Source organism: Zosterops lateralis (genome assembly GCF_965231275.1).
Source record: "Zosterops lateralis genome assembly, chromosome: Z".
NCBI lineage: Eukaryota > Metazoa > Chordata > Aves > Passeriformes > Zosteropidae > Zosterops > Zosterops lateralis.
Window position 1 is genome coordinate 25,749,823 of NC_139800.1, and position 144,179 is coordinate 25,894,001.

Below are 144,179 nucleotides of genomic sequence, written 5' to 3' on the forward strand. Positions count from 1 at the left end.
TTGAGCTGTGGCTTCTTTAGTCCTGCTCCCTGTCTCTTCTAGCCTTTCCTCCAGAAAATGTAAAAATTACAAAAAAAAAAAAAAAATCCAGGCATTTATGGCTGTGCAGGTATGTGTTTGCATGTATGTGAAAGAGACAGATGGAGAGAGGATTCCTGACCCAGAAGTGTGATTAAATCCACAGCAGGTTGATAAAGGATCTACTGTAGTAGGATGTATTTAAAAAGAGAGTTATTGTATCTTCGGAACTGATCAAGGTGATAAAGCAACTGATCACACAGAAGAACTGCTGGAACTGCACCCAATTCTACTCTATGAGTAAACAGAGTCCCGTGGCTCATTCAAGAGGCTATAAATTTAAGCTTAGTATTTCAGGTCTATATCTAAAGAGTGACAGAACCTCATATCTCCTGATTCATCCAGAAAGAATGCATCATCTTTTTTTACCAATCTAATCAGAAACACTTTTGCCATGTCCATTTTTCTTTTTTAAGTCAAAAAAAGGCACAGAAGAGATTTAGTTTTGGGTTTTCTTTCCCCCCTCCCCTTCCTCCTGGATATGGAAAAAATAAAACCAACCTCAACTTTGCTAAGCCTGTAATACAGATACCCTCACTACACATCTCACAGCAGAGAAACTCATTCCAATCCTGTGCTTTAACTACCATCTAGTGGCTACAAACACACTTGCATTTCTGTTGTTGGAGGGTCTTTAGATTCATATTTCCACATCTTTTAAGAGATTAACTAGCCTTATCATTTTCTGAAATAAAAAAAGAAACACTCTTCTACTTATTCTTTCTTTTTTGAAAGAAAATCTTCATGCCTTTTTACTTACATCATCTCAGTTCCACAGAAATATTTAGCAACTACAGAGAAAAGAGGGCTCAAAAAATAGTAAATGTGTTAGGTTTTTTTCCTTACAGAGAGAAAATAAATGATCCTGCACTACTTTTATTTTTTTTAACGATTTTTCCATTAAGAGTTCAACACACATGTCTCTGAATATGCATTTGAGAATTGGCCTTCGATTTGAACCATTTATTATTTTTGAAAGTACTGCTCCATCTATCTGCCTATCTTATATTAATATCTCTCTTTGCATGTTCTCCTTTCCATATTGCCTACCATCTGTTACATGATCACTGAGAGATAAGCCTGGTTCACTTGTTTGATTAGTTATCTTGCTTTCTATGTCAGTGGACATTGGTTAAACTTATCCATTGTGTTGCTCTCCTGCTACCAGGAAAGTTACACTGTTAACAGGGAGAGGTGAGCTCCTCTTTTCCACCAAATCTATGTGATTCTCTTCCAGCACAAGGCTCCAAATGTCAGTTAAGTAATCCCATTCAGTCCCCATTAAACAATGGTTTGGGAGAAATTAGATTTTGTCTCATTCTAAAATAGACATTTATGACAGATTAAATGAAAATGTTTAAAACACTTGTCTTCTCCCTGATTACAAAGGTTGCTCATCAATACAGGTCAGGTTCCATGCTATCGACCTCCAGTGATGGTCAAGCTCCTCAAAACAGTGCCTTCAGGAGACTGTCCTCTGCCTGACTGGCAGCCCGGGGCAGGAGAGTACCACAGCAGCTCAAAGAGCTTGAAATCAGGAAGGATGAGCAGAGTCCTCGCATGCTTCGGCTCTGCTGATGTGCTGTGAGAACCATCAGTCAGTGCAGCTTGTGGAGCATGGGGATGATGAGTTCCAGGGTCCAGGACTGCTCCAAAAGCTCCCCAGGAGCCACAGGCAGTGCTGTAAGGACAGCCTAAACACCAACCAGGGCATAAACATCTCTAGGCATCTAAATTCAAGTCTTTTATTTACAGACAATATCCCACTCAATGCTTCAGTCAGCTAAAATTTAGCAAGACAAATTTCACCACAGAAGGTTACTAATTTCACCTTGTAAGTCTAACTGGCAAGTGATGTGAGAAAAATAAAGACAATAAAACATTTATCATTCTCACACTGCCTCAGCACGGGTTATTACCCTTTCTGAGTTTGTCCTCACAAACATTCAATTTGGTGTTTGTCACAAGTGATGGAGCAGGATCCCATAAAGAAGGTCCTGCTGCTGATGCAAAAAGGTTTCTCTCTCTGGTTCTGTCTCAGCTGCTTATGCCCTCTCTCCCACAACATAGATTTCCAGCCATATTTGCATACAGCCATAGTCTAACTGGTGCAACCAAGAATATGTGCAAAGGGAGAATTCTTACATGATAGTTTAAAAAGTTTGTTAACTTCTTAACTAAGAAAAGCGCCATTTAACTACTTTCCATTTGACAAAATTTAAAGATTCCCACTTTTCCTGCTAGAATACTGCTCATAATGCTTGCTTGTATTATCATACATCATAAATTGCTGCCTAATGTTGAGCTGTGAATTTTCATCCTAGAAGTTCTGCTGGAGACGTTTTGACACGAGCACAAGATATATTCTTGGGCAGCCAGTAGATCTGACATCTGTGATGACAGATATTCTTTTTCCAAATGAATATAATGACACCAGAAAGAGCAGGATCAAACTTAACGTCCCTGAAGTATTTTTTCTGTGAGTTGCAGATGTACCTGCACGCAGATTTCTGAGGAAGCCCCATCAGAAGCAGGGGCATCACGTAGGGTTATAGGAGCAAGAAGAATGTGCACATTTGTTTCATCAGGCAAATGCATCTTGCCTGCAGGGGTGGGGAGGGCAGGAAGGTGGAATGTGGAGACCTGGACTGCAGCTAATGGAGAGATCCTGCTCTTACAGAAGAAGATAGGGCACATCTGTGGGCTACAGCACATTTCTGTTACATTATCCAGAGCGAATAGTTTATTACGTATCATTACCTCTGAACAACAGATAATCAATTTGGATGTGTCCTTATTTACCTGGACAAACACTGAAAGGCTTTGCAATTTAATGGCCTAACTGTTTGTTAGAACAAATAGACCTATTCAATTCTAAGATCACAGTCAATCTGACGGTTTATAGCTGGTTGGTTTCTGCTTTTGAACTGTGAAACTCTGATTTGTTTTCAAGGTGTAAAATTAGCAGTAACATTTTCACATGCTACCAGAGAAGTCCTTTATTGAAACATATGACTGCAGAGTGAAAATAGCCTTGCTCAAAAACCCACCACAAAGCCTGTGGCCTGCCTGAATTTCACACAAGCCCTGAAGTGATACCAGGTGTGAACCAGCCCAGACACCAGCTGTCTGCTCAAGAGTAAATTTCAACTATTAATTTACAGGTTGGAGCAGAAGGTTTTCCACTCATTATTAAATTATATTATTTGTATACAGCTCTGCAGAGTAGCAATGGAGTGCCTTGAACCAAGCATGGGAATATAAAACAGTTATTCTCTGAAATTATTTGCCTTGGTAAACACCCTGAATTTAACACCCTGAAAAGGGGTGTCAAACCATCTTCTATTGTTTTAGTAATACATTCCACCATGTAATCACACTAGTGTAAATAAGCACAAGGTTAAAAAATTAAGAAATACCCAAACCTAAACGTCTGTCTGGAGATCTTTGAATCCAAAGGAGTGAGAACAGCATAGAAGGAAAGGAAAAGCAGCAAGAGGTGAAAATGCACTTTGCTGTCTAAAAGCATCAGTTATTTTCTTCTATTTAGTTGCATAGGCCAAACCAATTCTCTGAATCATAGTGCCAAGATACATTTTGAAAATATCAAACCAGACTTCAGTGAGAGAGCTGAAGATGGAATAAGGAAAAAAGTCTGGCAAATTAAACATCCTGTAAATCTGGCCATTGTTGAATGACTTGCTGTTTCCAGTACAAACACCATGTTATCCAGCGATATCTCCACATTAATCTACTTGAGAGACCTGCTGGAGTTCAGACTTATAAAAAAGACATTTATGTGAGAATTCCAGGCCCAGAAAATTCTAAAAATCTTGTGCATGTAGGCCCAAATACAAAAAAAAGAATACAGGGTGCAATCTGAGACCTTGGAAAAGGCTTCCAAGGAAGCTGAATTTAGAGACCATAAGTAAAAATGTGACTTTCTAGTTTAGATAGAAACATATTAAACTAAGTAGTGGAAAATTTTAAGGTTTATAAGTGTGGATATAGAAATAGTTACAGAAATAGTAAAAAAGTTTTAAAGTGTAGCATGTAGTTTTTGTGTCACTATATAATTAGAAAAGAAAGCAAGAGGTGTGAGACAGTTCAATTAACCATTGGTGTGAAAACATAAACAAACTTTGTGGTGGTAGTTTATTGGCTAATTAACCTTTAAAAGACCTTGTAACTTGTGATCGTGTGACCACTGACTTCTCAGGTATGGTGAAGATGTTCTCACCCCTCCATGAGACTGCAGCAATAATGTTTTAAAATGTCTTGGTGTGGTCTCATCTCTCTTAAAGGCCTGACAGTACTGAAAAATATGGAGTGCATGTGATAAAGGTGATACTATAAATACACACTGATGTTCAAAGAGGATGCTTCAAAGTGCCAAGTGGATGTTCCCAGCACCCTCTGTCCAGAGGACAGCTGCACCCAGATATGCAACTTATCTGCACCTATCTGCATTTTTCATTGTTTTTCCTTAATTGGAATACCATTTGTTCCCGTGAGTAAAGATAATTATACAGTAATAATATTACTCCCCTGTCTTGTTCCTGCCCCTTTTATTTTAAAGTCCAGTCTCTTTTAAAGTCTCCATGTAAAATAGGTTCTATATTCCCCTGTTAATTTTAATAGTCCTTCTCTGTAGCCACTCCATTTTGGATTTGTCTTTTTGTAGACATTAGTCTCTGTAAGTTTCTGTTAGATTTTTTTTGTACTTGCCTTTCCTGTAGCTGCATCACGGAAATGATTCACAGATATCACACAACTTCTATGAAGCCTAGGTTTTTCTCCTTTCTCAATAATAACTGAATACCTTTCTTTTAAAATCAGAAATGGCTAAGTTACAATTCCTCCTAAGTTCATGGATGACACCAACAGAACTGGTTTAAAAGGAATCTTACCAGCAACCTGAAGGAAAGTCTATATCTGACACAATGTTTTTATTAAGTCCATTTACATTTTGGCTATCTCATCCTTGGCCATGCTGAGATAGATTATTTTTTATTTAATAAATATTTCCTTAAATCCCACTTAAATCATAAAAATTGCATATAACAATTTTCTGAATTGTGTTACTTAATCACCAACCTGCAAAGAGTCTTATTGGATACATCACAAGCACCTCAAGGAGGTGAGGTTTGTGAGAACATAACACACAGAACACAACTGCCCCAGTAGCTCTAACTCTATGTATCCATGGACATAGGGTGCTTCACTGCCCTATTCAATTCCCAGTGATACCCCTAACATCTCTGTTTAAAGACTAGATCACCTAACAGTAAAGCTAACAGAACTGTCACTTAGATTTTCCCATCAAAGAGCTTCTAAATCCTTAAATATTTTTGTTTCCAGCTCTCCATTTAAGTGGTATTTTTCAATATTTTACTGCATTTTCAATTGAAGGTTCTCATAAAATGGAAGGAAAAAAAAAGACATAGTAAATCCTTTCCCTTATTACCATTAACACTAATACTATCATTGTCATTATCTGATACAAAAGTGAGTTCTTTAGCTTTTGACTAAGCCTTTCTGCCTCTCTACATCTGTGGATGACATAGGACAGGCTTTTATTGGAGGTCTTGAGTAAATTTAGAGAAACATCTTTGGACTAGGGTGCTAGGAGCATTTATTCAGTGATTTCTATGGATCCATCTTTAAATTAACCATGTCTTTATGGTACTAAAATTCTGCTTTTTCATTATTGACATAGCTTAATTGCTTCACAATCAGGGGGAAAAATAAAAATAAGAAGAAAGAAAAAAGAAAAGCAGAAAATACCTGTCTGGCTTAACCACATTAAACAGCATGATGCAGAATATGACTTAACAGTCCAGTGAACTGTCAGTGCAGAAGTAATTGGAAATTGGTGGGATAGTTCTGTATGTGATGGGGATAGGAGTTTTTCATGCCTGCTTTTAATGGGCAAATAGCTCTCAGGGCAGCTTCATATTCTGTCATTAATTTGTAAAGATCCTTTATAAAGCCGAAATGTTAAGATAGCAAAAAAAACCCAAAAAATCCAATTACATGTTTAATGACTTGGCATTTGTGGTAATGCTATCTAGCACTAATTCACCTGTTAGAAAACAGTCTATTTTTTAGTCTCTGGGGTTAATAGAGTGCAAAAGCCTATTCTTATCTGAGGGTGGGAGAAAAGTGAGTAATTTTTTCCTACCAATAAGAAAGAAAAGCAATGACAAAATTGATCATGAATTTTCAACTTGCTTTTTTGAGCTTAGCACTTCTATTTATTATTAAACACTTTTAAAAAGAAAATAACAGGTTTTTAATTGCTGGTGTCTGACTGTTCCCCAGGATTTTGCAGAGGCATGTAGGACTTTCTTTCCTTTGTAGCCAACATGAGCACCCACTGGAGTGAGGCTTATACCTATATCATGTCACGGGGCTGCAGAGGTGATGCTGCAGAGCCTGCCCTTGAGATCAAGGCCTGTTTCACTTCCATATATAAATGGAATCTGGTTTGATCACACAATAGATGGATGGAAGGATTTATCCTGGCTTCAGCTGCATCCTCATAACTACACTGAATTCAGCAGCAGATGCTTAAATGGGACTAAGAGCAGATTTTGTTCCACAGCAGCAAAGAAATACAGCTTATGCAAACATACATATTCATTTTCATGTCTCTCTTTATCAGTCACTGCTTTATTTGCATCTCAGCCTGAATAAAAGGTTAGAGAAGGCATTCATAATGAATTCTCATTTTTAAACATTTAAATAGTGTGCAGTATAAATTGCATATTCTAACTGACTGCTCTGGTGTGAATTTCTGAGTCCACTGGAAGGAAGAGACAGCATTTGCTGTGTTTATGCAACAACTTCTTTGCTTAATACCAGATTTGTCTGTGTCACAGCTAAACCAGGATTAGCAGTAGAAATGCTAAATTATGTTAGAATTCACACACTTTGTCTAGCCCATGTAAAACACGGAAATACTGTAACGTTAAACAAACAAACCAACCCACCACAAACAAACAAACAAACCAACCAACAAAAAAAACCCCAATTGTCATCAGTCCAGTTCTAAAACTAGGAGTTTAAGGATAAGTTCTGTCTAATGCTGGAACATGAGCACTGAAATCAAGACTTATGACCCCTGTTCCTAGACCAGCCTGTGGTTCATCTGGCTGGAGCTTCCTAATGATGGCTGAATACTAAGCATCCAGGCTAATGAAGCCCCGTGAATTCTGTAACCTTGGGTTTTCTGAGCAGGGACCCCCACAATTTGTACCTGAACACTTTAGGGTCAGTTACGGTTTTGTCCTTAAATTGGTTGGAGAAGAAAACATTGAGCTTCATATTCCCACTTCCTGAGCACCCTTCCTCTTCGGCACAGAAGATGAAAAATCCAACACATCCTGAAAAATTTTGAAACACACACCTTGAAAATGTTTGGTGCTTCCAGTGCGCCCTTCAGTTAAGTGGAGGTTACAGAGAAAATACATAAATTTCAGCTAAAAGAGGGGATTCACCCCATTTTAATATTAGCTTATAAACACAGGGTTTAATACAAGTAAGTCATCTAGGTTCCCTTGCAAGCTCTCTGAGAAAAACAGGACTGCAAAGGGTGGAACATCCTGACCTCACACAATCACTGAAGGTGAGTGTGACTGTATTGCTCTTGAATATTACTGTCTCCTTCCCTTGACTCTAATCCAAGGGGAGACTAGATCAGACTAGGGAAAGTTATGTATACCAACAAAACAACTTAATTTTAAAGAAAATAATCTTTTGTTTATGGCCTGAATCCTTATTTGGATTTGGATGCTATGAAAATGGGAGTTTTCTGTAACTGGATGGATGGATGGATGGATGGATGGATGGATGGATGGATGGATGGATGAACGGACTTAATTTTTCTTTACTGTATGGGCAAAATCTATGTTTGTGGGTTCTATGATTGTTATTTTTTTTAAATTCTAAAAGAGATGTTCAGCTACTTTGGGGAAGCATGGGGGGCAGAGTCAAACTTGTTTTCCCTAAGTTAGTTGAAAGTGATGTGCCCTCATTCCCATGGCAAAGAACATTTCCTTTAGCAGCTGACAAGTTTTTCAAGGTGTTTCTGTACATCCTGTATGGAAAGCAAATTGTCATCAAAATTGAAAATTCAGAATATGGTGTTTTTTTGTTTTTTTTTTTTTCCCCTGAAGGTCCTTAGGGCTCTTGAAATGCTAAGTAGAAAACTGAGCTCAATGCATATGGAGGAGATTTTCATATTTTAAAAGTCAGACAGAGTGTCAGCTGGCAGACACAGCAACTCCAAGAATCTTCAAAAAGGCAGAAGCAGAAAAGTTTACTGCTTGTTTCGTGGACACATTATTTTAGCCTGTGTTCTGCAGATTGAGAGGCAGATTGCCTAGGGTCAGGGGGTGACCCTGCCCTGCAGCATGAGTATTATTCCTTCTTCTTTTTTTTTTAAGTGAAAATTTACATTTGGCTGCAACCTGCCTCCTTAATGATGGATCAGCCTTTTGTACAGGTATAAGCTCTGATTGATAGGGCACCGGGATAGGAGACGAGAATGGGGAAAACAAGTTTATAAATTTGACATAAGATTTGAATCTCAGCAGGAACTCTGCCAGTCTCCTTAGGCATAAAATTGGACTGGCTGGAGCTATGTACTGCATGTGTGATGTTTCAGCACTTACTGCTTTCATTATATGCTTACTTACTCAGTTAACAGATTACTGAACTTGCAAAATCCAGCAGACTGGTTTTGTTTTGTTGTTTTTTAATTATGATGCAGGCAGGGGAGAAAGAACTGAAAAACCTAAAATTACATAACTACATGGTAGAACTTGATTGGCGGTAATTGAATACAATTTACTTGATTTCACTGAACTTATACCAATTTTCTCTAGGTGATGACCTGACTCAGTATTCTGGTTAGGTTGTAGGGTTTTTTTTTTTTTTTTTTTGTTGTTTTTTTTTTTTTTTGTTGCTGTTGTTGGGTTTTTGTGTGTGTGTGTGTGGGGGGGAATGTTTGTTTTCTTTTGGTTTTGTTTTTGTTTGTTTATTTGTGTTCTGCTTTGGTTTCATTTTTGTTGGGTTTTTTCCTTTCTGAATTAGCCATGTTGACATTTCATGTTTCCTATTATTATTGTTCCTTCCCCTTCTTTGTCTTGGGAATTATATGGCTTATTGACTAGACAGCATTAGAAAACTAAAGTTAATGGGCCAAACTCTTCTCTAGTGCAACTTTTTTGAATTCAAGTTATATAGAGATGAATGAGTTCAGAGACTCCTCCAAAGAGTGTTATTTCAGTGGCTTATTTTATAACAAAAGGGAACGTCAGAGCTTTGTTGTCATTTCAATGGAAATTAAATATTTAAAAAAGTCCAGTGCTCCATATTCAACTGATGTGATGAAACCTGAGGGTACTGGGCACCTTGTTTTAATGGATTAGAACAAATATTTCACCACTATCAAGGATTTATTTAATAATACTCTTGTTCATGTCTATTCTCTGGAGAACTCAAGTTGTAAGCATAACCCAAGTGCTTGTCTTCTCCATCATTTTATCATTTCATCATTTTTGAAGGGATTTTAAAAGACATAGAGATGTGGTACATGGGGACATAGGTTAGGAAAAAGTTTGGCAGTGCTGGGTTAATGGTTGGACTTGATGATCTCAAAGGTCTTTTAAATAGCATTTTTAAATACTATCAATGGCAGCTAAGGCAGGGCTGACTGACTGGTATGACAAATGTCTTAGGAGCAAGATAAGACTATGAAGATCGGGCTCCTGAAATTACCAAAAATGCACTAATCTGGATTGGGCTCAGAGAAAACAGACCCCAACGCCTGTGTCAAAATTAAAACCATTGTTTCTTATCAGGAGTTAGCACACCCATCCCATGGTCTTAGTGGAGCTTGTAAAATGGAACATCCTGAGACAGACTTAACAGCTGGTGCTGGAAACAGCAAAGCATGGTACTGGGTGTGTGAAGAGATAAAGAGATGGTGGCCAGTCCTGGGCTCATTTGAGCCCAAGAAATGATTTTGGACAGAAGGCTGAAGAAACAAGAACTTAGAGAATTTGTTTACTCATAGGGTCACTTATGAGAATAGGCTCAGCATACAGTGCATGGTACTACTCAGCCACAGAAAAAGAGAAAAATATCAAATCAGGTGGAAAGTGAATCTTGTTAGGCAAAATTCCACAAGTCAAAGCAATTGGTGCTCTGAGTCTTCAATTAGAACTTTATGCATTGCTTTGCGCCTTCTGGATCAGGATCCATTGGGTGATCTTTGTGAGAGCCTCAGCTCTCTGCAGGGGTATATGGCTGAACCGGCTGAACACTCTGGTAGACCTTGGACATCTACTCCTCACTCTCTATCATCCCCTGCATCTGCATTTTTCTGAGCACATTACAAGGACAGCTTTGTTCCAAGGCTAGAACTGTGAGAAGAATCAGTTTTTGGACCCAAGTGATAAAATGAGGTTTGATTTTAACTAAAAAATAAGTGTTTCTTATAGACATTTAAAATCATTCAGCATCTACAGTATATAAATCAATGAACTTTTAATGGACTTACAACAAAATGCAAAACATAGGGAAGGAAGGGGGAAGGGTAAAATGGAAGTTCTGGGAAGGGAAGGGAAGTTCTGGGAAGTTCTGGGAAGGGAAGGGAAGTTCTGGGAAGGGAAGTTCTGGGAAGTTCTGGGAAGTTCTGGGAAGTTCTGGGAAGTTCTGGGAAGGGAAGGGAAGGGAAGGGAAGGGAAGGGAAGGGAAGGGAAGGGAAGGGAAGGGAAGGGAAGGGAAGGGAAGGGAAGGGAAGGGAAGGGAAGGGAAGGGAAGGGAAGGGAAGGGAAGGGAAGGGAAGGGAAGGGTTGTTATTTTCTAAACTGCCATTCTTAGCCACTTTCAAAGGAAATACAATAACCATGAGCTAACCACACCTCCACTGTGGTTCTGAAAACCTGACCATCGCTGTGGTATTTGAATAGCAGAAACTCTCTGCTGTACATATAGCATGTAAAGTCTTTCTGAGGATGTTACTAGAGGCAAAAAGGCAGTTGCCAAGCCAGTTTTGTTCCAGTTCATTAGTAAGTGAAAGTCATTATCTTCTGACAGATGCACTAAGGGTTATGTATAGTCCCTAGTTGTCTCAGTCCAGTGTTTAGTGGACAGATGTCCACATTCAGGAAAGATAAAACAAGTCTGACAAGACAGCTACTTTCAACAACTTTGCTGAAAGTCTTTACAAGCAATGTGAGGAACAGCTGATCAGTCCTCTTCCCTATTGTGGTAGTCCCACCAGCAGAAAATAGATGGTGTATGAAGAATCAGTGTTATCCTCTGGAACATGGCATATATTTCTTGGTGGGATTGAGAGGTTACATATTTCTCTGTGGCTATCAGTCGAATGTGAACTGCAAGCTACACTTCTGCTTCAAAACAAGAAAAATAGCTCCATTCCCTCCAAAGAGAATTGTGTCAGCAACAGACCTCTCTATTGCTCCCACTGTTTTCTCAATGCTTCACCTCATCAGACTTCTGGGAGCTGACAAACTATCAGGCTGAAAAACAGAAGAGGGGTAGGGGAGATTCTACTGCATGAGCAGAGCAATGAAAAGTGCAATCTCATGCTTGCTATATTTTTTCCAATGACAAGAATGGCATAATATCAGCAAGTAACTAAATCTAAGTGTAGCTAGCCAGTTACTTATAGTCTTCATGAGAAAAAAAAATTCTCTTGGTATACTTTTTTCCAAAGAAATTTTAAACACTTATAAATGCTAAGTTAAATTGGTGTTTCAAGATCAAATACTCAGGTAAATGTTAGAGCACTACAAGAACATGTTTCTGGGCTGTCCTGGAGCAGAAAGCCAGAGGTTTTCCCACTGCATCCACAAGAAAGAAGGAAAGAGTTGTAGTCCTGTCAGGGCAGGTTTAGACTGGGGCACCAGGCACCTCTGTGGGGATGAGACACTAGTCTTAAAGAGGGAATTGGCTCAGTGGAGTCCATGGCTTGGTCAGGCAGGGCTGTGGTGGAGCAGGAGACTGATTTCTATGACACTGCTTGGACACAGAACTCCTTGAAACAGGGCCATGGGCCATAAGCAGGGACTGGCCACCAGTAAGTCCTAACACTTCCCCATGTCACTGTCAGCTTTACCCCAAGCCTAGAAGGGACAGATCCCCTTCCTTCTGTTGGCACAATGAAAGTCAGAATTTGTTTCATGATGCACTTGGAGCTTCACGAATCTTGACACTCTGGTTTGCTTCCAGAATGTGTTCCTGCTATCAACATATATGCAATTGCATACTAGTTCACTTCTGGGCTCCCTTGTGGCATACATTGATCTCCTCAAGGAAGAAACCTTGGCAGAATTGCCAGGAGAGTTTGCTTAGCAGATCAACAACAGGAGAATAGATATGCCTTGTTTGAAATGCAACACTTGGAATAATCCTGCCCTACTTTAAGAGGCCAAAACTAGAAATATGCAACCACCACAAAGCACTCTCATGACATGCCCTAGGTGTCACATTACAAAAACCCTCCTGCAAGCGGTAAAACAACCTTTACATCATATGATCATAGACACACAGAATGGTTTGGATTGGAAAGGATCTTAAGGATCCTCTAGTTCCAACCTCCTCCTCCTCTGCTATGGGCAGGGACAACTTCGACTAGATCAGGTTGCTTCAAGCTTCATCCAACTTGGCCTTAAATACTCCCAGGGATAGGGCAACCAAAACTTCTCTGGATAACCTGAGCCAGCACAGTGTGCTACTACATCATACACTTTGAGCTGGAAAACACACAAATAAATAATCATATATTTTGGCCACAGGAGTGGTCACTGAAGCTTAGAAGAGAGAAGAGATGGACCAGTTGGGATATGGATGGGCCATATCTTCAGGGGCCATATCAAGAGAGCTGTGAGTCATATGAATGACTTGATATACATGGCAACAGCCCATGGTGGTTGCTTTTATCATTTAGGACAGATACTGCCACAAATGTCAAGTGCCCTGAAAGACACATAGAAGTGGCAGCAGCGATTAAAAGGGGAAAATGTCCTTATCTAGCTCCACATCTACTCTACAGGGAAAGGCCCCATTCGGCTTTACTGGCTGTAGGTGCGCGGCAATACAGACACCCATCACCTCCAGCCAGAACTGCATCAGAGCACAAGCAATGGTCCTGGGTGTTTATCACAGCTTCTTCCAAGTGCTTCAGAACCCTTCAAGCTGAAAAATACCCTTCATCTCTGCCTCTGTGGCAATATCTGAGAACTTAGAAAAGTAAGGTTATTAATATGAGAAAGTGGTATAAAGTGACATTTCTGATCGAAATAGCATCTTTCTTCAACTTTATTGTCAATAATGTCTCTCCTAAACATTTTTCTCTTCTTTTGCCTCATCTAATTTAACTATCTAGTTAGACACATTAGAATCTGAAAAAGTTGGGAGATAAACTACTTCAAAAAGTTTTTTAAATGTCTTTTTCAGAGGCCTTCTGCAATTTTTTTCTCTTTAGCTTTTTTCTTTTTTTTTTTTTTTTTTTTTTTTTTTTTTTTTTTTTTTTTTTTTTAACAAAGCTTCAATAATTACCTACAAATGCCTGCAGTGGTGCAATAGACTGCAAGATTATTAAATGATATCAATAATTTCATTAATTGAGAAAGAATCTAATTTTTCCTGACCAAAAAAATATACCAAAACAGGTACATATGTATGAATGTTCTTATTGTTTGTGCACAGAGACATACCTTGCTTAGCTTTAAAACAGTGAGATTTACTTCTCTTTCATTTTTTGCAGGTTTATGCTTTACTTTTTCTTCATACTCAAGAAGAAAAAAAAAAAGTTTATTCCTGTTACTGAAAGCAGAGATTTTACATTAAAAACCCAGGTATAGAACCAAAGCAACAAATAAAGAGAAGTCATCAAAAATTAGGAGGTGGGCAACGAACAAATGGCAGCTGCCAGGATTGCTGAAACTGTAAATGTGATGAGAAAGTGGAGAATTCAGATAGAAAAGATGGATAAAAGATCATCTTTACTGTGCAGAGAAATTTGTTAATTTAATTATACTTAAGTTATATTTTATGCTCATGATACATGCCAGTGTGGTACTGCTGGAAAGTAAAACCTTTATTTTAGTGATATAGGTTCCAGATTATGGACTTCTCTAATTTCCTGTTTGTTTTGGAGAAAAAGGAAGGAAAGATCTTCTGGTCACAGCATCTGAGGGGGAAAAAATAGTGTTGAGGTGAGAAAGTCCTTTGCCTCTTAAAAGAAGCACTTATTCCCTGCTTTGGCCTCTTCCCTCATAGCTGCTGACTTGCAGGAGAACAGGACTAGCTGAGTGTCCTTCCACATCCACCTGTTAACCCTGTCCTGCTGTGAAAATGGAAGAGAACATGCTGTTTCCAGGTGACAATTTTTATTCTAGTCTGAGCTGTGCTGTGAGGAAGTATCTGTCTGGAGGCTTCCTCGGGAACAACAATGTTCTAGGAACAGTGAGCTAGAGCAAAATAGCATTTTTTATACGTTTCCAATTAAAAAAAAAAAGTTCTGAGAAGTTCAGTGATTGTGTAGGATCACAAAACACAAAATTTGTTTGTCAGTGCTGGCAGCTTTGCTGACATAGAGAGATTAAGTGTAGGATAATAATGACAATATGCATATAGTCCCTGTATTTTTGTCACTTAAAGCTGCTTACAATCTGTATTAATTCCCAAAACACTGCCTTTTTTTTTTTTTTTTTTAATCATACATTAATTTACAATATTTTAGTTGACGGTAGTTTCTGGCTGCCTGTGCCAAATGTAGAATCATTGTGTGAACCCTGCCCTGGTGAAGACCCTTTCCTTAAACTAAGATTATTTAACTTGTATGAAAACTACTTAATTAATCATAATAGAGGGGCTTTGGTGGAAAAGTTATTAACGCTGAATTTCTGTGTATAAATAATGGTGTAATTGGATGGGGCCCTGAGCTCTGGGGGGAGCCCTGGTCTAGAGAAAGGCGTCCCTGCCCATGGCAGGAGGCTGGAAATAAAGGAGAATTAAGTTCCCTTCCAAGCCACCCTGTTCTGTGAGGGTCTAAAGAAGGCCACAGGAATGGTGAAAAATCTGGATGGAGGTGAAGCCTTAAGAGCAGTAGCAGAGGTCACTCGGTTTGTCAGGCCTGGAGGAGGAGACACCCCATTGTGGTTTTCGAGATCCTCATGAGAGGAGGAGGAGGGGCAGGTATCGACCTCTTCACTCTTGCAACCAGGAATAAGATCTGAATGATCACATGAAGCTGAGTCAGGGGAGGTTTAAGTTGGATTTCAGGAAAAGGTTTTTCTCCCAGAGGGTGGCTGGGCACTGGAACAGACTGCCACTGATGTGATCACAGCACCAAGCCTGTCTGTGTTTAAGAAGCCCTTGGGCAATGCTCTCATTCACGTGGTTCCCACCATGTTGTTGGGACATCCTGTGCAGGGCCGGGAGTTGGACTCGATGATCCTTGTGGGTCGCTTCAAACTCAGGATACTCTGCGATTCTGTGAGGCTATTGCCAGGCTCCATCCCTTTCCGTCCTCAGGCGCCACAGAGGCTGTCTCGCTGCTGAGCGCTGCCACCGCCATGTAGCGCCGCGCACCCACGGCGCGGGCCGGCAGAAATGGAAGCGCGGCGCCTGCGCTCCGGCGGCCATTTTGGTCAAGGGCCGGCACCGCTCCTTCCTCCCGTACTCAAGATGGCGGCTGCGGCGCATGCTCGGAGCGCGGCCGGGGAGGTCGGCGCTGCTGGCCGAGAGTGCTGAGGGGGCGGGCGGGGAGCAGCAGCGGCGGCCATGGGCGAGACCGAGAGGCTTTATTATGTGTACAGCTGCGACCTGGACATCAACGTGCAGCTGAAGATGTGAGTGAGCGGTGTCGGGGCTCAGTGGGAAGCGGTCGCTGCCGCCCTGGGGGCGTACCGGGCCGCCCGCCCCTCGGCGGGGTGCGCGGGTGCCCGCAGCCCGGCGGTGCCCCCGGACAGGCGGTGCCCCCGGACAGGCGGTGCCCGCAGCCCGGCGGTGCCCGCAGCCCGGCGGCGCCCCCGGACAGGCGGTGCCCCCGGACAGGCGGTGCCCCCGGACAGGCGGTGCCCCCGGCCAGGCGGTGCCCGCAGCCCGGCGGTGCCCCCGGACAGGCGGTGCGGTGCCCCCGGACAGGCGGTGCGGTGCCCCCGGACAGGCGGTGCGGTGCCCCCGGACAGGCGGTGCTGGCTCAGCCCCGGGTGCTGCGTCCCGGCCCGGGGCTGGCGAGCCGGGACGGCGACGGCTCGGGGCGGGCGAGCGGCCGGGCTGGAGCTGTGCTGCGAAGGCAGAGGTGCCAGGTACCTACCTAGGTACTCCAAGGCAGCGATTGTCAGTGCAGCGATTGTCAGTGCTCCCATAGCCATCACCTGTCATAGAATCACAGATTGGTTTGCGTTACAAGGAACCTTTAAAGCCTATCGTGTTACGCCCCCTGCCATGGGCAGGGTAACCTTCCACTATCCCAGGTTGGTCCCAGCCCCGTCCAGCCTGGCCTTTAACTATCCGAGGGGTGGAGTAGGCACAGTCTCTCTGAGCAACCTGTACCAGTGCATCACTACCCTCACAGTAAACTTTTTTTTTTCTTTAGCTACTCTGCTTGAAGACATGCACACCCCTTCCCCCCTTCCGGCCCTGTCACTACATGCTTTTGAAAATAGTCTTGCCCATTTTTTCCTGTAAGCTCCCTTCAGGAACTGGAGGGCCGCCACTCTGTCACAGCTCACTCCTGAGTGTGAGAGGAAGGAGGTAAACTGATGACACTCTTCCTGCTTGTTTCCATGCTGCTGTGAAAGCACGGTGGGTTGTTTTACTGTAGGGAGATCGAGGTGCTGCAGCATGTAAATATTTTCCTACCTGAGCATGTGGAAGCACTTTCATTGAAGCTGGCATTACCACACAGTGACGTAATTTTGGGTTTGTTTTTTATTTTACTTTTGTTCATCACAGCAGTGAGAATTCTGTGATGGCTGATTCTCAAATGTAGTGTACCCAATGGTGGTATATTAAAGTACGTTTCACTCTTTTGGCAAACTAACTTGGAGAACCTTATTAAGGGTTGTTTAACTTCTGAACAGATGATGGTAGTGGAAGGTGGCCCTGCTTATGAAAAGTGTTGGAAGTTTATGATCTTTAAGGTCCCTGCCAGCCTACACTATTCTGTGCCATCAGGAGTCAGATTCATGTGATGTCTTTGACAGTTCATTCCACCAAACAAAATTAAAATTAGCATTTATTTTTTTTTAGCATACAGAAGTGTATGTCATCCTTAGAATGTGCAGTGCCAGTTCCATGCAAGTAACATCTTTATTTACTCTGAAATGGTATTGTGGAAACAAATAGATTTTTGTTTGGTGGAGGATTGATCTTACATGTTTTCCTATCACTACTTTTTTTTTTTTTTTTTTTTTTTTTTAACTTGTGTGTCCCCAGACAGATATCTAATGTGCATTCTAATCTGCATGACTGTTTTCATTGTGGTATAGCTGAACCCTGAGAAATTCCATCAATTCCTCTTAACAGCAACATTGTGCAGAGTGCTGCAAGGCTTTAACCAAATTTTATTTGAACAGTCTGCTTAAATGAAACTTCCAAAACCAGTCATACATTTCATAGGTCTTAAAAATGAAGTTTTACATACCATGGTTGTTTTGGGTTTTATTTTTCCAAATAGTATTTGGAGCACATGTAATCTGTTTGTTTTGTCTTTTTTAATAATAGCAGCATATATCTTCTCATTAAGACCTCTGCTTAAGGTCTGTCTGAGAATCCATAGGTTGTACTAGAAGAAGTTACCTCCATTTAAGAGACAAACAAGTAATTCTTGCCTTCCCTGCTCTTTCCCCCACCCCCGCCTAAATCAGTACAGCAATACATTCTGTGTTTGCTCAGCATTTCACATCCTGAGTTCCTCCCTGGTGTTTGGGTTTTACTGCAAGTAATGCAAAGTGAGAATAGCCTCAGCACTGGGTAATCTAAATATAAGCTATGGAAATGCAATAGGATTTCTACTACGGATAGAATAAATTCTGGTTTATTTATGTTTTCTCCTTTTCCTCCTCCCCTGTCCCCTCCCCCATAGAGGAAGTCTGGAAGGGAAAAGAGAACAGAAAAGCTACAAAGCGCTCTTAGAAGATCCGATGCTGAAATTCTCAGGACTGTACCAAGAGACTTGCTCTGACTTGTATGTAACTTGTCAGGTGTTTGCAGAAGGGAAGCCTCTTGCTCTTCCAGTTAGAACTTCCTACAAGGCTTTTAGCACTAGATGGAAGTAAGTGGCCTGCCTTTTATTTCATATTCCTCATGGTGGGGCATCAAGTATTTGTTTCTGTCAGAAAGATTTTCTGTTTTCTTCAAAATGGCTTATGTTTCCCTATGTGTGTTTCCCTTTCAAGTGTCCCTATGGTTAATGTTATCCAGCCGGCACAAAACCAACCTTTTTGGTGTAGAGGGGAAGTGGTAAAATTGTTATTTGTGTGCTTGGGCATGTCTCGCTACTTAAGTAACTTCTGGTGCCTGGAGTGATACATTTTCATGCTGTTCTCTGACAGCCTGATCCTTGCTACTCAGTCATCAAGCCCGAATATTTTTTCTTTTGGTCTGTATCCTTTTAGTCATGCTTCAGACAGGTGCTTGAATGATTAAAGCCTACATGAAAATAGTCCATCTCCCAAAATAAAGTTTTATTCTGAGGAGAATATGGGTTGTGTAAACTAATAAAGAGTAACTTGAATTTTGAACCTTTATGACTAATAATGTTTCTCTGCAGCTGGAACGAGTGGCTGAAACTGCCTGTGAAGTATCCAGACTTGCCTCGAAATGCTCAGGTGGCTCTGACCGTCTGGGATGTGTATGGACCTGGTAAAGCTGTTCCTGTGGGAGGAACAACGGTCTCACTCTTCGGAAAATACGGGTATACTGCTTTTTCTTCTCTTTCTCACAGTTTTTTCAGGACATCTGAAGCTCACCTGTGAATAGTAACATAGCATGAGTTATGAGAGATAAGTTTTTAAATATTTTCTTAACTAGGTTAACAGTTCCATGTTTGAAAAATCAGATATGTGGTGATTTGCTCACACTTATTCTTGAGTGTAATTTCACACTTCCTGCACTGTTGTATAAAAGAAGTCTTCTGTATAACACCTTTTTTTTTTTTTTTTAAGATCTACAAGCTTGGATTTTTAGATGGCAAGTGTTGAAATCGCTCACATCTACATCCTTGTAATGCAGGAATGCCAGTACTGATTACTTTAAAAATTTATTTAATTGGCTTGCAGTTAGGCTGTGAATGTACTGTTATTTATAGGGACTAAAATGTCACTCAGTAAAGTAGCACTTTCCAAAGTTGTTATGCTAAGATCTAATAGAGGGTGTGTTCAGTAAATTTGTGGATGGTCCGACTAAGGTTGGAAGGATTACAAGTGTGCTGGAAGGATCTTACCTAAGTGCAGAGGAGACTGAAAAGATAGGTTGTGGTCTAGGGAAGATTATGAGGTACAGGTACTTTTTTGCAATTGATTGTTATCACCTAAAGAGGGGGGAGCAGCTACCCAGGAAAACAGAGGAACAGACTTCTAATTTAGAGTGAATCTTAATTTTTTTTTGGTCTTGCATCGTTTACATGCACATTGTAAAATGTGCAAACAACATTAATTGCATGAACGGTTTACAAGGATGTGCATCAGAGACACTGCTGTACACTTTTTCTTTCCTGTTCTTATCCTTTTCTTTTCGTTCAGCTAGGGTGTGTTCTATTCTTTCCAATCAACTTTAGTCAAATTTCAGTCTATACTGGGAGTCTGTATCATTGAATGTCTAGCAAATGGTGTGATGGAGGAAATGCTATGCCTAGTCAGGCTGAAAAAAAAGGAATGTAAGAACATTTTTCTCATATGTACATACTGCTGGAAAATAGGGAGAAATAACCTGTTTTGTCTTGCCAGTGGATGAGAAGTAATAAGGTTAGACTGAAGTGCAGGAAAAGTTTAGATTATAATTAGGAAAGCTGCTCTAATGATGCTTAAATGCAGGAAGTGACTGTAGAGAGAGATCGTATCTCTCTTATTGAGGATACTGCTTTAACAAAAAAGAATGACATTGCCTTAAGGCAAAAAATTCAACCTGATGAATTGGACTGTGCCCCAAAGACTGCTGGTAGCTGTTAAAACATTAAAGCAGTACCTGGAAAAAAGATAGAAATTGATTTCATTTGTAAGTCTCTTATTTCCAGTTTGTGGAACTTGGAGGAAGTAGATGGAGAGAAACAAAAAAAACCTTTTGAAATCTGTAGTTTTTAAATGAAAAGTAGTATTCCACGAAGTGATGTGTAAATTCAAGGTCAAATGGTCTTTCTAATTGTTATTTCTTATTTTTAATGGTTCACTTTTTAAAATGTTCCTGTCAGTTGTATTTGCCTGAAGTTGTTAGAGTTAAGTGAACAGCTCTTACTGGCAGAAGTAATGCACTTGATTTCTTAGGACATCTTTTATGGGTGGATCATCACAAATATGCAAGGTAAGCAGGGTTTTGCAGAGAAAAGATGTGGTCAGTTACCCTGCAAAGTTCTGTTCACTGCACACTTTCAATTATGAATTCAATTTCAAGCATTGATGGAGAAAATGGTGTGTGGAGAGTTGTAGCATTTTTTGCTTGGCGTGTTTTTGGTTTTTTTATTTGGCAGCTCAGAAGGCTGTTTTATGTCTGTTGACCTTCAAATGCAACTCAGGTAGTTTGTTAGTTGTTTTTTTATACTGGCAGACCTAGGGTTACTGTTATAATTGGCAAGTCAAGAGGAATGCTTTCTACTTCATTACAAATAATAAAACCAGGAAGGTTGAGCTTTCTTCTGAGTTTATGTTTGTACCACCCCATTGACTTTTGGAACTACCCATTTTTCCTTCCATTTGCTGAATAAGTTATCTCTGACTTTATAATTTTCTTCTAAACTCCATGTGCCGGTAAAACAAAGGCTGTAGAGAACATAAAGTGCAAGGCACTTTTGCAGTAGGGTTCAATTATGCAATTCTGTAGTTTTGGCAAAGGAAGCCACTTTATTTTCTTGCAGCTGTTGCTGAACTTTGATTCCTGACAGCTGTATTATTTTGAATTTACTGAAATGATTCTGCATTTTTCCATGCAGTATGTTTCGACAAGGAATGCATGACTTGAAAGTCTGGCCCAATGTAGAAGCTGATGGCTCTGAGCCCACCAAAACTCCTGGGAGAACCAGCAGTACAGTCTCTGAAGATCAAATGAGCCGCTTGGCAAAGGTAATGGAATAGCAAATAACCTTTAAAATGTGTGTGGCAAGCATGCACTTCACTGGAGAGAAATAAAGACAGCTTCCTGTGCTGTTTTCTCATGTGAGAGTTCTCTTCCTTTGGTTATTTAGGTGTTTCACAGGATTTATACAAAGCAGTAAAGCAGATCATAGTTAATTGTTTCTGAAGTGGTTTTTTTTAGAAAACCACCTAATACACATAGCATTCTGTTGAAACAACTTAGGATCTGAATTCTTTGTAAAGAATGAAAACATGAATATGCCTTGAGGATGCTTAAAGCAAAAATTCCAGTCAGGTTTAATAAGACCATCTTTTAACAGTGACTTGTGAGGACAGATTGGCTTCTTTCAGAAGGCATTCATTAGCTTTGAGGCTGTGTGGTGTAGTGTTCAGAAGTGTGTGACATACCTCTACATTAGAAAGAACTTGAGCAGAACTGTAAAAATTAACCCAAGTTTCATTCATTTAAGCTCATGAATATGTATATCAGTATTTTCACCTTCAAGCTTTTGATGGCAGAGTATATTCATGCCATCAAAACTTCTGGAACTGATCAGCTGTTTTACTGGCTGATCTCTGATTATTCAGGAAAGCTTACCCCAAGCTTTCCAAACTGCTCAGTCCACTTACTCAGTGAGCTTTCTTCTTTATCTTGCTCTCCCCGGTTTTATGCAGACCTTTGTGGGACTCTCAATGAAAGATAGAACCATTTTCTCATCTACAGATTTATGACAGTGATAAACCAACTTTCATTTAAGGGTCTAAGTTTTATTAGTGCAGTTTGCATTGAATTTATAACGGAAAGCTCATTAAAGCCAGTGGTGCCCCACGTCTTAATCATAGTAGAAAAAATGCCCTCTGGCCTAAGGAATCTCTGCTGTGAAACACTAAATATCAAGTCTTATTTCCAGTTCTTCACATGGTTAAATGATGGATGCAGTGAGTTTCTGAGAGCGTAGGCCATCCCTCTCATATTAGTTCTGGTACGCAAACATTACCATTCTCTCTCTAGCTCAGCTCTCTCTAGAGTTGTACTTGGTGGCTAATAGAAAGCTAATAGCATCACTGCCCCCATTCTCTTCTGAAAGCTGTTTTGGGAGATGCTAATTTCTGAAAGAGGAGTGTTTTCACTGATATTTTGTTGTGGTCCTTTTTATAAAACCATTTGACCATCAGATGCTAGGGGAATTAGTACGGTTTCTAGGTAGTGTGTCTGTGGGAGCTTTCACTTGCACAGCTGTTTACACAGCAGAGGAGGTTCTTGTGATGTATTGCTCCTAAATAGCCATTGTTCAAACACAATCAGCTTCAGTTTTTCTGTGACTTACTCATCAGTTTCTGAATGCTCTCATGCTGCTCTGTCTGGGGGTATATTTAAATATAGGTAAAACGACTAGGACTTAGGTACATACCTAGCAAGTTTGTGTGGACTTGGTTGTTCTTGTTAGGTTTGTTTGTTTGTTTGTTTTGTTTGTTTGTTTGTTTTCTGTTTATTGGACAGACTTGTTCAATAAACAGAAAAAATAATGTTGTGCTGTTGATTGACAGCTGGCACCAGAGCCCAAACTAGAGTCCTTCAGATAACAGTTAACTTTGGAGAAGACCATGTGAAGGATCTTTTCTCCATCTGAAAGATAACTTTTCTTGACATGCTTCTGAGTTTATGTCTGTATGTGGTTTTTATTGTTACATGGAATTTGTATAAAACCAGTGACTACGTGGTCAAGGAGTTGCATCCTTTTACCTTAAATAATTGATACTGTGGCAAGTCTCCCATTTCATGCCATATGGTTGTGCTCTCACAAAACACATCAATGTTGCTAGTAAAACTGCTGCTAATGAAAAAAAAAAAAAAAAAAACCAACATGGTGTTTTGCATTCTGGAGCCATTGTGAATGTAGATTTTTTGTATACTAAGGAATATTAATGGGAAGAGTGTAGAATATTTTAGCATGATCAAACATGAGTGACATAAGAGGTTTTTCCCATGATTGATGTGTTAATTTATTCAACTTAAAGTACTCTTCTTTTTGATCCATTCATTTCCCTCACACCTTCTGCTGCCTGAACAAGATTAGATAATAATAATGTTGAGATATTGTCTAAAGGGATGCATCTTACTTAGTAGCAGATCATCAGCTTCTTTCCCTAAAGGGGATACATTAGCTTCTCTCTTATTTTAAACTTTAACTATTGATTCAGGGAGCAGTTCTTCACATGTATCTACGTGCTCACAGCTCTTCCAAGTCTTGTATGCAGACCTAATTAATTACTGTATTACAACTTTTTTCCTCTGTTAGGGAGATTTAAAAGTTTAAAATATTAATAATTATCTTCTGAAGCACACAAAATAACTTTTATTTTCTTTATTCTTTAATGCAGTGAACAAGAAAATGAACTAAGAATTTGTGACCAAGTTTTTTTCCCCAATGCTTTGATTAGAAAGACTTTAGCCCAACATACTTGTGCTTGTACTATCAAGACATCCATTTAGTGAGGATTTGAGAGAGAATAATGAAGCATTGCAATTGGTGCAAACTCTTTACTTCTCTATCTTCATAGTTACTTTTATTTTCAGTGTATCTTAGTGTTGAGCTATGGAAGGTCTAGTGGACATTTGACAGACTGTGCAACCTAGACAACCTAATCTCAAGTCTTAAATCATCTGTGTTGTTTTTTTTTTTGTACTAATACCATCTCCAGTTTTGTGTGGAAGCAGCAGGCTGCTGTTGTGTTCTCCTGCATCCAGTACCTTCATTCCTGCTGCCCTAGGTCTCTGTGTGTCCCCTAGCTGGGCAAGAAGTGACAAGTTGGTGTCCCTGTGTGGCCTGTTCAGATGCTCATGGGTGGGCAGGCTGACCACAAAACAAAGTCAATGAAACAATGATCGTAACCTTTCCCCTAATAAGAATAATTTTGAGGGGTCTCTTTGCTAGCCATTTTCTAGACAGATACTAATTTCTTTGAGAGATGAAGGAACTTCATGTCTTCTAGTCCTTCTGCATCTCTCACGTTCTGCAATAATTACTGATTTTTTTTTTTAAGAACACTTATCATTTCTTAGCAGCTAAAAAAGGCATTTTCGTATTTGTGCAGTCTGCTGCTGGATGTTTCATAAACAATTGTGTTAGTGTATCTCAAACTACAAATAATATACTCTCATCTTCCATTATTAATGAGTCCTTTAAACAACTTCCTTGCTATTGCTATAGCAATTTGTAAACATAGGAATAAAACTTGAGCTACTTATCAGATGACTTAGAGAGAGAGCAAACTGTCTATGACTTGCCTTAAGTCTTCAATTGATCCAGTTATAGTCCCAGTCTGGAACCTGTTTAGGTAAGGGTAGCACAAGCAGAATTATTCAGTATAGATAGGTTTTGAAATACTTTTTTTTTTTTGTTTGGCTTGCTGAGTTTCACTGTACGAAAGATAATAATACAAAAAATGGGATGTCTGTATTATGTGACTTTAGTTAAGAAATAGGTTCCTGTTTTTGCCACATTAAAAATGGAAAGGTGATGTGCTTGGATAATTATTGTGCTCTTTGCTGGGATTGGTATTTTAGATAGTAGACTTATTTTTATGGCATGATTTGGCTGTTTACAAGGTGTATATTATGTTACTATGTGTATGCTGTACAAGGTGATTTTCTTTCACTTTCTTTGTTCTTTTCCTCTGATTTCATATTAGTATATTTTTTATAACTTTGGTGTTCTTATTCTTGCTCTGAGCAATTTAAATGTTACCATTGTGTTTTTTTCATGCAGCTCACCAAGTCACATCGGCAAGGTCACATGGTGAAAGTGGATTGGCTGGACAGACTCACCTTTAGAGAAATAGAGATGATCAATGAGGTAAGTCATTGTACATCAGCTTTGGAATTTTGAGGGATTGTATTGTGCTAATATGAACCTTCACTTGTTTAGGAGACTTAACTGCTTGGGGTTTTTTTCTTCAACTGCCAGTGCATATGGTAAAGGAAAAAGTAATTCTTTGGAAGCTTAAAGTTGATTTTACTTTAGCAGTACTGAGAATCACAGAATAGATTGGTTTGGAAGGGACTTTTAAAGGCCATCTAGTCCAACACTTCTGCAATAAGCAGGGATATCTTCAGCTGGATCAGGATGCTCGGTCCAGGCTGACTTTGAATGTTTTTGGGAATGAGGTTTCTACCATCTCTCTGGACAACCTGTGCCAGTGCTTCAATACTTGCACAGTAAAGTCCTCTTTACTCCTTGTCTAAAGTGCCTCTCCAGCTCTCCTGCAGGTCCCCTTTAGGCACTGGAAGGGCCTCTAAAGGCGCTGGAACCTCCTCTTTTCTGGGTTGAACAACCCCAGTTCTCCAGCCTGTCTCCAGAGCAGAGGTACTCCAGCCATTGGGATTTCTTACTGGCTTCCTGGACTCCTTCCATTAGGACCACATCTGTTTCATGTTGAGGTCCCAGAGGTGCGTGCAGCTCTGCAGGTGGGGTCTCACAGTGCAGAGGGGCAGAGGCCCCTCCCTGTGACCTGCTGCCCGCCCTGCTGAGGAGCATCTCAGCACAGAGTTGGCTTTGGGGCAGCCAGTGCACCTCCCAAGTTAGGTCCAGTGTTTCATCCACCACAGTACACAGCTGTCTCAGCTGTTTTCAGCTTCAGGTGAAATTGATTATGGAAGACAGACTTTATGAATAATTTGGAACAGCTTGGAACAAACACTGTTAGGCATGACTAACTTCACTCCAGGATTTAGATTGTGATGGAAAACTTTTTAGACATTTGGCCTGTTCTTGCCTTCAGACCTGTTCAGCTTTATTTTTTTAACTTTGGGTGCTGAGAAAAGACATTTGTAAGTTTTGAACAAATATTTTAAAAAGAGAATAATCTGGTAGTTTAATGCCTAAATGAGATTTTAACCCTCATTGAGCAAAATCAGTAATTTGTTATACTTGTCTTGCACCAAAGAACTCTGTTTTTTCCTGTGCTCTGAGATCTTTGTTATCTTTGAAGGTCAGATTCTTTTTTTTTTTTTTAACTAAAATCTGTGTTTTTACAAGCTTCTATAAATATTTTGATGTTTTTTAGAAATTAGCTTATCATCTTTTTTATACTTTCTTTTCTTTCATTTTTTCCTCTTCACCAACAGTAAAAGTACAATGACATAAAAGTTTCTAGACCTGTGCTTTCAACAGAGAACCACTTTGTTTATGGTGGAATTTCAAGCCATTATGAATGCATTAAATGGACTGAAATTACTCATTGTTACACTTCTTTCTTGTTTCCCATCCATTTTTTAAAGTTCTAAGCACTTTTTCTAGGTAAAGCATTTAAAAAATGCATACATGGGCAAATCTTCCTCTGAGGATGAATAAGCTGCAAATCTAATCTTGTATTCCAAGTTTATTTTGTCTGTTTTATGGTGTTGGTTTAAAAAAATTATTTGTTTTTTTCTGTATCTTCTGTTTTTTTCTTTGCTGTGCATAATTATAGGTAATAATTTAGAAAAAAAAAAGCAAACACTAACTACCCAGAGATCATCTGTTCATTCTGCATTGCATTTTTTTATACCTTCAGCTAGCCCATAGCTGGAAGTTGCTGATGAAAAAAGGTTTAAGTGTGGATGTGTATCATGAAGTGGGAATGTGAGGTAGTAAGGATGTCAGGAAGGAGGTGGTAGGGTCTGAAGTAGTTCTGTGAAATGATTAACTAAATAATTGCTACAAGAGCTGATAACCTAATTAATCAGTTACAGTATAAAGGAAGTAGGGTAATTGCTGTGCTGAGAATGCTGAAGATTGATGCCGTGCAATAAATGATACACATCTGTGCTGGCTCTTTTCTCAGAGGGAAAAACGAAGCTCCAATTTTATGTACCTGATGATTGAATTCCGTTGCGTCAAGTGCGATGATAAAGAATATGGAATAGTTTACTACGAAAAGGTATGTGCCCTGCAGGCTTTATGGTTGTCTTTGAAAAGCAGCATATGCACCTAAAATGAATGGGCTTTTCTGCTGAGATGAAATATTCTGCAGCAGTAGAGCAGCAGACAGCTGTCAGTGGCAACTGTTTATGTACATATAAATCAAATAGTATAGATGCAACAAGATTGCAGATGTCAGTCATTTGTGTAATAGAGTTCAAGATTACAGAATTTAACAAGTGTGAGTGATTAAAAACTTTCTGATTTATAGTTTCTTCAGTCATCCAGCAGTACTTTCCAAGTAGCTGTATGTAAAATTATGACTTGGAGGAAATGTACCTGTATTGAGTGGTAACTTTATATAAGATGAGTTATTAAAACTTTGCAGTGAGCTCTGCTGGTGAACATCTTCTGTAAAATAAATGAATATAGAAGTTTAGTCTTCTGTACTGAAAGTGGTGTGGAGTAATTAAGTAAAATACTTCTGGATTGGAATGTCTTGCATCTCTTCTTGCTGTTTATGAAACACATCTGCAAAGCAATGCCTTCTAAAGTTAAAATTTAATGAGATGAAGGATTAACAGTGATCTTAACAGACATCATGTGGTATTGGAAGGCATTATAACTCTTAAGGTCCTATGTATTGTGGAAAGACCCAGAGAGATTAAAAAAGCAGTGTATCTATAATCTGGTTTCAAATAAAATTGTTTATTAAATTTTTCATAGTGTTTAGATTCATAAGCAGTCAGAAAGTTACTGAATAATGTAGCATTACTGAAAAGAGAAAGAAGGTAGAAGAAGAAACTGGAGTCCTCTTGAGACCAGGGGCACTAACTAAAAATTATTGAATAAGTCAGTGAAAAATACAGTAATAAATAGCAAAAAGCAAGATTAAAAAAAAAAAAAAGAAAAAAAAAAAAAAAAAAAAAAAAAGGAGACAGATCAGAATCTGTTTCTACTACTTGATATATTGCAAGTTAAGACTTGGGATTTATTGGCTTTCAGAAGTGTTTTATGAAGGCACTGGTTGGAGTTTTTTTTGTGCGTTTTGTGATCGAGGACAGTTGATTTGATTTTCTTATTGTGACTTTGTTTTACTTTAGTTTCTTGGTGAATTTTGGTAATATGGGTGAAAGTGTTTTTTAGGCAGCTGTGTCTAGGTTACCTGTTTAGCATTTCTTTTTCGGGACTGTAGTTGACAGTGAGATCTCTCCACACATTTCAAATCTTTTTGCCTTTAGAATAGCTTTTTCATAGTGTTTCTGTACTTATCCTAGAACCAGCAATCGTAGAGGACTGTGCTTTTGCAAAACCCTTTTATATTACAAATCACAATGAAACCTACAATGTGTCAGATTTCCCCATGAACAAAATAAAGTTATTCACTTGTGCGGAAATAAAGGAAATACTCGTATGGAGAGCATAACAGGATATGATCAAAACATTGAAGCTTTTTACTAACAGCTAGCTCTTCACATGAGAACATGCTGTACCTATCACAGGTGCAAATATACGAATGTGGCTTTGTGTCCTCTTGTGTCTTTTATTTTTATAAATGAACATGGCATTCCTAAAAATTACTTTTCTCCTGTACCTCCAGCAACCTGCCATTATAGATGAATTATTCCTGATTTACACACATAGCTTCTTTTTTTTACATCATTGTGGTTTTATAGATGTGCATGACACAAAAGATTCAGACTCTGAGCATACATCTTTCTTCTAACAGATGTTTCTGAAACATATTAAAAGTGCATGGAACAGAATAACTATGAATTGGCTGCTTTTGCGGAAATGAAGTAATTGAATGTGTAATAATACATATTAGAGCTATAACCTACTGCAGTTTGAGGGATTTGTTGTTACAAAGTAGTTTTCCAACAAGTTCTTGACCCTTTTCTGACAGCAGTAGGAAATGGTACATAAATTAGTGCCCATTTTCTCAGTTTTGTCATGCTTCCAATTACAGTCTGCAGTCTATGTATCGGGCATCACCAATCCAGTGCACTGAGCATAATGAAAGACGGTTCTGTTGTCACCTGCCTGTGACCGATAGTCGAAGTGGAGATTACTTGTCACAGTTTTGTTGATATATTTGTTTTCAAGTGTTTAGGAAGAACTAGCCGGTTAAACAGCGACTGATAGGATTTGGGGTTCTTTGACTTGACATTCAATTACAAAGAAGTGAGGTGGCAGTATCTCTTGCCATGTTCTGTGTTAACTTCATTTAAATACAGCATTAAAGACGTGAGGAATAGGGTCTGCTAGTAATGACAGCATCACTTTTGATTCTCCATTTAGGCAGAAATTCTGTGTGACTCACAAGTACAAATAACACTAGCATTTATCACTAATGTGTTTTTGTGCAGGTTTCAAGTGAAACATGTCTTCAAGTAAATGATTGTGCTGCTGCATTCAGCTTATTAAAAAAGATAAATAAGTTTGATTTTTAGAGACCTTTTCATGGACCTAAAGAAAGAAGTAGTGTTGTCTACATCACTGATTGTCTGTCTTTTTTTTTTCTTTTTTTTTTTTTTTCTTTTTTTTTGTGAGGGAGATGTTGGTTCACATTGGTGTTACTTTAAATGGTGTTTTGGTTAAGAATAAGATAAATAAAACCTCCTTATTTATGCTCTGAAAGTGATCTGGGCAAGTACAGAGCAATGTCACTGTTTTGGAAAATTCTGCAGATTTTGTGGACTGTCTTAAATGGACTCTAATATTTGTATAAAGTCACACACACTGATGTTATTGTAGTGAAATATCTGCAGAGCTCTGTAGTACAGCAGTTTAAAGCAAGTTAGTGCAACAACTAATGATGTTGCTTTTGTTTCTGGTGGCAAAATAGCAGATCATCTCAGGTTGTGCCTGTGCTAGGAAGCGTTGCAGCCAAAAGGAGCAGATTCACAGAGGGCTGCTGAAGGCCCAGTGTCTGCATGGTGTTCTTGCAATCTGGTCTGTCTTTCATCACAACCACATGATTGTTGGCAGTTAGAGGATGTCAGGGATTTTGGATATTTCCATGACGTGAACTAAAGCTGTCTACATGGGCTTGATCAGGAAAGACACTTGAAAAGGATTCACTTGGCCAAATTCAAGTACTAATTTAGGCACTGGTTTGATTTACTAAATTTGTATAGTCAGGGTTGTGGTGCTGCACATGTTGCTCTCAAGGTATAATGGAGAATTACAGAATGGTAGTTAAACAGCTGACATCCTTCACAGAACAGCTAATGTCATTGTGCCTACTTGAATATTTCATTAAACAGTCCATTTCAAAGTGTTCACTCCTGACACCATAACTTGTCTCACAAATGCTTGGAAAACTTGATTTCATGGCATTTTCATTTTTGGTTGAGCTTAAGGCTTTATTCTGTCACACAATGAAATATTGGGAATGGTTTTCCTGGTGCTTGAACTGAATAGCTAGAACTCATCAGCTTCACTCTACAGCATGATCTGACTGCATTCAAAGAGTTTAAAATAAACAGTCATTATCATCATTCTTTTGAAATGTTCCGAAGAGAATTGCCAGCAATGAGGATACAAATAATTATTTTAATACTAGTTTTGGGGGAAAAAAAAAAACAAACTCCTTAACTTTCATTTATAAACATTTTGACATGACACACTGGAAGGCTTTTTTTTTTTTTTTTTAATTTTGTAAGTAAGCAAACTTTAGACAACAGGGCTTTTGTTATTCTCATCCCAGTGAGTTTTGAATTTTTAATGTCTGCCACAGACTTCCAATTGGGAGGTAAGTGCTCCACTTTTACCAGTCTGAAGCCTTTTCTTTTCCAGTTAATGTATGTGATTGTTTGGTTTTCTTTCACTGAGGGAAAGATACAGCAATATGTTTTACTACTGCTTATCCCTAGAGAATCCTCATGGAACCTGGGTACTATAAAGAGTTTGAATGCTTGTTAGTAGCAAGCCAGTAGCTTGTTGCTACTGAATTCCCTCCTTTGTCAAGTTTTTCATACAGGGTTTTTGTGTGAAGGTTCTAAACAGTGGAGATTTGTCACTGGGACATTGGAATAGTTTGTTTTATAAAGGCAAAGTCAGATTGCAGCCTTAGAATTGGAAGATAAAGTATTGATAGATAAATCTGTCTGTCATCAGATACGTTTATGACAAGAAAGATTTCTCCCATGTGCAATGGTTTCATTGTTTTTTATATAATTTGATTGTATGAAACTACTGTGACATGATCTGAGCATTCTTCCTGGTGAGATGGCAGAGGCTTAGTGCAGTGTGACTGCTGATCTGTCACTGTGACTCCAGCCTAGTTCAGTCTGCTGTTAGTAATGCAGCATATTTTGTTATTATGGAAATATTTTGATGCTATTATTTCTGTGCTGTGAGGTCAGAGCTAAGTTCATTATTTAGGCAGTATGCTTTTAGAGCAGAGATACTGTAAGCAAAAGTCATCTATGCCTCTTCAATGTTTGCATGCATGCTTTTTAAAAAAGACTAATGAGAAAAGCAACCTGCTTATGTTCTGGGACCGTCACCAGCCACAGGCAGACTGTATGTTTATTTCTCTTAACTAAGAACGATACGTGTGTTCTTACTGCTTTTACTTTGACTTCTGTTAAAATGTTTACTTCAGAAAGGCATAGCACATTAATAAATGCAATTGAAAATGTCTTTCTGAAGAAGCATTTTGATAATAAGCAACATAAGACAGCAACATAAAATTTATGTAGTAGGAAAAAAAGATGTTTCTCCTGGGAGGTTAATGGCAATTTTAACTCACGTATCTTGTTAGTGACAAATGATTCTCCCCCTTGAAACAACTCTCCTTTGAAAGTTACCTCCAAAAAGTATAAAAGTAAAGCTATCCCAAAGGGCATATGTGATTGGAAAAGTAGGAATAAAAAGAGGGTAGGGCAGAAAGAAACCTGAACAAGTTATCTCAAAACTTAGTTACTCGCGGAAATTTTGGTATGTCAAAAATTTTTATTTTGATCTCAAATTTACAGCAAATAATTGCAAACACACTAAATATAAATAAAGCAGAGCATATGTTATCTTGAGCTTCTTTCATTCTGAGTTTGACTGTTTTATTCTGTATGTTAAATGAATGTCCTTTCATAGCTTTTATTAATGTTTAGATACCCTCCAGAGATCATGAAGCACAAAACCACACTACTGTGTGTCTGGAGGACGGAGTTGCTACTTTTGTAATGTTGCGGCAGGCTTTTAATTTTTTTTTCCTGTGTCTGGTTCAAACAGGAATCTTTTAGCTTCTCCCTCCCTTACTTAGGCAGCACACATTAGACTCTAAGCATGTAGAACTTCTGATAGATAGGGTTACATACATCTTGCTGTACTTGTCTGTATTGAACTTTTAGGAGATATTTTCTGCAAAATGGTGGGTTTTTTTCTAGAAAGCTGTTTGGGTTTGGTGAAAATACAGAGTCTGGTTTTGTTTATCTTTATAAGATAAACAAACACATTTTCAGAGGACACGAGACAATAATGGCAAATTTCTCTACTCACCTGTGTCAGCACAGTAGTGAGCTGTAAGGCTGTATCTCCTCTGGTGAACTTGTGTCTGTCTTGCTATATTGTTTGTCATCTGGGAAAATGACAAACAAGAAAAATAATCTGTTTATTATTTTACTTTTTCCCCTTAAAACTGTCAGCAGTTGAATCATTCTTCCACTGGAGTAGAGTTCACAATGCATTAATACAATACATTTTCTCGTTAAAACTTGAGATGTTTAATATGCCTTCAACTTTTTGTCATTCAGGATGGTGATGAGTCATCTCCAATTTTAACAAGTCCTGAAATTGTTAAGATTCCAGATCCCCAGATGTCCATGGTAAGTGTGCTCTATTTAATGCCAACTGTATTACTGTTAGTGTTGAACTTTTCATAAATGTAGATGAAAGCTTGCCATCTTAAACATTTTAAAATTCCAGTGGAAATACATATTTAACGGGTGAGAAATATCATTAGATTTGAATTTCTTTTTTTTTTCCTATTTCTGCTGCTACTGGATTAAAATACAAGGATTGATTTAATGCTTATGTTCACCTCCTCCTTTCCATGCCTAATGTGCTTGCTTTTGAGGTGTAAGAAAGCAGAGAAGGGGGATTGTTGGCAAAAGAGGTCAGAGGGTGGGAAGATAAGAGGGAGCCGAAGAAGAGGAATGTAGAATTTAGAGATTGGTGCAGTAACTCTTGGTCGCTTCCTCTGTTAAAATATTTTCTCCCTACACTCTCTTGTATGTTGTCTTTCATGTAGACAGTGCCTAAGTACAGTTCTAGAAAAGATTTCCATTATTGTGGATGCCAATTCAGTGGGACTGGTATTGGCAGCTTTGGGAACCTTAATGTAAGTGGGCTTGTACTGGCAACACTGTTTGAGCACCATGCAATCTAACACTGCAATAGCAAGTCTGACAATGCTGGAAACTGCCTTGGCTGCTGAAAACTCGTTGGCACTGTGGCTCCTACTGTGGCTGCTACTGTTGCTAACATGGTATTAACAGTGGGACAAGTTTTTGAGATGTTTTTTCTTGCATACAAAGCTTTATGCAGCAAACATCATCCTAAGGAAGTGTTTATGAAATGCCTAGCACGTTTGAGTGCTGTCAATCATGGATGTGTTGACTGAAATGCTTACATTTTGCAGCAATTCGCTGAAAGGCAAGGTAGGGTTTGTTAAGCCATAAACTGAAACAGACCCTCAAAACTCCCAACAACCCTCCACATATTATTAAAGGAGTTTTTTTTGTAAAATAAGCAAACAAAAAAAAGCCAGAGGATGCTGTACTTTCAGATTTGAATTTTCATTGCCATGCATTTTTCAAGAGACTGGTGAGTCTTTGCTGGATTGTTTTGTTTCAATAGTAATTTTCTCTGAAATTTAGTATTTATAAATACTGACTTACCCTCTGCATTTAGGAGAACTTAGTAGAAAGCAAACATCACAAACTTGCTCGAAGTTTAAGAAGTGGACCTTCTGATCATGACCTGAAGCCTAATGCAACTACACGAGACCAGCTTAATGTAAGTCAGTCATATGATGGATGAGTTCAATTTTATTAAGTAGGTTGCTAATAATATATGGTGACAATTTAAGGAAAATACAGTTAATTTCAGTTTATAGAAAATCATGAATGAAATGTTTCAGAGTGCTTAGTTGGAAGGGCCCAACTGAGGAAGGAACACAAGGTGCTTGTTCATTTGTTTAACTGTTTAGGTTAAGAATGTGTGTTTTGTGCATGTGATGTAGGTGTGAATGGTACACTTAAAGTAACTGTGTTTGTCTGCACTGTCAATTCAAGCAAGCATGTAACTGAGGAGCATCACCATGATGCCATAGCTTTGTGTTGTTGGAAAGCTTTTGTTCTCTAGCTATTTCTATGTTGTCAGTGTTGTGCTTTCTCTCAGTATACTTTGTTAACTTGTTGATTATGCCTGTTCACGTTTTTAAACTCACTTTCTGACTGTGTATTGAATAGATCATAGTGAGTTATCCACCAACAAAGCAACTAACGTATGAGGAACAGGATTTGGTGTGGAAATTCCGATATTACCTTACGCATCAGGAGAAGGTAAGTTGAGTTGTTGAATGGTTTGGCCTGGAAGGGACTTTATCATTTATATCAGTAAGCTTTTTCAGATATGTGCTTATGTAAATGTAATCTGAATCTAGTTCTATCTTTGTGTGAGACACTAATTTTTGAAACAATTTCTTTTGGCTAGCTTTTTACCAATGAATTGTCCAATCTCCTATTTAGGCCTTGACAAAGTTCCTGAAGTGTGTCAACTGGGATCTACCACAAGAGGCAAAACAAGCATTGGAGCTGCTAGGCAAATGGAAGCCCATGGATGTGGAAGACTCTCTGGAACTTCTGTCATCCCACTTCACCAACCCAACTGTGCGGCGCTATGCTGTTGCCAGGCTTCAGCAGGCTGATGATGAGGTATTCATTGGTCTGTGGATACATGGAAAAGTCAGCTGATCTCAGGATTTTTACTCTCATTCAGTCCTTGAAATGTTTGCTACTTTTTATGACATTTTAGTGAATATTGGTAAAGGAAAACAAAATATAATTCACTGTGTTGCTATTTATTGTAAGGTTTTTCGGGGGCAGTCTTCACATTATTAAGTGTCACACATTTATAATTGTCTTAGCATGAACAGCCAGTAGTAGCTGGTTTTGTTAAACGAGGTAAAACAGCAGTATGCTCTCACCAAAAACTAGTGTGTTTTGAGTGTTAACTTGCGGAAGTGCTCTGAACTTAAATAGTCAATGGAAGGATTTTCAGCATTGGTGAATTGAAGCAGTATATCATAATTCTCTTTTGCTAAAGAAAATGAGTAGAAGATTATCTGTGGAAATGAGGTCTTTCTAACTGTATGCTGATTAGAATGTGATGAGCTGTGGTTCTGAATAGAGCCCACTTAATAAAATCTAATATGTTAAATATCAGTGATTTATATATTTTATTTTGACAGTTAAAACACAAACCGAAGTTTGAATGTATTACAATAACTCTTGAATCTTTGGCAATCAATAGAATTTAAAATAGGGAGCATAAATATATATTTTTTCAAGCCTGCTTCAATAGCCTAGGTCATACTGCTTTGACATTAGAAATGTACCTTTTGCAAAGTATTGGAAGGTAACTAAACAGAAAAAGTTGAACAGTAATGGTAAGTTGATTTTAAACAGCAAGTGGTTAAAATTCTATTCTTCAATCTAAAACAGATTAGATATGTGTTTTTTCTCTTAGATGTCCATCTACACAAAGAATAATAAAAAAGTCCATAAGAGAAGAGAGAATCTCCATTCTTGATACTATAGTCCAGATTTTATGCTCGAATTTTCAGTTTTCTTCTTGTGAGACATGATTTGAAAGCTTTATTCTAGAAGCAATTAGGGCAGCTTCACTAAAGAGAATTATAAAGTAGAAATTGCACTTGAATATTCACAAAATTAGCACTTACTGCCTTTGAGTAACAAAGAATAGTAGAATCAGTATTCAGTATCTTTTGGGAGTCAAACTGCAATCCAACACCAGTGTTGCTATGGAATATTGCTTGTTTAGGGAAACCTCAGTTTCTGTGGTTCTCAGTTCTGTGTTGTTGGAGGTCACTAAATCCTGACTAAGTTTGTCTGTAAATTAGAATTTCATAAACAGAAGAAGTTCTAGTTTGCTTTGACTGACACCCTTGTTTCACTTGGATTTTATTTTCCTCCATAAGGATTTGCTGATGTACCTGCTACAGTTAGTCCAAGCACTGAAATATGAAAACTTTGATGACATAAAGAATGGCCTGGAGCCTAGCAAGAGGGACAGTCAAGGTTCCATGTCAGAAACTATGACAACATCTGGATCTAATGCTCCAGAAATAGACAGGTAAGAAGCTTACACTTTGAGCAGAAACACAGAAACATGTAAAATTTTAAGCCATCAATTTTCTTTCTCTTTTTAGGAGAGCATTGCATATTCAACATGTTATTTTATAATCTGAACTTTAAAAAAATCCCAAGAATAAAAGCAAACCCAGCAAATCCTGAAAATGATGAAATGTGTTTTCTGATTACACATAGTTTACAGAGCAAACAGTGTTAAAGTTTTGGCCTTTGATCTTACTACACAAAAGGAATAAAACTTCTGTAGAGCAGGAAAAACACTGCCATTGCTTCTTTCTGTATTTGCAAAAGTTAAGATGTCTTCACTGAAGTTATATGAGGTTCCACTTCCCATTTTCATCAGAGAGTGTGGATCTAAAGTCCAATCAATTAGAAGTAGAAAGAAATTTCATCCTTTTTTTGTAAAAGACGGTGCAGGGGGAGACTTGTGGAAGCATACTTCTTATACTTGCAGAAATCCAAAAGAAAGACTGAGGTAGCTAGAAAAATATTAAGCAAAGTGTAAAGGACCTTGGTAACCAAACTCTTCTGTGAAATGTTTGTTACAGATTTTCAGGATTTTCAGTCTTAAGCTTCTAATGACTTGTAACACGAGGGTGTACTTTCTGTGTTACTGTTCTACAGCTTTTCCCTGATCTTTCTGCAAAGCTATAAAAGTGGGTGTGGTGCGTAGGGTGGTGTATTTTGAGGCTGCAATGATACTTAGATTTTAGGAGAGCTACTTAGTTACTTCCTTTCAGGTAAATTTACCATCTGAAAACAGCCTTGTGAATAAGCATTTGTGTACTCTGTTATGTGTAGTTGCATTCCAAAGACTAGTGCTTGCAGGTGTTGTGTATTAGCAGTTTCATCTTAGAACATTTGAGAAAGCTCCTGAAAATGCAGATTTCTTGAATTGCTGTCTATGTCTGCTTATTTTATATGGAAGATGTAATAAAATGCAAAGTTTGTTTAAGTCAATGTCCTTCATAGAGATAAACTCTATAGCTCCCCAGGCACAGATTTTTGCTGTTTTCAGGAACTGCAGCTGTCAAACTTGCTGTTCATGCAGTTTGTTCTGAAACAGAGTTGGGATGCTACCTTCAAAGACACTTCTTTTCCAGTTTTCTGAATTTATTATCCCATGGAAGTGAAATTCATTGTGATTTCCATGTATGCTCCCTGGCTCCTAGGCAAGAACTTTGAATCATGCCAACTATTTGCTTTCCTTTGTGCAGTTCCCAGATTATGAGTCCTATTCCACCTGTTTCCTCTCCACCTCTTACTTCTAAGACAAAAGAGCTTGCAGAAAATGAAAACCTTGATGTAAGTCACACAACTTACTTTGCATTTATTGTACTTTCCCAGTGATGTGGTACTGTTTCTTGCTCTTGTTTGTGAGTATTTGGATCCTTGGGGTGCATCTTACTGAATATTTAAACTGCCCAAAGCATATAAATTTAAAGTAAATGCTAAGAAAACAGCAATAGCTTAACTGAGGTTTTTTTTATACAGTGTCTATTTATGTACATGATCATGGTATCCAAAATTGGGGGACTGGAAATTGAATTCTTCATGAAATTAAAGTACTCTTCTGTAAAGGAGAAGAAAATTATTATGTGATAGGAAAGGCTATCACATCCTAATTAGACACTGACAACCGTATGTGTTCGAGGTGTTCTAAAATAGTTCTAAAATAAGAGGAATAGTTACCCAAATATTTCAGTCTCTGCAAGCTGTTCTTTCTGTAGCCTTATTCTTTGGCACGTCATCCAAGTGAACCTAAGTAAGAGACTGTGTTGATTTACTTCTGCCAAGGACTATATTCAGTTTATGCCAGAAGTAATAGGAATGGGACTGGAGGAGGGGAAAGATAGAAGGTAAAGACATTTTGAAGGAATCTGATTTTAATCTGATATATGGATTAATTGGTCTTTGAACTAAAGATCCTTGTTGCAAATTGTCCTATTTGGGTCTAAATACTGCGTAGAAAATAAGCCTCAAATTGAGCGTATCAGTAAAGATACACAGATTTCTTGCTACCTGGACTATTAAACCTGAAAGCAGCAGCTAAATGCTGTGTAGCCCACACAAATTTGTTTTCTTGAAAAGTAGAACATCTTCCAAGATGTTAGATGCTCTGGATACAAAACAGAGTGGGAAATCTCTTTGGGAGTTGAATGTTATGGCATGTCCAGCAAGATTTAAGTACATAGGAGGAAAGAGTAACATATTATAAATAGAAATTACATTAAAAGTTTCTTTTTGGAGAACATCATGTGCTGTTTATATTTGGTAAATATATTATTCGAGTAGCAGACCTTTTACTTTTAGTGGTGTTGCTGGATTTAAAGGAATATTTAAATTAGTGCGATTTAAATATTAGGTTGAATTGGATTCAGATTGTAGGAAGGAATATATCTCTCACAACTATTGTATTTACTTGGTGTTTTTCCTTAACTTTGCCTCTCAGATGCTTAGATTTCTTTATAACTTTTTTTTTTGTTTTTGATCTTCTTAAATCCCTTCCAGCAAGACCTTTGCACTTTCTTGATATCACGGGCATGCAAAAATTCCACGTTGGCAAACTACTTGTACTGGTATGTTAGAAACTGTTCATTTATGCTATACCAACATGTAATTGAAATCAAAGCTATAATTCCCAGCAGGATGCTTAGCAAAAGATGACCTGTCTTGAGAGCTTCAGAATCTCAATTTTTCTCAGGGTAAAACAGTAGATTTTAAAACAATATGCATTTGGACATAGTAATTTATAAACAGAGGTTTATAAAATGCAGAAATGTGCTTTACTGTTAGACAAAAGAAGGTGATGTCTAGGACATCAGGTACAGTGTCACAAAAAGCAGCCTAACTATGTTAAAAGTTGTCATTCAAGTTATTTATGGCTTGGAGAGGAGATTAAGTTCACTTTTGCTCTGCTTTGTTGTCTGTGTGGTTGTAATTTTTGTGCTTATAATGTTTGACAGTTTAGCTGGAATACTGAAGTTATGCACTTAAATATTAATCAATGGTGTATATTATGAACATTCATAAAGCATTTTTTTGTTGTTGTTGTAACCTAATTTTAGTTTTATTCCATTATGGTTATGAGACAAACAAAATGTCATTGTAGACAGTTCTTGAGGGGGAACTTTAATTGTAAATATTAGCTCATCTATACTGTAGAGAGATAGGATTGCTTAGCTTAGGATCTTGTCTCAGCTCAGTGGCTTAAGAATAAAATTAAATGCCTAAAATAGTAGTCTGCAAGCCTTCTGAACAAGCATTTGCAGGTAGGAATTTTCTCATTTGAAGGAAGCTGATATGAGTAGAGCTATACTGAGATGAGTAGAGCTGTGTGAAAGTGTGTCTCTATGTGTGTATTAATGTACAAATGTCTGCAGATGTACAACACTCACAGCTATTTACTTGTATATACACATGCATTTTAAATGCAAGACCTTAGGTGCCTTTTAAATGGCTAAACCTATGTCGTATGATTCTCATTTGTAACCTTTGTAGCTTCATCAAATAACTAAAAATACTAATGCATATGATCATATTTTAGTGTGCTGAGTATTAACCACAGATAAGTTGTGAATTGGGAACTAAGTGTGATATGTGATGTAAACATAGCAAACTTTTAAAATAAAATTCTTACAAGAAACCTATTAACTATGCTGAGAGATTCCATTTATAGCTTCCTAAAATTTTATTGTGTAATTATTTTTAGAAGGTTGAATTTTAAGGTACTTAACTGAATGACTTATGTGCACATGCAAGCAGTAGTTACTTCTGTTGCAGCAGCCAAAGATAATGGTCGGCTTCATTAAAAATTACTATTAAATGTCAATGATTAAGATAATTGCAGGCTGAATTTGTGTCAGTAGAAACCAAGTGCTTGACCTAATCAAATATTCTTCATTAATATGAGTAGCTTAGCTTATTTCTATCAGGTTGATAGAAACTATTCTCGTACATTTCAGAAACATCTCAGTCACTCCATCTACAGAAAATTCAAATGTCCATAACTCTGTGAAGTTTTTGACTTACGACTTATAAAAAATAAATTCAACAAAACAAATAAGAAAAGTCCACCAAGCCAAAAACCCTAGTCAGTTTATCCTTTGTTTTCTTTCCAGACATCTTAATTTCTCTGTGACAAAATATAAATGTTGCAGCCACTGTTTGAGTTGACATAGCCATAAATCCTCATGGCTGCTGATCAATTGTATGTTTCAACTATCCAGACACAGCATGCAGCTAATATAATCAATGGAAAAAGTACAATAACCCTTGAAAATGAAACCTTCTGCTCAGTTGCTTGTCATTGTAAAGCTATGCTGTCCTTTAGCAGTGGCCTCAGAAGTCAGTGCTACTGCTTTTTCTGCTCCTTTTTGGACAGATGAGACACCTACCCAAGTAAGAAGCATTACTCTTACTCTTTGTTTCAAGATAGCTTTGAGAAACTGTCCAGGGCTTTTTAACAAATGGAAAATAGCATATTTCAATTCATTATTTGCCCTTTGCCTTCAAGTTTAGGTGCACAGACTTTGGACTTTTATACAGACATTCATGAGAGAACAGTGTATAACGCTGCATTAACAAGGCACTAGAAGGAATCTTTAGTTTACATATTTCATTGGGGTTATACATGGAATAAGTTACATATGCCTTATTCTAGTGGATGTAATATATTGTGTATTTATAAATAATACTGCTTAAGTCTGATCAGCTGCAAATGACAGACCTCTAGTCTTGTCTCACAATTACTCTGTCACAAAGAGATTCTGCCCAAGTACATAAAGAAGGTGTAATTCTTGCTGACAGTGTAATATCCAAGAGAATGTCTTGAATGAGTCACTTTTGAATCCAAATCCAGTGTTTGAAAATTTGCTGAGATGCTAATTTCTTCCTTTTTTTAATGTTTATTATATGTTTTTTAATTTCTTGTTTATTGCATGTTTTTGCTGGGTAGTACTAGGAGATACACTGACCAACAGAAAGAAAATATGTACATAGCTTTCAATAAATAGCTACTTTTTGCTTGTCAGTGCTGCAAGTAGAAATTTAGACAAAAGCATTCCAAATGACAGCTTAACATCAGAATAAATTTTCAGTGTAAGTGTTCCAGATTGTATAATTAAGTTTTGTATCTGATTCATAATTTCAGAATTGTATACTCTGGCACGTAGACTCTGCAGAATTGCTTTAGGACCAATACTTTTCCTTCCACCATTTCTAATGGTAAAATAGGGAGCAGAGAGGGTGAGTTTCTGCTTGTATTGTAGGTGCTCTTGAATAGCAAGTTTGCAGCCACTAAATGATGTAGCAGGTGGTATCACAGTGGGAAACATGCTCAGTTGGGCTTCTTGGCCTGAGTATTCATATGATTTGGACTTCAAGTGTCTCCTCTTTGAGTGACGACCTTTCACTGTAAGTGAAAACCCACAGACACTTGGATAGACTCTCCTGATCCAAATGGAATTGGGAACTATGCAATTTTAAGAGTTCAGCCGTTGGTTGAGTTAAAGATCTCAAGGATCATCTTCATTTTTAGTTCCAAGTCTGTAATACAGGGCCTACTGTGTTTCACTCAAATCATGTAGCCCCAAGAGTATGGTATAACTTGGTTGTTTTTATGCTGCAGGTATGTAATAGTGGAGTGTGAAGACCAAGATACTCAGCAGAGGGACCCAAAGACTCATGAAATGTACTTAAACGTGATGAGAAGATTCAGTCAGGCTTTGCTGAAGGTAATGCCTCTGTATGAAGAAGTCCGTAATGGTTTGGGATAATCCTTCCTTAAAAAGAAGTGCAGGTGTCTTAAGAGGATGAGTTGGGTTTTTTGTGTATGTATGTCACGTGCATTAAAATTTTATAAAAGCTTCCACTTCTGATTGAATTTTGAATTTGTAGTAAGCTGAAGAAACTGCCAAAAAGGAGAAGAACATACAGAGAAAATTCTTTCTTCTCTTTTGTTTCTGTTAGTAGCATAAATGATTCTAAAATACTCTGCCTTACACTGGGTCTAAAACCTTCTAAAAGCCTTGAGTAATCAATGTGGTTTATGTACTATTTATTTATTGTAAACTCTTGTCCTTGAAATGCAAGTGGAGAGACTGATCTGGAACTCTGGAACAGCACTTGCTGTTCTGCGTGTCGGCAGCAGAGGGTGCTGGATCAGCGAGGAAAAAATACTTGAAAAGTCGAAAAAACGTCTGTGAATTGGAAGTTTTACTGTATAGCAGATATAAAGTCTTTCCGGATTTTCATGTATCTCACACCTAATATTTTTTCCAATTTTAGTGTGGGGTTACTTGAATCTGACTCCTGTGCCTCATAAGTGTTTCGCAGTTTTCCTTGCTAACTTACTTTGGCTGTGTGAATCGGTTTGTCATGCGTAACTGTTCACCACTGAAATTGTTGAAGCAAATTGAAGTGCACCGTTAGGTCAGATAATTGATTGCCAACTAGAGAGACTGTGATTGTGTTTTACAGAAAATACCTTTTGAATTGATGGGAAATTGATCATTATTCACTTAACCTCTTAAAAGCCCATAGGTCTAAGAACAAAAGAATGATCTCTAGATAAAATAATTAATTGAGGAATTAATTTGTTTCTTTTCATTCTCTTAGGGTGATAAGTCTGTCAGAGTTATGCGCTCACTTTTGGCAGCCCAGCAGACATTTGTAGATCGGTTGGTTCATGTAATGAAGGCAGTGCAGCGTGAAAGTGGGAATCGTAAGAAAAAGGTAACTAAAGAATTGTTAAGCTGTCTGTGGCTTAAATTTGACAATGGGTAGGAATGTTAGCCTTTCATTAAAGACTGTAGCACTAAGATCTATAACAGATCTCCATCCTTCTGTAATAATTTTGATTAACTGTGAACAAACTTTGGAAGGGGTATGATAGTTCAAAGTTCCGAAGTGCGTTCAAAGTTTGTAGCTAGAAAACAGAAGAGGCCCTTGAGAATGCTCATGGGGTGTTTTGGCCAAAGAAAGATGTAAGAATAATTAAACAGTTGATGATATAACTGAACATGTTGTGGGGTATGTCAGAGCGTATCAGGTTATTGTCATGTGAGTGATAAGCCAGGATAGATAGTGAAAATCAGTTAGCAGTGAGGTTTTGTTTGTTCTGAGAGCAACAAAGCTGTTCTTTTATAAAGTATGTGTTTATCAGAACTCTGCTTTCTGTTGGGTCTTGAGGAAATGGCTTTTTAGTGTATGTTTTAAGAAGCTTTGTCCTTCTTAGCTAAAGTATTTTAAGTGTACCTGACAGGTGGGTATGGGAAAGAAAGTGGAAATGGCATAGGGATTTCTGTTTGTGTGTAACCTTTTCCTTTGACACACATCAGTATATTTAAACATCAGTTTTTCAGTGCGATGGTTTCTTTAAATGCATGGGGTATATCTATGCAGAAGAATGAAGCACTTATTAACAAAAAATCAGGCAACTTGCTCTGTATATCAGTAACAAAGACTAAAAGAAGAGGAGAATTTTTCAATTTTTAGGATTCTATTTCCTGCTTGTTCATTGGTAGTGTTCAGCTGTATATTCTTTTAGGAAATTTCTGTAAAACTAAGAAACACAGAGCTTTTACTTTTAGATTGCAATCTAGCCAAGCAGCAATGAACCACTAGAACTGTTTCTAACAGTTGTGGGCCTCCTTGGTGCCCGTGTCTGTTATATTCAGCAAGGGAAAAGGTTAGAGACTTTAATGTCAAATGACCATTACTACATGGTACATCAAGTGTAAAGTACTCAAAAGTAAATGAGTTTTGTGTTTCTGATAACTACAGATGTAGGAATGGTGGGCAAGTCTGGAAGTCAGAACCTTTTGGTTCCTTGGTAGTAGGGAACTCCTTGGCGGAGTTGAGGGATATAAAGTTTCTGAGTTGGATTCAATTTCTGATACATAACTAACATTTAATTTTTGTATGGAAAACAAATCATCCCATGCTTTCTGCAGGCAATTTAGAAATTCAGTTTTTAGGACTATATTATATTTGGAACTTAGAAAATTGCTTGACTATACTAAAACTAGGTGGAATATCTCCTTTGTTATACAAATTACTGCAGATAGAGAGTTTTTATTTTCCTGGATTATATGAGTGAAATTATGATGCTTTGTACGGATAAAGAATTGAATAAATTGAATATTTGTTAGTAATGCATCCTTTGTTTATGGACTACATATGTACCTAGTAGGTGTTTTATGTTTTGTGGGTTTTTTTCTTAAACAAATCTTTGTTCTTTTAGAATGAGAGGCTTCAGGCATTGTTAGCTGATAATGAAAAGATGAATTTAGCGGATATGGAACTAATTCCACTTCCTCTGGAACCTCAGGTGAAAATTAAAGGAATAATCCCTGAAAAAGCCACACTCTTCAAGGTAAATGAAAGCTTCTGAATAGCTGAAATACAAACAAGTCTTGTGAGTCCTAAGCTTAGAAACATCAGTTGAAAGATTTAAAGGGACAGACATAATCAAGACAAAATGCAACTGTAGCATGCTCTTAAAGTGGTTAAACCACTCCTTATTTTCTTTTGTTTTTCAATTTAAATTTTTAAACTTTAAAGCAGCTTTTATAAGAGTGATACAAATTATGAAGTTGAGAATTCCTTACTCAACAGGAGTACCACTTTAAAGTCAAAATCATGCAAATGAATGAAGATGCTCTGTGTCTTGTTTAGATATGTGGTTCTATTACATTCCTTAATAAAGCTTAAGTTCATAGAGAGTGGAAAGCACCGTGTTGGTCCATTTCGTGTGATTGCAGTCAGCTGACAAGTAAATCCTATATCCCTGTGGTTGGTTATTCCTGAAACCAAACTGTAGCAGCTGCTTGTGACCATAAAACAGGTGATGTACTGTTGAAAGGGCTGGGGTTATTTTGATTATTTTACTGTTTGAAATATAAGTTAATGCTTGCAGTGTAAGTTATTACCTGTGCTCAGTGTTGTTGGACCATTTTATAAATTTGCGTTCAATTTCTCTAGGTGACTGCAGTCTAATTTTAGATGACCAAAATTTGCTGTACAAGTTGGAGGCCTTTTATCTACCAATGAAAAAATTCGTGCAGGCTGCTGTGACAGCCAGTGTAAATCTGTCATCTCAAATAGATCCTAGACTTATTATGCATGGTAGTTTCATCAGACTCCTTTTTTACTGTGTTATAATTTGAGTTTACTTAAAATCAGAAGTGAATATCTTTTGCATAGTTTTCTACTAGTTTTAGCTTGCTCCTTTCTATATCAGGTTAGTTCCCTTGAAGCATAGGCTTTGCATACTCCTGCACCTTTGGTTGGAGGAAACATTGAAAAGATTTTGTCAGTAAAGCAAACTTTTGCAAACTCAAATCAACATTTTGTGTAAGTATAATTTAAGAGTTGGGGAAAGAATGTGGAGAAGAAGATTGCTGGAACAGCTACTAAATGTTTCCTATCAATAATAATAGATGGAGTTCTTCTGGACAAACTCAAGGCAGTTTTTACATACTAGTCTTCTGTAGCTATGCAAAAAATGTAGGACCAAAAATGTGAGACGTAACTTGTTTCAAAATCAGAGATTTTTTCCTTCTCCTAATTCTCACAGCCTTAATAGTTCATTCTGTTCTATGAGATAAAAAACGAAATGGACTTTAAAAGGGAAGATTTACTTATTTTTGATGCCCTTGGACATCATTTTAGCTGTTGTAGGACTATGTAAAGAATAATTTTGCCTTTACTTGTGGAACTTAAAAATTTTGCAGTATTAATTTGAAAATGTAATCTAACTGCTCAAGATTATTTTGCTCCATTATTTTTGTTCGGTTTGCCGTGGAGGAAGTGACTTGGTCAGTTGCAATAGATTATACCATTCATGTAGGTAATTGATCCCCTTTGACCCATTTTACATGGAAAAATTGCAAACAATTAAATGAGCTTTCTCAAACAATAACGTAAAAAAGGTGCTTTTGCTTTTGCTAAATAGATCAAGAAAGCAATTAATTGTTTAAGATGACTTGCCCCTAGGAATTGTTTCGTGCTTATCCTATAATTGTGTCACTTTTTGATCTGATCAGTTTAAATTTGTTTTGTTGTGACCTTTTGCATAGTGCTTCCTTGTTTATTGAAATTGCACGCACGCAGAAAAAACCTGAATATTTCTGTCCTTTCCTCTTCTGCTGCTGGGGGGTGCAGGGAGGGAGAATGTATCCTTGATAAAAAAGGAAGGACAGCATTAAGGTATTTTTCTTTTTAAAATACAGTTACACTTTTGGTAATTGGAAGAAGTGCACGCTAAACTATTGAGGCAATGCAGCTATAATGCAAAGACTGTCTTTCTAAGCTCTGTTGTAGCAAGGTGGTAATACAAGTACTGCTGTTAACGAGCTTAGTAGAGTATTTCCTCTTCCAGAGTGCCTTAATGCCTGCTCAGTTATTCTTCAAGACAGAAGATGGAGGCAAATATCCTGTAATTTTTAAGCATGGTGATGATTTACGTCAAGATCAACTTATTCTTCAGATTATTTCACTCATGGATAAGGTGAGAATTACTAATCTACGTCCTTGTCTTTCTGTTTTCTTGATTTTCTTTGTCAAAAGCAAGGCTGTTAAACTCTGTTAATGCAGCTTATATTGCTAATAATCCCAGAGTTTTCAGATCTCTAGGTGGCCTTTTTTCTTTTCCATACAGACGTGCAATTACCCCGTGTAGATTATGAAAAAAAAAAAAAAAAAAAAAAAAGAATTGCTAAACAGGCTTTCACTCATTATCAGTTTCAGTGAAGAACAGTGGAGAACAATGTCCAATACACATCCTTTTAGTAATAGAATCTGCCTTTCTGTTGCATTCATCTTTGCTTTTTTATATTGTTTTTTTCCAGCTGTTAAGGAAAGAGAATCTGGATTTGAAGCTGACACCCTATAAAGTGCTGGCAACTAGTACAAAACATGGTATGAGTACGTTAATTTCCTAAAAACATAGTATGGAGAAGAATCTCCTCCCTGTGTTCTTACCATGTAAGAAAGTCTTGTCAGAGTGTAAGTCATGGAATTAAACAATCTGAGTCACCACAGTGTTCCATAGGTGAATCAGATACCTTCATAAAAGAAGCCTGGACTGGATTTAGGAGTATGTGAAAATCAGCAGTTACCAATCTTTGCTGCTGGCTTGCAGTGTGAACATGAATAAATAACTTAACACTCCTGTTTAGAGATCTTTGCATGAAACAGAAGAGAAAACAAAAAAAGTTTAGATAAATTCTGTATAAATACTTAGTCATCAACATACTTTCTCTCATCTTGAAAACTTGTAAAAACAAACCTTTTGTAGGTTAATTTGGTGTTGATGGCAAGTTGTTTAAAAGTTTTGAAGGTAGGAGATTGGAAAATGGGGCAAAAAAGTGTGAAGCTTTTTCCCTATGAGAAGCAGTTGAATGACTGTGTATTATTTCTAACTGTTTGTAAACATGTGTTACAGAGTAGCTTGAAAGTTCTGTGCATTGGAGATTTTCCCTTTTGGCTGTTTTCTGTCTTAGGCTTCATGCAGTTTATTCCATCAGTACCAGTTGCAGAAGTTCTTGCTACTGAGGAAACTATACAGGTACGTGATGGGGGAGCTGTAAATTGTCTTCTGATCAAACAATGTAAGCTGAAGGCTTAGATCTTGTGGAAAATTCTCTTTGTGTCTCAGCTGATTTTTTGATCTGTTAGAAGACAAATTATGTCTGGAAACATTTGGGTTTATTACAACAGATGTTTAAAAAGGTATTTTATATATATATAAAACACCTTTATGGTATTCTATACCTACATATGTTTATGTACATATATATATATGTGTGTGTAAATAACCACTAGAGTATCTCAGGTTCTAAAACTAACACTATTTAAATAAATTACAGTGAAGTTTAATTATGATATTGAAATCCTGGCTTTGCTGTATTGAATAGAAGACACCTGAAACTTCTTGCTGCATGTTTTGTTTCAGAGTGTTTGTCTTTCATTCATTTAACCTTGTCAATTTTTTTTAATTAGTTCTTTTCTTTGTTCAATGAAACAACAAAATAATTTGTTAATATAATTTCTGAAGCCTGTTTCCCCTAAATAGTGAATGTATAGGTACTGTAACTTGGTTTTGTTAGCATATTGTCTTAATTCTCATGGATTTGAGTGGGGACATACGACTAAATAGTTGCACACAAGACTTGCACTGGTTTCAAGCATAGCACACAAGCTAGGTAGCAGAGCTCACCTGGTTGAGATAAATATAGCTGGATAAAAACATAGCAAATTGCTATATGAAGTGAGTAGCTAATAGGTTTTTTAAATTAAAATAGAGCATATTTATTTGGATTTGATTTGTCATGGTAGCATTTTTCCTTTTTTGTAGATGAAACTGAAGTTTGCAATTTTTGTAGCTCAGTAACTATGAGCAAAAGCAAACTAGCTTTCATCTCCTGTAAACTACATATGTTAAAAATACGAAGATCTAAATTGTTTGTCATTTTTCATTATCATTTACTTAACAAATAAGCTTACCAAATACTTAGCACATATAAAAAATGCTTATCACTAAGCGATGACCAGCATGAAGTTACATAAGTTAGTTTTTTTATGCTTTCGATTCCACAGACATTGTGATAAGGTATATCTGCAGAGTCAATGATTTTACAGATTATAAAGTGCTTTCTTGACAATCCTTTGTAATCTTGGAAGCATACTATTCATAATTTAGTCCATCACATGTTTTATAAAATAATATGTTTCGAAATGCCTGTGAAACTGTTATTTTTTCAATTACTTACAACATCATATTATGACTGGAAATAGGTGCCCTATTGTTTCAATTGCTCTGCATACATAAGGAGCAATTATTCCTGTGAAGTAGTGCACCAAAAGAGTGAAATTTCCTGTGCTAAGACATGATAAAATAGCTGAGCATCGTAAGCCAAGGAAATGAAAAGTTATTGAACACTTTTAGGTGTTGTGGAAGTTTGGTTTACTCTTTTTGGAAATGTTCATTTTGGATTTCACAGCTGTTTTAGTAAAGGTGAGCACTGTGTATAACTACTACATTAACTACTGACAAGATTAAAAGGCAGTAAATTACTACTGCCTGGTGAAACACAGATCTTCAGGAAAGAAACGATGTTTTGGTGTTTCAGTGTTGCTTACCTTCTATCAACAACCTTAAAATTACAATTCATGTTTTAGAAGTTCATTTCATAAGTGTGTTAGTTTTTCATTATGATTTTAGTAACTTGTATGCCATCCAGGGGACTACCACTCTCCTCTTTCAGTGCTTCCTTAGATTGTGCCTACTGGAAGAAACTTTGATTAGGTTTGGATATAACTGAGTTTTCTCTTAGTCAAGAAGGTTAAGAGTTTTCTTCTGGCTGATAGAAGGATTGTTCGGCCCTGTCCACATTTCACAGGAAATTCGAATTTTCCATTTGATGACTTGGGCTTATTTTCTTTTTAAACTCTATAGCAGCAGTTGGTTTTATTGAGGAATAGGGAGACATATAAGGATTATAAACCCTGTAAGAGCATGCCCCCCAAATGTATTTATAAAGCAGGACTGTTAATCGTGTTTTAGTTTTTGTTGGTATGATCCTAACATTTTGCATTGGAAGTATTGTCACTCATAGTTACGGATTAGTAACTTTTAGGGGCATTGTTAATTTTCTGAGACATTTACTAAAGGAAACTGCTTTTCAATTTCTGTGTCTAGTGTAAGAATGTGATGATTGAGACAGAATATAAATAAAGTGATATTAAAATAGATCTTAAGGGTGTTTTGAGGGTGGTTGTTATTTTACCAGATTGTAATAATGGCCATGTGTGGTCTTGATTTAAGTATCTTTTTTTCCTAAAGACTCAGTTTCATATCATGTGGAATAGCTAAATATCTTTATGGCATTCTCTCTAGAACTTCTTCAGAAAACATGCCCCTAGTGAGACTGGCCCTCATGGAATCAGTGCAGAGGTGATGGACACGTATGTTAAGAGCTGTGGTGAGTTACAGTCTAACAGCTGGTAACTTCTTAGGTGAAGTCTGAAGGTGTGGTGGATGACGTACTAAGATATTTCAGTTTGGGTGGCTTCAAACAGGGCACTGTACATGTACTTTGCTGTCAAAAATGTGGTGAAAAGAACAATTTGAAGCCTGGCATGTCACACACAAGTCTGCTCTTGGTGGTTCTTAAATGAGAATGTGAATTAAATACTCTTTCCAGTAATAATCTTATCTCTGTGCTCTCTGTATTGTAAGTTGTGACCTTCATAATGCAGAGACATGTATATATATAATGATAAATGCTCTGTATCAAAATTCTAATTGGTTTTGAAAACATTAGGCATTTTGGGGGCTGTGGTTACATTTGTATGAAAAGAAAAAGTGGTAGTGTAGTTCATTTTCAGTAAACAGATGACCATGTTAAAATACCACATTGGCTGTCCATAAAGTTAAAAAAAATCCCTTCATTCTAGCAAAAGGGAAAAAAAAAGGCATTCAAGTATGACTCCACAGCGTCTTCTCCTTTGCCCTTCTCTTTCTGATGATGCAGTCTTTAGAACTGCGCTGGTTAATGGGTGAAAGTAACAATTAAAATAGTTTGCTCTTTATCACTGCTGATCTTGTGGATGCTGCCGACATGGATATCCAGGCTCATATCAATGCCTAATACTTGTTTACAGTGGCCTTAAAATAGCTTCAGTTCAAAAGATGTACTTTCACTTTGCTCAAAATGCTTCAACTTCTTTTGAAGTATCTGTATCCCAATAATTGAACTGATTTAGTCCTTTAGGGTTAGGCATGTAATTGTATAGTGAGAAATTAAAATCTTGCTAGTACTGAGTAAGTTCCAGAGTTTTAGTGCTTCAAATGTTCTTCATAGTCCTGATAATCTTGATTATTCTTTACCAGCACCTCTCTTGCCTCAAGTCTCTGTGGTATATTTATTGCTAGTGAACTAGAGCTCAGATAATGTACTGTTGTTAATTGTGTGGAACTTGTTGCTCTCCAGGAAAGGTACTCATACTGATGTTTACAATTTACTTGTTACAGCTGGTTATTGTGTGATTACTTACATCCTTGGAGTTGGAGATAGACATCTGGATAATCTGTTGCTAACAAAAACAGGTAATTCTTTTTAGCAGTATAATTTTACAGCAACAGTTGTTTAATTTCTAATGTGTTGCTACTTTTTCATTTCATTTTCCTTGTTAATATAACCCTCTGAGTATTGCAGAGTAGATTATATTTTAAAATGTAAGTTATATTATCTCATTTAAGGTAATATTTACTCCAGTGTATAATAAGAAGATGATTTCTTCACTAGACAAAATGAAGGATTTGAAAACAAAGCTACTTCAACTACTATAACCACCGCTTTGGGATAGAGGGAATTTCAATTTTTTTTCATTTGAAAGTGAGTTCATGTGTAGCTGCATGAGCTTCACAAGGCTTTGACAAATAACATTTCATATAGAGGAATGTTTTACTGAATTTTTGTTTGGCTTATTTTTACTTGCTTGCTTACTTTTGAACTACAGCTTCCCTAGGAGTTCTGGTTGCTTGGATACCTTCATTACATAGTGGTGGAGAATTAAGAATTGTGGTTGTTTATTTTGAAGTGAAACTTTTATTACGTGAGAAAGTTTAGAAAAAAAAAAAATTTGGAAAAAGAGACCCATACATGTGGAAGGCTTGTTAGTTACAGGTAAGGCTGAAGCATATACTGCTTTTAACCATGATAGTCTGTCTGAAAGAACAGAAAATTAACAACTTGCTTTAATTAGGGTAAAAGGTCTTGCTCTAAGCTCATGGGGGAACAACTAAAGCAAGTGTATTTTACCTTATCTGTTTGAAAATATCCAGTCATTTAAAGGTCTGTCTTGAGAGGTCTCTCATTTATCTGTGGGGATGGGTATAAATCTTTCCATAGCAGGCTCTGCTTGCATGCTGAGACTAGTAATAGTTCAGTGTTTTGATTTGGGGTAAAGTGCTTCTTACCTGTCTGTGTTAAGAAATACAGCACAGTGGCTTTACTGGAAGAATTTGGGGAGTACAGCAGAGGGCAGTGCACATCCATCGTACATTTCAAGTTTGAAAACCCATGATCTGCCACAAACTGAGAGCTTTTGTGAGCTATCAAGAGAAATACTTACGTTCCACATGTTCTAAGTGTAAGAAAGACTTGCTACCAAGGCTTGTTTCTTGCTACTGAGAATCACTTAGCCTTAAGTTGAGAAAAGCTAATTTCATTCTTCTCTTGAAGAATGCATGTTCCAAGTACCTCCTTCAAAGTCATATGACTCTAAATGCATCATTTTTTGATAATATTTCTTTAATGAATTGAAGGTTTCCAGTAGGGTAAGAATGCTGGGTACCACTGTGTGTTCACATATTTCTTATATATCATTACTTTTTTTTTTTGGTTCAACCTTTCAGTTTGGTGAATGTAGCCACATCTGTTAGTCTCCTTCCAACAGAATTGGTGCATCATCTTGTAACACATAGACCTCTATGCTTATAGTAGATACAGTATAATTTAAATATTAAGCACTAGATACAGAAGTTCATAAAAACATATTTTTTTCTACACATTAGAAATGTGTTTTTTTGCATGAGATGTCAGTTATCTAATAAAATAATTTCTGTTGTCTTTCATGACTCTTTTTTGCCTTTAGTTCTAGAAATAGACTGCCTTTTTTTTGTAGTAATATTTTTGAACAAGACATCTGGAATTTCAGGTTTTTAAATGGTATATCATTATACTTCAAGGACAGTGGTAGAAGTGTGTTTGGAAGGAGATGTGGGGAACCTTCGGTCAAAACTTCCTTATCTGTCACTAATGTCAAAAATTGCAAAAAGGCTTGCATCAGTTTCATAAATGTGTCTTGCTTGGTAACCCAAAGTTCACATTATATACTCAGTATTGCATGATGGGGATATTTTTATCTGAAAGTTTATCTGAAAACTTTGAACTTTTTACTTCTCATGGAGACAAAAATGCATTTTCAATTGCTCTATGTTTTAACATCTTGTTTCTAAATCTGTAGTAGATATTACTGTGATTTGTAGATAACAAGTCTGTTTTTCAGCTGTATGCCCAGGTTTAGGCAACATCAGTGCCTCCTTTTAGGGTTACAGACTGATTTATATATTGAAACTGGCATCTGTTTTAGCAGCCATGTTTCCTTTGTTGCCTTAAAAGGAAGATTTGGGTGGTTGTGAAGCTGGATTATGATATACAAGGTGTAGCGTGTTCAGTTAACTTCTGTGGAATATGCGTTAGGCTAGTATATTGCAATTATACCATGCCTTCCCCTGAGAACACTTTGTTCTGCAGTTCTTACACTCTCTGATTTTATTGTAGTCAGGATCTAGGTACTAATAAAATATCCAGACATGGATGTCTTCATATATGCAGGGCAGTCAGTACAGGCATAAGGAGAGTTAGAAAGTATTTCAGCTTTCATAGACAAGTGAAATCTCCTGTCCCATTAAAGGTATCTTAGTAATTTCAACTTGCTTTATAGACAGGTAGAGGTTTCACAAATGTCCAGGCTATGTGTAGATATTGTAGGATATCCTAGACATTCAAATGGCTTTCTTGATAGCACTGCTTATGTGTCTGAGCAACTTACTCTCACCCTAGTGATGGCCAGCTTATCTTTCAGTAACCTCTGGTCACATGCATGAAAATGCAAGTTCTCAGTGTGAGTTCCCAAAGTACAGGGGCTTTGACCTGAGCCATACACTTGAAATTGCGCTGCAGCAGGAGGGAAAATTGCTATGTGGATAAAATTAGGTTATTAATATATAAGAGCAGGTCAAAGACTGGGTGCTCAGAACCTGAAAACCACATTTGCTTTTGACATCATGTGTAAATAGATGAAAGAACTGGTCTGTCTTCTCATTTAATGCTTAGAGGTAGAACTGCAGTCACCAACTGACACCACATTTATTTTTCAGTCTTGGTTAGAAAGGGTTGCCAGGGAAAGACAGCCAAGACCTGAACAGATTCATATATGAAATTACTTTCTTTGCTTTTCAGTCAGAAAAATCTATCCCAGAGCAGGTCTGAGATGGTAGAAATGGAAAACCTGAAGGATTCAAGCATTCACTCTATATCAGTACTTACACAAATACCTTGTTAAAAACATTTGTTAATGTTGCAAAATATTATAGTATGTAAATTTTTAAAGATGTTTTTAAATGTTACTGGTCTTGATAGAGGGACATCCTTATTAAGACAAACAAACAAACCAAACCAAAACAAAATCCCAAACTGAACAAACAAGAAAAAAAAAAAAAAAAAAAAAAAAAAAAAAAAAAAAAAAAAAAAAACAAAAAAAACAAAAAAAAAAACAACACCACCAACCAAAAACTAATGTATACTTTTGTGCTTTAGATTTGTCTCTGGAATTCCATTTTCTGTGGTGCTTATTGCAAAAATAACGCAATCTTTTAGCTTTTGATCTGCTAAAACACTTTCTCTTCTAGGTACCTTGAACAGCATTTGTCATCTAGTTATAAATATCAGACCTATTTTTTTTCTTACAATATGCCTGTATGCAATGTATTTTGAAAATGGACAGCTTGGGGGAGGGAGGTGAGTTATAATGCTTAAGACAAGCTGAGCTCTTACCAGTTACATGGGTGACAGTGTTAAACTTTACCTCCATCTGTTGCTGCATCTGACTTCAAAACCTGCATCCTGAATAAGTTCTTAAAAATTCACATTATTTTCATTGTTATGTAGTCCTGGAAAATTTGTAAGATGCTGCTGATGAAAATTACTACAATAAGTTAGGCGTTCCAATTTTTTCATCATGGCAATCGTCTGTTAGCAAAAGAGAAATTTTGACAGTAACATCAGAATTTGCTGGGAAATCCAGAAAAACACCTTATCCATCCAGTCATTTTCATCAGAGGCGTTTTTACCCTATTGCTTCAAATTTAAAATAGGAATTCAGCTAACATAATCACTAAACTGTACATTTTTATATGGGCAAAGTTAAAATAATAGTGATGCTTGAGGGTTACAAAGAAATAATGAATTTTTTGGGTGTTTTGGTTATTTGGTTTTTTTTGTCTTTCCTGAACAATGTGAACAGAATAGTTTGAAGAAATTTGCATTTTTACTGTTAAGAGACAATTGCCATCAAACTTACTTTATTTCAGTAATTGCATCTAATTTGCTCTGTTCTCTGCATTTTGTTTAAGGTTTTCAGAGTTCTGTCTGGTTTTCAGTGTTTTTTCCTAGCAAAATGAAACAATTTCTGTGCTGCTCCATAGGAGCTTTCTCTTGTATTAAAATCTAGGTATTAGCAGTGAAAGTGATGGACAGATCACCATTTCCAGCTGCACTCAGGTGTTACTGGCTATTGCCAGCACCAGGTATCAATTTTTATTCTCTACAGGTCCATGCTTGACTTAATCAAAGATCACTCTCAAGGCTGAAAGGAAGTCAGAAGGACTTGGAAATTCCTGTTGCCCTGATGGGTAGTCAGGGTAACTTCCATGTTTTTTGCCATATCCTTGAAGTGTCTAGTGGCCTGTCCTCTTTATCCCATATGTTAGAATAACAGGTGTTGAGTGGAAAAAGGTAGTAAAACTCATAGAATAAAAGAATTTAAAAAACAAACATACAAACAAACTCAAAAGTACCCAACAGTATCAGCTTTTAGATTTAGATTTTTATATGTGCATGCTGCTTACTCCTGGAAGCTTCTCATCTTTTTCCAGTCAGTAAATGCATTGTGTCTTGCTTTTTCTACAGTAAAAATGGGGAGGGCAGGGTGATTTCTAGCACAATAGTTTTATGGATGAGATCTGTTTCACCTGCTGTCTTAAGTAACTCCTGGTTTTAGTTTAAATCATGAGTGAAACGAACATTAAAAAACCCTCACCTTTATGATTTAGCATTCATTGGGGAACAGCAGTAAACCAAAGTAGAGGTCCAGTTTTGTCTGTAATTTATAGGCATGTCTAAAGATTAGGACCCTTTAAATTAAGACACAATAAATCAGAAGAAGTTGGATCATGGTAAAACATGGTGGTGTAAGAGATAGAAGGGTATGTGTTGTGACAGACACACTGTATATTGAAGGAAAGACATGTAATTGCTTTGTAAAACATGGTAGTTTAAAGCCTTTGGAAAAAGTGGTATTGCATAAAGGTCACATGAAGGCTGGATTACTGGGAGGATAGGTGATTACAGTGTATAAATATCATTATATGAGCTGTATGAACTGTTACGGGGAAATGACTAATACAAGCTGTAGAGAGATCATCCCTGGGCATACTCAGAAACTGTCTGGACATGGCCCTGGCTAAGGCACCTAGTGCTCTCCTCTAGCTCAACCAGGGAGCTGGACCAGATGTCCTCCAGAGGTCCCCTTATTCTTGCAATTTGAGTTATGCTGAGTGAAAATTGTCACATACATTAATATAATGAAAGTGGAATATTCGGTGTAACACCCAGATATAAATGGCACTTGGGGTGATCACTTGAGATAGTTGCAGCCTTTTTATCTAGGTATTAAAAGACTTGAAATCATTGAGTTTATTAACTTGATAAATGTATTATTTATTAACATAAATAAGAATATAAACATCACCTACTTTCAGTATTAAATATACAGTCAATTTAATTTGTCCAAAGCAGGCTTGTTCTTCAGTTATTATTTCCTGAAGGGTAACATGAGTCAGGTTCCACTGTAGAAATCTCTAGATCTTCAGTGCTCCCTTACGCTGCTTCTGGTGTAGCAGTTTTGTGCAGGCACCAGGGAGAGCATTTGGTCCATGTTCTGTAACATGGGGTACTGGTTGAATTGATCTTGCAGGAGCTGAATTAAAATTAGACAAATCTGTGTTTAGTAGACAGGTTTGAAAGGTTGTAAATATATTTATTTAAATGTGAGCTTATACCTACATTTTAATTTAGCCTTAAAATCAGTTGAATTTTGAGGTACAACTAGGAAACCTATAATGTTAATGCAGGATGGCCTCATCTCACTTTCTAGATGTCTATCACTCAATTATTGAAATATTTTTGAATGGTTTAGATTCAAAATAATTTACATCGGTCTTTGTTACCTATGTAAATTATTAATTAAGAATCTTTTATTCCTTCTCTCCAGAGTAAACAGAAAAAAAAAGATTTACTGCTACAAAAGTTACTGTTTTATTCAAAATGTTGTCTCTTTACTCTTCAAGGTGAGAGATTTGAATAAGTGAACAGAAAGCAGGTCCCCAAAACGTTTTAGTTAAACATTTTTTCTAGCTTAATGACTGAAGGGTTCTGTAAGTGGTTGCTTCACAAATCTGGTGTACAAAAATAAGCTCTAAAAGAATCTTCTGTAGCAGCCCAGAAAGAATGTATTGATGGAAGGCTTTTTTTTAATAGCACTATTAGTTGTGCAAAATGTAATGGTTGTGGTATTTATCAGTCAGCAAACACTTCGCTTCTTATTCAGGATACTTGTGATTTCTCTTTGAAATTTCATTGTCATAGAATTTGTTTCTTGGATTGAAGAAGAAATGCTTATGAGAGATCTCAAGAAGCCTTTTCTATTGATACTACATTATTATTCAATGAAACAGTCAAAGATGGGTGATTAACTGAAAAAATATGACTGCTCCATTTTTTTTTCCAAATCTTATGAAATCTTAAAATGAATACAGATGCTGAAGGTTAAAATACCCCATAGCAAAGAGGCCTGTAATGCTGCTCAGTTCTGTAATTCTGAAACAAGACTCTATCTACTGTGCTGTGTTTGTCTAGATAACAATCATGCTAATAATTTTCTACCTTCTTGTTTAAACGATCTTCTATCTTGTATCTGTATGCCTATCTGCAATCTCACCATCTTTTTGTAATGCAGCTGTGGTATGGCTCAAATCATTGCTTAAATTACACATTCCAGATTGAAAATATATTTGCAGAACACATTCAGAGACATTTTTTTGCTTAACATGGACAGTATTTAACTGAGTCAAGATTATTCCTTAAAAATTGGCTACCTAAAATTATGAATTGTTTTACTTTCATTTCTATTAACATATTTTTTTGTGTATTTATAAAATATTTATTCTTCAGTTAATCTAAATATTTTAAGTTTTTTGAAGTTGCTGGTAAACGGAAGGGAAGTTCAGTTGTTCATTTTGCCACCAATAACATCTCATGCACAGTTCAGTAATATTGGAAGGGAGCACTGAATTCTGCCCCCGGTAATGTGTGAGCATTATGGCGAGCATGGCAGGCACCTGATAGGAAGGGCAATTGCCTTGTGCATTTGAAGAGAGAAGGCATATACAAGTTTTTCTTGAGTTAGTGCTGCAAAAGTATTTGAAATGCAGTCAGTTAAACTGAGAAGGGAAAGGTAGTGATCAAGTGATGCAATAAATTTTAGTACTAAAAAAGGGTATGACAAACTTTTTGGTGGATTTGAAATCCAGTTTCAAATTCGAAGTTGTAGTGATGTTTCTTCAGTGTATTTTGAAACCATTGATGATTTTTGACCCTACCTGAGCAACTCAAAAGACTTTTGAAACAGTATTGAACTCTTTTTTGGTGATCAATGGCTTTAAAACGTTGTTTATAGGATTATGAGTCTTACTTTCTCTTTGTTATATTAGCTGTATGTTAAATTTACCATATTTCATGCTAACAACCAAATCAAAACACACGTTGCACATGCTTTTAAATATTAATATTTAAATTTGCTAACAAATTATAAAGAAGGTCCAAAAAAATTAGTAGTATCTATTATGTAAACTCCATTTTATATCTACTGAAGAGTTGCAGTATTGGTTCAGTCTTTATGAATATACTCCACATGTTAAAAAATCAAAAAAGCGGGAAAACTGATCTTGTTTGTAATGTTAATGAATTTGTAATCAGCTTTGCTTCTTTAAAACCATCATTTCCAGTTAACAGCTAAAGATAAAAAATACACTGTTACAAACTTTACAGAAAACTTTCTGGGAACTCCTTACTGTCTTCATGATGATTTATTTTTCTAAGTTTTGTACCAAGAATTTATATTACGTGCAGTGTTTGCCTTTCCTTCTTCTACAGGTAAACTGTTTCACATTGACTTTGGTTATATTTTGGGCCGAGACCCCAAGCCCCTTCCTCCTCCGATGAAGCTGAACAAGGAGATGGTGGAAGGCATGGGAGGCACCCAGAGCGAGCAGTACCAGGAGTTCCGTAAGCAGTGCTACACAGCCTTTCTCCACCTGCGCAGGTAACAGCCCTGGGTTTATGCCAAAACTCATTAGAGCCACCCTAAAGAGTAAATTAATTGCTGACATGTTTCTGTTGAAAATTTAAAGCTTGTTTAAATGTGAACACAAGAATTTGTATGGAACAAAAGAATGAAAACATCACAGTGTTGGTGTAATGTGGAGGGTGAATATAGTTGTTCAAATTAAAGCCCCCAATTTTGCTTGTTTAATAACTTAAATAGCTTCATTTCATAACTCAAGCAGAATATTAAATTATGTTTCTTTTCGGGTGTGTTTTTGTTATTAAGCTTCTTTTCCTCTGGTTACTGATGATCAAGGAACTGTCATTTTAATTTAAGTCATTACTCATTTGCTGCTTTATCCTCCTCCAGTTTAAATTAGTGATGATCAAATTCTTTGGCTTGAAGATGACAGGCACATATGCTTAGTTCAGTTCATCTCCTGTGGGACAAAAATTAGCAACTTGTAGTGACAATCAAGCATGTTAGAAATTTCTTTAAATACCCAGAATTGTGGCAGCTAAAAACTCTTTAGATTCTGATGTGTATGAACCAACAGATCTTTCTTTTGAATTTGCAATCAGCTTCATTCTTTTCCAGTGACTGTATTACGTACCCATCAACTTTCTGAACCAAGTAGCTCATTTTTATTCTGTTTGAACAGAGCACAGGTAAACACCCATGTTCTGTCCAGAGATCTGATTTAGCACATCTTCAATGAAGGGGAAGGATTTTCATTTTAATGTCAACGATTACTTAATGGAAACCTTCAAATATGTGTAAGAAATTGGTAATATGGTAAGCTTATGTGAAAAGTACCTGGAATGTGGAAAGCAGACAGTGATAAGAAATAAAATGCTGCATTGTAGTTTTTCAGTTGATAAAAGGAGGAAGACTTATGAGTTGGTCTAGGAACTGACATTATTAATGGATTAAAAAGCTATTCAACAATTTCAAAAAACAGTGGCATATTACTAGCCAGCAATATTCCTGCTTCAGATAACAATCCAACTTCTAAATTTTGCTTTGCTTAAATAAGTATTTTTTATTTCTCATATACTTGACATATACTTGTTTTTATTGTTTAAATCTAGCTGTTTCAGTGGAAAGGTCTGTTGTGTCAGTGAAAGATTATTCATTGAATTAATTTATGTAATGATTTGCTACAAAGATCATTATTAAATGTGTAGTATAGTGGCAATTTGAGCACACAACTAAACTGTAAATCACTATGGTTTCATTTTTAATTACTGGAAGTAGTTGTAATTATAGTATCGTCCGTATTTGCTCACTTTATTGGAAAATATTTTTAAGTGATTGGGGATAAATATCCTTAAGGCTTTCAACAACAAGACTATATAATAATATTAGAATTATTGTAAATATTACTTTAAGCAGCTAGAACTAAAAATAATTAAGATTACTTGTTAAAAAAGAAGAACTGGATGTGGAACACTTTAGTTCTAACAGTTATGCATATTGACAGAAACCCACTCACAGACACATCTTCCAGCCAAGTAGTTTGAAATCATAACCTCTGACTGCTAAAACAAAATGCAAACTCTGTTATCTCCATCAGATTGTGCTTTATTTTAGTTCTTTATTTCCCTGGGGAATAACCAGTTCTCTACATATTTCAAGTACTGTATCTTGGTGTTTCAGAATTCCTGGTGAAATAGATGTTGTGTAGTGAAAAAATTTAATGATTTTTAAAGTTGCAAGGGAAAGAATAGTTTTGTCCATTGTTTTTTCTGGTTGTAAGCAGTTTGGCATATGATCATTATTTTATGTTCTTTAGTTAGTTTGGGGGATTTTCTTGGGGAGTAGGAATAAGGAGATGCTTTCTACTTTTTTGAGCAACAGTAATCAGTCATGTATGTTTGTCAGCAGTGCTGTAGTGAAGGAGCAGCTGTTGCATTCTGAATGTGTTGCGGGGCAAACTGTGGCTGTCAGCAGGACTTGCATCTTCACTAGACTGTAGCAGTCTTTTATGCTTTCGTTACACGTGTTGAGCCTGTTTAAAGATGTTTAAATCCTGCTACATGTCAGCATTTCCTTTCCACCGAGAATTTCCGGCTTGCACATCTTCAGCAGATTAGATAGTATCACAAAATGGATCATTTGTGCCACGTCCTTACTCAAGGAGGGTCATCCCAGAGCACACGACACATGGTTATGTTCAGAATGTTTTGGAATATCTCTACTGAATGAGACTGCACCCTCACTGGGCAATCTGCGGCAGCAAAGAATCCAGTCAGAGCATTTCAGAATTTTTTTCCAGAGTGGGGCTCTAGATTGTTTGCTCCTTCCAAGTAAGGGTTTCCCCTGCATTAGTCCTGTGAGAAGCTTGCTGTTCAGTTTGAGTTAATGGGCATAGGTAAGGGCAAAGGAGTAGAAGGTAAGTAGGAGTGGGGACAGAAGCTGTAGTTTGGGCTGAGATTTTTCTCTCTGTGTGGGTGGGATTGTCCAGCTGGCCTGTGCAGTTTTTTCCCAGTCTGTTCTCAGTTTAGTCACTGAGGGTGCTGTCCACATCTGAATGTAAACACTGTGTGCAACAAGTGGAAAACTGGGATGGCCTTTGGGAAGTGCTGCTCCTTTGGAAAGGTTGTAGCTTGGCACTGCAGGGTCTGGATAGTGTTCCTAAAGCTTGGATTAGATGGTGAAGAGAGAAGAGAAAAGTGAAGCTGGGTGGGATCAGGTGCATATTCACTGAGTTTGGACTGCAAGAAGATACTTTGGGAAGAATAAATGCTGTAATTTATTACAGCTCACTATGACATTACAATGATTAGGGAGTATTCATGCCCTTGAAGATAATTGAGTTGTGAGGGATCCCATGTTCCACTGAAAGAAAGGTAGTATTATTAAGGCATTTAAAACTTTTTGAGTTGGACCAGTAAGCAGGGCTTTAGTTTGGGACTGCAGATTACTGTATACATTCCTATCCTTGTCTTTATAGTGGATGTTTGTAGCTTCAAATTTGGTAGAGTATTACAAAGTCAACACCTTAAATATTTGATTGGTTTAGGACATCTATATGCAAAGGGTCTGGTAAATATTGAAAAAAATAAATAAAGGAATGCTTAGGATCAAGCAGGTATTTGAGATTAACTACTTGAAAACAAAAGTTGCTGTTCTCAGAAAACAGCAATAAGAATTTGAGCTTTTGTTGGATATTATTTTCTTTTTTGATATATGAGACCTCTTCTATGTAGAAGTGGTGGTTTTTTGTTGAATTTCTTTAACAGTATTTCATGTTCAAACCAGAAGTTAATCAACCTTCAGTGCAGCTGAGTCCTCATTTATTTTGTGAGTTAATTTGTACTGAGTTTGAAGAAGGCAAAGAATGATCTGAGAAGGATTTAGGTTTTAGTTTAGGTACTCCATTAAATCTCCTTAAAACTAGGAAAACATGGCTCAAAATTGGTGCTGGGTGTGGATGGATGTCACCCATTCCAGAGGCCTTTCTAATGTAGATGTCAAAGGTGAGTTATATCCCTTGCTTAACAAAGGTGTTTGATTTTTTACAAGTCAGGCTTCTGACTTGGGTGATTCAGCAAAATCTCTCCTTAGATGAGTTTGGGCTCTCAATTCCTCAGCTGTAAACCTCATGGCATATTTGCCAAAGATCTTACCTGTAAAAAGGATGGCAAAAAACTGATAACTGAGTTACAGAAATGTTGTGGTGAGGGGCAGAGGACAGACCTGCAGACAGTATAGTGAGAAATTCTTCCTTAATTTTTAGGGTTTTTTCTACTCCACACTCCCCCCAAAGTACCTTTTCCTTGATTTTTTTTTTTTTTTTTTTTTTTTTTTTTTTTTTTTTTTTTTTAATTTTTTTTTTCTTTCCCAAATGAGTTTCTTCAGGTAAACCTATTCTTCGAGAATCAGAAGACTTCATTGTATGGAACAGAACCATCTCTTAACTGGCCTTTAACAATGATGCCTAGACCTTTAAAATCTTTTTTCACAAGCCTCCATCACATAAATAGCTCCAATAACCTGTAGTGCTTATAAGTGTTTTATCCTCTGTACAGCTGAAGAGCAAAAGGGACTTCTGAGACTTTGGATTCTGTATCTGTTTGAAGGGAAAACTACTGAAGCTACCAGTAGCCTAGGACGAGACTTGAGAGCATGTACATGTAACATTTAAGCATGTTTAAAAAGAAATTTGCTAGTTTCAGGCAAGTAGAAGAAAAAAATCATTAAAATCTGTGGTGTCTGTTCCTAGCAGCAGAGCAACCTGACTGCCAGATTCCTTAGCCAGATCTAAAACAAAATGGTAGAGTTAACTTTTCTTCTTTTCTTTTATTTGTCATAAAAGTAATTTTCCTCACTTCAGCCCCCTGCCCCTGGGGAAGTGAAGTAAAACTGCTGAAAGAAATAAAGTGTTAAAGATTTCTAGCCAAACAGTTGATTTTAATGCTGTTCTTATAATGTCTTAAAACTTACATTGGAATGTGTTAGTTCCAGGTAATAATAAAGTGTCAAGAGTTTTTGTTGGAATTAAGTTTTTCTAGAGAGATGTATTTTTGAGCAATATTTACTTTGTAAAATGCAGCTATGAAGCAGATCTTTTGTTTAGTTGAAATACTTTGTACTCCTTGCAACTGTCAGCTGATATATTCAACAGCTTCCTAATAAACAAGTTTTACTGCTAAAAAATAATTTTCTATCATCTATGAAGCTCCTGGTTCTCTTAGCAAAGCAGTATTTCAAATGGTGAAGTCAGTAACATATTTTGTGTCTTAAAGGGAACTAGATCTTTCTGCAGTTTCAGTTTCAGTTTGCATTGAACAGCTTGGAAATTATCCTTTGATAAAGAAACTGACGGCTAATTTTCTGCAAGGGTAAAATAGTGTCCTTTAAAAAAAATGTCATGAGTGCTTCCAATGCCATTTTAAAGCTGAAAAGTTTGTCACTTTTAATGGCTTAAAACTTTTATCTCTTTTAATGGTTATAGTTGACATTTGTTCTTCCCAAGCATACTGTGCTACCTCTATTACTGGAGCTTAACTGGGCAACTGAGGACTTGGATCTGGTTACATATTTAATTTATTATATCAAAAGCCCTTGCAGTGGTTGGAAAAGTAATTTTTTGTACTTACGGAGACTTCATCTCTTTGAATATATATCATGCTGCTGTATCATTTCTTAATAAAAAATACCCTTTTAATCAGTATTCTAGCATATGTTTATCTTACCAGAGGTAGAAAAGGGCATTAAAATTAAAAATACATTAAATCATAGTTTATATTTGATGTGTCTCTGAGTAAATGTTCTGACAATTTCAGAAAGTTGTAGCAAAATCAGAGCATTTTATTCAGTTCTGGCAGTTTGACAGGTTTTGAAGGGTAAACTTTGGTAGTTAATGTCAGTATCCTGTGTTCTTTAACACAAATACTTTCAATTAGTATTAAAAATGGATCTCTGAAGCATTAACTGTTCTTTTTAAGAATATGATGATTTCTTAAGTTGTTTATAAAATGTCTTTTGTACTGTTTACAAAGTGTTTTATCTAATTTGCTCTTCTGCTTAGGTATTCCAACTTGATCTTGAATTTATTTTCCCTTATGGTGGATGCCAACATTCCAGATATTGCTCTTGAACCTGACAAGACTGTAAAAAAGGTAATCATGAAGCTTTCATTGTCTTTCAGTAACCCAGGATATTATGAAATTTTCAGTCACTTGTGATGATGACTTAATTTTGTCTCACCTGAAAATACTTGTTCCTGTTTCATAAGCTTTGAGCAGTATCTGGAAACATTGAAGTTAAAGATAGGAGAAATGTACTTGGAGAACACTTTGCTCATGTGCCCAAGAATACAGAATGGCTTTTTATCATCCATACGATGATACATACTCAGCTCTAGCACTCTGTTCCACTGTGTATTTTAGCTAAAAACAGTGTTTCCACATTATCAAACTTAGGAAAAGTGAAGCAGTCAACAATGACTGTGTCATTAAAGTTTATTCTACCTGGTCTAGAAACCTTTAAGTCCTGGATGGTTTTATAAAACTAGTCTTCTTCTAGTTATAAAACCAGACTACTGAAACATTTAAATATTCAGTCTACTGAAGATTTAAAACCAGTAGACTGATATGTCTTCATCCACAAGAAGTTTTTGTTTATTGTGAAGGCAGTCTTGTGTCCCATAATTCTAACTTTGTCCTTTGTACCAGTTTAAGTCATTCTTCTCCATTTGGTGTTTGAGCAATAGTTGACATGAAAAATACTGGATACATCTCTGTCTAGATTTCATTACACTTACATTTTAGAAAAATGTTGGGGTTTTATAACCTGATTTATAGTGAAGGGCTATCTGTTTTAATTACCCAAAAGACTTTGTGGAGCCTATGTATCCAATGGAAATTAGTTTAATGTAATTCTTGTTCAAGTGGTGGATTGTCTCTCAGATAGGCTGTTCTTCTGTGTTTTCAATAAACTATGATAGCAGAGATTCAGAATCTGCAAATAAATATTTCATGTTCTAACACAATTTCCTTTAAGAAAACTGAATTGTGACTTGCATGAATTTTTCCTCTTCTCTTCAAGGATCCAGGCATTTCTATTTAGAGTTTCTTGGTTTCAAATAGATACAGAGTTCTTGCAGCCGTTCAGTTCCATATCCAGGAAGCTAAGCTAGTCACAAATGCTGTGTTTTGTGGTAAAGATGACCATTTTGCCTCCACTCAACTGTTTTTCTGAGAAAATGACAGCAAATTATTTCTTCTTACCAATACTTGAATCTCACCTCTGTCCCTAAATGCCCTACAGATTGAGTAGGTTACTTACATAGAGCATAGGAGATAAAAGCTTAAAGTAGGCAACTGAAATGGTTCAATACCTGCCAAGTTCAGGAAGTAATTACACTTTTGTAGAGACATCTTCTTTTCAAGGAAGAGACCTTCCCAACAGTATGCAAGTCCTATCTTAAGAATTTCTTCTTTATAAGGAAGACACATTTGGCACTGCTTACTCATTGGAAACATGAGTGATACAGTAAGGAGGAGGAAGATCTTTTAGATTGCAAAGTCTACTACTAAATGCACCATAAATCCTAGTAAAATTGGAAGTATGCATCAACAGGAAGAGCAGGGATTAATTTGGGGCAAGTTTGTGCTTAACTGAAACAGTCTTCAGGAGCTCAAAACAGTGGTTTTATTGAACTTCAGAAGTGCTAGTTCTTTAATGTTTGCACCAATAAGTTTGAGACTTACTCTTCTGATACTTACTGCTCATTAACATGGAATATCCTTGTTTCTTATTAGTATCTTGGCAGTGCATTTTATTGTGAAAAATTCTCAAGAAATGCTGTCAAAGGATATATGCTTTCAGTAATTAATGATAATAGGATGTTGGGTTCTGTAAAGTACTTGTAAAGGAGAGTTTTAAAATAGCCATAATTGGGCATTTCAGACACTTCTAATACTCTTTTACTGTATGTAAATTTCCAGTATAATTTTATTGACTTAACAAATCAAGATACGGAATTGAAAGCCAGAAAGTTTTCTACAGCTGAGAAGTATGTTACAGTTCACTTATGTACAATAGTTAAAAATCAAAATTATGTAAAGCATTACAGTATTGCATACACTTGGAGATGATGAAAGGCAGCTAAATCTAAAAGAGAATTCGGAATCACAGAGTATTCTGAGTTGGAAAGGACCCACAAGGATCATCAAGTCCAGTTCTTAAGTAGGTGGTCCATGTGGGATTAAACCCACAACTGTGGTGTTACCAGTGCATGCTCTGACTACCTGAACTCTGAATTAGATCTGTATGGTTACTTCTAAATTCCATTACAAAATAGAAATCGTAGTACTGTCATTGCATGAAAAGAACACAAGCTTAGTTGTTACATGGCTGATTACTATTAGATCAAATGCAGAAATTAGTTATTGGGATCCTGAGCTCTCATAGTGCTGCAGCTTGCTGAACTATAAATTTTATCCTCATGGGAGATTCCAGGCTGTCCATTCACAGAGGCTTTAAAATGTCAAAGCACATAGAACTGAAGCAGTAAGGCAAGTGTTTCTGATAAGGAATGCAAATCACTTTGAGAGGGAAAGATCCTACTTCGGCAGGTTCTTTTCAGTTAGAGTGTGTTTGTTCCTTTAAAAAGCAGAACAAAATCCACACAATAAGGTATTGTCAGGAAGATAGACAAATTGTTCCGCTCTCTCAAGTTTTGTTATCTTATATAAACTTTTTTTTTCACAACAGCTCAGCTGTTTCTGACCCCTGTTGACAGTTTGGTCTTTTTGGTTCAAAGTTATCCTTTAAACATACTCCTTAAATTTGTGCAAAAATAATAAATCATCCTGGGATGACTAAAGAGTGGGTAAGCAGAGGAGCCTTCCATAAAGTAGTTGTTGATATTATGATCTACTGGATGCTTATGACAATGTTCGAAGCTCCTGTGAAAGTAACTGTTTTCTTTAGTTTTCATTTTTTCATTTTACTATCTTACTCCTAAAAGATAAACCAGAAAATAGCTTTAAATGGACTAGGATCAGAATCATCTTAACCTGTTATATAACAGTGAATAGGTCATTGTTGTTTAGGTTTTTTTTAAATAATGTGCTAGAAAACTTGTTTGGGCTATTAAATACCCATTAACCCATCTGAAATCAGTTATAAGCTTTGTTAGAACTAATAAAAAAAGGAGCAAGGTGCCTCTCTTAGGGAGGGTGGCAAGTTGATTCAGTCATTTAACAAGGTAATACTGTGCCTTGTTGTAGAAAAATTGAATAAATGCTTTCAGCATCTCAATTGATTTTTATTTTTTTCCTTACAGCTTTAACAAAAAATCCATATATATTTCAACAGACTCAAATTAGGTAGAGATCCATTTTGGACTGACCTGCAAAATTAAATTACCTTTCATATGTGAGACCAGTCAATAGCTATTTCAACCAGGGTATCACTTTCACAGAAGACAAAGGTGGAGATTTACAAATGTTCCTGTATCTAAGAAGGTGTCCTGGTGAAGAGTAGGGGTGAAGTTCATAGTCAGCATTCTCTTCATTGGTGCTGTAGTGGAAGCACTCATGCTCACTTTTCTGTAGGGCCCTTCTTTTGCATTAGAGGCCTGAAGCCAGTCAGGCTCTGAGCTTACAACGGGCAACAAGACAGGTTACCTTTATCTCAGAGAATGCTAGTTTGATGATTAAACTGCAAGGAGAGAGATTTCCTTTTTTGTAAAATAAAGGAATACTTACTGAAGGAGTATATATATTATATATCTTACATTGCCTATTTAAATATTACACTGCAATTATTTTGTCAAACAATTTGTTTGGCATAAAGATCTTTCATACTGGAACTTTTCAGTAGGTGTAGCTATACTCCTATTATGAAATAGGCATGAATTATTCTAAGAGTTATTACTAAAGAAAGACTTTTCTTTGATGGCCACAATTTGCTTCCTTAAAGTGAAAGCATTGTTAGATGTATGAAAGAATTGTTAGATGGTAGCTGCACTCCTAGTCTAATCTTTGTCTTCACAAAGGGGCATCCTGTGCTACCAGGGAACAGAAGGTGCTTTGCAGGAAGTGTCTGCCTGCTGGTTACAGAAAGGTGTACAAACTACATTCAGAAATAATTTTTGTGTTCCCCTTTTCTAAACTTCCAGCAAATAATCTGCTGTGGTCTTAGAGCCAGAATGAAGGTTTGATTTTAGTAATCGTACACATATTCTAAATAAAAATAAAATTTGCATCTGCCATATGGTATTATACCATGCACTAGAATAAATTAAATTTAAATAAAATAAAGAACACTACTTTGATTTTTCCATGTCTTGATTTGTTGTGTTGTCTCTTATCATTTCCTGTAGTGTATAAGTGTTTGATAATGGGATGCTCACTGGTTAGAGTAGTTAAGAGAAGATGTTGAAAGGACTTTCGTACTTTTAGTCATAGAAGGAAACCAAGTAAGATCATAAGAAAACTTCAGTGAAACATCCTCTTCTGTGAGACCTTGGATGATATGAGTTGTGATTACTCTTTTTTTAAGCATTTCATACTGATATGTTAAATGAAACCTTTTAGAAAAATCTGAGTGCAGAAAATATTCTTTAAGACTATAATTACTAACCTGAGGAACAAAGGCAGACTGTTCTGGGGGTTTTTTTCCGAATTACCCTTTACCATCTTGTAACAGTGGGACATCGCAGGGAGCTTACTGACACAATGCAATTATGTAGTCAAGTTTAAAGTCTAGCAGAAGGCATATTGTCCAAGTGTTGTTTCTGTCCAAAAGTTGTGAAATGTCTTGGGAGAAACAGATCAAGTAAAGGCAAAATTGGAACACTAGCTCATGTCATGTACAACATTCTGTAAAATAAGTATAGATTCCACCTCTTTGAAATGGTTTATTGGCATAAGATGGTCTAAGCACATTGGGTGCTCTATTCCTGTCATCCCTGAAGGAGCTTTCACAATCTTTTTGTTTAAAAGAGAGGAAACTACACAAACTGATTTACTTATCTTAGAGCAAGATGGCAATGGGGATCATACTTTACTGCTAGCATGAAAAGAAACAGAAACTCACTATGGCTTCACCTGAAGATACAGATTTAAAGCACATCGGAATTTGGCAGTACCTTCCTACTTGCTTTGCATAGCATTTGTTTTCAGAAATTAAATCAGTACTGACCTTAACCGTGCCTTCTCACAGCTAAAATTGGACTGAAAATAAACAAGTAAGCATTGACCAAAGCTCTGTTTGAAGTTTCAGAACTATTCTTGAAGAGTATATGGAAAACTGGTTTCTGAACCAGCTGCCTGCTTGCAGTGGGTATATACGGTATCACTCAGTGAGTTTACCCAGTATTTATGGAAAAATAGGCTAGTACTTTCCCAGAAAAACAAGAAGAGCTTGTTGTCCTGGCTCACTTTCCTGACTCCATTTTTGATCACACATTCGTTATATTCCCTATAGGAAAACCCATAAAAGAGGGGATTACCAACTACACAAAATTGTCTCCATTCTCAAACCTGGAGAAACCTTTTTCAGATCTTTGGTGTTTAGTTTTATAGTAAAAAGCTTGTCAGACCAAGAAAAAGTAACTACAAAGCTTAAAATCAGTTATCATTTTGATCCTTTCATGTCCTTTTGTTCTCTCCATACTACTTATAAAGAAAGCTGTCAGTAGAGTGTGCTTCATCACACAGTTCATGACACCATCTCCTAATGCTACTCTGATTTAGGCTTTTCTGAAAACCTGGCTCAAAAAATTTCACAAAATGGAATTAAACTGAAAAGTAGCAGAGGATTCTCCTCAGTGTGTGTTTCCCTTTCTTTGGATTCTGAGATAATTGCCTTTAAGTTTTCAACTCCTCACATGAGCTTTTCCATTTCTCAGATTTCAGGAGAAAGACTAGGCTGAAATAGTTTTATTGACTTGTCAATGCATAACTGATAATACAACAAAGATGATGCTACACTCACTTTTTTTCCTGCCATTGCTTCTTGCTTTTCCATTTCCAGCACAGCTGCAGTGCTAATTGCTAATTGTTGGGCTTTGTAAAATTAGCCAATGCTATAAATTCTAAGTAGTAATGACTAAAATCTGGAGTCAATTATGTAGCCAGTTCTGCGTAAGGAAGAGGTGCACCATCACTCTTGAGATGTAGCTAATGGATTCAGCATTGTCACCTCCCAACAAAAAAAGCTTTTTTTTTTTTTTTTTTTTTTTTTTTTTTTTTTTAAGATGGTTTCTATCTGTCCTTCATAGCAGATTTGACCTTTAAATGAGAAATCATCAGGGACCAGTGATTCATTGGCAGACAAAGGATTCAGTAGGCATTGAAGGACAGCGTCCTAATTGATTGAGTTCTATTTCAGATGTCCATTGATTAAAGAAGGTGCTGCAAAGAAGCTGTGTTACAAGCAAGGTTATTGTGAGCTCAGACAGCACAAATACCTGGCTCCCATAAGCAGGAGCTTAACTGCTATTCATGAAAGTAGTCCCATTCATTTTGGTACCACCTTTGGATAGACACAAAAAAGGATAAAATCATGCTGTCCAGAAGAGAGGAAAGTCATCTGACTGTGGGCTGTAATACTAAGAGCCCTCTCTGTGTTTCCAAGGCTGTGTGAACACTGATGGGGGCTTCACTGATAGGAAAATGATCAGTGTAACTGTTTGGAAACTAGCAAAAAGAGAGCAGATAGGTTTTTTGTTGGGTATTTTTAAACATGAAATATGTCAAAGTAAAATTATCTTTATTCTACAGGTGTACAAACTGAAGCAGAGATGTGACTGGAGGTACAGAAAGATTCTGAGCTACTCTGTTTCTAGACCTGAGCTAATTTTTCCATTTTTTTTTTCATCTGGCTTGTAGTGAAACTCACACTGCTTTCCCACTCCCTTGTGCTCCCCAATCAAGCAAAGGATAATTGAGAGTTCTCAAGTTGGTGAAATGGAAAGGACTTTCTAAGTTGGTACTTGATAGGCCTTTTAAGGCAGTGGATATCTGTCACTTTTCACCTCACCAAAAATAGCAGTATTTGCTAAAAGGTGGTGCTGGGAAATTTTTACATCAGAAGTCAAGTCACTTCTGCTGGATTAGTCTCTGTTCGTTTTAGTAGTTTTTTTTTTGCTGCTCCAGGGAGGTTTATGCTTTCTAAAAGTGTCGCATTCCATGGAGTTTATTTTGCTTTGACTAACGTTCATCTCTCTGTCCATTTGGGTAATGATGCTGCAGCTGCACACCCAGCTTTTTTGTTTCTAGGCTGTTGATTTTTCATGCATATTAATTCATTTCAAAATACTGAAAAAATATGGAAGTTGGAGTAAACACTCCAAAAAACATGAACCAGGTGTGAGAACACTCTTATGCTCCTGTTTTATATCACAGTGTCTAGTTGATTGTAAGTTTTTGGCCAGTGTGTTTTTGGCCATTCTGAGCTGGAACAGTGTCATCTTTGAGTACCATAGTGGCTGATTCTCACCCCAATTCTCACAGTTCAATTTAGAGATGTTCACTAACATCTCTGTTGTCTTCTATTAAAAAAAAAAAATTAGAAAAGTCTACATGGGCTTGTTTAGAAACCACATTATGTTCAAGTTGAGCCCTTGGAAACAAAGACTGTTGTCAGAGTAGTCTCTCAAATTAAGTTGTTCATGCAAATAAAGCATCTGAATAGTTTGTGATATGAGTTGTTTGGACTGCAAGCAACAGGGATAGCGGGAAACTGTTTACTGAAAAAGATGAAATGTGAGAGGGATTAAGCCAAACACTTAATGCCAGTTTCTGCCACATGAATATTGGATGCTAACTACTGTAATAATTACGAGGCAAAACAGTAAAAATAATCATGAAAAAATATTGGATTTCTTTTTTTTTTTGCTTTTAGTTGATCTTTGTCTAGTTGCAGTAGTGCTTACATCCAGTTTATATTGTAACCCTCTGGAAAAAGACATAGAAGTTTCTCTTTAAAGCAGCTGAAGTTTCAATGAGCAATCCCATACTAGTGTGATAAAATTGTGTAAAACGTAAGTAGTGTTGCTTAATGTTGCTGAAAGAATAAATACTAAAGCACCCATCAGTCTTCAGAATGGTCTGACTTGCAATCTGTCTGAAAACTAAACAGGATTAACTCTCATATATATATCTTATATGTCACCTTAAAATTAATTACTACAATCACTAATTCTGAAAAAACAGAGCTACGAGTGTCCATGAAATACGGATTTGGGGGCTGCCCTGAAGATTGTAGGTTTCCACAGAATTTCCAAAGTTTGTCGTAACCTTGAGTGTTAAGTACCTAATCCATTTCAGGTAATGTTTTACAAGTGAAAAGATGCTTGCTAGTGAAAATTCCTAAGTTTAATAGGGTGCTGTGGTCCATGTTGAACAGTAGGTCTGATTTGAGGACAAAAGTCCATACAAATCTGCTCTTTGGTGGAAGGGAGAGGGCAGTCCTGTGCTTCAGGAACAGGAGGCTCAAATGAAAGTCTTGGAACTCTGTGGGGAAGTAGTACTACTTGCAACTGTGTTTTCATATGATTTCTCAATCCTAAACGTATTACACTTCCAAAAATACAAAATGGCCTAAGACAGAAGGTTGAACTTGGAGATGTGCTCAACTGAATGAAGACACTGGTCTACCCATTTTCTCAGATCTTTAATTGGCATTCTTAATAAAATGGTTAGTGTTTTCTTGAATATTTAATCTCTTTTTTTTGTCATCCTTTTTTTTTCTACTTTAAAAAGCTCTGTGGGGCATACTGTTAGTTTTCTGAGTTTTCTGTGAAATCAACTTCATAGGACATCTTTGATGCCTTTTTTCAAAGAATACTCATCTTAGTTCTTCTTGAAGACACTTAAAGGAAAAGAATGGAGTTTGAGCTTACCATCAGTTAATATTTCCTGTCTTCTGGTAAATGTTGTGCTCTTACCCTCTGAGTTAGATTTTTGGGATAATCATAGTGCGAAGTAGTGTTTCTTTCTTTTTGTTCCTATAAAATATTTTTCCCCCTTCTTTGACTTCTTACCTTCCTATGTTCCCATCTTCTGTGTGATTGTGCTGCAAGTGATGGTCACCTTCTTTTTTCATCATCAACAGTTAAGCCACAAATAAATTACACTTAAATGCTTATGTATTTTCTTCTGAATTGTCCTTGATGTTCTTTTATCCTTTTAATTTTTGTCTTTTGAAAAATAGAAGCACTATCAGGATAACTGAGAAAACTCCCTTGCAAAGTGCTTTAAATTTAACTGAAGTATAGCAAACTATCTAGTCAAACAGTTTTATACAATTCTTTAATCCTCTTGTTGTAAACTTTGATACTAAACAATCCTCTGTTCAGGGGGATAGGAAGTGGAAAACTTTAATTTAGTTTCAAGTTGAACGTCAGTATCTTGATAGACTATTCTTATTTATTCAACCTCTTCATCCTTGGAACATTCAAGTTCTGCTGTTGAGATTTAATATTTCAAAAGAGTATTTGTATATTGAATGGGGTTTAATGTTTCCTTTTCTGGAAACAAAGCAAAAGTTCATCCAGATCATCAAGTTTATTTTTTCTCCATTTTACAAATCCTGAACTATAGCAATGCACTTGATTTAAGTATCAAAGCAAGAGCTCTAACTAAGTCTTCCATCTTCCAGTAGGATGCCTTTGATGCCTTCATGGTGATCATCATTCATAAGTTGTTGGTTTATCCCTGAGATAAGTTGAGATAATTGTGTATCTCATCAGGATTTCACCCTGCAAATTCACCTCTATGTTTAACACCATGCAAAAATCTCTTCCTCTTGACTTCATCTGTGAGAAACTATCAGCTTTTAGAACTCATCCCACATTGGAACTCAAGATATTTCAAATAAGAATTACTATTTCTTTCCTACAGGAACTGTAACTTAGTGTGTATTAATCTTGTTGCTGCTGTTGCAGCTCAAGAGGTAATTTGTAATTTTGCCTTTATTTCTTCTCATCTAGGTTTCAGCAATCACTGTTAATGCAGGGCTGAAAACCTTTCATGCAAAGGTCTAATAGTGGGCATAATGTCATCCTTTTGCTAATTGTGAACTGATTGCAAGATCTAACCATGGGTGAATTTCTTTGCACCTGTATCAGTGTGCCTAGTCTGTTTTGTGGGAAGTGGGTTTAATTAGTCGTTAATTCCATAGAATGAAGCTGCATCTTAATATAACAAACTGTGAAAATTCTGAGAAGGTTTTCTATGAAAAAATTAGAAGATTGCTAAAGTGTTTGATTACTAAAGTTGTGTAAAAGAGTGTTAGAGTGATTTTTTTCTTTTTTTTAAAAAAGAAACGAGTTAGTGATTTTGCTGAATTCTCATTAACGTCACCTTTTCTGTGAACACTAAAATAGATCTGAGAGAAATCTCTGCTGTAATTTGGCGATGTATTTAAGCTTTTGCATAATTGCAAAGCATGTGAGTAGTCCATTAATTTCCGTTGGATTCTGCTGGGTGCGTCATTCACTGTCTAAAACTTCTGATGTGGGAGTTAATAAACTTCCTTCTCATCCTGTTTGTTATTAAGATGAAAGTTCTTCATAACAAGAACTTCTTGGAATAATCAGCTGAATCTCTCACTGGTAACATGCTTAGTTGAAAGTTTGAACTTTTTTGGCTTAATCCATTCTTTCGTACTGATCAAACATCTTTTTGAGAGAAAGCTGAGGAAAAACTCACTTTATGCTTCCTTCAAGCATATCAGCAACAGAGTTTTAATGGTTATTTTGAATGAAAAAACTTTATGATTGTAGAACTCTTTTCTAACCTAAAGGATTCTATAATTCTATAATCTTACCATACTGTGCTGGCTAACTTTTATTGCGGTGCTAATAAAGCGCCTAAGGACACAGAAGGGCACTATTTTGGAATATGTTGCCTTTGAAAGGAACACAGAGTTATACTAAACTGAAACCAGTTAACAGTCAACTGAAATCTTGGAGTATTTTTGCTGTCATTAAGAGGGTGGTTGAGTGTGTGACATCCTTGGTGCATAGAAAGCATACAAAATAGGTAGGACATGAAGGTAGGATCATCTCACAAATTCAACTTTATTATGAAAATTTTTGAAATAACTTGGCTCACATTTTTGTCAATGGCTAAAAAATAGCAAATTCATGGAAGATGTTCAGGAAAGATTTGACTGTCTTATAGCCACAAGAAGGTTAAGAAACAAATTGTTTGATATTTGCCTACATGAAAGAGATTTCTGATTGACAACTCTTCAATATAAAAAGTTTTAATGAGCTCAGCTGTTTGAGATGGAAATTGGACAAATTCAGATAGCAAATAAGTCCAGTTGTTAAACAGGACAATTAATCATTGAAACAATTTACCTAGGATGTGAAACATTCTGACTTGGCATAAAGATAGGGTAAAAGAGATCATTTGATACCATTTTACCTAGTTCATTATGGAAGAGGCTGAAATACTTGAACATGACAGTCTCCACAAGAGCTTGAATTGTTCAAGATTTATCTTTATGACATGTGACTTCATGGCAGCAATAAATCTACAACTAATGTGAATTTGCTGCGCAATTTACATACTTGCAAGGTAACTAGTACTTCAAAATGATGGCCATAGTATTGCTTAGACTGCGCTAGGATCTAGGCTCATCAGAAGAGATTTCAAGGGGGAAAAGGCTAAAACCAGTCTCAGTGGAGTTAGGGCTGGGTTCCACTATGTTAGGGAAATTTGCCATCTGGATCAGTTCCGAATGATTTTCTTAGAATTAGTTGGAAGTCACAGAAAGGCATCTACTGCCCCTTCATAAATGGAAATAGGAAAATATAAGTATTGCTATATTCTTAATTATTGTACATTCAGCTTTTAACTTATATACAAGTAGTAAGCAGAATGTGTTATTGGTACAATGTTGCTGTCAAAAGAAAAAAAAATATGTAAGGGGTAGCAGTGTCTCCAAACAAGTGTTCATGGACAGTGGATACAATCAAAGTTAATGAACTTCACACTCACACATACCATAGAAAGATCAGTTTTGACAGAGTTGATTTGCTCACACTTTCCTCCTTTTCTGTATTCTTTACTTAACTGCCTTACAGTTTCTGAAAAACAAATATTACCTGAAAGTAAGATGAAGTCTTACATCCTTTCCAAAATTATTATGATCATCCAGACTCTCCTAAATTTGTACTTAATATGCAAAGTTCTCTGTTTTTTCTCAAGTGACATTTAATTCTGTAGTGAATGGTGAATGTTACCTCTTTTTCTCATAGCATTTCAGTCCTGCCTAAACTTGTATTTTTAAGTGCTTCTTAGTGCTTTCTTAGTGCTTACTTTTTCACCTTGAGCTTTGAAATTACTAGTTTGAATTAGGGGATTGTTTCTAGCTTATTTAAACACTATTTTTTTATTAAAGGATTTGAAATAAGGTGTTTTAAATCACATTGTACATTTCCAACAATCTGTTGAAGCTAAGAAGTAAGAGAGAGACTCTCAACTAAACAGCCAAAATCACTCCGCTTCTGTATACATTGATAGAATAATGCACATTTTTAACCACTGAACTAATTTTAGCCATTTCCACTCCCATTCCAGGTGCAGGACAAGTTTCGTTTGGACCTGTCTGATGAAGAAGCTGTCCATTATATGCAGAGTCTAATTGATGAAAGTGTCCATGCTCTCTTTGCAGCTGTTGTGGAGCAAATACACAAGTTTGCACAGGTGAGGTATTTTCTTCTCAGTTGCTGGAGGCCAGCTGTGATAGTTGAGTAAGGCAAGAGGTTGTGAGTGGTAGGTTTAAGGCATAACTTCACTGTGTGATGTTTTAGTTCATTTTAACTACATGATGAAACCGTAGTTTAGTTGTAGGGACTGGAGAAAAAGCTTGTAGAGGTCCTGTAAAAATTTCTGAAGCACCTTAGCAATCACGCAAGGTCTGGTGTCAGGGACAAGGCAACTTCTGATGCCCATCCAGGCTGGGAAATGAACGGACTGAGATGACAAGGACTTGGGGGTGCTGGTGGGTGAGAGGCTGGACATGCCCTGGCCATGGCACTCACAGCCCAGAGAGCCAAACGTGTCCTGGGCTGCATCCAGAGCCCCGTGGGCAGCAGTAGAGGGAGGGGATTCTGCCCCTCTGCTCTGCCCTGGTGAGACCCGCCTGGAGCTCTGCATCCAGCTCTGGGGTCCCAGCACGGGAAGGACAGGAACCTGTTGGAGAAGGTCCAGAGGGCTCCAGAGGGCTGGAGCACCTCTGCTTGGGGGGCAGGCTGAGAGAGCTGGGATTGTTCAGACTGGAGAAAGCTCCAGGAAGACCTTACAGCAGCCTTCTTGCTGATGATCTGGGTTGGCAACAGATTATTGCCTCTGTTGCTTTTGTCATTACAATATACCCCGTATGAAGAATGAAGTCATCTTACTCTGTGCTGTCTTACTACAATACACGATAAGACAATAAAATACTTGATTCCCATGTTAAATAAAACTGTGTTCACAAAAGCATTTCTACTTCGGATTTCCAATGTTTTCGTTTTTGTTTTTTTTCCTTAAAACTATCTGACATTTGGTTTGTATTTATCAGGGATTTAAGATACTACACTGCCTTAAATATTAGACCATGACAAGAAATGGAATTAAGAGGAAAAATTCAACTGGTCTGAAAAACCAGTCATTATCCTGGTTTTTAACTGATTCTTTCTTCAAAAGGCTAGTCAAATTCTGATATGAACTAAGGAGAACTATTGTTATGGCCATCCATTCCACTATAAAGCAACTGTTTTTAAAACCTAGGTTTTTTTTTAAGAATAGCACTGTGCTGCAGGATGAGAAGACATAATGTCTATCTATATATTTAATAAAGTTGATGTTTTATGACATGTGAAAAAAGGTGATGTAATTATTTGTATTATTGTCATTCGCTATGGATTACTTTAAACTTCAGATGGAGGATGGTAATTTCATGAGACAAAGTGAAAAATGCCTGGCATCTGCCTTAAGGTTCAAATAAAACAAACAAACGAACAAACCCCCAAAAAAACTATTAGAATTTTTCAAGATTGAAGTCTTAAGTTTGTCTAGTATATGTGTAGACCTTTATTTTCATCACATACTGACAGTCACTTTTTTAAAGACATGTCTTTAATTTCATTTGCCTTAGGTGACTGCCACACTCTCCCAGATAACTGTTACTGTGTTTGTGAAAGTGTATTAGTAAGTCAGAGTTTACAAGTTTGATTCAGGTGACCTTTTTTTTTTCCATTTAGGCTTGTTTTTGCTTGATCTTTTTTCAGTTCTTAACCCTGCTTTTAAAATCGCAGGACAGATTTGTTCAAAATATTTAAAAGTATACAAGAATGTTATTCTAGAGGTTTTCTGCGGCTCTGAGCAACCTGGTCTAGTAGAAGGTGTTGCTGCCTATGGCAGAGGGGTAGGGATTAGCTGATCTTTAAGATTCCTTCCAGCCAAACCATTCTGTGATTCTGGCTCCCAGGAATGGTGTTCTAAGCAAAAAGCTGATACACATGCCAGCAGGCACTGAATGCATCTTCCATTCATATTTTTGGGAGTTTATATGCAAGCCCACTGGTGTATTACACTTCGAATAGCGCATAAGCAGATGTGACAGCCACTAATGTAGGCCTGATATAGTTACTTTATTCTGGGATTTTTACCTCTCCAGCTGACCCATACTGAATTTCAGCACAGAGACATTTTCCTGAGGCTCTTGCAATCTTTGTGCACGGCTGTAGAATATGCAACCTGTGTGCTTTTAGCTTTCCTTTCTGCTTTGGCCATCTGGTGCCTAGAATGAAAAGCAAGTGTCTTGATTTGTAAGTGTTCAAGGCATCTCATGACTCCACGTGATGCTAATTTTGGAGTTCCAGTTACTGCCTTTATTCATACTCTAAAAAAATTTAGCCTTGCAGGCTTTCTCCTGCAAAGATACTGGACTGCAAGTGTGACGAGAATGCAAAAAGAATGGACACAGATTAATCAGCAGTTGACAAGTCTTAAGAATCTGTGCTGTATTAATGTATTTCAAAAAACCTCAAAACTTAAAAAAAATTAAACGTAACTGTAATTAATGTCTATTCTCTTTATATTATGGGTGAAATAGGCTGCTTCTTAGCGATATTTATTACTTCATCACTCAAAATCATTATTCTTCCTTTTTGTCTGAGGCAGTCTTAAGAATTTGCTGCTGTAAGTCTTCATGGAGTCTGCAAATCATTAAACAAGCAATTAATGGGTCTTGAATTTGCCATGAAGGGGTCATCTTACTCAATGGCCAATTGAAGATTTCAATTTGTTAATCTATAATCCTGCATTGAACTGTCAGTGGCCTTTTTCTTCATAGTATTATAAGTTATCTGGGAAAAAAACCAACACTACACAGTACAGGGACAAGTTACTCTGCAAACCTGAGATATTCTAGAATATGTGGTTTTATTGCAAGGGTCATGGGTAGAAAGGGCCTTCCATTCAGCCACCAGCCTCGGCTGAAGGGAAGTCCCAAAGAGAGAACAAGAGAGCAAGCTGGCAGGGGTCAGAGTGCAGGGGGAAGAGAGCAGAGGTAAGAGCAGGGGAAATAGCAGGGAAAAGAGTGCAGAGACAGAGAGCAGGCACCAGAGAGAGCGATGTCCTGGTTACAATACATTATATCTCCTTTTGTGATGAATATACTAATTTACAGTGACCAACCAATACAAGACACAAAATCCTATAGAATCTCCATACAGCCTATAAGAACTACTACATTACCATGTGTTATATTTTAAACTCTAAAAACTACTCTTTAGACTCTTCTGTTTTGCTACATTGACCTTTGGATCCCTTAGCCAACAGAAAGGTATTGTTCCATCAAAAGGGATTCTCCTTCAGCTGGCTAGGCTGTTGTCTTTAGGTTATATAGTAACTAAGACTCGGTATCCTACAACTCAAAGTAAGCTTCCATTTCTATTTCAATTCTAGGTTTCATAATTTCAGAATCTTTTGCTAAGCGATCATATTTATAAGGTTTCCCTGATTCATCTTTCCCAACATCACAGGTGTTATGACACAAGTGTAAAAAGTAGATTTGGCCTAATGACACACAATATTTCATTTAAAATGCTGTTCAACACACTTTTGTTTATCAGTAGGTACTTATTCTTTTACTGCCTCCAAAATAGGCCTGGAGGAATCTGTGCAGTCTACTGCAGCACTTAAAACCTTTTTAACAAGGTTGGTTATTATAGTAACCACGGTGCTTCAGTATTCTCTATGTCACTCTGCAGTAAGTAAAGCTCTTGGATAAAGTACTCTGGATTGTTTTGGAATCAGCTCAGTATTGTTCTTTTATAACAATATTCTAAATTGTGCTCAGTTTACAGCTGTGTTATGAAGGCTTTAGTTTCTAATGTGTCTCTAATCTGTTATTTTATCAGATATTTTACAGACCTTTTCATGCACTGCCTGTCTCCTTAATGGTTATCAGAAAAAGTTGTCTCAGAAGTAAATAAATTCAGCATTTAAAATAAGCTAATCGTGTTGTACAATAGTTCTCAAGAGGAGGAAAAGGTACATATTAATTTTAGTTGATACTAATGAAGACTGGATAGCCAAATCTCCCTCTGGATAGTCATTTCTCCCTGGAGAATAATTTTCATTTTAGTAGCATTATTTATTCCCGTAGAGGAAGGAGAAAATCTACAGTTGAAGTGTCTAATTTCATGTTTTATTTCCCTTGTGAATTTACAAATCAAGTCTATTGCATTCAGAGCTGAAATGGTAACCAGTGATTAAAAAAGTGAAAGCTTGTGGGATGCAGCATGTCTCACCTAAAATGTAGCTGTACAGTTTTGGAGGTTTATTAATGCTTGGCTCATATCTGTTTAGGAGCAAACTCAGTTTCAGCTGTAGAAGTTACATGGATTTAGAATATCTCCAGGCTGTAACTCCAGTGCTTCTGCATCACAGAATGCAGACACCTCAGCACAAGGCTTCTGGTTTTTTTCATACTGGATGCCAAAGTAAGATTGGGAATGTCTACCAGCAGGACTGCGTGTATTGGATGAAATAATTTGTCAAGGGGCATACAGTTGGCTTCCATGCTGCCTTTCCCCTTAAAAGGTTGTGAAAATCATCTGCCTGTAGGCATTTCACATTTTTTAAACACAGAGTTCCATTTGTGCATAGCATTTGTTCTTTGAGAGTAAACCAGATTGAGTCATCTCTGTGCTCTTGTGTTTTTTTCTTTTTTTTTTTTAGTATTGGAGAAAATAAGCTTTTTGCCTGCTCATGGTGGAAACAAGCAAATGCTCAAAACAGAGACTTTCTCAAGCCCTTGTGGACTTCACCAAACAGCTTTGGAAGGCAAAAGCTGCAGATTTAATAGTATGAAGAACTGAGAACTCAGAAGGTAGAGAAGCTTTTTGAGTCTCTGCTCATTAAAGGTTTTAAACCAACTATTTTTTAAAGGAAGATGATTGTTTGTACCATCCTTGGGAGCCTCAAAGGTTGAAGTAAGCAACTTCCTCTCAAGCCAAAGATAACTGGAAGAGGTTGGATTTAATGGTGAATTCTTGTACATGTTAATATATTTTCTTATTTAAAATAGAAGTAGATGCAAAGCAGGAAGGGGCTACAGGTTTTCAGTGCAGAAAAAACCCTCACACAACCATGGCAGTCCTCTCTCATCCCTCCCCAACCACTTTGTTCCTTGAGTAAGTTTTAAATATAATTCATATGATCATTTATTTCCGCCTTGGGCAATGTTATTTTTTAGAAAGGACAATCATTTTTTGCCTGCTTACAAAAGTGTTTTTAAGTGCTGATAAGTTACCCCAGCTGTAGGGAGCCAATTAAATGATCACTAACAGGCTCAGCAATGGGAATGCACAGAGAGCAGTTCAGTATTTCACGCTTTAAATGTTTTCTGTACAGTGATTATATATTCTTCACTCTAATAAAAACCTTTGTTGTTGCAGTCTTGAGGTGTTCTGTTTTGTCTTCTTTATCTTACTTGGTGAGACATGGCACACTAGAGGATTGATTATATTTGTAACTACCGTCTTTTTGCAAAGATTTCCACTTCTCAGTTTACTTGATGCTGGAAGAAGGCCACCCATGAAATAACTTCTGTGCCACATGTTGAGTTCATAATGAATCTAGTTTGTATGATCAATAATGTAATTAGCACTTAATAAATTTGTGGCTCTTTTCAAAGGGTGCTCTAATAGGCCTGTATTTTTTAAGTAACATTTTAAGTCAGGAAGAAATCCTTCCCAATTACAAATATAAGAGGAACTGATCTGAATGTGAATCTTACTGGTATTTTTGAGTCAGTTTTGCTTCATGCTTTTCTCCCTTTTTTCCCCTGCATGTGTGACTTAAGAACTGCATTATCCTAGTTGTTTAGTTGTCTGGAGACACACAAATGCCACAGAGGAGGCAAATTTCACCTCTCTTGTCTTTAGCTCCCTCTTCTCTGGAGAAGTAGTAATTATCATTTTCTTGTGTTTTGTTTTTCTGGGGTTTTTTTCTGTCAGACTTATATATTCCTCTACTGCCTCTGTTTTGCATGAACCTGTTCTACATACAGTGCTTTGTGGTATCTTCCAAGTATAATTCTGAGAGCCTGAACTCAAATGTTCAGAGAGAATTCTGCCAAAAAAAAAAAAAAAAAGGTTTTTTTTGTTCTTTTAGTATGTTTCGAATGTGCATCCTACGTGCTCAGGCAACTTTTGATCTTTATGAAGGAGCCACACTTTATCTGACCTGAAGTCTTGTCTCTGACCCCCCAGCCCTTTCAACTGTACATACTGTGGGATTTTTTTAAATCTATTTCTTTTGAAGAAAACTTCCTGTTCCTCCTGCTCAAGTCTAATTATGAAGGATATGGGAATGACCCACTGTGTACCAGTGGACTAGACAGGCCAAGGTTGTCTCCTTACTAAAACGCAAAAGATATCATCAACTCGATCCTGCAACATGTTTCACTTTGCAGAGATGTTTATAAACTGTTAAATATTGACCTTTATAAACACATTACATATTAATGCATGATTGTTCACTATGCCTTGTGTTTTATAATTATCCTGTTCATATGCTGGACTATGCAACAGCCTATTAAAACTGTACTCTTAAGTTACAAATGTTAGCATGTGAACCCAAGTTGAATGTGATTAAGTAGGTAATGCTTACAAAGAGCCAGACTTCACTGTAGTTCACTGTCCACTTTTTAAATGGAGAATATTAGGCACAGAAGCAGAAAAGCTTCCCTGAACCAGTGGAAAATAGTCCAACCAGTGTGTTCATCTGTGTTTCTGCATGTTGAGTGACTCTGCATAAATTTTCAGTCTGTTTGCTAAAGAATTTTGTAAAAGAGTGAGCACTGACAAATAAAGTAACTGAATATAGCTTTCATCCAGCTAGGGGCTTTTTTTAGGCTGATGTGCATATTCTGTTCCTAGCTCTTAGGAAACCTTATAGAATGAATAACAGGACAGCACTGATACTGCTACAACATACTAGATGTAAGTAGATGTATACTTTAAGTATTTTCTTCTAAATACCAAGTATTGTTGAAAATTGAAAAACATCAATAGGTTTATTTTTTTTTAATAGTTTTATAGTCTTATACAAAATTCTGACTTTGTTTTGTAAAATCTCATGGCTCTTAGCACTTAATATGGCATCATTTATTTAAAGTAAAACACATTTGAAAAGAAGAAAAATCAATCAAGCTGGGTTGCTGAAGGGAAATAAGTTACTTTGCTTTAAATGAAAGATTTATTTTTTTTTAATGTTATTGAAATCTTTAACTTACTGGAGTTAATATGTGTAATAGGTTATGTATCATGGCTTGATATCACTGTATTATATGTCTGTTACAACTAATATATTCTGAATCCTTGAATAACTATATAAAATTCTGTCTTCAAGAGTACAATTCTTAAAGGTGAAATCCTTGTGTATTTCACAAAGGTAGAACCCCAGTCAGGTGAAGGCCCCCACAGGAATGTCAGACAGGAGTTTTACCCTGCACTTCTGTTTGTGTGAGTGCATAAGCAGGGGGTAAACACACACACACACTCACAGCGCTGTGTGGAGTGAGGCAGGGAGTTCCATCATGTGTATTGGAGCATGGTGCAATATAAGGTAGGAAAGCAGGTAGTACCAGTTGTGTCACAGAGTAACTTGTCAAAACTCACCCTGTTAAATCTCTCCAGGAAGCATTACAGAGCAAAAGAAATAAAAGTCAGTATTTTTGCCATGGACTTACTTTGACCAGCAGTTGTATTTTATGTAATTAGAGATAAAAAGTACAATAAAACTAACTTGTGGGTGCTTTATTTGCTTTTCAGCATCCATCTTGGTCTCATACTTTTTTCTTATAGAATCTGTAGTGATTCTTTGGGATTGAGGGTGGGAGAAGCAAGTGAAATAATTTCATTTTCCTTCTCTACTGTAGACTGTTATTGGTTGTTTTCAACTGCCAGTGCATCACAAGCATAAAGTGTCACAGTAGGCTATTTTTGAGGGGTAAAGAAGCAATAACTGCCAAAGTAGTATTTTGGGGGAAGGCAGGGTAGGGGAGTGAGAAAGACGTGGAAATGCTCTGTGCTTTTACTACAAAAGGCCTCCATCCTTCTGCCAAGAAACATCCCTGTTCTTATAGACAGTTACCTGGTTTTGTTACTCTTGTGTGCAATGTGTGCAAATAAAAAGTGCTTTTGTGAGGCTTTACAGGAATAATGACTTTGAAAAAGAGAAGAAGGAACAGTGGATGGGAATCTTAACACCCCCTTGCAGAATGAGGATAGCAGAAAGAGAGGTAGTCTAAATGGCCTGCTTCTTGTAGTCAGGAGAGGTTTTACTCACAAGACCTGTATCATTAGCAGATGGTAAAATACTGTGGTTATTATGAAGTATCTGAAGCGCCTACATTGAAGGAGTCTTAAAGGAGTAATTGAAAACGGGTTGCAGGTGGATTGTGTTAAAATAGATTTTTGTAACCTCTTCAGCTGATGTGATGATTCTTTGTAATAGTGAGGCTACTTGAAGTGTGATATTGGTGCCCTTCTGTCCCTCCATCATTTAGACTGGACCCTGCGAGGGGTAAGAAACTTCATTTTGGAGGATAAAAATCCCAGCCCCAGTTGCTTCCTGAGTAGTAGTAGTGAAGTGGTTCACCTGCCTAGGTTCAAACTGGAAAAAGCAAGAACACTGCTTGGGGAAGAATTCATAGCCTGACGCCATGCTGGAGTCTATGGCTAGCTTTCTGCCACCCCAGCAGTGGTACCAGAGGGAGACTACTCCCAAGCAGGCTGTTGGGAGCACTGGCTTAAAACTATTGCTCTACAGCACTGAGACGGTTAATAGACACAGGCCAAAGGCAAGAATGAAGAGGAGGCTCTCCTGTTTGTGTAATCCGAAGGGTTTATTTGGAGAAAAAAAATACTCAAAGGGACAAGGCAGAAAAGAGCCCAGATCTTAGGGTACACTGACTTATAAACAGGGGAGGACCAAGGCATGGAAACTTGAACACAACCAATCAGGGAGAGGAGTGGGAGGATTTCACTATAGAATAATATCATTTAGGAGCCAGTGGGGAGGACAGGGGGAGGAGAAGGGGTCACATGGCCCAATGGGATGTTGTAGTTTAGGGGAATTCCAAGGAGGCGTTTAGGTAGGGGTTGGCCCATGGTGGAGACTGACAGAGAACAGTCTGAAAGAATGGGCAAGGTGAGGACAGATAGACAACTCAAGGAAGGGTACAACATCAAGGATAAACCAACTTCAAAATATGAACAGAGTGGTACAGAAACTAGAACAGAGCAATACAGAACTCGTAAGCATTAATTATTTTAACAACTTAAATGCACTACCACATCAGCTCATTTATAAACATGCATTAATGACTTCAGCTGTGTGTGGGACAGTCCCTTCCAAAGGGAATTAAGCTATACCCCAGGAAGGTACTTAAACTCTAAATAAAATGCCTATGCAATTAGAAGCTGTGCAAAATTTAAAAGAACTGTTCGGAATTCCTTCCTCTGATAGAAGAGTGTCCTGTTCATCAGTAGTGAGGAATCAGAAGGTGGCAGTTTATAATGGTCAATGTTCATAACCTGCAGTGTAGGAAAAGAGATGTGAAGGTCTGACTGAACCAATGTGAGCACTCTGGGTAGCTCTGGAATCCTTTCTTCCATAGTCAGGCAATTCACTTTGGTCCAGCCTGTAGTTCTTAGAGTGACAGTAAGATAATTTCACTTTCCTTGTCTTGCTCTCTGTTTAGATGTTGATTGGATTATGTAACTGGTAAATCATAGAGATAAACATGCCAAAGTGACAAACAAACTGCTTTGTCTCTACCTTATCTATAAAGTGGAAAGATAATTCACTACAGTCCTTTTTTTGGTGTGTCTTCTTTCACTGGGCATCAGAATATAAAGGTAATTGTAACCAAAGGGTTGTCTCTCTCACTTTAATTTAACATCTCTCACTGATTAGAGACTGAAAAACTCACATCACAAAAAAAAAAAAGTTTTTTAAAGGTAATTAATTTTCTTGCACAGACATATATGAACAGTTTTCTAGCTGAGAAGATGGGAAGTAATTAGGTGGAATCTCTGCTTTTAACAAACCATCCACAGACTTCTTCCCTGTGAAGTTCAGGTGAGGTAACCTAAGTTCTGTATTTGGGTGCATGTATAGAGAGATGGCTGTGCATCTTGCCTGATGGCATTTTTTTTCTTTTCCAATAAATACTGGATTGGGGATTTTTCCCCTTACCTGGTGATGTCAGTAGTACTTATTCCGTGCATTCAGTTGTCCTGTCATTTTTCTAATGCTGTATTTTCATTAATTGACATACAAGTGAAAGATTTCTGATGAAAACACAGTGGTCTACTAGCAGTGTCTATTCCCTGAAGTAGTAGGCAGCTTCCATTTCAGCTTAAACTTGGAATTTTTCTCCCTTTGTTTGTCCCTGCTGGGAGCCATTCTTATGTAGATAACTTCCTTGATCCTGCAGTGACAGACTCAGATGCTGAGTTTTCTGACCTCACAGCAGTGAAGGGGAGATCCTGGTGCAGTGATGATTGTCTGAGTCATTCACCGACCTCAGGGATAAGGACATCACTGGCATGGCAGGAAGCTGTTTCTTTAAAGGAATGATTCAGCTAAGGTCTCTGGTGAGGTTCTGCTTTTCCAAGGGAAAGCACAGCCGCAAACCTTGGGACAGTGAATGAGGTTGTCTTAAAAGCAAACTATGTATCAGAGACCTGGCTATGAAGACCTGTTAAGACCTGTACTTCCTGAAATCCTCAATATGGGAAAAATGTAGTTATATAGTTCAGAGGAGTTTTGTGTAGTTAATCCACAAAATTTACTAAAACCTCTAGGTGGTATGTTTTCAAGGATATTGGGCCATATTGCACTTACTTTTACCAAGTTGCAGGGTGCCAGTAACAAGGTGCTGTGTGGCATCTTACTCTGCAAACAAGGAGATGACAGGTCTCAGCTCCTGTTCTGCTTCTAACTTGACAAATCCTGCTTTTGAAACGAGAACTGAGAGGCTCTGTGCTACAATCATGGCATATTGTCCATTGGCCTTGAAGATTTTTTGCTTCTTGAACTTCCATTTCCCTCCCAGCTCTGTAAACTCAGTGGTGCAGAACCCATTTTTAACTTGTCTCATACAAAAAGTACCACAGCTTGAGGCTTTAATTTGAGATGGATCTGGGAAGTGCCATTATATCTTGCCAAATAGCAGTGTGTTTTGATTGCACTTTGTGTTCAGACTTGGTTCATTGGCTTTTGTTAGTTCCATACCTTAGAGCTCAAAGATGCCTGAAGAAATGTATTTGCTGGAACCTCTGTTCCTGTCGAACTGTATTCTGGCAGTTCTTACCACTCATCTCTCTTAGAAAGCTCTAGTAAAAACAGGGAAAGGGAATATGTTTCTGTTCTTTCATTAATAGTTAATTAATCCTACAGTTCTGTAAATGCACAAGTAAAGCTGGACTGAAATACAGCACTTTTTAAACAAGCAATAGCTTAAACAAGCAATAACCACAAGACACATTGTCAGGCCATTTTATCAGTGTCCATGTTTCCTGCATCCATGTCATGCAGCTTAGTGTGTACCTGATCCTGATTTAATATGTTGTAACAGATAAATTATTTCCTTCAGTAAAGAGATACAGCCAGAAGGATAGCTAAAAGCTGTATGATTTTTTTTCTGCTTTATCACCACATGGGATGCAAATGGGGCTGTACAAGAACAACTGAGAATTACGAGTCCCAAAAATTATTTTCTTGTTTACAGTTTCAGGCGTATAAGTGAGCAAGAACTCATTTAAAACTTGGAAATCAGCATAAATCAGAATGCCTACAGCTCAGTCTTACATCTCTATTATATGTGTATACAGAAGGCTTGCTTAGCTTATGCTTTTCCACTATTTCATTATTTGGTTGTCCCTGTTTATATCCCTAGTCATGTACCTACTAATGTTCCTCAACAGTTTTGGTGTTGAGCCTTCTGTTCAGTCATAAAGGTTGTTGGTTTTGTTGCTTATATTGAATTTTGTTGTAGCCAATGCCATTTCAGTTCTGGTGTTGGTACTGGGGCAAAGGCAGGCACAGCTCTGGTGGGCAGGTTACCAGCTGTCCTGAGTTTTGTGACTGCAGTGTCAGTCTTGGATTAGACTCTGAAGATGCAATCACTGGTTAATGTTTGAATTCATTTTGCACAAAATACTCTAATGCTGGAGCATGAAGGAGGAATCTGGGGCCATTGCAGTTGCTGCCTCGTTAGTACAGATTTGGGGCAATTACCCTTATTTTAATTATACTAGATTAAAGCTGCCATCTGTATGTATGTTCTGATCCTGTATGTTTCAGTATCTACAGGATACTGTTCAGTTCTTTGCTACCCTTGGATAGTTGCTCAAGATCTCTTCTTTCCATCTGCCTTGCCAGACAAGCAGGTAAGGATCACCAACCTTAGTTTTTTATTTTGATCACGGATTAGGATTTCTAAAAGAAATTTCTTCAAAGTACATCCTTGATTTAGCCACTATCCCTCCTAGACTTTAAGTATTGCTCTACAGGAGCATGGATTACCCATTATTTTCCATATTGTCTTTGTCACCCTGCCATGGTAGTCTTGGCTACCTCAGGCCATTTCAAATGGCACAGTGTGCTTCATTTTAGCCAAACTGGATCAAGTCCCATGTGCCTGCTTTCGTACGAGCTGATTGAAATTACTAAATTCCACTGACCATGGCTAAATAAATTTCTGTGGACCATGCTGAGAACTTGATGCAGATATTTCTATGAAGCAAAAAATACTCATATGACTGTTTTGATTTCCTGTACTGGCATGTTCCTTCCAAGAACCAGGTAGAGGGTATTCCTAACTGGATGTCCTAGCCATGGGAGGTTTGGACAATTTTAAGAGAGTCAGGTCCTCCTAGTTGTCAGCAGAGAGGTTCAAAGCACTGGGCCATCTCCTGTGGGAGTCGGCCAAGCTGAAGCAACTATAAACCTATGGCTATGGAAACCCCTTTCTAGTTGTGGCGAGTAGTAAAGGTTCATGGGAGTTTGCATGTTAATGAAGTTACTCCAAATAAGGTCATGTTTTTATGATTACTGAGTTATGTTTTACAAATATGGTTATGTTCCCAGCTTGGGTTTCTAATTGGACCCTTACCCTTAGACCTACCCTATATATTGTCACATTTTCCTCAGTTTTGGGTCTTTGAAGGAGCCCTATATGTACAGTGTATTTCTTTGTTTTGCTATTAAAGTCTTTGCTTTTCAGGCTTCCTTCATCGTTCCCACTTCTTATTCATTGACATTAGCGACTCCTGCTAGCAGGAACGTCCTAGCCCATGCCTCCCTGCTGACAAGGATCTATTGCCACTCCCTGCAGCTAGACCTGGGCAGCGACACTCTCCATCTGCAACAGGAGGTCATAGCCATGGGCATGCAGACTCTGAGCAGTGGAATTCACTGTGAGGTTTGGATTAGGTGTGCATCCAGCTCACGTTTCGGCTTTAATTTGTTTGACTCCATAGTCTCACACTTGCTTTCCAAGAGGAGTCATACGTACAGGAATTTTCAGGGAAAGGGTTAATCCTATCACATTTTCATCTAGTTTATTACCTTTGTTTCCATGAGCCCATCTTCACCAGAAATTGAGACCTTCACATACAATAAAGTATAAGGAGTACAAGACCCATCACTGAGCACTGTGATGCTTTTCCTGTACTCAAATGCCCATAGATAGGGCTTGGAGCACACTGGGCTAGTGAAAGATGTCCTTGCCCATGGAAGGAGGTTGAAAAGAGATGGATGGTCTTTAAAGCTCCTTCCCACCCAAACGATTCTGAGATTCTGCGATAGCTATAATGACCAATCTCCCCTCAGAACAATGGGAGACGGTGGTGTCCCAGTAAGACTGCTTTTCTCTAAATTTATTAATGGATGATGTTGCAGCAAAAAGCACCACATTTTCTAGAAATGCTAACTTCTCAGGAGCTGGAGCAGACTCAAGGGTATTTCACACAACTAGGCACATCAACAGAGCTTAAATCACAGAGGAGATAATTACATAGCTCCAGGAAATTACACAGCCCCAAGTAGCTGTTCTCGTATACCCAGCTTGGGCTCTGAATCTTCTCATAGCGTCCAGTTGCCACGATAGCTAGGCTTCAGATGTGCTTTCTCTGATCTCTCTTATTTACCTGCTTTCAGGTGTTTTGTGAAGCTTAAAATAGCAAATGTGTTCAGTTCCTGGTAGTGGAAAGATGCTAGAGGAAGCATAAATTATTAACTTTTCTAAGGCAGAGATTTGCATTAATTATGTGAAATTAAGCATTAATTTCTACTTATAAAGTGCAGTACATACATTGCAGTTTTGAAATGTCTCTTGAGGATTTTATTTGGTATTCCCTTCATATTTTGTTTAATTCTATAAAGTTCAGCATGACTGAGGATGACAAGGAGAATTTTTTTATTAGTATTTATTTGAATAATTGAAGAAATTAGGTTTACTTGAATTTGAAATAATTACAGTGAATTCCTGCTGGCACAAGAAAGGACAGATTTCATCCCAGTGCTCCATGGATACCATGCCAGCTGTTTTCCATTTCACATGTATGAAGAGGTTTGCCAGAATCCTTTAAATCCTATCTGGCATCAGGTATCAGGTATCCAAATGATTCTTATTTCATCTCGTCCATCCGTGTTGTCATCTCTTGATATTTTAAATCTGCAAGCTCTTCTGAGCAAGGATCATATCATTACATATACATAGTGATTGTTACCGAAAGTCTGTAATCAATGAGTGTTCCTATAATACAGGTAGTTATGGAAAAAACTAGCAATCCAAGCCCAAATGACAAGGCATTTCTAAATAACATAAGTAGATCTTGATAGTTAAATTAACTGTAAAATCAGAAGGGACACTGGATAGCTGCCTAAAAGCCTGTGAAGAAAATGTGTACTTGCACATCTTCATTTTGATCATCCTGAAAATACCAGAAAACATAAATTAAGGTTTTGTTTTCCAATTAACAGTGAGAAGAGCTGTCAACTATTGGTTTTAAACCAAACTGAGTAAGTACACAGTAAAATCCTTTTAGCCAGATTTCTACACTTTGCCAAATGACTTCTGGTGGAGAACAAACCAGGTAATATATTCAGAGACCTTAGCATTACACAAGATACAGCTGGAAAGAGACATCCAAAAGTTAAGCCTTAAAAATTATTGTTAAGGGGGCAGTAATGCCTTCCTGTGACTGACTCCACACCATGAAGCCATGTTCTGGGTTGCAAAAACAGTTATCAAAAGTTTATCTGTAAAAAGTGATGGAATGATGGAATAATTTGGGTTTTAATGGACATTTACATAACATCCAGTTCCATACCACCTTCCATGGGCAGGGACACCTTCCACCAGAGCAAATTGCTCAGAGCCCTATCCAACCTGCTTGGGGACACCCCCAGGGGTGGGGCAGCCAGAGCTACTGTGGTTGACCTGTGCCAGGGCCTCACCACTCTCATTGTAAAAAATTTCTTCCTAATATCTAGTCTAAATTTACATTCTTTTAGCTTAAAAGCACTATCCCTTTTCCTCTTGCTAGAGGTCTAATAAAATGTCTGTCCCCATCTTTCTTATAAGCATCCTGTTAGTTTTGAAAGTCTGCTCAGTGGACCATGACCATCACCATAAGGGAAAACTGGTATTACGTAGCTCCAATTGTTAAAATGCTTATTCAGGTAAGAAATATTCTAATACCCAGAATATTTTAAGGAAAAATCTTGTCATGCTCCATAGTCAAAGAGCAGGTGAACATTAGGATTGGTTAGAATTAGAGAATGTACAGAAAACACTCTCATGCTCCTGCGCATGTGCATCCACACACTGAATGCAAGAAAAGCCATGGCTGTCCAATTCCAAAATGGATTGGGCCTAGAGAATAGGAAGATAAGTCAAAACCATAAGCAAGGGAAGAAAATTCCTCCTAACACAGGACCAATAGCTGGACCAAGAAACTTCAGCCTAAGAAGGAGATGAATGAAGAAGGCTGGGAAAGAGTTCTTTAAAATCTGCAATGCCATGTCCAGTTCTGGGCTACCCAGTACAAGAAAGATAAAAATCTTGCTGAGGAAGAGACTTTACTGTGAGGAGAGGCTGAGAGACCTGAGGCTGCTCAGCCTAGAGAAGGGAAGAGAAGGCACAGGGGTATCTTATTACAGGGGTATCTTATCTTATAAACAGACAGTGGGAAGGAAGGGAGGGTCAGACAGTTCCCTGTAGTGCCCAGTGGCATGACAAGAGCTGGGGAGGTGGTCAGTTGGAGGACTGGTTGCCCAGAGGAGTGCTGAAATCTCCATCAGTGGATATGTACAAAACTCAACTGGACATCTGCTCCAAGCAGTCCTGTCTGAGCAAAAGAGTTGGGCCAGGTGGTCTCGAGAAGGTCCTTCCGTCCTAAGCTATCCTGAAAATCCTGAGTGGTAAGAAAAAAAAAGGAGTGAAGAAGAAATTACTGTATTTTTCTTAGTGAACAGATGGTATTGAAAGGAAATGAAGACAAAGGTTGGAAACAAAAGATCTTTTTACACAGTGCATAATTGAACTATGGAGCTCTTTATCATAGTGTTTGTGGATACTAAATAGCAATTAGATAAATGCATGGAAGAAACATTCATCAAGGTCAGTTAAATACAATATTACCCACAATTGAAGGATTTCTGAATCTACAACTCATTGAAAACTGAGAGGATAAACAGGAAAATATTCATATATTCTTACCAACATAGCCTCACTCTTCTTTTAACTTTTGTTACTTGTCACAGTTGAAGGCATGACATGATACAACTGACCTTGCATAGCTGGTCCTATGTTTAAAAGTACAATGCATGTGCATTTTGTAATCCATTTCACTGCACATGCTCTGGGAAAGAAAAAAAGAAAAAAAAAAAAACAAGACAGAATGTTTGTCTTAAAAGACGAAAATATGCCTTAAGAAGAAAAATAAATTATTTGCATAGAGGTCAGGTTTGTTCAACAAGAAAGTTCCATACTCTTCTGCTTTTTATGAGTGCCAAGGCTTTAAAATATATATATATATATATATATATATATATATATATAAAATACAGGAAATTCCATGCTGAAAACTATTCAAACATAAGTGAATATTTAATATGCTTTTCAGAGGTTTGGTCTACTTCTAAAGTATAGAAGTTTAAATAAAATTACTTAAATTACTTAATGTCAAATGAGAATTAGGAAGCGTTTAACTTCTGCAAAACACAAGAGTATATTAGTATGCAGGTGTCCTGAGCAGCTTACCGGCTAGCTTGCTCACTGGTCTGCATACAAGGGGTACAGCCTTGTACCTTTTAGGTTTGGTGGGTCTGAACCTCAAGGAGGAACGTGGCAAACGGTGTGAAAGAAAGGAGGACTCTTCATGTGGGTAGCAACCAGGTTTATTCCACCTGGAGGCCCACCTGAAATGTGAGGTCTGTGCTTCAGGTGTCAAGTTAAGTAGAAGGGGCGTAGACAGGGAAGGGGAGTACCTGGAACCAATCCATGGGGTGGGGGGGGAGGGGCGGGGGGGGGGGGGGGAGGTGACCAGGAACAGGGGACACTTAGACACTTAACCAAACAATAAGAGAAGGAGGGAACCTGAGAACTTGGAACTTGCCAAACCACTGAGCATCTCCACCAGAATTTTCCAGGCTTTTAGGCAGGGTTACAGGGTGATTGACAAGACCCACCACCAGGGAAGAACCACAGAGGGTTTGGGCATGGGGGATATTGGGACAAGCCATTACAAAACAAATATCAGAGGCATACAGATTTTGGGAAACCCAAAATGCACACCGCAACATACTAGGAGATTGAAGATTTTCCTGTTTAAAAAAGCAAATCTTACAGTTTTAAGAAAATCTGAGCATGTGCTGAAGAAATGTTTTATCATAATTAATTTTTAGGCAAAATAGGGAAGAATTTGATTTGCATAAGCCAGAAGACTGTCTATCTCTCTAATGGACTAAAATTGAGAAGATTGAACCCTAGGTGTTATCTTTAGCTTTGATTAATGTCAAATAAATAAGTTAATAAGAAGCTACACCACTGGCTTACAGTGCAGGGAAGAAAAGTCTGGGTAAGAGTTTTCATACTTCCTTTTTGGCTGAAGACCTATGTGCTCAAACAGAAGAATAGGTTGATGTGACAGGATTTTGTGCAAAGATTCTGAACAAGGTTGAAAATGAAGAGAAATTGGACAGTGTGGGGATTAATTGAAGTCTGGACAAGCAAGTTTTCTCTTGAAGATGAGAGCAGCTGAAGCTGCCTTTGAAGTGATGTCAGTGGGACACTGTGATTAAATACATCCTGTTTTTAAAGCATGGCCAGTCTCCATGGAGCAGTGGTTATGAACCAGATCAATTATGCTTCAGTATTTATTAAGGCTGTGTTTTTTACTGCTTTTGCCTTCACTCCAGGTCTTTGAAATGAGATGGCAGAAAAGGAGGAACTCCTTACTTTGTTTGGGTAGGAAGAATCCCATGGAATATCTTACCTCTTTCTTCGTCTAAATTAGTTTAGAATATTCCAGCTTTAGGTTTTGTGGATTTGGTTTTGTTTATTTTCTTTCTTCCCTCCCCCCAACCCCCCTCCTCCCCATATCTGCTCTGGGTGAATACTGACTTCAGTGGCCAGCACCTGAACCTGATATGTGCTGTGTCTTGAAGCTGTTGTGACCTTTATCTGAAGAGCTGAACACAGCTGTAACTGTTCTAAGTCTCTTTGTCTGCAGTTTGATTTCTTTGATAATACTCTTTGATTATGTGTGATGATAATTAAAGAACATTTAAAGCATCGTACACAAAAGAAACATCTAACTGTGCTGGAAGCAGGATAAAAATTGCCTTTATTTAAATGCTGAGATCATAAGGAAAGAAAAAGGAGGAACCTGAGTGCTTAAAACAGCTTTTGAGCAGAATTTGAGTGTCTGTGCTGCTGACTCCACCAAGTCAGATCACTTTGATAAATCTCTCAGTCGCCCTCTTTTACCTTAAAATTTGTGCCTCAGGTTGAGCATGATATTATGCCTGTTTTGCTGGGTTTAAACTCTACCAGCACTTAAATCAGGGCTCTAAGAGGAGGTAAGCTTTCAGTTTGTGGCAGCCCCAGTCTGATGAGTTTGTTCTGAAGAAATAGGAAAAAAAGTGCCCTTCAGGAGAATCAGACATCACGCAGAGTTTCATCAGACATTTTACAACAGTTGTCAGCTACTGATGAAAGTTCTGCAGGAGAGCCAAAGCCTGTGTCCTTCCTGGGCTCTAGGCTGACATAGTTTCCCTGAATACTGCTTCTTTCCATGGGCTGTGATTTCTCTCAGAAATCTCTGTACTGAGAGAAATCAGTACCATACTGATACCACCATACTCCAGGGACTCTGGACCATACTACAGAGCAATGACATGACCAGAACTTTTCTGTGTGGCACAATCCCCCAAGCTGTTGGACTCCTCATTCATTAAAGCTCATAAAAGCATCTAGTTTTGATGACTGATATTAATTACCTCTTGGATATAATCTCTCTTGTCTCCAATTATTTAAATACTCTTCTGAAAAGTCAAGTGAGAAAAAGAGGAAAAAATCCCTCCTGGGAACTGCTTCCATATCCACTATTCTTAACCCATTGACTGTTAATTATTCACTGTGCGTGAGCTCACATTGTACTTTGCAGAAAAGACACCATGAAAGATGTTATAGATAGAGTTTATGAACACAAAGAGCTTTGTAAAACCACTTTTAGTCCATAGCAGTCAAGACAAGCCTATGCTCCAGTAAGTCAATTGCCTCTTAGATGATTTGGACAGACTTTTCTAAAAGTCAGCCCACAGTGACTGTTATTTTTAATCACTTTTCCACAGAGGGGCTCACTATGAAAACAAACCTGGCACTGCTGACGAATAGAACTGAGGATATTGAGGTTTTTCTCTCCCAAAAGAAGTAAAAATACAGATACATATTTTACATGTATATTTTGTTAAGGTCTGTTTTCAGCATAATGTTTTCAACAGGTGGAGCTTTTTGATTAGCTGAAATTAACTATAGTATGTGAAAATAATACCTGCCACAGGAAAAGACCCAGAGTGACACAGCAGGACATGAGAGGCTGCTCTGGAAGAAACAGTTTTCCCCTGAAGGCAGTAGAGCTCATTTTGGGATTCCACTTTTATCATGTGCTGTGGTATCTCAGTATGTAAAAGAAGGCCCCAATCAAAAGGGAATTACTGCCTGCAGATCATGCTGTCTGAGACATGAAAAATGATGTGCTGCTTCCATGGGTAATGATTTACTGCCGCAGCACAGGTCCCTTAGAAAAAGGGCTTCTATAATTTTGTTTCTTCCTAAAGGATGAGGAAAGGACACCTGTGCTTTTCAGATCTTTCTCATAGTGAGTTTCCACAGGAGATTGTCTCTACCAGCAAACACATTTTAGGACAGCCTTTTCTTCCTATTGTCCCATGGCTCATTCTTGCCTCTTGTGTTACACTGCAAGATTGTGAGGGATAAAATCATACGAACTAACATGAAACATAGTGAAAAATACAGGGTTCTCCTGAAGGAAGAAATCAGATGAAAAAAGTTTAACTGGGAGAAGTGATGAATGTAGTTAAAGTACTTCCAGTTCAAAGGAAGATATGCCTTCTTAACACTTAAATGAAGATAAATCAATTTCTGTACACGGCTTAGAGCCCCCAGAAACTGTGATATAAGTGAAAAAAGTTCCCTACATGTTAAGGAATGACTGTACCTGCTGAGCAGTACTATGGAAGGAAACAGAGAGCACACTGCTCTGTCTTTCCTGGCCCCTGGGGAATATCCTATATTTTGGAAAGGCAGCTGAGTTTCTAGAATAAGTCCAGGTCTTTCTCCATGATCCCACTGCCTTTTAAGGGCTTTCTGTGAAGAGCTGTAATGCTTTGGAAAAATTTTGTTATGGGCTGAGGGTGGTTTAGAATTTTGGTGTCCATTCATCTTGTTTCCTAGTCTTTTAACAGTCAAATATTCTAGTAAGATAAATGAATGGCAGAGAAACATTTAATGAAATCGATTAAAAATCTTGGAAACAAAGGGTTTAATAGCCATTTAAAATCATCAAGCTTTTTTATTTGCTTCAGGCCCATCAGCAGAGTTGTTGGAGACTGCTGTGGAGTTTGAATTAGGTGAACTGAAACTGTCTTCCAGGAGACATGCACATGTGAAGGGAAGTAAGCAAAATCAGAATCAGTTACAAAAGGAGAAAAAAGACAGTGTTGGCTTTGCTTCCTTCTAAGCACAGATCAAATCCAAAGGGGCATCTATTGGACACCCAAAATACTGCATGGGAACAGCTGGTTCTTTGAATATTGGAAGTTTTAAGAACAGAGATGACTGGTCTGCTGTAGGGTGCTCACTCAGCTGAATCTTCAAACGGTGACAGTATTTCTTGTTTTAGTTTTGGGGCTTTGTCTCCTAAAGCTAGGAGGATTATAAAAATCTCTGGGATGCTTTCTCTTTTTAAGAGATTCTTAATTCTTGCTCTCATACTGTAGCTGTTTTAATCAGAAAAGAAATTAATACAGTCTCCTTTCTTGATTAAAGATTCTTTTCTGTGAAACATACATCCATAAAATCTCTTTCTGACCTCCCCAGTCCACTAGATACAGTTGAAACCAGCCAGCAGCTTCAGCAGTTATACTGTGAAGAAGGTAAGATGGATGAAAAGTGATAACATAAACCTTCCAGCACTGAAAATGTTCTCCTTAGCTTCGATGTCTGTCAAATAAAATTATGTTAGCTAATTCTCCTCTACCAATTCCCAGAATAAGGGATATTAGGAGCTTGGATTTTATATGAAAAAAAAAAATCTCCGAACCTAACATAGTGTCTTATTGAAAAAGCTGTTTTATCACCTTGGATCCAAGGGCAAAATCATCAGCTTTTTTAGAAAGCATTAGCCTTCCCTTCTCATGACCTCTACTGAACAAACTACTTTTTTAGACACTTTATTGCAACTATTATATTTAAAACAATCCACATTGTCTGTAGTTTCACCTTCTGAGTATGCCCTTCCCACTATCCTTTGGTCTCCCATTGAAGACCATGGGGCAAATTTGGGCAGCACTTTCATGGGTTCAAATGGAAAATATCCATTATAAAGTCTGGATCTTATCCCCCGCAAGATAATCCTTGTCTACATTTTATTGCAAGCAGTTTGAGCAGTCTGAGCCTGATGAAGGTTTCAAAGTCCTACTCTGCAGCCTGAGGAGCTCCTCAGCTTTATAGACAGCTCAAATGGGGCAAAGAGGTGCACTTCGGCTGGGATTACACAAAGTTCAATCAAGGCACAGCAGTTATAACAGCCTTGTGCAGCTCTGTGATTCAGGCTTCAAGCTTTCCAATGAATTACTTTTCTACAGCCTTGATGGTCTGCGATTTCACCTCCCTCCCAGAGAACCCATTTTTCCCACATTTCAACACCTGCAGAGAAGCTTGAGTGGCTGTAGGTAAGACAAGGAGGCAAAAGATAATTCCTCTGGCTAAGGCAGTGATGCAGTTAAGGGCACAGTAATCTTTCTCTCCTAGAAGTGATGGAAAATCTCCACAATGGAGCAGATATTCCCTGAGCTACACAGATGCCACATTAATGCTACACCCATGTGTACAGTGGAAACTAATTGAGGCAATTGAGCAGGATATCGGAGCGTCACAAGAATCGCCAGCCCGGCACGTGGAACCCAGGTAGTCTTCGGGAACAAACTGGATCAGGGACCGAAGGCAAGATGAGGCTTTGACAGGGGAGGCAGCAGGCTTGGGAGGGAGGAAAGACAAAAGAAAAGAATAATTAAATTAAGGATTTTGGTGCAGCAAGGAGTGGGGGTGAAAATGCTGAAAATCAATGCACAGCACATGGCTCAGTCCAGGGCCTTGCGAGCACTCAGTAGGATTTGACAGAAATCCCCTGATGACATATAGGGAGGGCTGTTCCTCACCCAGGCTCCCTGATGCCCCTGCTGCTGCTGATGGTCATGCTTCAGCAAGTGCTCAGCTGCAGCATTTGCTTCCTTCTGTGAGAGCCCAGTGTGCAGTCTGGGAGGGAAGAACAGACTGCAGAGCTCCAGGGATATGTGTGCTCCACAATCCCCATTGCTGAATCACTGAAGTTGGAAAAGACCTCTAAAATCATTGAGTCCAACCACTGACCCAGCACTGAGCTGAGTGAAACCTTGCTTGAGCAGACAGGATAGATTGCCTTTCTGACAGAAGCAAGTGTCTAAAGCACTCATTTTATACGCATTTCGAGGCATTTTAACATTTCCTCCATTTTAGAGGCAAGTCCGAAGGCTGCTCTGAGCTGCTGCTGAGAACAGACCTGTCCTCCATCCAGGAGGATTTGGAGAGCTGGGCACAACAAGGGCAGGGCCCTTCCCACCTCTGATGCCAGCTTAAAATGAGCTACATCCCACCCAAATGTAGTACCTCTGCCTAATCAAATAAGTTTAACCACCCAAAAGCTTTGCTGCATAAGGCTCCTATTGCTGTAGAATGTTGCAAAATCTGCCTGGAGAGTTTGTTTGGTCTGTGGTGTTACCCACTATAATCTTTGAGCTATCTGCAGACTGAGGAAATGCTTTATGCATACTAAGCTGTTTTACTGCTTCTGTTTTCTGATGTAACTTAATAATGATGCGAAAACAATGTCAGTTCTAAGTTTCCCATGGAATTTGGCTTGTTTTGCCACCATCTGTCTGCATTACTGACTTTCAAAACTGTAGGCTGTGAGATAAAGACTGATAGTTTATCAAGCTACCTTTCTAATGTTCAGCTTCTTTCTGGCAGACTGATGAAAATGTCTGTTAAATCCTAGTCTTCTCTTAGAAGCAGAGAGTCAGCTGTAAAGAAATGAAGCTGAGACAGGGAAGGTTTAAATTAGGGATATATTAGGGAAATAGGGTATATTAGGGAAAAATTCTTCTCCAAAAAGGTGGTCAAGGCAGTGGAACAGGCTGCCCTGGGGCAGTGGTAGAATCTCTGTCTTGAGAAATGCTCAAAAAATTGTTTAGATGTCACACCTGGGGAGGTGTTATCATGGTGAACCTGCCTGTGGTGGGTTAATGGTTGGATTTGATGGTCTTAGAGGTTTTTCCAATCTTAATGATTTTCTGTTTCTAAGTAATAATTATTCTGTAATGCCCTAGAAAAAGCTAATGAAGTGGTATAGACCTCAGTGCACTGGGGTTTTTATGGCTCCTTATGTTCTTTAAATGAGAAATTTCAAAACAAAATATACCCAAAAGGCAGAGAGAGGAGGTTTTCAATAAACAGTGGTTTCTTGGGGGGAAAAAAAATGTTCTGCTGAGGATATGTTGGCTCAGTCTTTTTAAATTGGACCTTTTACATGATTTCTGACACCTAAATATCAAGAAATACATTCATCTTCTCATTCATCATAGGCATCTGATGGTGCTGGCTTGATTGCAGACATGTGAAGTGCTCTGGGCTCCACATTTTTAATTTACAGAAGACTCTGTAAAAGTGAGTTTTGTGCTGTTTTATACAGGAGTAGACTTCAGAGGGTAGGATTTCTAGCCTGCCGTCTACTTTGTTGTTTGGGAGGGCACAAAAGTGTTTCCAGTAATAAATTGAGCATTTATCTAATTCGCATTTATCTAATTTTTATAGCATCTTTTCTTGGGTCTTTAGGTGACTCTTCAGATTTCCACATCACCTATATAATTCCTTCTTATCCTCATTTAGATTCTGTGAAGTCAAAATTAGATTAGAGACACTAGTTTTAAAAGACCATTTATGTACATTAACTGAGGGAAATAAAACCCCACTACACAGCACTTGGGCACTGAGCAAGATCCTAACTGCCATGCAATCTCATTGAGCTGAATCTGTCCTAAAATTTGTTCTCCCCAGGCAGAATGGGCACAACAAACCATTTGTCTGAATGGTTCCCCTGGGAGCAGTTATATTCTACATTTTTTTCTGCAGCACACAAAGTTCCCTGCCATCCTTTCAGCCCTGTTGATACAGCTGCTGTTTAAACCAGGTCTGTGAAATTATTTGGGTTAAAACAAACAGCAAAACCTTACTTATTGCATCATTTTTACATTTTTGTCCTGTTCACCATCGCTGTTAGACTCTGTTGTGCTGGTACAGGAGATGGGAGAGGAAGGGGAAGGAAATGGAAGGAGAAGTTTCCTTTAGAGAAGGAAACTGAAGGAGTGTATGTACCTCCATTCTTTTTTGCTATGCTCTTTTCTTTCTTGAAAGGCAAGGGTTTGAGCTGGGCACATCAGTAATAGCCAATTCCCTTTCAAAGGGAAAAGAAGATGGATAGTGAACCCCAAGTTAGGAAGGAAGCACAGGAATGCTGTGTAGTGCATGCATTTTCTTGGCACATATGATAGATTTCTTTTTAATACCCCAGCATTTTGTCATTTGAACTGCTGCCTGCTATTTGTTTTCCTTTAATCTGTGTCATTCCTCTGTGTTTATTATCTTCCTTCCCACTGTCCCTCAAGTTCTGCATTTCTATCCAGCCTCCTACAATATTAGCAAGCCTTTTCATGAAGGGAGGACTGTGTTTGTGGTGAGAGAAAACTTCAATAAATTACCCATGCAATTTGTAACTGTCAGAGAAGAAAATACAAAGTACTTTAAAAAAGAAATAAAACAAATGTTTGCATTTACATTCCATACTGGGAACTTTTATTTCCAACTAAAACTAAGCCCTTTATCTGAACTGTCAATGTTATAGATGGTGCCTTTATATATTTAAAGATTTGCATGGTTTTTATCAAATTGATGCACTTAACTGATTCAACATTCCAGTTTCTTATTTAGCAAGGGGGAAAAGGTAATATTTTAAAAGAATATGAAAAATGGATTGCCTTTATTCAGGTCAATTCATTAATCTGCTTTGTATTAGTTCACTTCAGACACAGCAGCTCTTTTTGGTGTTTATTCAGGATACAATGTCTGAGAAATGCATTCTGGGATTGATCATCCATCTTGGTTTTCAAACTCTGTTTATAAATTGTCACTCCTCCCATGCTCTTTTGTTACTGGAAGCCCACATGTGGTGGTGAATGGCCTGACCAACAGTGAAGATCAATTCAGGAATGACTAGTTGAAGCAAGGAGGTTTGGGTTGGTTTGGTTTAGTTTGATTTGCTTTTTTGGAAGCCGTATGTTGAGTTCAGTATTGTATTTTCAGATCCTGAGATCAGCTTTAACATACTGGCTACTGTGTGTTTTGTGACCATTCTGCACAGATGGTGCAAATCTACCGCGGTTCCCCAAAACTGCAAATTCCTTTCAGCCTAATGCTGTCTGTCAGTCCCCTGTCCCAGTGCTGGGTAAGACCTGCACCTACAGTGTTCAGGCAGCAAGCAAACAAAATCCCAATCCATCACTTTTATAGTATTGGATTTCTTATGGCTGAACTCACTGAATTGATTTACTCAGTGAGCTCAGGAACACCAGGAGTAGTGCAAGTGGGACAGGGTATCTTTCTGTGGCAGTCTCAGTTTAAATTTATTCTGCCATGGAGCAGAACCTTTGAATAACATCAGACTGTTGATACAGCAGGTTTTTACACTTAAAGTGCCCATTTTGGTACGTGGTGTCTGGTGGGTGATAGTTTGTTTAAGAGTCTTAACCAGGGAAATTATATTAAGGAGTATTTGATCCAGTGCATTACAGCATAATAAAATTGGATAGCAGGAAGGTTAGGTCAAATAAATTCAAATGGAAAAGAATTAATTCAGTCAAGGTGTTTAAGCACTTTGTAAGCTTGGCAAAGAAAGTGGTAAATTCATAACGGAGCATTTACACCAAGACTGGATGTCTTACTTAATGATAAGCTATAGTTCAGCCACCAGCAAACTATTTTGCCTGATAGTGGTTCAGTCAGGAAGAAAGAAAAAATAATCCCCTCTGCCACAGTAGGTGAAATCCTATGGCCTGTGTTAAACAGGAGGTCATGCTTGCAGAGGGCTATGATCAATTCTCCTTTGAGATGTATGAATCTCTGCTGGTAGGTATCTTAGATTTCCATTTGCTCTGTGTTTTACTGAATATGTAAAGGAAAGTCCCAGACTTCTGTATGTGAAATTGGTTGCAGCTACATTAATCTCTCAAAAGTTCTCTGGCCTTTGAAAATACACATCTCCATACAAATAGTGACAGACCGCAGTGTTGTCTAGGCATCTCCAGGTTACTGAAGCCCTAGAATTTGTGTAACAGTATTAAAGGTTTAAATACTGTTCTTGAAAATGAAGCGGAGATTGGACACAGGCGCTTTCAAATTTACAGTTTTGTACCCCATCATCCAAATGAGTTTTGGACCCTCAGTATTAGGTAGCCTGGATTCACATCTGACAGAATCCAATGACTGAGCAAATGCAGCAGAGAACCCACAGTAGGTGAGATGTGTCTGAAAGGAGTGAGCATGTACATACATAGAAAGTCCAGCTCTGGGACTAACTGCTTTTTTTTTTTTTCTTTTAATCTCATGAAGTGACAGTTTCTGTTCTCCTACCCGATACTTTGTGTTATGTCACCCAGGAATGGGAGCTCAAACTCCACCTGGCTGGTGGAGTGAGAAGACAAAAGACATGATTCAATATGAATCTAGCAAAAGCTCTTTACTGTGCTTCTAAACATTGTTTATATTTACTTCTTATCTTGGTTTACACATAGTCACACATTATTTGATTGGTAGCTCCACTTTCTCCATGCATTTCTTGATTGGTGGCTCTATCTTGTCCATGACAAGCACACATCTTCTTAATCTAATTGGTCAATGCTGTAGGAATCATTTTATTTGGGTTGACACCCCTATGTCTGTCAGCAACTTTTCTGCTTCTTCTTTCTTCTTGCAGCATAAGCTTTTTTATTCACTAAGATGACCTTGTTCTTTAATTCCATAAGATTAAGCTGGTTCATTCAGTACATGTCCATTTCCCTGTAAATATGATCCTACAGTGGAGTTTATGCAAAATACTAGGCATCATAGGATCACTCAATATCCTGAGTTGTAAGAGACCCACAAGGATCATCAAGTCCAACTCCTTGCCCGGGACAGGGCAGCCCAAGAATTCCACCATGCGCCTGAGCGGATTGACCAAACACTTCTTGAACTGCATCAGGCTTCATGCTGTGACCATTCCCTTGGGGAGCCTGTTCCAGTGCGAGAGGGACCAATCTGATTTTCATTTATGCTTCAGCATATGTTATATTCTTGTAGGGGTTGTACAGGTGCTTGCAGGCCTGTCCCCAGGGAGACTTCTCACGGCAGCCAGTCAGGACAAGGAAAGCCTCCACAATCAGTCTATGAAGATCCCCTCCACTGGCTGGTGGAGCAAAATGCCCAGATGCCTGCCAAAAAAGCCCGCGAAGTCGGGCTGTGGGAGGAGCCTTAGCATATAAAAGCAGATAACAGCGACACAAAGGGGTCATTTTCTTTAGCTACCTTGGGGGGATTGGGAGTTGAGCACTAGGGTCTGGTCCATTCAGCCCTTCTTTGCACCTGCCCCCCCCCCCCCCCCGCCCCCCCCCCCCCCATTCTTTTCTTCCCTACGGTCCTGCTTCCCTGTTTCATCATTCCTGCAAACCATCTTATCATCTCGACAAACCACTCCGCTGAGCCCCCAACGGAGTGGGAGCCACTGCAGCCAGCCGGCCTTGCCGTGTGTCCCAGGCACAGCTGGCCCCGCCGTGCGTCCCGGGCACTCTGTCCTGGCCGTGTGACCCAGGCACCGCTGCCACCGCCAGCCGCCTGCACCCGCTCCGCGACCGCCGCCGTAGCACCAGCCCATGATGATCAGCCTGTGGCCGCCGCCTGTAATTCGGTCGTGCCCACAGCCGCAGCGCCCTGACCCTGGGAACCTGCAGCTGCTCCAGGACTGCGCTCGTGGCCACGGAAGCCTGTTCCCCTCCAACAGAAGGAGCGTGCAGCCTGCTGCTTTTTGGAAATCACGCCCAGCCCGCCAGGGGAGCTAAGCATAGGCACTGCGGTTCGCAGCACACGGGTGTTCTGCCCGCTAAACTGATCAAGTACGTTTTGCTGATATCCAGCCTAAACGTCCCCTGACATAGCTCCAGACTATTCTCTGGGGTCCTGTCACTGTCACCAAAGAGCAGAGATCAGTGCTTGTCCCTTCTCTTCCCTTCATGAGGACATTGTAACTGCAGTGAGATCTTTCCTCTGTGCCCCCAGCTGAACAGACCCAGTATCCTCAGCCGGTCGTTACATGGCTTCCCCTCCAGACCTTTCATCACCCTAATTAACTCAATAATACATATCAACTTAGCATTCCAGTTAACAGGTTTATACCCCCAAGATTCAAACTTTATTCATTTATAACAACTCCTCCCTCTAGTTCTTTGACTGGGCTTTAGCCCGTATCAAACTTCTTTATTTAAATGGAAATCTCATTGGTTTGGTAAAATTTTCTTAACTTCTGGTATTTTTTCATACATCTTTTTTGGAGGTTCCTGACTTTTGTTCCATTTCATTTTCTTTTATTATCATAATCTTTTCCAAGTTCTCACTGCTTAACCTTTCAAAAGAAGTCTGGACAACATTAGTAATAATTTGGATAAAACCAAGGTATAAAGCAAGGAAGAAAAATGCTACTCATCAGTGCCTGTCCCCCTATAAGTAATACCTTCTTCCACCTCTGAAGTGGAAGATAGTCCTCTGATAGTCCTCTGAAGGACTATCCCACCAATTAGTTCTTAATAATGGTGTCTTAATTAATTACTATTAGTTCTCAATAATTGTTGCACAGGCACATGCACTAGCTTCCCAATTCTGGTAGTGACATTTTTGATAATCTCCCCACGATCATCAGTTTTAATACAACATTTTGACAAGCTAAATTTCCTGCAGACCCCTCCTTCTTCTGCTATTAAGTAGTCCAAAGCTAACCTGTTCTGATAGATTGCAGTCCTCATTTGATGGTTTTGAGCTGAGAGCAGATCTAGGACTAAAGCTGTTTCATTGATTATTACTTCTAATAATGCCTGTAGCGTTATTGCATTGAAATCTGTTTTTATAGTTGTTAAGTTTTCATGAGTTATTATCTCCCTCATGGCACCCAATGAAGCCATGCAGAGCTTAGAAACTGTGGGGTGCAGTTGCACGGTCACAGCCGTGGCGGCCATTGAAAGTGCTTGTTACCTTTAAACTAAGCTTGTCCTGCCCCTTTAAACCTCTTTTGCTGTCTTTTTATCTCCCGGTAGAGATAAAAGGGAATCTTGGACAGGTTTGCCCAGAGTCTGTGAGACACATCAGGACTGTAGGAATTTTGTCTTGTGATGCATATTTGGGTCTGGGAATGGTTCTTTCCTCTATATGTTTGCTAGATTGTTGACATGGCTGCAGCTTGTCAGAGAGCCCTTTGTGCTAGCCCAGGCTACCTCACAAGCCATGTCAAGATAGGGACTGCTGCCAAGCCCCCTCTGAGGTTTGGGAAGTAGGGCAGAGCAGGAAGGCTGTGACTGCTCTTTACCTAGGGGTGACCAGATGATGGTGTGTCTAGGAGCAGCTGTGAGGAAGGAAGGAGGGACTCTTGTATGCCTCAGCCAAAAATAGGTTTATTCCGGGATAGGAAAGCAAGAGACAACAGTTGTCGATGGGGAACACTAGGTTTTAACTGAGGGATGGGGAAGGGCCTTACAGAGCAGTTTACAGAATAGGGGAACTCAACAAAAACCACACCACCACAGTCAAGTGGATGCTCTGGCTCTTAGTTGACAAGTTGAAACAGCACAACCCCTCAGAGGCTTCACACCCATGCCACATATTGACAGAAGTCCTTGACCATATTGAACATTCAGAGCACTTGAGTTTGTGTACCTGTTGACTCCAGAGGCAAAGCAAACAAAAATAGGCCTTATGAAATCTAGTATTTTGCAGAAGCAGCACAATTCTTGCATTCTTTCATATTGCAAATGGCTGGAGCCAGATTCCTCATTTTTAAATCATTTGAAGAAGGTACTCACAGGTGTTTAAAATAACCCAATGAGGGCAGTATTGATGACACCTCAATAATTCTCTAAATAAACAGAAACTTTTAGTGCTTTATTGAGTGGGTTCTTCTGTGTTAGAGAAAGACTGTTACCCCAAAGCTCCACTTACCTATGCCTAAATATTCAATTCTGGTGGGTTCCTAAAGGAGATTGTGTTACATGCTAGACCAGAGAGTGGTAATTAAGAACTGCAGCCAAGTGTTAATCGCATTGGGAATTGAGGAGGGACTATTAAAATCAAACAACAAGAGCAGTATTTTTAGAATTTAAGCCACCATTATTGTCTGTTAGATTTCTCCCAGGGAAATCTACCAAGAAACTAGCAGAGCCATATGGGAGGATGTTTGCTTTCTTTACCTGTTGGGCCAACACTCTTGGTATAACCCCAGTAGGGCCTTCCTAGAAGGAAAACAGCTTTTTTAAGTTCAGCAGAAGCCAAAGACTAGTAATTCAATCTGCTATCAAGCCCATAATTTGATTTCATTATATATTGTATTCATGTAGCAATTTGATCATTCTGAGTCTAGTGATTTACTGGTTTAATTTTATTTGTGACCCAAATTTGACCATTACATTGTTCAGTCTTTACTTTTCTCAGTACAAATGTAGTATATTAGCTCTCTAGTAGGTGCTCTTATGTGAACTGAGACCAGTGGCTCCAGGACCGACCGTGTGGCACCGCGGTAGGGCTTGGTGAGATCATGGCAGGTACTGGCACACCAGCTCCTGGCACTAGCATATCCTCTAAAACCTGCCAAAGGCGGTCATTGCGTGCCTGTTTTATCCGCCAGCTTCCCCTGCAGGTCCATAATACAGACCCCCAGTGTCTGCACCAGCGCCCTCAGGGACTTGATTACCACTGTCTCCTGGCAACACCAGGTAGCCCTCTCTTGTACAGCAGCAGATAGAGCAGCACCCAACACCACACAAATTGAAGGTTTCTCTGTCCCTGGCTTGGATTTGGCTTTTGTCCACTGTTGGGAAAGATGGGACAGGAAAAGCTTAAAAATATGATTGCCTGGCAAGAGATACTGAAAATATAAAACCTGTGAGTGAAATGGAAATGAAAGCTAGCTTTGAGATGTAGGCAAGGCAGACAGGAAGACAGTGATTAACTGGGAGATGGGTTAAGTGATAACGAACAATGGGACACCAAGGGGACCCAAGAGTGTAGCCCGACCAAGGTATCCAGGTGTGGTGGTTTCACATTTGCTGAATTTTATTTACCATCTGGGGGATAGGATTTTGGGAGAAAAAGGCAAAACAGGCTCAACTTAAAAGTAAACAGATGGTTTATTAACACACAGTAAAGAAAAGGAAGAAAAAAAAATTTGAAACCTTCGAAACCCTTCTCCTCCCCCTACAATGTTCACTTTACTACAAACAACATAGAGACAAAACCTGTGACATTCAGTCAGTTTCACCATTTAAATACATAGTCTTTAATAAATTCTTCAGGAGAGGAGTCTCTTGTTTACCATGGAATTCTCCCACTGACAGCCTAGAAGAGTTCCGTTGTGGGTCGGAGCTCTCACAGAAACAGCCACTCGGGGAAAACCTGCTCCCATGTGGTCTCCTTGCATTAGCAGTTGCCCAAGCTGCTTATGGGTCGTGGAACTCAGGCATGTGGGGTGTCACCTTTTAAAGATGAGCAACTTCAAAGCAGAGGATTTTGCATCTCAAGGAACAGAGATGTCTTCTCACTTTTTTCACTGGTCCAGGAGCTTCTTATCTCTTTCTGTCTGGTCAGGCATCTCATGGTACTATACAGTCCATCACAAACACCTTTGCTCAAAAATCCACATATCATCTCCCCAAATGCATATTTTCCCATGATTTAAGGACAATCTGCCAGTAGAGTTCATTTCCATAGCTCAAACAAGAAAGTCCAGCCAGCAGGCAACTCTTTCATCCTTCCTCTAATGAATCCTTTTCTCACTCTCTCCATCTTACTGTTATGCTGGGTCTTCTCTACTCTCAATCACTTTGTTCTCACTCTGGGAAGAGCCAGTGCTTTGGAAGTCATTTCCTGGCAGGAAAGAGTTAAAACTTGCCCAGGCCTGCGGAGGTCACGTGATTTCTGCTGGGTGGCAGCCAGGCTTTTCAAAAGCCCTGGGAATGGGGAGGGAAAAAAAAATCAGATTTTGGAGCAACCCGACTGATGAAAGTCTTTTTGCCCCCACCCCTTGGTCTCCTTCAGGGCGGGCCCAGCTCGGAGCGGCCACGGGCTGCGGGCTGCCCTGCCCCTGCTGGGGGAAAGGGCTCAGGCCCACGGGCAGGCCTCAGGCCAGCTTCCCCCCCATAGGGGGAGCGGCAGGGTGTTTCCAGCTGCTAAAAAACTCAATTCGGGGATCCGGGCCGGGCTGGGGCACATCATCCCCTCCCCTGGGCCAGGAGTCACCGGGTCAGGCGGCCTCCCGGACAGGCCGGGCCACCCCGGCCCCTTCCAAGGAGAGAGCCCAGTCTGCCTGGCCTCCAGTGAGGGCAGAAGGAAGAGCGAGCGAGCCCAGCCTTCCTTCTAACTTTTAAGGCTATGTGTTTTCCAGAGGTGTATCCCTGCGTGCAATTGGCTATTTTGGTTGTCAGTTCAAGGAAATCACCAATTGCACCCCACCATCTGTGCTAAACCAACACATTACTGTGATAAATTTGGTGTAAAAATTCATGTATAAAATAATAATCCAATGTATAATAAGAATGATGTTAATAAAATGTAAAGTCTAGTAGGTAGCAATCTGCATCCCCAGCCTGCACAGCTTCAGTTGCGAAACAGGACAAGGACCATCAGACTGAAAAAAGACGCTAGCCAGCCCCGATAAGAATCGCACCCTTTCCAATGCAAGGAGAATTCCTTCTTGACGACAATGCAGATTTCATCAACGCCCTGGCACGATGTGCACACTGAAATCAACATAAGACTGACCTGTGTAATTGACATAAGAAAAGAACCTTCCTGGAATGGATCAACGGGACTTGACAAGATCCGGGAAGGCCATTGAAAAGAAATTTGGACTATTTGGCCCACCCTGGACACCTGGACTGCCTCAGGGCAGAAAAATCCTATAAAACGGTGGACTGAGGACCGTTCGGTGTGGATTTGGGCGTCCTGTACCCTGGCATGCAGACCCCTATCCACCCGGCATGGCGCTGCTAATTTCCTATTTTGTGGTTTTCTCTTTTTGTTGATGATCGATATCGTGTTATTAATAAATTGTTTCTTTATTAATCCAATATTTGCCATTGCATTTATAACATTCCTCTAGCTCAATCTCTCGTGTTTCCTAGATCCAGCCTGTTAATGTTCCATGTGATGAGAGAGAAGCTGCCGTCGTTTTCCTTTTGCCGTGAGTCTGCACCAGCATTACTTGTAGTTGCATCTGCAGTGCGGTCAGTGCAGCTGGCAGTGTCCATGCAGGCCGGGCCCACCCTGTCCACGCTGCCACCAATTCAAATGCCACCTTCCACTGTGGGGAACTGCGAGGAGTTCTTTTGAAGATAGATGGTCAGGCATAGCAATGGGGAACAAAGATGCACAGATCTTGCTTGTCCCAAAGATCATTTGTTATAACAAACCAAACCCTTTTATGTTATAAACTTAACTCAAACAAGCGCGCATTGGCCACCTGCCACTGCAGTGTCACTGTTCATGTGTCCCTTTACCCAGTCCACCCTCCCATCATGTGATGTCCACGCTCCTCCCCAAGCAATCGCTGCCTCATGCAAGAAGCATGCACATGCTGGCCGTACAACCCCATCTCTGGTTACAGGACCTGGTTTGTACCTCCCTGGTAGCTGAACCTTTCCCAGAGTGGTTTCTGTAGAGCTAAAGTAAACAGGATTTCTTGTCTCCCATAGTCAGGAATGAAATTAAATTGAACAAGGCCAGCATTGTACTGAGAACTGTTTATTGGTAACAAAAAAAAAAAAAAAAAAAAAAAAAAAAAAAAAAAAAAATTACCTTGCTAAAGAGGACTAGAAAAGAAATGGGAGAGAGAGAGAGGAGACAGAGGGGAAAAAGAGGCCATTACCACCAGAGGTCAAGGAGTGCTCTCGATGTCTGCAAGGTGGGGGCTGTGCATGCTGCCTGCCTGTGGATGGCTCCTGTGGTAACAGGTGACTGGATGTGAGGTGAGGGGATGCTCTGACAGGAGGTCCAGAAGCCTGGACAGGGTTGTTATGAGCATCACAGTAGTAGGCTGGCTCAGAGGCAGGCAGGAGAGGACACAGGTGACTCAGATGGGAGCACAGAGCCAAAGCAGGCAGGGCATTGGTCAGGGACACAGGGAGGCAAGACATAGGTGAGGGCGAGCAAGAGCCAGTGAAGGCAAGAGAGCCAAAAGGTAGGCTGGGGCCAGGGCAAAAACATAAGACTCCAAAGGCCCCAGAATTTGTGATGCTGTTACTTTTTATGCTCCTGCTCCTCCCAAAGTCTGCCTGCTGACAGGAGACCACTGGCCCAGTCCAGTGTTCTGCTGCAGTCCATTGATGGAGACGTTTTGCTGTCTGATTGCTGAGTGTTTCTGGAAGGTTCAGTGTCTTTGGCATTCCCCTTCTGACTGCCTGTCCCGTGTGAGACATGAACCGGTTGCTAGGCAAAAATCTCCCCAGAGACGAGGCTTTCTTCCATCATCTCCTAGCTGCCTCTTGGACATGGCACATATGCAACCCCTCCTCCACAGGCCTCTGACAACCAAGGTTGAGACAAATCAAAAGTAAATTGGCTCCTCACATCATTATTTTAAATAAATCCATTAGAAGTATACAGAATTGTTTTATTCTGTCTGTCAGCAATGTGGGTCATGTGCTCTGAAGAGACAATTACTCTCAAATGAGAAATTTGCAAGCAGTAAGTTATTGCACTGAAAAGTAAGACCAAGGTCTTTTCACCTTATTATGTAAGACACTATAAAATCTTCAGTTTCTTGCCTAGGGAGAATTTCCAGAGCAGAGATGAAAAGATGGATGAAATTAATAGAAATGCTGAAGTTTGGAGTTTTCTTTTTCTTCTTCCCTTTCCTGCTAAGATAACACTGAAGTGAACACAGTTCCACTGAGGGCCCATCTGGTGGCACTGTTTGCTGAAGTCTTTATTTCACAGACTGAAGGACAAATCCTACAGGGAGAAAAAGAGAAGGAAAAGGACAAATCTTGCTAGTGGAGCTTTACATGTTGCAGTGGTCAAGTGACATGGTAAACCTTACTTTATGTGCCTGTACCATCATGTTCTTTTCAGTCCTATTCCCAGGATTTCTGCACAGAGAGTATGGATCTTTTTATTTCTCCCTTTTTTTATTTTTTTTTTTTCAGTTACAGCAAATACCAGAGAATAGAAAAATTACCTATTTTTAAATAAATGCCCAAGTGTGTGGAAATCTACAGATATAGGTGTATGTATTGCATACTCTTTTTTTTTCCTATCAGAAATATGGTAACACTGAGCCAGTTAAACTTACTAACATTCCTTAATAGGAACTCAGAAATTTGAAATGCAGATGTGCTGAACACATACCTTGAAATCTCTTGTTTATTAGTTCCTATTTTATACCTTAAAAAGTGTTCAGTATACTCCTACTTGGAACTGCTTGTGAAGACACTTCCGCTTTTTCACACTTTATGCGATAATTAGGAGTTAATATACCGCTTTTTCTTGGAGGGAATACAGGCCTTTAAAGTCACTAATATTACTGAAATTTAGTGGCATCACTTGAGATAGCTGGTGGAGAGATTCAGGTGCCTAAACATGCAGGACCTTTTGATGCCATGGGGCATCCAAGACATTCCTGCAGAAAACATACAGGAAATCTGGGGCATGCAAAGTACCTCTGGAAGGCCTAGGGACACCAAGTGGGAAACCACCTGGGATTATCTCTGAGTGTTACAAGACATTTGTAAAGTCAGGATGCCTCAGCCTTCAAGGGAAAGGATTCAAAGACTGTTCAGATCTGTGTGGCACTGGGCTAGGAGCTCCTTTCAGCTTCCCCTCCTGGGTGTATACTCCTGTCTGTTTGTTTTGTGCTGCCTTTGGCATTCTTAGGCCCCCATGTCTCAGGGGAGGAAAGAGCGGTAGGAGCTTTCTGCTGTTTTATTTAATAAAATTGTTGCAGCCAGAGGCAGCACAAGGGAGGGTGGAAGCTCATGGCTATGAGGAAGGGACAAGAGAGAATGATGGACACCTCCACTTCTGGCAGCAGAAGCACATTATGGCATTTTTGTCCATTTGAATCAGCCTTTTTTTTTTTTTTTTTTTTTTTTTTTTTTTTTTTTTTTTTTTTCCCCAGAGGGCTTTGGTGCTCTCTTCAGCAGGCCAACAGGCTCTTTCCAGGCCCCAAAACAGCATCTCTCCCCCAGATATGTTGTGGGAGGATATTTGTCATCTTCCTCATCATGCCTTATACCCCCTGTGGATCTGCTTGCCAAACTTTGTGGTGCTGGATGAGTCACGTGGATTATGAAGATGGGGTTCAGCTGCTTTTATGTGAAAAGTATCCCACAACTAAAATTGCAATTAGGGACATTTCTGAAAGTATCAGCAAACTTTGGGCACCCAGTTCCAGATGTGTAGAGGTGGTGTCAGTGTCTCTCTGCCTCAGCCAGCCCTGGCACCTCAACAGTAAAGGGCACGGGCTCGGTAGCAGGACAAACCTCACCCATCCCTTGGGTTCTCGTTTGCCCGAAGGAGTTAAGCAACAACAGCAGGAAAGAAAGAGGGACTCTGCTCAGGGTTTACCCACTGGCTTTATTCCTCCCCCAGTGGGGATAACCTCAGTTCAGGGTATCTGCCGTGGCAGACACCCCTCAGCAGAAGTGGCTCCTTAGCAGAAGCAGCGGGAAAAGCAGGAAACCCCCAAAAGTAACATCTTTTACTGGGGAGAGGAACTCAGGGATGGGTTTAACTGAGCACAAATCAGGGATCATGTGGGTATGGCTCTGCAGGTAAATGACACATATTATAACAAATCAATAACTCGGGTGGGGAGCCAGCCGAAGTCTTGTCCAATCACTCAGGGCCTCACTGGAACTTTCCAGACTTTTGGGAGAGAGCCCAAAGTGACAGACAAGACCCAGGGGCTGGATAACTTATGATTGGCACATAACTGGGCTTGGGGTAAAACCAAGAAGGGTTGAATATGGGTGATATGGGGCAAACCATTACAACTTACAAAAAAACAGTATAAAACAAGGAGCAAATACATACATAAAACTGATAAAATGAAAAACACACCACTACATAGATGAACACTATGAAAGTCTTGTAGTCCCATTCAGAAAGAGATGTGATAGCTCAGTCTGTCCTACCCCTCTTACTTCCATATTCTCCCCCTGAAATACTTCCAGTTAAGTAGGGGTAGATGTCATTTCTGGTCGCTGTGAAAGTTTGACTGACCTTAGGACCCCCTTCCTAATCAAGCCATTAGCTTTCAAAGATGAAGCAGAGAAGAGCACAATGTACTAGCAATAAAAATAATTAGGGTTGGAAACGAGTCTTTGTTGCTGTCTGGGAATTTGCAGAGGAAACCTGAGTTTTGACATACACTGTTATTGTCATGCTGCATTGATATTCAGACTGATGGTTGCTCAATGAATCTCACTCCTTCCAGTATCATGTGAGACAAATTTGCACAAGATGAGAATATTTACGTGTTTAAAATGCAGACTTCCAACCTGATACTATAAGAAAGGAAGTTTGTAATTGAAAATTAATTCATACTGGAAAGTGTAGTCAATAGACAATTACTGAGATACAGCTTGTGTTTATTGCTTGAAGAATTTTACACAAGATTTATAACAACTAAAACCAATTACATATACGTGTAAAGAACAGTCTAAAAAGATGGAACTTAATTAATGTAGAAGCCTTCAAACATTCTTTATCTCCTGCAAATAATCACCAACCAAACAATAATTAAAAAAAAAAGATACGAAAGTCAGCATGTTATTTGTGTCAAAAAAGATTACAGAAAAATCCCCATATTGTACACAATTCTTGTCCTATTAGTTTTGCAGAATTGTGGCAGCACCACTTTACTTCAGAAGAGGAGGAGGTGAAAATTGGACATAATATTTCAAGTAGGCACAATTTTTAAAAAAGTATTCAGATGCATTGCTGCCTCTCCCGTCTTCTGTACCTGCTCTCTAGACCCCTCTGAAAACCCCAGAAACATGGGAGTTGGATTCTTCATGCATAGAGTTCAGAAGGAGTTTCCCTGGATGTATTAATTCTCATTTGTGGGACAAAGTATTTGGCTCTTGACCCAAATCAGGATAAACATCCTCTTCAGACGTCTGACAAGAAATTCCTAATGGCATCAAAATTATACTCTTCAACCCCTTTCTCCTGACCTGTACTTGTGTTCATTAAAAATACTTCCTTGGGACAAGTTACAATGGGGAACAATTTCTCTGCTCTTGAAAGGGCTATGAGGTACCTTGGAAAATGTTTGTCTGGAGTACTGTGTCCAGGTCTGGGCTCCTCAGGACAAGACAGGGAACTCCTGGAGCAGGTACAGTGGAAGGTAACAAAGAAGATTAAGGACCTGGTGCATCTCCTTTATGAGGAAGAGGTGAGGGGGCTGGGGTTGTTCAGCCTCCAAAGGAGCCCCAGCTCAGATGGGACCCCATCCCTGTGTGGCCCCATCTGCAGGAAGGGTCAGAGCAGGGCCCAGGCTCAGCTCCGGGGGCCCAGCAATGGCACCAGAGGAACAGGTAGGGACTGAACCCAGGAAGTTCCACCTGGATGTGTGGCAGAACTTCCATCCTGGGCAGTGACTGAGCCCTAACAGATTGTCCAGAGAGGGTGTGGAGTCTCCCTCACTGGAGATATTCCAGACCCCTCTAGACATACTCCTATACCCTGTGCTCTGGGATGGCCCTGCTGGAACAGGGACGCTGAACCAGATAAGCCTACTGTGGTCCTTTCCAGTCTTAACCCATTCTGGAATTTTGTGAGATACTGAATGCATTGCATTTCAAAATGCAATCTCAATACCCTTCTGCCTAGCAAGAGTTTTAAAAAATCTCAGAGATGAACTTGAAGACATAAAGCCAAAGAAGCCTTACCAAACAGAAGTCTTAACATCAATTATAGAAGATAGTTCAGAATATGAAGACCACCTCAATATAGCCAGAGCCCTAAGGGCATTGCCCAAATTAGAATAATATTGAAAAATGAAGATGAAGCCTCTTTCTCCAGTCATGGATTGTTTGTTGCCCACACATCCAGAACCAATTGCCTGTTGGTCCTTCAGGTCTTGAAAGAGGCTTCCCCTGGACTTTGTTTCTGGGAATCACCATTTTGGTTCAGATTCTGGGGGAAGTTTTGAGTCTTTCAGGGTTTGGTTTTTTTTGGTCCCTTTTTTTTGTGATTCCCATACTGAACAGATCCTGGTATGGTAACTGAAGGGCCTTTAGCATTGGTGCTACTGGGTTTTTTTCCTTTTTTTTCTCTGTGAAAGACAATATGTTAGACTCTCAATGACTGAAACTGAGGTGTGGGTTAAAGATAAAATATAGAAGACATATCCAATGGCATGTAGAAGTTCTGTAGGATAAAGTAATCATTCCTTTTCTTTCACATTTAAAATCAGCAAAATTCAACCTGTTGACTTTAGCCTGTTGGTGAGTCAATACTTTTATTTTAATATATTAGTTATATGAACATATTTAATATTTATATTTAATACTAAAATTTTTCTCTTGGTCCAAAAATCTGAACAGACTATCCAAAATGCGACAGGTGAAAATTCTCTTCTCTTCCTAACTGTAATGAACACAATTAACTTTTAGATGTGCATTTTGCCTTTTTTTTTTTTTTTTTTTTTTTTTTTTCCTAAAAGAAGACTGATACATGAATAAGTAGATTTTGCTTCTTGCTTACAAAGATGAAGATCTCCAGTCAGAAACCCTGTGAGTAAAAATGTGGTCATTGCAGAGGAATTTTGACCCTCCAGGCAGAGGGAAGAAAAACCAATGAGAATTGCAGTAATTTTCACCCTGGAGGGCAAAGAAGCTGTGAATTAGTTATAGAAAGAGAAGTAAGTGTGTGTGAGTGGAAATCTTGCACTGATCTTCCTTTTTAAAATGATGAGTTTAAAGCGTAATTAGAATGGGGTGTGGGGGGGAAGCCACAAGAAGATTTATTGGTCTGTTAATCTAGAGCTTGGGGTTTGTGCTGCTTTTTCCGGAGCTGTGGCAATCTTAGAGTTTATTTTAGGTGCTGGGAAGGCACCTAAATCTTTAACACCTGCACCAGAACAGAATTTAGTACTAAAGTGGCACCATGGGAAGGAAAAATATGCTAAGGGGAAGTGTAGTCTCCTGTGATTGTTTTCTGCACAAAATGTGTGAAAAGTGCAGAGTCCTCCTGTGGAAGTCACTCCTCTCCTTTCTCCTGTGCAAGGGGGGAATCAGGACCTGATGGCAGGATAGATTTGGTGCTTTGTGAGCAGTTTTGGGAACAAAAAACAAAACGTGTGCGTGGGCTATTATGCACAATCCTCCTGGGTGACTTCTCAGCACTTGATTACACTTTAATTATTTTTGTAATGCGAAAGTGAGCCTACTCTCCTGAGGAGAAAGAACTGCTTCTATTAATCTATCAAGTTATAGCAGGGGATCAGCAATTAGCTGTGTGCTTTCTATTCTGCTGTAATTATTAATAATAAGCGGCCTACGGGAGCCATGTTTTCTACAGCAAATCCCATTCCATCCAGCAGTTGGATGAGTTGTTTTGGTCACAGTTTGAGAGATGGATCCAAGGTAGTGTGAGCTGTGCTGAACTGAACAGAGTCTGGGCAGGCAGCTCTGGCTGGTGCATCCCCTATGATATAGTGGCACCAATAGTGCCAGGCCTGGGAACGGCAAAGACAGGTTCAGAGGAAGCTGCCAGCAGAACACAGCCTACAGCCTTATCAAGGAGCTTCCTTCCTCAATTTCTGTTGCTGCTATTAGCAACACAGATGGTCTCTCCAGCAGTTAAAGGTATTTTCAATGCCTTTCAGAGAATGCAGAAGGAGAATGTTTTGGGGGTGGATCATAAGTGCTGGTCCTGTTACTCCCCAGTCATCTCCCGACAGACAGTTGTAGGGTGGATGGTATGTTTAAGGTTGGACTTGCTAATATTGGATGTCTTTTCCAATCTCAGTGATTCTGTGATAAGTACTCCTATTACAGCACTGTATTTCAAGCTACCAATGTACCCTGCCCAAAATTTATTCAGCCTCATTTCCAGCCCAGGTATCCACAGCCATGTCTCACAGCAATCTCAGGGCAAACTATTAACAAAAATTTCTTTTTTTAAATAGGTGAAACCCATTCTTATTACTGTTTTACTGAAAATATGCAATTACTCAGAATTTCTCCAAGAGAGGCTGAAATGCCACTGGGCAAATAACTACAGTATCAGAAATTGTATATATTTGGTCTGAAAATGCCACATGTGCAAAAGAGATTTTGGAAACATATTTTTGACACCTCCGTTTGGCTAGATTAGTAATTTTCCTTTTCTTAGTAATTTCCCTTAGTAATTTTCCCTTTCTCAACTGTTGCTTGGTGTGAAAATTTAATTTGTGGGAAAGAAAAAAATATATATGACCAAGTAACATACACATACAGAACAGACTGTGTATCTGTTCCTCATATAATAATCTTCAGTTCTAATTTATCTGAATTTTCCAAGTCTTGATACTGCAACCTGATTATTTTCTTCTAAGAGTGTTTTTGGCAAGTGTTTCTGGGCCAAGTAACTTCCCAGCAAAAGGGAGAATTTAATAACTGTAATTTTATTAAGGATTCCTGCTTCTATTTGATAACTTCTGCTAGGAAAAGAGCTTTACAAGATTAGTGTCCCTCTGAGCAATTAAGTAGCAGGGTCCCCTAATCTCTGAAGTCATACACAAAACAAGTAGAGTAGTAGATTCTGCTTCTCTGGGATCATAACAACTATTTATTGCTTTTAATAAGTCTGAGTTTTCTTGGATCTGTCAGAATATCCTTTTGTACTAGCGTCAACGGGAGTAATTCTAACAGTCCATGGTGCTGACAAGGTGAATTCAGAATTATGACCGATGTATTTTTAATTTCTTGCATCGTAGAAGAAAAAGAGAGCCTAGAAAAACTCAATGGAACTTCAAACCCTGTGGTTTTCTACCTCTTTCATAAAAACATGTTGTTTTAAGCCTTACAGAGTTTCTTTCAGTTTTCCCCTATAGAGCATGTTTATAATGGACTTACACTATTCAAAGTATTTCAGGGCAGAAAACCATTCACACTGATCTTCTTTCATGATATTTTGGTTTCGGTGCAACTGTGGCCACAGGAGGGTGGGAAGGACTTGCCAAGGCTGTTTCCCCTCACACAAGTCAGGCAGGATGTTCCTGAGAAGATGGAATGTGTAATGTGCTGCATCAGATAGCTTATCATATGCTGCTGTATTTTGTCAGGAGGGTCATATCCCAACATGTGACAGTCAGTCACTTCAATAATTCCTGGAAAAATAAATAGGAACAAAAGTAGTGTCAATAATGGAGCTGGTAATGAATCCTCTCTCCATGTTCTCAAGCAAGCAGGGGGACTCCAGCTCTGTGGGTTTTTGGCCCTGTAAAGTTGTATCACTATTTGTCCAGCTTCACTTGATAGAGGCTCTTCATCAACTCACTTGTCTAGGCTGGAAAGGTGCTTGTAGGAGGGTTTTGGCTCGGTTGTGTTTACTTTTGGAGCCACATGATGTCATCCACTAATGTAACAAAACTGTGTACACAATTATTTGTATATCTGCTTGTATTTATGATATACACAGGTAGTAGGAATCATTTCTTAGAGTCAACAGCCTATCATTCTCCACTGTGCTTTCTGTGCTGTCTTTTGTACACAGTGATTTTCTGTGGATTTTCCTTGATTTCTGTAGCCTTTTCAAAGCATTCCCCAGCTCCTGGAAACTTTCCCCTAAAAGCTAACTCTCTGCATGAAGGTAGGCTGTTCTGGAAAAATGAGTGTGTTTGAAAACATATTTTCACAGCCATCACAAAAAGTTACTTTCATGATGCAGTCTTCAAAACTTGTGAGTTTTTCTTGTAGGACACCTGGGTAATACCTGAATGCAAGATGTGTCCTCCCATGCAGAAGCGTAGGTTTCTAAAGGAATTCGGTAAGGGACAAAAGCACTGGGCTGTCAAAGAGAGGGGATTTCTCACTGAATAACTCTTCCAGCTCTGACCTCTCAGTCCTGAATCTCAAGGGAGAGCTACTCTGCACCCCACTCCTTTCAGACAACCCCACACAAAATTGTTCAAAGTACAAATGTGTGAATTGGAATTCAAAACTGCACTGAACACTAAAAATCCTGGCTTGAGGTGTGAAAACACTGGCTTGAGTGTGCTTTGTTTTCCTCCATTTTGCCAGCTCCTACCTTTCCTAAAGGTGATGAATCACCTGGCTCTGCCTCTCTCCATAGAAGATTATCACTTTTTTCCCTGTGAACGCTAATTTTTGCTGTACAGGTAGCAGTGATGTTTTCCCTCACATGATTTAACTGCTTATCATATCAAGTCTAACATGCAGCACTTTCAGGTTAAGAGAAGAGCTTGTGTGTCAAAAAGCTTGGCTATTTCTTTGTGCATAGCAGATATTACCATTTCCTGAGCCCTCATTAGCCCTTAAAAACATGGAAGACCTCTAGGACCATTCTTCCAAGGCCCATGTTTCTTGCTTTGAGGGTTATGGCAAGCATTTTAAATGCAATTATTTGATATAGTGATTTCAAATGAATAAATTACCTTTCCCTCTTTCTGTCTGGCATGAAATCTTGATGAAGGGAACAAAAGAACTTTGCTTCAAGGTGGCTCTGCTGACCCCACTGGGAGTGCTGGAACGTGAGTCTGTGAGGCTGAACAGTTAAATATTGCTTGAGAGATAGCAGACAGTAGATGTGACTCATGTCAGGACTGGCCTGGCCTTTCCTGTTTGTACAGAGAATGAACTCAGTGTCCACTGCAAATATTCTCTTTCTGGCACAGATTCTATATATGTTATTTGCTCTAGGAAGGGAATTTTTAGATTGCCTTTTTATTAGGTTTTTCTTCAGTTGTTGCAGTGCCCTTTCGGATGCCTGCCTCGGCCAGCCCTGACACTGCAGCAATCCTGGGGCTCTTGATGCCTTCAGAGCAGTGCTGCAGCTTAGACGCAAAGCAGAAGAAGGAAGGGACTCTCCAGAGATCCAGCACAACTGGGTTTATTGCAGGAAAGACCTGCTCCCAGCAACCTGAGGTGATCCTTCCACCTCAGCAATGTCCGACTCCCACTGCTGAGTTTGAGGGTCCTTCCAAATCATCACTGACTTGTGAGATCCTCTGGACGCGTCTGTAAAAATTGTCAGGGCTTCGAGGGGTTTCTTGCTCTGAACGCTCTCTAATGCCAATTGGAATTGAGCGTCCTGATTAAAAATTTTGTGGGCAGGCCGATGAATGGAAATTTGGCCCGAGTAACTGTCAAGGGCGAACTGAAGTGCTTCATTTTCTTGAAGCAGGTGTTCCAACATGACTTTCGTAATTTGGCCTGATTTTAGCCTAATTGGCATGTGAATGCACTCAAAGTCGCAACAGGCCAGTTCTCTAATCCGGACTCTGGCCTTCCGGATTAGGTCAGCCATCAATTCTTGCAGCTTCGTCATCCTTTTGGACCGGTGGTGGCTGAGAAAGACCCACTCTATGATAAGACGAGGATCTCTCCCGCCTCGGTCCTTTCAGGGGATGATAGTCACCTCCTTGTCCCATTGTAAGATCACACCATGAAGATGTGGCAGGTTCCCAAGAATAATGAACCGGAAAGGCAAATCCGGGTTACAGCGATTTGCCTGCCAGGTGGACATAATATGTTGAACCCTCTCTAGGGCCTTCTGTGCCTCTGGGGTGAGTGACCTAGGGGAACTCAGCCCCTCTCCCCCTTTCAATAAATTGAAAAGAGGCGCTAGGTCTTCAGTGGACAGACCCAGCCAAGGCCTCACTGAATTCAAGGCCCCATGCAGATGGTGAACATCCGCAAGACTCTCTATTTTTGTTTGATAGCCAATTTTTGCGGAACAATGGTCCGCTTACCGATTTCCAGCTCTAGGTACTTCCAAGGTGGCATCTTCTGAATCTTTGACTCTTGCAGCTCGAACCCTGCAGCAACTAGTGCAGTCACTGTGAGGTCAAGCGCGTGGGCCAGCAGGTCATCGTTTGGGGCACACACTAGTACATCATCCACGTAATGATGAATGATGGCCTGGTGTGTGGCTGCACGGACAGGGGACAGCAAGGAAGAAACATACCACTGGCAGATGACAGGGCTGTTCTTCATGCCCTGAGGCAACACCTTCCAGTGGTACCTCCTCCTTGGGGCCTCTCGGTTGATGTTAGGAACCAAGAGGGCAAACCGGGGTGCGTTGTTGGGGTGTAGGGGAATTTGGAAGAAGCAGTCTTTGATGTCAATAATAGCCAAATTCCAATTTTCAGGCAGCATGGTCAGGGAAGGCATCCCTGGCTGGAGAGACCGCATATCTTCTATAACTTCGTTAATTTGGCGGAGGTCCTGGAGGAGTCGCCACCTGGTCTCGTCGGCCTTTTGGATTACAAACACTGGGGAGTTCCACGGGGAAGTGGTCTCCTCAATGTGGCCTTTGCGTAGCTGCTCCTCCACGAGCTCGTTCAGCGCCTTCAACTTTTGCTTTGAAAGCGGCCACTGTTCCACCCATACTGGTAAATCGGTCTTCCAATTCAGTTTTTGGGTGGGGCACGTCTCAGTGGCCGCAGCCCGAAAATTTTGCGGAGGGTCTGGAAAGCCAATTGTGACCCCCCACTGGGCCATGACGTCTCCCCCCCCACAGGGATGCCTTGTAATTCAAATCAAAGGGGCGGATGCTCAGTAATTGCCCTTTGGATCCCTCAATTTGGACCATGCTTTTCGATCTTTTTGCTAATTGAAGACCCCCTATGCCTTCAACTTGCTCCATGACAGTTTGCAGAGGCCAATGTGATGGCCACATCCGTTCTGGGATGATTGTCACATTCGCCCCTGTATCCAGGAGACCCTTGATGGTTTTGGTCTCCCCGCCCACTTTTAACCTACATTCTTCTTCAGATCTGTTCTTTGTGATGTGAATGAGCATGTTTACCTGAGGATTGGTGTGTTCGGTTTCTCGTTCCGGTGGTGTAGAAATGAGCTGCGCTATTATTTGACCCTTTGCAAGGAAAATCGGTGGGCGCGTGCAGCGAAGCCAGAGGACAAACTATTCCGGATCAGAGGCTACTGTTTCCGGAACGATTCCTACCTCTGGTGGAGTGTACTTACAATCCCCCACGATGGCCCATTCTGTGCCAATTAGGTGCCAGGCACCTCTGTTGTTTGTGACCGTTGCTGTGTGCCAGTCAGTGTCCCTGATCCAGAGAGGCTTCACCAGCTTTAGGTGGAATGGCACATACTGGCTGGTCGTTGTCAGGAACGACTCTGGAGGAGGAAAGAGTTGATGATTGTTAGATCCGTCAAGTGGTGGATCCCGCAATGGGGGATCCCGCGTCTTGTCCGGGAAGTTGTCTTCTGGCTCAGGACTCAACGAAGAATCCTTAGCACCTGGAAGAGGAAGATCTAAGTTAATTGTATCAAGTCCGGTGGTTGTCAAATCCAGTCCCCTTTTTCCCACTCCTCTCCCCCTTGGCTCGGGCCACCCACTTGTAGTCTTCACGCGGGAGGGCCTCGCGCTCGCCACCTAGTTTTTTTCATGGCTTAGAAGGTACTTTTCCCCCAGTTCCCTGTTGGGTCCCACCCCTTTGACTGTCTCTGAACTGCTGGAACTGTTGTTTTAATGGGCAGGCATTCCACCAATGTCCTTTCTGTTCGCACAACGTGCAGGATCGGTCTGCAGGTCCTCGAAAGGATCGCTTCATTGGCCCTGGCATGCGCGATGCCGATGCTGGTGTGGGCGCCTCTGCTGTCGAGACTGTCCTTATATCTTCTTTTCTTCCTGGGTGCGTGGATGCCATCACGGGTAGGCGCTTGGTTACAATTTGCAAGTAATCTTCCAACTTTGGAGTAGGCGTTTTTGGAAGGGTGTGAATCACTGCCTTACATTTTTCATTGGCATGAGTATATGCCAATGATTCAATCACTTCTTCCCGGGTGCAGTCCCCCTTTACTTGCTGCTCCACGGCCGCCATGAGGCGCTCCACAAACAGGTGGTAAGGCTCGTTAGGGCCTTGAAAGATCTCTAAATAATACTGAGAAGGACCGGTTATTTTCATCTCGACAAACGCTTTCTCGGCTAGTTCTTTTACTTTCTGCAGGACAGGTGTGTGCAGTGGTCGGCTGCCAAGGGTGCGGCTCCGGCCAGCCCTGCCGCCACCACAACCCGGGGGCCTTTCAGCCAGAGGAGCGGATAACCCTGACCACAGCACGGGTACACAGCGGAAAGGAGAGACGGGACTCTCCGGATTGCCAATCAAGGGTGCGTGCACTCCAAGGCGGTGCTCCGGAGAGACACTGAACCTTGAAAACCACGGCTTTTTATTAGGGGGTGGGTTACAAAAGGTGGGGTTGAGCGGAACCAATCATACAACTTGGAACAATGGGGTGATCGAACTTTCAACCAATAACTTGTAATTTGGGGAGGAGGAATGCATAATGAGGGGGTGGGGAAGTTATATAACTCAAAGATTGACATTTAACAGAAAAGTGATAAACAACTATTCTGGGATGGGGTAACCAAGGCAACCAGGGTTTTGGCGGGAATTCTGAGGGAAAGGGAAGCCATCTTGAACAAAGGGAATAAATACCAATTTTAAATAACAACAAACCACAACTTGTAAAAACCAAACTGGAATCGCATCCGTGCATCACCACAGGTCTGGGGATTTCTGCTGCTTGCTTCTCAGCAGTCGCCCACTCGCCCTCACCCATGAGGTGTTTTAAAGTGATTTCGTTCCCATTAACATCAACCGCTGTGGCTGGATCTTCTAACAGGCTCGGGAGAGCATCCCTTAGAAGCTCTTTCCAAGCAGTCTTCCACAAGACGTATTCTGTCTTGGAATGGAGGCACTTGAAAAGATGCTCTAAATCAAACGGGACAGCTACTATCCCGGCCAATTGGGCATTTAACAGTCCCAAGAAGTATGGACTATCGCGCCCGTACTCCTTGAGTGCCTTGACCAAATCTCTTACCGCATGTTGGGACATAGCAGACCAGGTGATGTTGGTCGTGTTTCCACCCCTTGTTTTCCGGTATGTTACCGGAGCAAGGGATGGGATCTGGGGACTCTCACTTCCAGATTCACGCTCCTCCTCTTCCGATTCCCAAGCATGGGAACCGGAAGAAGGGGTGTGGGAACCGGAAGGAGAAGGGCAGGGCTTGCGGCGAATGGGAGGGGTAGTCTGGGACCCTGATGACATCATTTTGGGTGTTGGTCTTGGGGCGGGGTGGTAGGGAGGAGGAGTTTGGGAGGAGGGTGGAGACCGGAACTGGTGACGTGAGGGAGGAGTTGAGGGAGGAGTCGGGGACAGGAAGGGGTTGGTAGGGGAGTAAAAAAGGATTATGGGGAGAAGAATGGGAAAGGCAGGAAGGGAGGACAGGGAAGACGACCTTGCCATGCAGTAGCCGCCATTTTCCAAATCAAGGCTGGAGGTGCCATTTTGAGTGCATTCGCCCCCAGCCAAACTAAAACAAACATAGGGTTTTTGGCTAGAATAGGAGTGGGGAAGGGAAAGTCCTCGCATAGCCTGGCCAGGGTTATGCAAAAGCTCCCGGGCAGTTCTCTTTAACTGACCCGGGCGGGGAGACATTCTGAAGGCACGAGGGCTGGCAGGCTGGGGTTTGCCTGCCGAACCCTTTAAAATGCCTTTAGGGGAACAAGGGGTTCGGAGAAGACATGAGGGAGAACTAGGAGAACAATTGCTTCCAAGGGATCGCTTTTTCTCCACTCCCTTTAGAAGATTAACTGCAGAACGTAGCTGCTGTGCCCAGAATAGGAATTTTGCTGCTTTTTCATCTCCTGAGGTGGCCAAATTTGTAAATTTAGAAATTACTGTATCCCAATATCGGGGTTCAGTAACTGCCTCATGAGTCGTTTGAGGGAGGTGGAGGAAGAGTGTTCTTACAAACTTCTTTAACTTTCCCCTGGAAAATTTTACCTTATTAATCGTGAAAACAGCAACAAAACTATAATACACTTCCTTCTGAGCGGTTGAAAGCCTGACACCCATGATCTTATTACTCAACTGCTCCTTCTGACACCGCAGGAACAAAAATCGAAAACTAAATTAAAACAGCACAAACAAGACTCGAGTTGGGCTGTGTAGCCCCCGCCCTCAAGGTGCCTTCCAACAACACAAATTTCCACCGACCTAACTTCACCTCCCATCCCTGGGGAAGTGCCCAGTAGACTGAACACAAAGGCGAACCAAACTAAACAAACGAAAGCTCAGTGCTGAGCCACTGACCCACAAAACAAGAGGAAAAAAACCCCTCCCCCCGTGGGGTGCGCACAAACTGAGAATTCCCCCCAGGGCAGAATCCCCTTGGACTGGCTCCCTCGAGACCTCAGCCTTGTGAACAGAAATGGGGTAAAGGTCACCTCCCATGGAGCTGCCTGCTTACCCTCACTAAGGCTCCAGCGCTGAATTGCCAATCTGCAATGCCAGGTCTTTGCGCTGAAGGGGACTTCTCCGGTGCTCGAGAAGCTGCCCCCTTCACCCTCCAGGAGCGCACCCGAAGGCTGCTACAACTGGAGGTGCGTGGTGTGCTGAGGGTCTTCACCGTCCGAGAATTAGATCCACTGGAAAGAAGACTGTCCTCACTGGACTTCTTCCCAAGTCACGGTGTCAGCCCCCACGCTGCTACATCTCTCTCCTGCTCTTGGCAGCCCCACGTTGGGCACCACACTGTTGCAGTGCCCTGTCGGATGCCTGCCTCGGCCAGCCCTGACACTGCAGCAATCCTGGGGCTCTTGATGCCTTCAGAGTAGTGCTGCAGCTTAGATACAAAGCAGAAGAAGGAAGGGACTCTCCAGAGATCCAACACAACTGGATTTATTGCAGGAAAGACCTGCTCCCAGGGTGGTGCCTCAGAGAGAGACCCCTAACCACTGGGAGCAACAACTTATAAAGGGAGGTGGGTTCAGGGGTGGAACAGTACAAAGAACCAATAGGGAGAAACTAGGGAGTGGCTCATGTGGTGACAATCAACTGTGGAACGAATAACAATAAAACAGGGAGGGGAACTCCCAGACCCTAGACAATCCCCTGAAGCCTTTCCTGGAACTTTCCAGACATGGGGTGAGGCTCCAGGGTGACTGGCAGGGCCGGCAGGCCTCCAAACCTATGATTGACAACTGAACAAACAAAAGAGGAAAGGACCAACCAGTAGAAATGGGAGGGGGGTACAAGGAATAAACCATTTCAATTGGAACATAGCTAAAACATCGCCATTAACTTTACAATTTTGCCCAAGCACCCCTACATTCAATGAAGGCAAATGATGGTAAGCAGAGCTCTACAGAGGGTGAGGTGAAGAAGGACACACAAGTGGTTTCTCCTGAGGTCATCAAAGGGAAAGGATCATCCCATTGTCCCTTCTCTGAACCTCACCAAAGGGAGACAACCCTTAAATCATCCCCAAAAACATTCCAGACTAAACATTACAGGGTTCTGTGTGGCCTTGTGTTGCCTGCGTGAATACAGGACCTATGTTAGGATGTGTGGAGAAGAGAGTTGGGGAAGCAAGTAGAACTTGGGGAACATGAACATGGGGAAGCATGTTTTAACTAATTGTGGGCATGATTAACTCATTAGGTGTTACAGGGAAGGACAAAAAGGTAAAGAAAACTCAGCCACGATGTCCCACCCACCCTGGAGAGGAACTTGTCTCCACATTTAAGTTTCCCAAAAGTTTTATGTGAGGTTGTGTGCTGTGGTTTCCATCAAGTTTAATGGTGTTTAACTATTCCAACAGCAACAGCAAAATGCTGCTTGGTGAATTTTATGCTGAAGTTTTCATTAAATCTCTATAAACAAGGTTATCTGCCATTTTTGTAACTGTTTGTCATGCTCGCAGCTTAAATACCAGAAAGATTAAAAGTGCTGAAGAAGAAAAATCCACATGGGCTCGTTCACCTCTCTGGTCCAAGCTTCAGGAAAGCACATGGAAGATTCATCTTCAGCCCCTGGTGATGTAAAGGTGGCCTAGATCACAGAATCAGTCAAGAATCAGTCACAGAATCACAGAATGGTTTGGGTTGGGAGGTGTTGCTGACCACCCAGGGCCCTGGCGGGGGTCTTCTGGGTGTCGTGACCTTCCCAGGTGAGTTGCCCTGAAGGGGACAGCCTCGATACTAGTGGCACAGGCACTCCGGCTAGGTGATCAGCTCTTTTGTGATGGTTGCTTAAGCAGCTGAGCCTGTCAGCTCTTTCCCAGGCTCTCACTGCCTCAGCAGTGTTTCCTAAGTGGGGCTCTTCCCAGGCGGGGCAGGAGAGAACACAGGAGTCAGGATGGTCTCCAGAAGTCTTCTTTAGTCTCGGGAACCATCGACTCCGAAGACCCCAAAGCGCCTGTGAGCTGGGGTTATATAGACCTCAAGAGGAGTGAGGTTTAACAAAACAACCAGTAGGGATACAGATTGAAAAACTAACCAATCAGGGCAAGGATCCAAAAAGGACCAATCAGAGAAAAGAACTTGAACCAATTAAGAAGAAGAAGAAGAGCTGAGGGGTATCACAACAGCCAATCACAAATAGGGTCATTCGCATATCAGGAAGTGGCTCAGGTGGCTTGGTAACTAAACGGCCTGAGCAACCAGGGGGTTGGCCAACTGCATTAAGGGCTGGATGCCCTCCACGGAAGTGCTGAGAGCACTGCTCCTTCTATGTTGCCCTCAGAGGCCTCCACAACTCCTCCTTCTTTATTTATTATGAATACCTTTTCTGAGAATTTTTCAAAGCACTTGAGAATGCATGCAAAAGTAATCAAAACAGTCAAAACAATTATCAAAATCCAAATCAGTCCATTAAGGATGGATGCAACCCATCCTTTTAGTCCCCAGTTCTTAAACAGGTTGTTGAACCATTCCATTGCCTTTTCAACTTCCAGTTCTTTCACAGCGCTCTGGATCACTTGGATTTTTGAGTGGATGCTTTCTCCATGTGAAGACAAATTGAAACAACACAGTCCTTCAAATTCCTCACAGCCATTTCCATGGGCCAGTAATAGAAAGCCAATTGCCACTCAGTTTTGTAGGGTTGCCTTTCTTATGGTTTCCTCGTCTTCAAGGAGGTCGCTCAGCATGGCGAATGTTAGATTTGCCTGCTTGCCCATGCAGCACTCTAGATGTGACAATTCTCCCAAAGCTTTTGCTGCTGCCACCCAGGGCAGAAAAATGGACATAAATACTTGTTTTTGGTGTGACCGATCCGTAATTTGACTATCACGATTCTCATCCAGGTTTCTCAAATCTCTCTTTTTTTTCGGGCCAAATCCTTTTCATTATTTTTCCAGTCATGAATTAATGAAATATTTGGAGTTAGGATGGTAAGCTTCCCTAGAGTGCGGAGTCCTCCTTGAAGATGGGAAGGGATTCCTGCTCATACTGTGTCCCCGCAGATCAATAATACTCCCTTAGGCAACACTCTGGGGATGTTGAGTGGACATAGAAGGTGTGGTTGCAGTGTAATTGCACAAGTTTTTTCTCTTATAAATTTTGTTGTTTGGTGAAACATCTTTCCAACATACGGATCTGTGTTCTCTTAGCACCCAATCTTTCTTATTTTGTCTGTAATAGTGGCCATGAAAGACCCCAAAAAGTCCAATTCTTGGAGTTCTTCAGGTGCATGCAGCAGAATTCCTGTCCATTCATCCTAGGTGTCTACCAGATTAGGTGTTTTTCTGGTAAAAACATGGGGCTGGAGCAGAATCCCTACGAGGCAGGTGGACAGAGGGTTGTGAGCGTTGCCCATGGACAGACACATACTTTGTTGCTGTAGGGATTTTGCAAGTGTTATCCAAACGTTCTCCTGTGGCTGTTTGATAATCCAGGCTGTGGCTGGTATGATTGTGAAGAGCATCCAACTTGTGGCTGCTTGATGGCCCATCCTTGCTCCGGAATGGTTCTGGGGATCACTTTCAGTTCTATAAACGAAAGATCATGATTAGCATCCATCCTCTCTAAAACAACTCAACAACAAAAACTTTTGGGTCAGGAGACAGGGGAATGGGAGTTCAGGGGCTGAGGGTCAAAAAACAGGGGAAACAGGGTACCTCAGGGGGAACTTTTGGGAAAACATTAATTTGGCAGAAGAGTTAAGGTACAGTCTCTCTGGTGGCACAGCTTGCTCTACCTTTTCTTTCTTGCGCTGTCTGGGATCTTGTGATGGAACTATGTGCCGTCTTTGATATCGGCAGTCTCCGTTTCCTTCTTTTCCATGCCGTAGTCCTCTGGTGTTCCTGCAGGCGGATCAATGACACTTGGATTATTTTCTGCAGAGTCATTATTTACTGGTCCTAAATATAGTTTTATATTTTTTGCTGGGAGCCACTTTGGAACCTGATGGAGTTGACACGCATGCATACCCTCTCCCTCAGGTGATCAGTTGATGAGGTCCTGATATTTGGTGTGACTCTGGATCCTTGATCAACACAAGCTTTGCTTGGGCTGAATTTGAAAAGCGCCTGATTATGGGGGGTTAGGCTCAGAACTGGAATGATTTAAGAAATTGATTACATACAGTGCCTTACAGAGCCTCTCAATGGGAGGTAATGTCTCTGTTCCTCCCCGCTGTTGATGAAGGACTCTTTTTATTGTTTGATGAGTCCCCTCAACAACTGATTGCCCTATAGGAGAGTGCGGTATGCCCGTGTCATGTTGGATTCCCCACTCTTGAAAAATGTCTTAAGTTTTGATACATAGGCAGGTCTGTTGTCAGTTTTTATCTTTTGTGGCCCTCTCAGGGTTGCAAAAGCTAAAAGGAGGTGTTTTTTTGACAAATGACGCGTTTTCACCAGAATGGGCGGATGCAAAAACTGCCCCCAGAAAAGTGTCTACTGACACATGTACATATTTCTGCCTCCCAAAAGATGGGATATGGGTGACATCTGTTTGCCACAGCTCATTACCATTGAATCCGCGAGGGTTGACCCCTCTTTATAAAAATGGAACCTGGTAGGACTGGCATTGCAGACTAAATGGCCTGCCCTGAGCAACAAGGGGGGTTGGCCAACTGCGTTAAGGGCTGGATGCCCTCCATGGAAGTGCTGGGAGCGCTGCTCCTTCTACGTTGCCCTCAGGGGCCTCCACACAGAGGGACGTTAGAAGTCATCTCATTCCAGCTCCTGCCCTGGACAGGGACAACTTCCACTAGACCAGGTTGATCAGAGCCCCATCCAACTTGTCAGTGGATCTCAGAGGATTCTGACCTGTATTAACAAACAGAATCAGACTTGAGGCCCATGCAAGCCAAATCAATCAGTTTTGATGGGGTTTGAGATTCTGATTGTTAATTCTTTAGAAAGAGCAGCCCAAAATCAACATTCAGGTATCTGATCTGCAGATATACCACTATGATAAATTTTAAATGGGAACCCAAATCATGATTTTGATATTTCCATTTACACACAAATCCAAACATTAAAAAAATGTTGAACACAATCCAGCTTATGTAAAAATCAGCAATCATTGTCTCTGAAAATCCACCTCTTCTTTCTGTCTGTACACTGCCATGTCCTTCTTTCACCTGCTCTGCTTGTTTTTCATTGCATTTGTTAATGCAATTTATTAATGCATTAAAAAATACATTAGACGCAGGCATACACCATCTGTTTTTAGCTTAACTTCAGGTCTTAGAACTCAAGACTTCTCAATTCGAAAAATGCCTTTTTTTCTCTCCACAAGCCTTCACAGCTCCGTATCTCCTTTATTTACCTTTCAGTACAGTCAGCACAGATAAAGAAAAGGTGACTTGTAGACATGTTGCTTTTCTCCAACAAAGAATTCACCAGTATTACTTAAGCTGAGGTCTGCAGACAACAAATGACCCAGGATGGGATTCCTAATCGACATCCAAGACCATAACAACCCATACTATTCCTTTCCAAATAAAAATCCTGACACTAAGAAAGTGTGCTGTTGCAGGAAATGTTTTGAATCTTAACAGTGATCCACAGCTTTTAGAGATTTGATAAAGCCATGATTGCCTTGTCATTGCTCTTACACAATCCTTTATCTGTTGTGTAATTCAGAAAACATTTAAGATGGATAATATTCGTCATTTGAAGTTATTTCAAAAATCAGTTTTAATGGGAAAACAATGTATTTAACAATTTTCCTTAAGAATCACTAGACGTTTCAAAGTTATTTCTTTATTTTTAGCAGATATTCGAGTTCTGTGTGTCTTTATGCATGTGTTTGCATTTATGCATGTGTGTGCAGTATTATTTTCTTTTTCTCATTATATAATATTTTTGGGAGAGAAGAGGAGAAAAGAAAATATCCTACTATAAACATCATCAATTTGAGGGAAGGTGTAAAATTAAAAAGAAAAAGTAAACTGAACACTAGGACTTTTCCAAACTTACCTAAATAGGAAAAATATATATTTTCTTCTTTATTATTTTAATTTAAGGTAATTTGTGATTTAGTATTTTCTGTTTATCTCAAATGGCAAACATGGGGTGATGATACGTTCTGAAAAACACTCAGACTCTAGGGATCTTATTTGATGGCTAATGTGATTACATCAGACAAGCTTTATCTAAAATCTCTGTGCCTTCAGAACATGCAGTGATTTCACCATTACTCAGAGTCTGGATTAATTTTATGCGTCTCTGTTTCTTCTAAAGGGAATTTAGCAATGCCCTTTGTAGCAAGGCTGTTCTCATCATGGTGGTGTTGCTTTATACATGTTGGCCTTTGATAATATTCTTGTTTTCTGGATGGCCTCCATCCATTTGAAGGGAATGCTCTGAATTAATTACAGAGTCTTACTGTACTGGATAATCCAAAACCACAGAGCTCTGAGCTCTTCCCAAACTGAAAGATTGTTTTTTGAGTTTCCAGGTTGAGGTGGAGTAGTCAGTTGCACAGCCTAATTTACAATCATCTTTATATAGAATCATAGCATTGTTTATGTTGTAAAAGACCTCTCAGACCTACAAGTCAGACTATTCCTCCAGCACTGACAAGCCCAGCACTAACCTATATCTGTAGGTGCCACATCCACATGGGTTTTAAATGCTTCCAGGGGCAGGGGCTCCACCACTGCCATGAGTAGCATTTGCCATGGCTTGACCATCCCTTTCAGTGAAGGAAATGTTTTGTTAAATCCAGTCTAAACTTTTTGTCAGGAATCAGCTGGTGGCCCACACTGAACAGGGAAAAGGAGAGGCAGGACCTCTGCAGTACTACCCCTGAAGTCATGGAAGACTTTTGCCTGATGTCTGGAAGCCACACAAAATCTGGTATTTGGGTGTGGAGGAAAAAAAAATAAATAAACAGGAAAAATCAATATATAGAAATTAATGTGCCTTTATGAAGATTCAAAACAGATGGGGAAAAGGTCAACGATTCTTTGTTGCTAAGTGTGTTTCTATGACAACTGCAATGTGTATGTTATGAGTGAGCAGTCATTTGTTCCAGCTGCTAGATCATTAAAGGGCCTGCATTTCCCACAGAGCTAGGAATCTTAGTCATGGATTATTTACTTTTTGCTTACCCCTTTGCAAACCAAATTTCAACAGGCAGGACTCAGCCTGTACATGAAACCTTCAGCCAATCACAGCTACACAGCTACACCACAGGCCTCGATGGGTCTGGATGGGTCTGAATGGCGAAGTGCTGACCTTACAGGGTGTTGGGGGAGCTTTGTAAGAAATCCTGGGAGGTTAATTAAAGATACAATTCTGCAATTCAATCTGTATCCTCATGATGAGATACTCTATGACTCTACAATGCTGCTCTGTGTTGGATGTGTTTCTGTAGGATTTAAGGCATGACTTGAGAGACACATGTGACTTGTCTCACAGCATGTACAAAGGCCTACAAATTGTTTGGTTATTGCCTTAGGAAATATTAATTAGTTAGAATGATAGTAGAAAACTACTTATTTTTTCACACATTAAAATAAAGGAAAAAGTTGTAATCATGGCTTTTCCGATGCTTCAACAGCATGACAATGTGGTCCAAGAAGCACAGATTTTGTTACTCATAATGTGGTGGGTTGACCCCATCTGAGTGCTAGGCCAAAGCAACTCCTCACTCCCTTTTGCCTGTGGACAGGGGACTGGAAGTAACAAAAGGTTCATGGATTGAGATAAGGACCAGGAGAGATGACAAACCAATTATTGTCACAGTCAAAACAGACTCAGCATCGGGTTATTAATTGAACTTATTACCAATCATAATCAGAACAGGATAATGAGAAGGAAAAGAAATCATGAACACACCTTCTCCCACCCCTCTCTACTTCCTGGGTTCTAGGTCTTCCCCCCTGGAAGTGCAGGGTGATGGTCAGCTCATCACACATCGTTCCTGCAGCTGCATTGCTCCCTGCTCCAGTGTGGGGTCTCTCCCATAGCAGGTAGCTCTCCATGAACTCCTCCAGTGTGAGTCCACCTCATTAGTTACCATCCCAGCAGTTACCCACAAGGTCCTCCAGCTCAGGTCACTTTTCCATGGAGCCTGATCCATCATGCACAACTTGCTCCAGCATGCAGACCTTATTTTTAGAGAGACGGCTCTATCTGCATTGAGGTGCAAACAACACCTTATCCCAAAGCCAATAGTATGAATTTTATTTAACAGCAAATATGAGTTAGAGAGAGAGAGAAAGAAAGAAAAAAGAAGGGGGTTGGAAGGAGGGGTGGGCAGAGTAGGAGAGTGAGAGAGAGAGAGAGATTAAATAGATAGAGGAGATATCGCCACCCACAGATGCAGCAGTGTTCCATTGGTCCTTCTTCACTCTAGGCTTCTTAGTGGTGGGGGTCCAGAGCTTGTTCAAAGCTTTCCACTATTTATACATCTTAGCAAACAGAAGAATGAATACTTATTGGCTCAACTTACAGTCCAAGTTTTAGGAATCCATACTCTGGGCATATATTGGGGATGAGGAGTTGTGCTTCAGTGTTTATTGGTGGTTGCAGATGACATCTGTCCTATAACTCAGGGTCAGATAACAAGCCTACATGGCAAATTATATGTGTACAATCAGTTGCCTCTCCACACAGTTTGCTGCCGTGGGGACCCTTTTCTGTGTCTATTAGTCACATGTGCCAGCCAGGCCTCACCAGGCCTGAAGCCATCACCATTTCATTGCTCCTTTCCATGCTTATCTTGTGGCAAAATCCTTCTGTGGTCTTAATAGTGTCTGAAACAGGAAACCGTGATTTTTAAACCTTCACAGTGGGTCCCTCACAGGGTCACAAGTCCTGCCAGGATCCTACTCCAGAACAGGCTTCATATGGGTTCACAGTTTCTTTTGTGGCTTTGTGGTCTCCCTGCTCCAGCCTGGGCTCCTCCAGGGGCTGCAGGTGGATCTCTGCTCCCCTGTGCCCTCCCTGTGCTGCAGGGACACAGCTGCCCCAGCCTGGGCTGCTCCAGGGGCTGCAGAGGAATCTGAGCTCCAGAGCCTTGAGCATCTCCTGCCCTTCCTTCTGCACTGCCCTGGCTGTCTGCAGGGCTGCTCCTCTCACTCGTTTTCACTCCACTCTTCTCTGCAATTGAATCTGTGCAATATCTTTTTCCCTTCTCAAATATGTTACCTCAGAGGCTTTACTATAATTGGATTGTCTTGGCCTTGGAAATGGTGGAAGCTTCTGGCAGCTTCTCAAAGAAGCCGCCCCTGTAGTTTCCCCATCCCCCAGCCAAAATTTAGTCACCCAAACCAAATACAGTTTGAAGGATTTTTTTGTTTGTTCGTTTGTTTTGTTTGTTTTTGTTTTTGTGGGGTTTTTTTTATTTATTTTGAAGAGTTTTTGAATAGTTTTGAGTAGTTTTTGAAGCTTTTCCATTCACCCAGTTTTATTATTTTTCCTCCTAATGTTTGCATTAAAAAAAAAAAGAAAAGGAAAAAACCCAAGCAAGAATCAACCAAATAACACAGAAACACTAGAACAGGGATGATACTGAGTCAATATCTGTTGGCAGTTACATTGAAAAACTTTATGTAATATCTTTGCTCTGTGACTAGTGAATCTGGGAAAGGTGACAGCTTCAATGTGTCTGGCACTGAAAACTGGGAGATAAACTCTCCAACCAATTTACTGTGTTAGAAATCTGACAGTGCTGGATGCATGCGGAATTCTCCTCAAAGCATGGACAGCAACCTAACAGACCAGGTTATATCCATGAAGCTAGAACCTGTTCATCACATTTCTCTTACTTATTCATTACATTTCCTGGATGCATGCTTACATGCTAATTATTTCAGTGAACTTATTTTGATATGAGTAAGGGTCTTTTGAGGGTCCTCAATGCTCGTTCAGGAACATCCTGTTCCTCAAAATTCCCTTTTAGGGCCCTGGACCCTCTGATGAATCTTGTTTCCTTGAGACTATCTCTATTATGTAGTGATGATACACTTCTCTTATCACTCTTTACCCTAGCACTCTATCTCTGTTCTCAAAACTAACATATCAGCAAGCACATATTAGTCACTGATATAAGTAAACAAGGAAGCATTAGCTGGCACAAAACTTATTAGTCACAATGTCAGGAGTTAACACAAGGCCACATTAATCTTTGGCTCTAAGCACTGTGTGGTACAAAACTAAGCATTACACACAAATATAGGGATTATACACAAAGCGCTAAAGAATTTTACAACATCTTCCCTAACTGCTGCACAGATTTCTTCTTAAAGAGATATAACCTGCTTGGTAACATCTCTGAGCCTGTCAGACTCTGCTTGTGGCACATGCAGTGCTCCAGCTGACTGCCAGAAAGTGCTGCTCTTAACTTCCAAGACAACCTCTTGTTGGCTTTTGGCCAGTTTGTACAGTTTGTCATTCTTCCATAAGGTTCTTTTTTTGTTTTGGTTTGGGTTTTTTTGGTTTGTTTTGTTTGTTTGTTTGTTTTTGTTGTTGTTGTTGTTGGGTTTTTTTTTTTGGGTTTTGGGGGTTTTTTTTGTTTGATTTGGTTTTGGGTTTGGGTTTTTTTGTTGTTTTTTGGAATTGTTTTTTGGTTTTTTGGGTTGTTTTGGTTTGGTTTGGTTTGGTTTGGGTTTGGGTTTGGGTTTGGGTTTGGGTTTGGTTTGGTTTGGTTTAGTTTGGTTTGGTTTGGAGGTTTTTTTTGGTTGGTTGGTTTGGTTTTGGGTTTGGGTTTGGGTTTGGGTTTGGGTTTGGGTTTGGGTTTGGTTTTGGGTTGGGCTGGGGATTTTTTTGCATATATCAGTGCAATAGAAAACATTGACTTCTACTTATTAATTGAAAGACAAGGGAAAAGCAAGAGCAGTCACAGAATGTCACCTGGGACACACTGCTTCTCTAGACTGAGAGAGAAGACTTTGCAACAGTTCTTTTTGACTTTGTCTAGGAATTAAAATGTCTTTGATCATTTATGGCTTTATAAGATTTCCTTTGGAAAACTGCCTATGCAAACCTATTGCCCCTAAGAAATGAAATTAAGGGGGATGAATATGGGAGAAATAGCTTTATGCAAGAAACAATAAGAATTTCTGAACCTGCATGATGGTAGATAGGACATTTCCAGTTGCAATTAAAAGACACATTATCACATGAGAAAGAGAAATTGTTCCATTGCCTGGTCATGCTTTGACCAGGCAGTAGAGTTAGTATTATTTTATTGCGAAGTTCAGTTTTGGGCCTGCAAGAAGAGCATTTAGAGGCTGGAGCATGTCCAGGGAAGGGAAGGGAGCTGAGGAAGGGGCTGGAGCCCCAGGAGTGGCTGAGGGAGCTGGGAGAGGGGCTCAGCCTGGAGAAAAGGAGGCTCAGGGGAACCTTCTGGCTCTGCACAACTCCCTGACAGGAGGGGACAGCTTGGGGGGTCAGGCTCTGCTCACAGGGGACAGGAGAGGGAATGGCCTCATGTTGCACCAGAGACTGTTAAGGTTGGATAGTGGGAAAATTTTGTCACTGAGAGAGTGGTTAATTGTTCAGGGTGATGGCGGAGACACCATCCCTGGAAGAACTTAAGAGTCATGTAGATGTGACACTTACTTGGGGATGAGATTTACTGGTGGGGTTGGTGGTGCTGAGAGAATGGTTGAACTTGATGATTTTAGTGGACTTTTCCACCATTAATGATTCTATGACCTATGCAGTGGAAGTTGTAATAAAATGAGGCCTTCACTATCAGAAAATCTGGTCATAATACAGAGTTGCCTAACAACTTTGCTTTGTCTTCTGACAAAGATTTTTTTCTCTTCTGCACAGATTTTTTTTTCCTCATGCTCTCCTTGTTGCAGCTGGTGGAAGAACAAAGCAAATCATCTGCTCTGTGTTTTGGATTCTGTACATCTTGCCTTGCTTAACCATATGGAGTGACAAAGGACTCTGCTATTCAGATGTTGTTTTGTTCTTTGAGAAATATGGGGAGGGAGGAAATTAATAAATTCAGTCAAGAGTGTCAGGAGCAAGACTAAGCATCCCTCTGTGATTTAGCATCTCTGTGGTTGACAGTTTTTCTGGAAGACTGGGCTCAGCTGGACTGCCCTCTGAAGCTCTTTATCCCTCAGTTTAAGCTCTTCACAGCCTGCCATAATGCATATTTCTTCATGCCACTTCATGTAATTTTGCTGATGCAAAAAGTGTTTCATCCCTACTTTGTGGACACAGCCTGGTAAAATAATTAATTACATTAGTGATCTCAGCTCAGTGTCTGTGCTAGTAGATTCAAAGATCTGGACTCTCATCTGCTCTAAAATTAGTACTGACAGAGAAACTTAACACCGGACTGAAACATCCCCAGGATTGTTCCTGTATTGGGTCACTTGCTTTTAGAAAATTGGAATAGAAGATATGGGAAAAGATGAGGGACATCTCTGTTGATAGGGCTTTTAAGGGAGAATGGGAACTAGCTGTACAAAGATACAAAGATGGGATGAAAATTAATGTATTTCCATCTCAGTGCATTTCAGATCAGCTTGTCTTAGATCAGCAACCTGAGAGGAATGGCACAGAAAGGATGTCTGGGCAGAATGAGACTAAAACATCAGATTTGGAAATAAAGAAGTAAAATATGGGGAGTCCTCCAGGTGATGCTGATTTCTAGCGTCTTGAAGGTGAAGTCAAGTTCTGAAGTCTTTTCATCTGCTGTCAGAAAACCTCCTTTCCATGTGGTTACATCCAAAAAAATGAGAATACAGTTTATTTCTTCTTCCAGTTTTCCTCTAGCTGAAGTGTCTTAGGTAACACAGTCCTGAATTTGATGGCTGTCTCCTTTAAAAATATTGGAAGCAGTTTTAATTTTCCTTTGTTCCTTTTACAAGCAGTAATCACGGGAAAACTTTGATTAGATTATGTAAATCTTTTACCCTTGCAATAAAATCAGATGCCTTACAGGTACTGACCTCCTTCACCTCTTTGTGCTTTATGGTGGAGAAGAGCTAGGCAAAAATTCATATTTGTTCCCAGTCTTGCTTAGGGAATAAGCTAGCTGAATATGAGCTGCTTTGAGCCACATGCAATGCACGTTTCATGTCATACAGTTCCCCAGGTGCCAAGCCTTAAGATGGACACATATGTGGGACAGGATAGCAGCTATATTCTTCTTTGAAACCTTATTTATTTACAGTAAAAAGATAAAGTTTAAGATACTATAATTTCCACTCTGTTATTGAATCTCCAACTACAACCAGTTCTGAAACGAAGAGAGCAGAAAAAGGAAACACGAGTTAAAGCAATAATCAATGTGTCTCAGGATGAAGCTAAGTACTGAATGCATAAATGCAAATATTAACAAGCAATTTGCAAAGAAACTCCAGTTATTTCACAAGACATATGCTGTAAAATGAAATTCTTTTCAGTTAAAAGAAACATATAAAAAAAGCCAACCTTCAAGATATATTAATCAAAACATTGCATAATTCTAAATTATTTATTGATTTATTTCTTTCGCTTTTTTTTTGCCCACTGCAAAACTCTGGACCTGAGATAGGTGGAAAGATCTGATAAGAGCCAAAGCCAAAAGAGACAAACGTACTAGACCATGAAGGAGTCGCACTCTCCTCCCCCTACAAGTCACCCAGGTCGCTCCAGGCAGTTCCAAACTAAAAAACTGCAAAAATTAATTAGCCCCTAAGAGTTAACAAGAGCAAGCTGTAGTAGCACTAATTAATCCTCAAATCAGTGTGAACCAGATCACAATTCTTAGGGCATTTGAGAGCACCACTGCCATGAGGTGGAGGCTGCACTTCAGGGGATGCCAGGAGGGACCCAGACCTGCACCAGGCTTGGCAGCTGTATCCAGCACTGTGGTGACAGCCCTGCCACTGGAAGAAGTGCCCAGCAGTGAGGGCAGAGGTTCTGGGCATGGTGTCAAGCTCCCAGAGTATTTGGCAGCTTTTTTGGAAACCCCCCAGAACAACCTCCTTAAGGACTCTGCCAACAGGTTGGGAAATTGCAAGCTGCCAGCTTTACAGGAAGCTAACTTCAGGCAACATGCTTTGAATGTCATAAACTCCCCATACATTATTTGACCTTAACCAGTCTTGGTTCATTTTTTAAAAGGAGAAATTTCAGAGCTGAAAAGATTTACAGTATTTATTTTGTTAATTGCTTACATTTTTATTGATACTCAGCTCTGGGGTCTACCTTTCCTGATTTACTGCATAAAATGAATTGTAAAATATTTTTCTTTTATTAAATAACTTCAAAATAGCTCTCTAATGACAGGATACTTTCATTGCAATCAGTAATAAAATCCTCCTTAATTCAAAGGAATTGCTAAGTAAACTCTCTGTGTGTTTCCAATACTTTCCTTAAAGCATTTTCTCATTCCAATTCTAAGCTTTTCACTAAAAATAAAATAAAATAAAATAAATTAATAATAATTTTCAAAAGCTGTAGGAAGCCCAAGTAGATTCTCTCTTAATAAGACTTCTAGCAGAGAATTCAAATAGATGGAAGCTCAAAATAGCAGGAAGGAAAGAATCTTTGTGAAATGAAGGATGATGTTTCACTCTTCAAAATTAAAACCGGAAGTTGTTTACTTTTGAGTAGCTAATAATCTTTTCATTAATCCAAACACATCTTTTTTTCAAGTTATGTGAACTTTAATTGTGCACTTCTGAGCTGTAATGTGCTAGAGCAATGCAGACTCACTACAGCTTGTTAACCATTTAGGCAGAGATTCAATTATCTAGAGAGGGTAATTATTTACAAAAGTATTGCAATCATAATCCTTGCCCACCTCTGGTGACATCATTATGAATTTCAGCTCACTAGGAGAATTTTTGTTTTGTGTGTTATTTCCCTTGTCTCATGATTATCAGCTTCTTTTACGTTAAGTTCAATTCATCTGCAAAACACTATAAAATAGTCATTTTTGCTGTGATGGATCTCACAGATACCTTCCTCACAACAGTCAAACTTTTCAAGACAAAAATAAAATGTCAATGCCATGGTGAGTCTCTTGTTTGTTTTGCAGGCTGAAGCTCTCAGGGCTGTAAATATGAAAAGAAAAAGGTTGTAGCTGCTGGTTTTAATAATGTGCTTTCAAGAGTGTGTGTGAGTATCTGCAGAGGAGAAGTGGAATACATTTGCTGCCATTTCAGGGACAAAAAGAAGAGTGGAAATGACCCATAGAGACAAAGTGTCATTCATACAGAAGCAGTTAAGAGCTAAAGTAGTCTATGGTAAGAATATATCTGTGAAGGTCTGAGGAAAGTAAATAATGAATAGTGAAACACTGTGATTGAATTAGGATACAGCTGACATGGAAGAAAGGCAGAAAGGCTGGCAAGTCCTAAAACCTCCTGGTGTCCACTGCACAAGGCCAGGCTTTGTCAAGTGTTCAAGGCCAGGCTGCCCTGAGCGGTGAAAGGTGTCCAGGTCACAGAGGCTGGAACAAGATGATCTCTAAGGGTCTTTACAACCCCAGCCATTCTGTGGCACGATGATTAAGAAATGAACGTTACCAACGCTCAACCACTACTTTTGTTTCCTCAAATTTTCATGATAGACCTTACCAC

General features: G+C 39.3%; 1 protein-coding gene across 1 annotated transcript; it reads left to right on the top strand.

The window, feature by feature from the left end:
• Positions 1-15,866: 15,866 nt before the first annotated feature.
• On the top strand, positions 15,867-83,503 carry PIK3C3 (phosphatidylinositol 3-kinase catalytic subunit type 3). The gene is made up of 25 exons (XM_083883555.1): positions 15,867-15,971; positions 18,212-18,400; positions 18,899-19,042; positions 21,269-21,398; positions 25,181-25,267; positions 27,237-27,332; positions 33,073-33,144; positions 34,232-34,336; positions 34,792-34,884; positions 35,071-35,256; positions 36,543-36,697; positions 37,932-38,019; positions 39,226-39,293; positions 42,344-42,449; positions 43,333-43,449; positions 44,960-45,091; positions 47,099-47,227; positions 47,568-47,637; positions 48,222-48,286; positions 50,618-50,702; positions 51,755-51,829; positions 59,781-59,949; positions 65,489-65,579; positions 78,012-78,137; positions 82,665-83,503. Exons 1-25 carry the CDS (start codon positions 15,904-15,906, stop codon positions 82,677-82,679), a joined length of 2,661 nt encoding a protein of 886 aa, XP_083739681.1. The 5' UTR covers positions 15,867-15,903; the 3' UTR covers positions 82,680-83,503.
• Positions 83,504-144,179: the final 60,676 nt, after the last annotated feature.

What these genes read in the sequence shown, in the direction of transcription:
- PIK3C3 (XM_083883555.1), top strand. Translation starts at nt 15,904, where the DNA reads ATGGGCGAGACCGAGAGGCTTTATTATGTGTACAGCTGCGACCTGGAC. An exon ending in AATGCTCCAGAAATAGACAG is followed by an intron (nt 36,698 to 37,931) that starts GTAAGAAGCTTA and finishes TCCTTTGTGCAG; the next exon opens with TTCCCAGATTATGAGTCCTA. An exon ending in CAGAAAATGAAAACCTTGAT is followed by an intron (nt 38,020 to 39,225) that starts GTAAGTCACACA and finishes AATCCCTTCCAG; the next exon opens with CAAGACCTTTGCACTTTCTT.